This window comes from Varroa jacobsoni, unplaced genomic scaffold, assembly GCF_002532875.2.
Source record: "Varroa jacobsoni isolate VJ856 unplaced genomic scaffold, vjacob_1.0 scaffold_548, whole genome shotgun sequence".
Lineage (NCBI taxonomy): Eukaryota > Metazoa > Arthropoda > Arachnida > Mesostigmata > Varroidae > Varroa > Varroa jacobsoni.
This window is the reverse complement of record NW_019213450.1, coordinates 29,662-149,931: the sequence shown is the minus strand read 5'-3', so window position 1 is coordinate 149,931 and position 120,270 is coordinate 29,662. Positions and strand designations below refer to the sequence as shown.

Here is a 120,270-nt window from a genome sequence, read left to right as displayed (position 1 = left end):
ATAGATAGATAGATAGATAGATAGATAGATAGATATAGGATAGATAGATAGATAGATATAGGATAGATAGATAGATAGATATAGGATAGATAGATAGATAGATAGATAGAGGATAGATAGATAGATAGATATAGGATAGATAGATAGATAGATATAGGATAGATAGATAGATAGATAGATAGAGGATAGATAGATAGATAGATATAGGATAGATAGATAGATAGATAGATATAGGATAGATAGATAGATAGATAGATAGATAGATAGATAGATATAGGATAGATAGATAGATAGAGGATAGATAGATAGATAGATAGTTTTTTTTTAATTTCTGACATTCGCCTTATGTTCACTGGTTAAATACTTAACGTAAATAAATGTATTTAATGTTTTCGGTGTTTTACTCTCGTTCTCGTCCATGGCCATTCGTCTTCTTTTTTTTTTCATTTCGAAAATGACTTGAGTCTGAAGGTGGACGTAAGACGCGCAGAGTAACCGGCTAAATTTGTTGGCAACCGAAAGCGACTGTGTCATTCGATTATTATGATAATGTTTGAAGCTGGTCTGGAATATAAGTTTTTATCCTAAACATTGCCACGATATCGTGTGTATTCGTTGAACAAAAATAAAGAAAAATCTCTCCAGAATGGCACTCGATTTAAAGTAATCGGAAACGATTTTTGATTGTAGATAATAGAAAGCATTTGCGAAACAACCGAAATGGATCTTTCTCAGCTTTATTTACCTGTGCTATCGTATCTTGCGCATTTTATTTTCCGAGAGATTTTTTGGGCTCGATTCGGTGATGTTGGGTCGATCTAACAATTTTTTTCAGGTTTTCGTAAGATCTGCCCAAGCGTAAATATTGTGACGGGTCACAACGAGAAGCAACGACTGAATATTATTACAAATCGGACAAAACAAATGAGTACCAAATTCGTTTACGAACGTTTGGCTTCATGCGTGCGAAAGGCACCCCAACGAGCGCTAATCTCTTGATGCAATAGCTATATCCAAAGATCCGTTTTATGTAAATGGTCCAAGTAAAGACCACATACTATTATACTAACCGTGATGTTGACTCCGCAGTACTAACGATGACGTACTGGACTCTTACTCAGGCTAGGCACAAGGTGCACTACAATACAATGAATATTAATCTGCACGTCAGCGGTTTCTATCGTCGTTACCTATTACTCACACGGCAAAGAATCGACAGTGATTCTCTGAGCCATCTTGTTTAGCATCACGAGTTGTTGCTGACTTTGACATTTGTCAGGGGACGTTCCAGTAACGATATTATGACACTAGCATTATGGTACGATTAGTAGCCGCCGATCAAATAGGCCTTACACAAAAGACGAATTTGAGAAGCTCTTTTTCTACTACCCCTTATCCTGCAATGGTCTATTATCTTCTGCTTTCCAAGGCTAAACCAAGAGCGTTCCGAGTTCGTGCGTATCGTCAAGCGGATTTCGGCGGTACCAATAATACGACGTTCAAACAGTATCCTCTTAAAACAGAAAGCCAGCGCTCAGCTTGGTAAGCGGCGTTGAAGTTCTGAACTCGTAGCTTTCGAATTCTCTGTCGTTACCTGACTGATCACGTGGATCGATTCTGATAAAAAAAGGCCACTTGTTCTAAAAATCTGATCTGAATCATATATATGATTACGCGTAATGTAGGAGACTTTGTCTGCGTTGTAACATTCGACATGGTTGCGCTCCTATTACTTGTAACGCTGCTGTACCAGGCGCGCCAGTAAGGACGCTTCCGCCCTGACCTTTTGTGTTCCTTTCTGGCCAGATAGTCCTAAAAGCAAGCGATGTGTTTGACCTTATCTATGTGTTAAGCTCGTTCGCTGTCGGGTCATCCTATGAAAGAACGTATTTCCATTGATGTCTTTGCGAATAAGTTCTGCTTGCTGGTTGTGCAAGGTGTATGTGGTACCATTTAGACCTGTTTCGAACTGTTGAATTAAACCCCCGGTCAGTTGCGTGTCGAGCGATATAAGGCAACGCCAGACTTTTGCTCCGGTTACTGAAACACAAGACGGCCATAACCATTTCGAAATGGATCGTGCTTTTGACCGCATAATTTTCCCTCGAATAGCTTGAAAAGTCGATGTGCCGATAGCATATATGCGTATTCAAGCGACCGTACGAAATCGTTAATGAGTAAGATTGCCGACTCGAACCGCCACCAGCTCGAGTTATTGTTCGGTACCAAAAGGGGGTGGGTAGCAAAAACCGGGTCTGAGGCTGCCTGGAATTGATGCTGGGGACATGATGCTTCGTTCGGGTGCATGACATGTGTTCCGAACAGGAAACAATGACTAGCTTGATGTTATTGCAAATACGGTCAAAGTAAAAAAGACAAACGCAACAAAAAATTGCCGTGTTGCTGCTGTCGCCGCCGCTGTCGTTATTGTTGCTACGGCAAGCAAAAGCGAATAGCGGTGCTTAGAAATCCGCGAAATTTCGGTCGACAGTCATCTTGATTGTCGCTGAAGCTCCGATCGTTTGCCGGAATTTAAGAAAGCAAAGAACAAAATTATATAAAGAGACATGTTTTAGTCAGTAAAAAATGAAGGAAAAGACAGACCAGTCATTGCAGACGGAAAAAGAACAACTACAAGTCGTAAACAGCGACTATATAATAGAACCGCAAATGGCTCCGGCGTCGTTTACGGCTTATTTCGACGCCTTGATGCGCGGCTCCTCGCGCGACGTTCGCACGTTTCGCGTGTCTGGGTACCTGTAAATGAGTGTATGCTTTTTTTTGAGCGACCCGTAAGCCAACTAGAACCATCACTATGTAGAGAATAGATTTATTCAGCCAAAGACACAGTAATCAGGAAATGTATTGAACTGGAATAGGCACATTGCATGAGTGAACTTGGGCGACAGTTGAATATATATATTTGTCAGGCGGATATTTAATAGTTACAATGGAAAATATATATATATATTTCGACGGTAACTGCAGTTTCGCTAACAATCAAGAAGTTACTCTAAAAACCCGTCATATTATACTAGATTTTCGTACCATCGTTTATACTGCTCACCTCATTGTACGACCAGTTGCGAATAGCCGCAGATTTCCCCTCGATTGTCAAAACGAATTTCTCACCAAAGGGACGATTCTGATAAACGAAGAATACTCAAGTAAATGCCCAAAGCGATACCTGACATATTGCGCGCCTGCGATCCCATGCTTCATTCATCGAAGCACTCTCACGTGATTTTTACCTTTGATATCAGCTAACTGGTCATGAAACGGATTTAATATTGAGCCAAAGAGATCATAGAGGCACGCGTCCTCGCTGCGTTCCGTCCTTTTGCGACGGGTTCGTCACGATCACCCCAGGGGTCTGTCTACCAAATCAGTGTGAAAGAAGCCTACACATAGATACAACATAAAGGTTTGAACAGGGCGCACAGAAACGCTAAATGGTCTTCTGGGTGCTACCACTCAGACAAATACCTTTTGCCTATCGATTGCCAAATGGTCGATCTAGACAAGCGAAGACGATTTGTAAAAGCTATCCTGAAGCCTAAACCAAATACATAAATCACCCTGTACCCCTCATAGTTATTGTGAGTCTGGAGGACGCGACAATCTTAGTGGAATTAACGTTGCTGAGTGAGTTATCGCACTTGTACGCGATGCCCGAAAAAAAATTCACGGTGTGCTAGGCCTGAACCTACCAACCTGCAGCCAGCTCAATAGAGAATTTTATGAATTCTATGACACGAGATGAACATATACAACTTTACGTTACACATATGTATATGCATATATGGACTCGACCGCAAATGACAGATACGCCATAATATGCGTTTTCGTAGCTGAAATGCTATGCTACATGAGTGTATCTAATATGGGAAAGATGTCACTTCGATCTATCGTTTTCGTGGGCGCTCGTAGATTCTTGCCGATGACCACGTTACAACTTCTCACAATTGATATTTATCAAGCACAACCAGTCAAATATTCGCGCTTATACAAGGAGGTAACAGACGCACAAGAAATGTATTGTCCTATGGCCATTTCTCAATTGTACATATGTATGCAAATGATCGTGCTTAAATTGAATCCTTCCAACAAATCAAGCAACGCCCTCCGATCGGCTGATCAACGTCGCTATTAAGATTCCCCTGCCGTTGGCCAGTGCCTTTCTGCACTTACCTAATAACACTCCACATTGTTCAATAGGAGCCGATTCACGTTACCCTGTACGTTTGTCCCTTAGTTCGATTTTACCCTTTCTTTATTATTTAGCTTTTTAAGTGGTCATCGCACGCATGATGCCTATATGAGAAAATACACGTACACACAGATACTTCGTACTGATTTGGCATCGAACAGCGGCGGCGTATACTTCGTCGGATGACCAGTGTCCATCCACTTGCTAAACACCAGTGGCGTTTCTGCCGCCAGCGGCCTGGCTGCGGCAGGTGAAGCAGGCCCCGCCTCCCATCGTGTTAGCTCCTCCCCACCTGTGGCGAGCCCTGTTTCGCGGTTCTGGTATCCGGGCGCGCGTCTCCCGAAAGTTGCTTGCAGCTAACGCTGGCGGGTCCGTTCTACGAGCACGTCGTTAAGCTGAGGCATAGCTAAAGTATCTTCGAAGCGGTTGGCTTCGCCGTCGACATTGATCTACTGTGGCTGCCGTTGCAGCCGCAGCTTTTTGCTGGTTATTCCCTGCGCCGCAGGATCGCTCCGGGGATAGCGACTATCGTAGTGGCGGCGGCGATCCGCCTGACGCGAGGGCAGCTGCAGCTGCTGTAGGGACAGTGGCAGCAGATGAAGCGGCTGAGAATTATTGAAACAGCTCGCGCGTCAGTTGCTAGCAGGCGAGCGTCGAGCAGGGGCCCCGTGTGTATTGCGTGTACGTCGAACTGCTCCACTGGGGCGACTCGGCGCATTCGGTAGGGATCGGCCGTGGGTCGATCTGGCGCTGCTGGTGTCCAGCCGTCTGGATTGGTGCAATCGATTTAATGCAATATTTGATGGAATTGATCAAGGCCTGTGGAACACAGTTACGGAATTACGTCGAGTGTCCTGGAACGGAAAAGGGTGCAGTCCACAAAGTGCAATGAAACTGAGCTTCTAAATGCAGAAAGAATCGGATCACGTGAAGTTAGTAGAGTTTTCATGTTTGTGTAAATAATCAGCTGGGTGAAGTAGGAACGAGTCTGGAAGGAAGATCCTCTCCGTGTCGTTTTTAAAGTGCGTCTTTAAAGTTATCAAATATGTAGAAATCAATTGAAGTCATCTCGTCCGAAAGGTGCCAGATATTCTCTAGAGTAAAGTGCGTTTTGTGTGATCTTGTCAACTGTCGTGACGCGTTTGTAAATCAATGATAACACAAAGGCAAATTTTAGTTTATTTGGTCGCGCTGAGAAAAATTAGTTGTACGATGAAGGCCAGTGTGAAATAAAGTGCTCGTTATGACGACGGCTCAGCGTTCTTCATAGGTCAAAGTAGATTGGCCTTACTGACGAAAGCCTACACGTAAAGCCCAGACACTGCAACACGAACGTATTTACCCGTGTCTGTTTAGCAGCCATCATTATATTATCATCGATGAATAGAACGAGTTGTGCGAACAGGATTGAATCGCTTAATTAGCTAAATGGTCTCCGGGGTATCAAACGAGTGTGGGTTAGTTGCGGTTGGGGAGAACGAAAGCTTAGTGGAAACCAGAACATAAAGTGAAGTTGGAACACACAGTTGGCAATTAGCGACTATTAATAAAATTTGAGTCACCGCTGAAGGCACGGTGACCGAAAAAAGGGCATAGACGGTGAAGATGAGTGCTTCACTAGTGGAAGGCTATCCTAAAGACGCAGGGCCACCACCTCCGCCCATGGCTTCTTTAGGCACTCTCGGATCTCACAGTGGATACTTCGCGCATCCTGGAGGACACCCAGCCCCTCACGGAATGACACACTATCATCAGGGCAGGCCAAGCAATATGGCCGATTTCCAAGATGTAAGTGGACGTTTTGTCGATAACGATCGTCAGTTGTATTTAGAAGGTATGCTTGTGCCATTTTCAAAAGCACGCAAAAAGTTTGTCGACGTTTTACGCCAGTATACACAGAATATATGCTAAAAGTCGTTTTTTTTTTTGTGACATTTAACTAATCAGTGAATTGGAGGCCTCAGATGAAAAAATCCGATAAAATAACTCAATCACGATCAGAAGCGTCTTGACGTGCCCATGTGAATTCACGATAATCTCAAAGCACAAAGTTCGACAGCTGTACACCGGATGCAAAAAAAAAAAAAAAAAAGTTATCTATAACTTTCGACAATCCAGATCATGACAAACACAAAGGACTTGAATACCATCCTTTCACCTTGATCTTCATATTTCCAAATCAAGATACAACAAAAATTATTAATAAGCAATATATAATAAAAAATCTGCTACCTTTATCTGCTTCGTTTAAAACCCTCGACCTCGTTGTTTCTATCGTCCCTCGCCTCGATAAAGGTTCAACAGTTCCGCCGATTTTGACTCCCGCAATTCATCATAAGTTGACAAACAACAGCCGTCGTCACGAAAACAATTACTTCTTCGATTTGTTTTTTTCGTTATTATTCCTAGCGACAATTTAGTGTTGGATGATACGGTTGTAATTGGCTTCATTCAATAACGGCAAAAAAAGAAACGAAATAAAGGCGAAGATCATGGCTGAGTGGGGTGCTGGGTCCATTTGGTAATCATCAGAATAAACGTATCGCGTAGCAGTTGATGACGCTGCCGATGATGTAGCGACTTTTGCACCAATTATCAGAAACTATTACCGTTGTTATTAAGCTGGTCTTCTCCGATTTACACCAACTCATCCTCTATTATGTTCCTTTGTATAATATAGATACAGGTAGCCACGATCACGACTACATCGAAATGAGTTGTCGACGATTCGACAGTTTTATAGCGTAGCTCGTTTTCTTGTTGTATATCAGCGAACGCGACTTCGCTGGCCCGTCGGCCGGGCAGGGGAGGGGGGGAGGAGGGGTGTCTGATACTTCCGATTGGACCGACGATTCAGCAGACTCATTTTCATTATATTGTCTATAAACACATGGCGTACGCGTACACTATCATACAATCAGCCGAACACGCGGATCTGTTTGGTATCAATGAATGGACAACATTGCCAATGGCTGAACGACACGCGAAACTAAGTTTAATGCGCCTGATGACATCTGATGTTTGAAAGCGCGCCATTTACCTGAAAGATAATTTCGAAAACAGTAGATTTGAAATTATACGTCCTGATCTGCGTAGCTATCGACTGGTAGACCCCTCGTTATTTAACCCAGTCGGTTTAAACCGTAAGAAAGTATCCGAAGAACAAAAAACAAAAACTTTTGGGGGAAAATTCTAATTAACTCAGTCGTACGAGCAATCCACCCTGAAAAATATTAAATATTTGGCAGCGCGCGATATAAAACTCAGTCTGGCGTAAGTGGTTGTTGGCCATGTAACCGCTACGCGATCTCTGATATTCGTGACTCGATAGACAATTGCCTCTAGCTTGACGTAACTGAAAACAAAGAAAAAAATGTATTTATACGATTATTGATGAGCCAGTTCTATAACACGACGTGTTACTTGCCAACTAAGTTAGCTTCAATGCAAAAACGCGGCTAAATTATATAGGAATACGCGATTTGGTGTCGTCGTCGTCGTCATTGTTTTTCTCCGTGCACGTCATAATTAACTCTTTCCCATCATAATAATATCAAGATTTTATAAGGCTGTTACATAAATCGATTGTGTACCTGTTGAATCAAAAATAAGGTTGCTTCCTAAATCGCGGTAGTCGCGCAAGACGTCTACGCCCGAGGGGGGCTACTGGCGTTTTGGTATGCATTCTACATACTCATAACGGTACTAATCGTTTCAATCTGCTACGGAATCGTCAATCAGAGCAACCCCACTGAGCTCGAACAGAGGCGATTCGCAAATCAGACTGAGAGCTCTATAGTGGACAGCTACGGCCCGGGTTGAACGGGAGACAAGAGAACAGCCCGGAGGTAGCGCGTACAATCTAGTACAATAACTACTAATATTATAAAGGCCGATAGCAATGGGATCAACGAAACGAACGCCAGAAACAACTTTTAATACGATGTTTGATTTCAACAATACAGACAACCAAAATCTAGCCTTGGTAAAGCTAAACAAAAAGTTCTTATCGATAAAACCAGCCCAAAGCGGTAAGTCTTAGCCATAACGTGCGCACTCATACACAACAATTAATTTTGTCCAGCGAATCAATCCCTCATACGCACCTGTACGTACTTACCATTATTCAAGAAACTTTACTACCTTATCATGTCTATATATATATATATATACGAGTGGGGCTCGTAGTAGTTATCTGGGCATAAGAAAATAACGGAAGGGTCATTTTTCACCGCTGGGTGGTCTTTGTAATTTTTGTGTTTTGTGTCTCTCTGTTATCTTCTGGCAGTTCCTCTCCGTATTTTGTTTATTACTTTGCTTTGATGGCTGCGATTGTTACTACGCATTGGTTGTTTGTACGTTGTCCATTGAAACAGCCTAAGAACAACGAAGAAGGCCATACTCATATGATACGATACGCTAGCGCGTTTCATGAAGCGGCACTGTGCCAAGCCGGCATCCAGCAGACTTCAACAACTACCACGACGACAGCACCGCCTGTTCGAGCAGCGGTAACATCAACAACAACACCTAATTTAGAATATCCATACGAAAGAGGTGACGACGGCGGGACAGAAGGTGAAAGACGTCGAACCGTTCCATCAACGATAACGCTCGATTGTAGCTCGATGACGAGTACGTACTGTGTAGCAGAGGCTTAAAGGTGGATAAAATTCTGGAAGCGAAACGCGTCGCGTGTGCTACACTGCTATAGATACGCTATAAGGGTTTGTGGACACCGGAGTGACCTCGGAGTGAAGGTATATCTTGAGAACCAATTCTGACTTAGCAGACACCTATGACGAAACGCGATCAGGTACATTATAATGCAGGAGCTAGAAAGAATTGAACGTCTATGGCGAGTGCGATTTGATACGTTAATTACTTTATTATTGTTATTGTTGTTATTATAATTATCTCCTTCGTTAATATTGGGTAAGTTTAATTTTATGTGTATAGAACTTGTACCAATCCTACGGAACAGGGAGCTTCTCGTTTGCCAACGATAATATCTGTGTCAAACGCGCTTTCGAATCATAGTAAGCAGCGTGCCTGTTTCTGTACGAACGATATGGTTAATTTTAACGTTAAATAGCGTGAGATGATGGTTTGCCTTCTATAATTGATTAATTGCTAGCCATATCCATCAGCCCTGATCAGAAGTGACAGGAACAAGCAATGCGTGATTACGAACCTATGTCACTCTTTATTTTCGCTCTTAATTGACTAGCGAACAGGGCTGAAAACTCGTCCACTCCCCAATCTCAGATCTGGCCAATGCTTTACCGCTTCAAGTGCCCCTCACGCCAATGGCCAATCATCCAACACGCCCCTGATGTATGCTTCTCAATGTTAATCCACACCGACCAAGTTGCTCCCTCTACAGCGGAATACGAGGAGCCTCATTGGCTATATAAGTCCCGCACCTACCTGATGCTCGGCGATATCCAGGATGAAGCTGTACGTTAGCGACGAATGAAGCATTTCAGAGCTCAGCTAGATCCGGCCAGACACGACGATCGGATACAGGCGACAATAACAAGCTCAACCCTAATGCTGTACTATCGATGAAGTTTTTGGCCTAGTTTTTAGTGTCCCTATTCTGTTGACTGGCGCAGCGCTATACCGAATGTTCGAAGTAACTTTAACAACAAAGTTGTCTGCTCTAGAGATAGATACGAGGAAAGGTATTTGAAAGGATATGCAACGTTATGAAGTTGTGTAACTGTTCAGGTGACAACGGACTGTCCACGGGGTGCTCAGACCAGAATACAGCTCTCTACAATTTTCGCATTCGGTTAAAAAATCACGCAGATTCTATCCAGATCACATCTAGAGATTTAATAGAAACATTCTGTGGGGTTATGCCAACGTAGATATGTACCGTATGAAAGTCGTCCGCTATCTGTCCCGGCAGTGTGTGCGGTTCCAGAAATTTAAAAAAATTTAGACATAGTGACAATCGCAACGACACACGCTGATTCCCAATGCTATAATACTTATATTGTTATAAATAAATAAATAAATAAATAAATAAGTGATAGCCAAATTGATAAATATAACCGGGTAGAATTTTTAATTGCGTTTTATTACTTTACTTCGGCTAAAAGCTGAATTATAGCATAACGGGTCAATTCAACAATGGTCACTATCTCGATAGAGTATGTTTTTATTCCATTTGCCTATACATACATATAAAGAGACCAAAGTATAATCGATATCTATTTATTTTAACTGATCAATCGAACAATCGACTTTTCGTATATGATTCTGTGAAAATATGTTCGAGCTTATATAACGATTGTTGCTGCCGGCCGACCGACCGACCGACCGAGCGTGGCGCTACATCGTTGTCCCGTAACCACCCATAGTAGATTATATATCAGCCGTATAAATAAAGTTATATCGAGCATATCGCTATAGTATTATCTAACAATTGTTTCTCTTTCGAACCGCTTTTCTCTTGCCTAAACGGGCAGAAAAGGCTTTTCTGTTTCCGAAAACAGAGTGAACCATACGCTTGCCCCTGTCATCGACGTACGTTGCACTTCATTATAAGAAACGAGTCAACTTCAAAATACGCAACGGGAGGTCGATTGGATTATACTGGGTTTTGTCAAAGTAAAGAAATCAGCAAACGCCACCACGGGTCCCTTGGCAATGTCGTCGAGGTTCACTGAAATGGATCGTTGCTCGAAGAGAATCCACGTATTGACTAGCAGAGTTCGCCACACGGAATTAAGTGCCCATCTAGATTTGCGTGGAGGGCAAACACACAGCAGCTGAATCGCCGTGAAATTGTCAGACTGGTGATCAACGCTCCTCTTTGCCTTTCCTTACGATGCACGATCGAGACCGATTTGCACGTACGTTCTCTACGTTCCTGTCGCTCAAACGAGACGTGGTGACGTTCTACGGACCGACACGTTCACGTTCGAAGCGGACCTAGAAAACGAACACAGCAGCAAGGGAAACTATGTATATAGATATATATACAGTCAAAGAAAACTTCTGTGCACTGACTAGGGTATTTTCCATGGGTCTGCCGTTTTAGTTTTATCTGGGAACTGAATTGGCGCTAGTCTGTTCTACGAAGTCATTAGTAAGTTAATTGGATACTGTCGAACGCCGAGAAAGAACGTTATTTTAACATATAACAGCGAGATTTATGGATCAGACGGCCAATGGTGATTTGGCCCTTATACTATCGACTATTTTGTTTATTCAAAGATACATATCCATATTGATAAGCACGTGATATATAACAGTAAATATGTGAAAGTTTTATATAAGGATCATTACAGAAAAAAGTTACTTGAAATATGTATTTCGTCATTTATCAAATGCTGCTTCCCTAGTTCAGAATGTCAACAACAGTCAAGCTATCGCTTCTTCAACGAAAGGCGCGCGATTCTTGATGGGACCCCTGATATCGCGAGTTCAGAGTCAATTATGAAGTTCCAAAACAACTATTCTTCATAGGCCAGTAATAAATATCGACACCAAACGATTACTTCATAAGCTAACTTCCGATGATCTACCCATCGACACCAGTGGTTCTTCCGCTCACCTATTTGCGCAAAACAGAACCTACAAGTTGGGAATACTTAGAGCGCATTTGCCATATAATTATTTCTTTGATGTAAATTGCACTAGTCTAACATTTTAACCAGGCATCATCAAAAGGCCACTGTGTATATCTTGTTTGTATTCCCGTACAGTGCTTTAGTGGTAACTGCTCGTTGTCTAGGCTCGAAATCGGACGTCGACACGAGGCGGCCAGCTGTCGGAGACAACGTTTAACGCTAATGGCGCCGGATGTAAAATCCAGAACACTCATACATCCCATCTTATATACATGCTATTTAGGGGTAATCCTGTACCCGCGCAAACAACAATCGTTTCCTCAAAATCAGAATAAGTCGTGTCCTACGAACGAAAATAACATATCATTTGTACAATTAGTAACACTTAGTTGAAGGCGCACAATCTCGAGTGCGGCGCTAGCCAATCGGCGTCCGCGTGACAAATGCAGCCAGGCCACGACAACATACCGTTTTTCGCGGGTCGTGTAACCAGCACACGAGCGCCGGACGCGTCCTTCGTTTCAACCTTTCAGACCACCCCCTCCCCTCTCCCCGATCGCTGGTTCATTACACGACGCGACCGCAGTCCGCTTTACTGTATTTAATAAGTCGCGCAATAGTGAACTAAATGCTCCAATGAATTATATTGGCCTTAAGATAAATATGAACTGAACGTGTTCCTCGTGGCCAGCCGCTGGGCCTCGCCGTGGTAGGCCATATCGCGCATCGCAAGTCGTCTTTCGAAGCGCTCCAAGCGCTAGATATAATAGATCGGTTTCTGGGCAGCGGCTGCAGTAACGCTTTCGGTGCGGCGGCATCCGGCAGTGATATATCAGCTCGCAGCAATAACGCATGGCCGTCGACACGTGGAGGCAGGAACGGCGGACGCGGATAGATACATACGTGGCAGTTGATGAGATCGGGACTGAACGTTACCGTTACCGTTGCCACATTGAGAACCTATTTTGGCTGAAACAGCATCTGTGATGGCGCTGCTACTGATCTAGTGCAAGTATTGAAGTTTACTGAATAAAAAAAAGGAAAGCCCATTTTTAAGTTTTCGGCTTCGCGCCAGTCAGCTTCTCATATGGTTGCAGCACTTCATCGATACTAATGCAGATATGATGCAGAGACATTGCTACGTTGCGTGTGAAATGAAAACCAATGATGGTGCAAGCCCTCAATGCGATTTTCTATGCTACAGGCAACAGCTTCACCTTTGTACAACCCTTCCAGGCTAAATTTTGTAGTTTATCAAGACGGCCAATCATAAATCATTACCGTATTCTGTTCTTCTAGTTACTGTAGCTAATTCAAATGGAATTCTAAGCTTATTTTTTTCAAGGTTGTTAATTGTGACAATCATTATTATCTAACCCCCAGATTCATTTGGACAAATTATTTTGTTTTTATTGTAACATTACAGTTTTTTTACTGCATCTTTGAATTCGCCTATCGCGTATAATTATAGTGACAATCTAGTATAGGTGAAAGCGATGTCTTCGCTTCATCGTGTGAAAGAAACAAGTTCAGCAACAGCGCTAGCCCTTGAGAAAATATTTAGTCATCGCTATGCGACCTTATTGATTAAGGACTAATAGAAGTTGTTTTTCTCCCTGTGTCCACTAAACGGCCTTTGGACCTTCGACTCGTTGGTACCCGTGGTCGAGCCACCGCCGTCGTTCCTGCTGACACTGCCGGCCGGTAAAATAAGCCAACTTGTGAGCTGATGTGTAATGCCTGCTACACGCTAAGTTATGGCCTGTGTTACGACATCAAACTCGTTTGTTAATGGGGCTGATGGCAGGCGGATCCGGAGCGACAATGGCGCGTCGAGGAGCACGTATGGAGTACAATGATGCCAACAGATGCCGCTGTTGAATGAATGCTAACAATAGTACTTAGCTACCGATTAATGCGGACGTCTGTTCGATATTAAGGTGATTCAACGTCCGCTCGATGCGACGTGGACTAGGTACTCGACTGAACTAGAAGGCAGGAAGCAAAAGGACGAACGCGTTCAAGCGCAAAAGCAGAAGACAACAACGACCCTAATCGCAACGGCTCTTGAAAGAAAGACTAATTAACAATTGCAATAATAACAATGATGATGATATCTGTAGTTTACGTTCGTGACGGTATTTGAGTAAATTTAGCCGTAGGAGAACTACTATTTTTGACCAGCGGTGATCTGCAATTTAAAAATCGAGTGCCTGAGTCGTGTAGCTAGCAGAAAAGTATAGTAAATATTCATATACCGCGAAACGTAATGAAAAGTTGCCCAGGGGGACCACCGTGTAGATTATATACACAGACGCAGAAAACGAGCGTGGACAAGTAAACACATGTACATCAAAACGCACAGCCGATGGGAACAAATTGTGAAACTTATTTGCACTTACGCGCATGTTGGCCTTCGCCCGGGCTCTGGGGTACTCTAGTTGTCTTTTTATAAAGTGTTCCGCACTTGTGTCACCAGCGAAACGACCTGTATTACAATTGAACACGAACAGCGAGTCAAATATATAGATCATTTCAATGACGGCCAGCGGCATTCGTGTATCAGACGTTAATAACCAAAGATGCGCTCAGTCATTCAGTCCTGGCTAGCGGTTTGTCCGAGAAGCGGTTCACTCGGAGCTACTGGACGGAACTGTGGAAAATATTTACACAGACATCCCTCACCGTAGCCACATTGATTCTACGGCTATTTCGTCTGGGTACCTGCAATCGGACGAGAGTACTCGGTCATTTCATGCCGTTGCATTTCAACTGATGAAGTTCACCCCTCCCATAATACTTCGTCTGGCGAAATCGTGTCCAATTGGATATGTTTGTGAACAAACCACACGTACGAATGAGACATTGTGGCTCCACGTACGAAACGTAAAGAACATGTTATTAATCGTGTTCTTTCTTTCTGACAATGTCATTCGAGTACTTAGCAGACGACGCTCTGTCGGTGGCCGTGCGCGCCGCTGTAAAGTATACAGCGATGCGTCGCAACTGGTTTGTTGGCAGATGCGCGACTCGTATACGGTACAGGTGAGCATCATTCAATGAGGTGTCCATAGGCAATAGAGAAGACGGATTAGAGGCGTTGTGTGCCATCCTTATTTACGTATAGGTATTTAGATGTTTCGGCATTTGTCGATGGCTAGCATAATGGATGACCAACTCTTGTCTTGTTTCGAAAAAAACAGCATAATCTTGTAGTAGCAATAACTGTAAAACTAAAAATAAAGTGTTATGTCTCTTTAGATTTTATAGATTAGCCGAAGTTTCTGTTCATAGCTCGAAAAAACAGTAAATTCATCAATGATAGTTTTGATCGATGCTGTTTGCTGACTTGAGCCGTGAACAGGTCTTCTATAGTTGAAATAATGTCAACATATGAAAGAGGGTATATAATGTTGTTTCCTCTGATATGATGCGATTGATGTCACCTCACTAGCTAATTACTAACTGGACAACGTACCGTTGGGAACGATAAGAACGGCGCCCGTACAGAGGGTGCACCCAGCGCCGTACAAACACCAATAAAGAGATAAGAAAAAATACGCACACCGTTCTTCGGGAAACGTCAGATGGTTCTGATGTTTTCCTTGACTAGTAAGGAAGATGCGTTTGATTCGCATCATATATCATCTCAGCATTTCCGCTAGTAGTGAACGTTTGCTGAAGAAACATTGGACAATCTCTGGCTGAAGACCAAATGGCCGTAAGTTCTATCCTTTTAGAAGGCTCAGGACTAGCATTCTATGGGGGAGCTGTGCATTTTACCCCCTACTGCACTGCAGGGTAGATCCAACATTAGACATACAATTATGAAAATTGTCGAAAATTTCTCGAATTTATGTTATCGATTCACCATATCTTACGTTTAGGGAAGTGAATATCAGCGTACTCATTAACTTTATTAGAAACATTCAAACTGCTTCTTATCAGCCTATGGCAAAAAAGCATTGCTTCAGACGGCTAGCTCTCGTTAGCACGAAACGGAACTTATTTACGCCGAGATTGAGACCTAACTCATTATTTACCCCTAAGTTTAGTAAGAACGTCAGTTACCACATTATGACTGTGACAGATATAGTGATCAAAGGTTCAACTTTTTTCCAAATGACATAATTTAAACATCCTAAAAATTTAATTGAATGGAATCGTTTAGAAAGTATGACTTACTTAGGTTACCCGCCTTATCTTTAGTAATTCAGGAACTTAGGAATTTGAGTTCTCTTTAGAGCTGGGCTCCAGCTGGACAAATACTCCTACCTATATGGAAGACGGTCACGTGTGGGCGTTGCAGTGGCTTATCGGTCTCTGAGTATAAGATCAGCTATGGTTGATTCCTACAAGAGCAAGAGACGTCTATCTATACACATATGGATTAGAATATTCTCGCACTTACCAAATGTTGCTCAGGAAGGCGTACAGACAAAACAATGCGAGTACTACGCGGAAGAAAGTGAATACGACGAACGTTCCGGATGACTTCATTATAAATTTCAACATTCTTTTTTTAATGATAATAACTTACATCTAAGAACATACAAGTTAATACTTACAATTGCGCAAAGGCTGTTACGGACTTTTGGCCTTGAAAAACAGATGGGCCTCATTAGTTTGACAGGATGATCAGTAATATGTATTTAGAAAAAAGTAATCCAGTTTTGGCAACTACATTATTACTTTCCAAATTGACTCCGGTGAATTAGTCGACGATCCTTGTAATAAACAGAGTTATGAGTTAACACCCGCTAATATTTAATTGAATAAGCTATTATGAGGTTAACTTGTCATTTAATCGAAGTTGATTGAACTAAAGTGGCGATGCAACGGGGTTCGCAGACGGTGATAAGGAAACGTCAGAAGCCACCCTTTGGCCACTCTGATCAACGGCAGTTCAGAGTTCGCGTCTACATGCGCGCAAACAATCGAATAGCTAACGTTAACGGACTACAATGTTTTTCCTCTCTGTTCGACGGTTCCTTCTTTCGACACTTCGCGCGTCTGAAGAATTCGTCTCCGAATTAAAACACTGGCGGTTGCTGGGAGAGGCGCTCGGCAAGTCACTGCAAGTTTTTGTAAACGATGGACGCCTGATCCAAAGGTCCAACTTTGTTCGACCACTAGGCTTTCACGCTGTAGATATTGGGAGATTCATTTCATTCGTTGGAAGCGTTCGGGCTGCGCGCAGGATAAATTACAATAAGTTTCATAGACTACTTTTTCGTCTGACGAGCTCGACCGAGGTTTATTCGGTCTGCTTCTGTAAATTAGCGATAAAATTAACGGATGCACAAGCTACCATTTGTGTGGATGCTACGCTAACATGGACGCCGGCCGAAAATTAGAAAATAAAAGACCGTTTTTGTGCCTGGAAAAGGACCGAAAAAGAAATTCACACAACTTCAATAATTACCATATTATTGAAGTTGTGTGCTATATCGTTGTAAATATAAATACGGCAATTTAAATATATACGCAGTGAGCGCTTAGCTTACACTGAGACAGCCGAGATCGAATACAGACTAGACTTTGTTGGAGAGCAAAATTTGGGCAACGGTTATGATACACGAATTTTTTGGCGCTTCATGGAGACGTGGTACGTACCTTTCTTTACAATTTCAATCAACTTTAACACAACCAATTTACTTACGTTGAACCTGACCGCGTTATTATTATTACCACTACCGTTACTAATAAACTACGTACGTAAGACAATGTCAATGAGACTCAACGTCTCGTCCCTGAGCTCGAGTGCCCGCTTTGTGTCTCACACATTCCCTCTCTATATGTACGACGCAATCATTTTCCCTCGTTATAGACCGTGTCACATCTTACGCCGACGCAGTGGCCCGCGGTGTCGCTGCCCCTGACATATGCCTCGCATCTTCCGTGTACGTCAGCCCAGGCATGTTCATTGCTATATTTCCATTCAGGGTTCGCTACTATCTATATTCAGCCATCTGGTTGCCGTTCAGCCAGGTTGCCAGGGCCGGCTGCCTTTTCGCGCGCGTGTTCCGCACGCTCCGACCCGCTGTTGTAGGCACTTTACCACCGCTGCTGCCATCAGACAGCGTACCCTCCTCGTCTTCATCGCCTCTTTGAGCCTTGATTTGCTTGCGGACGCCGAAGGCCCCCCTCTTGCGGCACCATTAGCGTCCAAGCGCAAAAGGGACCCTAACAAGCAAACGAAAACGAGCCAGCAGCGTTGTACTATATACGGCGTGACGGGGCTGCTTGCACGGACTGGCTGGTCGTTACTCTGGAGCAATGCCGGCGGCTGGCTGCCAGCGATCGGCAGTAGTCAATGCTCAGCAACTGACGAGATCGTGAGTCAGCCATTGTTGTCGTCATCTTACATATATTATACCGACACACTTAGATGTAAGGCGAAGTTGGCCAGAGGTTGGCGTTCTTCGCTCAGGCGAAGCTGCTGGAAACACAGCGAATGACAGAATGGCGTTAGAAGAACATTAGATGGCGCTTAAAACGTCGCCATACCTATTCGATATGGTAGTGACGTTAGAGCTCCGTCGTAGGGGATATGAACGTAGGCTTACCTGATTTTTTAGGTGTTTCTGGTCACAGATTAACTTAGAGTTATCTATTATCTGGCACCTAAACTGGTAGTAAAAGTCTCCTGATTATTTTGATGAAATCAAATCAGAGAGTGATTTATTTCGCGGCCCGTTAAACGGGCCGCTAAATTCCTGGGCCGTAATCAACAGAAACCTTTGGACGATACAAGCTTGCACGAGTAAAGAAAGCTGTGACTATTTAAACCGTGTTTGCCCGTGCGCTTGAATACCCACGTTCACTGTGAAGCTCCAGCCGTACACAACTCAAACGGACCAGCTCGTCGGTGCGTCTATCGATTCGATCGTACGAACATGATCTTTTCTTTCGAGCCAAACGCTTACTGTGTTTCTTCTTCATATGAGGGACGATTTGCTATCCATGTAAGTAGCGTTAAACTCGATACTACTATCCGTTAGCGTTTGTGCGCGTCAACGGAAAATTCGCGCGGCAATATTCATATACCGCTTGGTCAATTCGGTTATTGCCCTGACCACGACGTCAAGAAAGATCGTCCTAGAATCAATCGGCCTTAAGGGTCGAACCGAAGTCATGCGGTAGGATCGAAAGCAAGAAAAATCGTCACAATGGGCATTTGCGGAAAACTGAAAATGAAAAATCATCCCGTGGCCCAAAAAGAAAAGCAGCTCTTAGCCAAATACTCTAAGCAGACTCGACACTAGACGGTGCGAAAGCTGTCCTACCCCCGCTGGCTCCATCTGATTACGATCATATGCACCGATCCCATCGCGTGTGCTGAATTGTGGGCTATACGAAAATTTTAAAATCATAAAAGTTCGCTTCATTTCGACCGACGTTCGTAGGATGATTGCCGTTGTGACACAAAGTTAGTCATGTAAGAAGCATCTCCATAATATTTAACAACGTTCGGATAGTTTTGAGTCGGACTATGTGGCGTTTCGCATCTGCTAACGATCCGGCGACGCAGTCTCCGTGATCCGCGTCTTCGTAGTGTCCCACGCACTCGCTTCCGAGACAGAGGTGGCTGGCCTATCCGCAATGAAAATGCAATAGAACTACAAATCAGTTACGAAACCTGCTACACCGTATTTGTTTGAAGCTAGCACTCCCTGGAGCTCTGAACGCTAACAGAAATCAACGTGTGCTACGCGTTACGTTTGGGCAACGAAATGCCAACCATCTGCGACAGTTCAGAGATACATTTATTTGACATGCCGTCGAATTCTCGATACGGTTCCGTCCGGCACACGCACACGGGAGAGATGACTCTGCAAACTTTACTAGAATTTCATTTGTTTGTTAATCAGAAGTTTGTCACTTTCTATGAATGAAGGAACAGTAACGTTTCATTGGTGCTTATAATTTTCGAACTTGCTTATTACTCTACCGCGGGTTTTGCTGGTCGTTTTCGTTTCGCACGATGCATTTAGCAAAAAATCCACTGAACCCAAAACGTGATCAGATCCCTATTCAAATAATGCTATAAATAGAACGATTAGTAAATCTATTCAAGTATAAATAGGTAAGCCTTTTACTTTCTGTTCTCGGTTTTGCTCTGGTCGAAGGCAGCAGATGAAAGGAAGCAGAGAAAGACGTTAAAATCGCCTCCTCGAAGGACTTTTTTAGGCAGAGGAATAGCTATGCTTAAACCGGTACCGTTGAACGACTCCACTTGCAATCCTCTAGACCCATTCGCATAGCACTGGGCACAGACCCTATCCGTGTACGCATACTTGACAATAACGATAAACATACGTTTTTATCGTCCCCACCATTGTGATTTGTCGTTTTTTCGATATATCGGTGACTTTCCTCTTATTTGTACTTGAATGTGTACCCTTTGACATTCTGGTGCTTCATATGATCTAGCACTGTCTTCAATATTTGCTATTATGCCTATAATTATCGCGTGTCTTTTGCTGTAAAGCTGTCAACCACCTATATCCCTAGGAAGGCACAAATGTTCAGCTAGCAAAAATCATTTATGGTGTTATAATCTGAAGAGGTATGTTCTTATGGATTGTTTATGGCCGTCAAGCAACGCCGCCGTTGGCGGACCTCCCACGTTTTCTGAAAGGGCCTGACAACACAGATTTCAACGACCCGACATTGGATCAGTGCAATGATACAGCTTAAGTGGAAGCTATACCGCTAACGCGTGAACAACATTTCATTTATTACTCCTGTATGTACCGGAAAAGCGCAATGTCGTTTTGCTACGAACAGGCGACGCGACTCGGAACGAGCGTCAACTACGGTCCAGCTGACGGCTGCTAGACGTTGAAGGAACGAGGTTGAAGTACAAAGAAACCGATGTTGCAGACACACAGGCAAACATAGTGCACAGCTTCTCGCCCAGTGCGATCTTCATTGCGCAAAGAGCCCGTCCCGTTCCGCGAGCACAGGCTTCGTAAAGCGATAACTGCCCACTTAACGTTCAGTCTCATGCCGCTGTTGCTGCTACCGCTGCCGTTGCTGTTGTGGTTATTAAAGCTATTTTTTATCGTTGTTGCCGTTGTTATTGAAGTCAGTCAATATTAGTGTTGCCGATGACGATGTCGTCGGTGTCGTTAAAACATCATATTGGATCGCGCTATTCATTCCAGTATACTTCGCGCGGTGCATGTGAACGCTGACGCGTTACTGCCGCTGCCCCACAAGGCATAAATCATATCCTAAGGAAGAGGATGCGGTGTGTGTGGTCGTATTTTATGTGCCTATACTTTACATCTTCTCACACTCGAAGGCTAAGCGGGGTTGGAGGAGCAACTGCGCCTCTGGCGGAAGCCCCACGATATGTGGAAGCGGCGAACGCGTTTGCACGCCGATATACCCGTCGCCCTGCCTGAATCGCCTCGGCAAAGTGGTGGCATCGTGACGAAGATCGACTAACACCTAAGTTCTCGCTCACAGCTAGCGCGATCTCCGTTCGTTTGAGTGATTTCATTAGCTCGACTGTGATTTTGGCCATTTTCCTATTGACACAACAATAGCTCTTTATATGCATTTACTATTTAATAGCAGCATATGATGAAAAACAGGCCTCATAACTCATATACTAAAGACGACATCGTATTTAATTAGCTACTTATTATATCTGTCGTTGTCTTTAGGTTATATGTGTAATCAAGTTGCGGTAATGATGCCCGCTACACCGGCAACACCATTATCAACGAGGCCGGCTACCGTGTAGCAAAGTGACGTTTGATTTTGAACTTACGCGCGTTCACAACGGCTATCTGCAGCGATATCAACAATGATGCGTAATGTATGCGTCTGTCGTTGCTTCGGTGTGTGTATGTGTCTATGTACATGCGTCTGGCGTCTAACAAAATATTATCATAACTGGACTCGTAGCGTCATGTATTTTAGTAAAGGCATGGTAAAACGACGTAACTTCGAAGAAACGCAGACGGGGGCTTGGTCGATCGTTTTGTTCGTAGCTGCTATCCCGTGTTTGAGCGTCGGGTAGCTGGCTGGTTGGGTGTGGAACCCAGACGAACGATGGCCAGCAGCTTGCCGCCATTAGTACCGCAGAAGTCAGCCGGCAGTAGCGAGGACATCGGCTGCCGAAGACAGTAAACGAGAGGCCGGCCAGCCACGAGCCACTCATCAATCGACCTCGTACTGGCTATAGATTAGCTCAATTAGATAACTGATCTACACACAGACAGAACTGTACATGATATTTGTCAGTAGCAACGGCGGCGTTCAGACCTGAATCTTTAACGCTGCTATTGCCGATGCTCTTGATGTCTGCAAGAGTTAAACGGGAACTGCTATAGCAATAACCGTTACACGAATTGATCAATGGCAACAACAGGGAAGACAATCTCAGAGCACTGCAATGGGAGGCGGTAGTAGTGACAGAAGGCGATATAGGGTAACAGTTATATAGGGAACACTGATTAACTTCTATTTTTTGTTTGTTTCCTCCGTGAAGGACCTTCCTTGAGCCTGATGCGTACATATGCGCTACAATGGCACACGAAAGTGTCCTTGTCTGTGCGTTGTCAACTGGTTACGTCGGCTAGGCTGGCTAGCGCAGAACTTCTGTTAGCTAATACTTTTATCAGTTACTCAGTTCGTGTTGATGCCGTTTCTTCTTCCCTTTAAAGTTAGCGCCTTTGACCTATATTAAACAGGTCCTACCCTGTTTTTTTCCAAGCGCAGAGCACCTGGCTGTAGCGGCAGTGGGCTGTTTGTTAGTTTTAACGGAAACGCTCTATGTTGCGGGACAAGGACTCGAGTACATCGTGCACTATTTACGATTGTTCACGAGTATCTGTCTCATAATTAATTCTGTCAGTTGACCTTTCTTCTTTGTTGTGCGGTCACCACTTTTTGACACTGTTTCGCAATGATCTTCGGCCAGAAATCGTCATAGGCGATCCGTAGTGCGAAAAGATGACGTTGTATATGAAATGCTAAGGACATTTCGGAGCTGTAAGCAACGGACGTCTTCAGCAAACAACGAGACAAGCTTGTTTCATGGAGCGTGCTGATCTGTCATTTTAAAACAGTGTTTATGCGCATATCTATGAACAGCTCGTGACGGCAGGTCGAAATTACTGGGTACGTTGGCTTTTCCTTGTCTGCATCCCCCAACGATCCCGTGGAAGCTTTGCTCGACTTCGTGGAAGCGTCGATCGAAGCGCGTTGGCTTATGATTAATTAAATAATCGACTATTGCTGCCAGATGACGCGGCGACATCAACGACTTGACCATCCAGGTTAACAAGCTTACCAAAAATTTAGTGAGCAAAAAAGCTGGACGCACACATTAAGCCGTCGCAACGTGCGCCTATTTGACTCCATTGTAGGACGAAACCGGGCCTGATGAAACATTCTGTTGTGTTATGCGTGTACGACTATAAATAGAAACGTGAAACGTCTTGTCACAATGGACATTTGCCGGAAATAATAAACAGCTGGAAGACGAAGAAGAGAAATTTCGGTTCGCTGAGACGAAACGTCGTTGAGAGCGGTCGAAACTAAGATAACTCTGCAAATTGCTTGTGATTCAGTATATGCGAATAATTATTTATGACAACTACGTCCGGGACGTTGTTTCTCCCCCGTTTTGTCTCATCCGAAAGGTAGGCGAAGTGATATATTACGTACACGTCACCGAGACGACTGTAACAAATGGCCTGCGCATTTTAATTCATACATATAGACGTTAGGGTTATGCAAATAGAGCGTTTGTGTAGGGCGAATACGATGGGGAAAGACTGTTCTTTCGACTGCTTTCCAAATACAGCGGCCTTTTGTAAACAGATGATGCCCGGTGCGACAGTTTGCGACTGCGAAGCTCTATTGAAATGTCCTAAGTCTGAGTATCGGTACCGAAGGCCAAAGGGACCACACTCTTTATAGCAATAGTCAAGGAACCACTGAACGAAGATTTGGCAAATAAAAAACCGAGGAAAGGGAACCCGTCAGTGAATAACGTCACTTCTCACAGGTAGTCCTAACGTTTCGATTACGATATGATAATGTTTACCTAGTTTTTTAATGTTAATACATCTAGCTGGCCGATGTTGTCGGTCTTAGGCATGTTGTTATTGGGGTGCGTTTGAATACTGGGCTGAAACGCTGACTCATATGGAACAGTTGAAGGTAAGGTGCCGCAGCGTTCTCTAGACATAGATCTATTTGATTATTCGTTAGGATATTGATTAAAATCAATGATACGCAGAAGTCGTCTGCTTTACATGTTGTGATATTGGCATGATCATTCAGTTAAAACTGGTTTAGATATTCCACCGCGAGCACTCGATCGATGAGCATCTATAAAACCTGGGTACACTATGGCACAAAACGTACGCATGGCACGCACCCTACAATTGGAATCTACGCTGAAGTGATTAACATAAATCGATTACCAAACGGTAGCAGAAGCTGAACTTGTCCGCACTTTTCGTCGGCCTGATTTATTTTGACGATGCGACCGGATTTGTGAGCGGACGGTCGTTTCGGTCGCGCGGCTAATCGTTACTGCCCGGGGCAAGTTATGACGTCTCCGTCAGTAAAAGCGACGACCAGAACAGTCCCGAAAACCAAAAACTACCCTGGTGTAGCTGTGGCTGCGATCGCTGGTTCCCAGCTTTTAAGAAAACTCTCTCATTCAGTCACCTTTCAAAGTTAAACTTACATATCCAGAGAACACCGATCACATCTTGTATGTCGTTCTTCGCAACGGTTATTATTATTCTTCATTAAAATAATCGTTTGTGTAATTTTGTTGTGAACCTTTTTGCTCTTCCTTATTCGATTGTTTTTTTTTTTTAGATCATGCCTGCAATGCACACGTCACTGTGTCACCATCGTCGCCGACGACACGAAGAAAAGGAAGTAGAAAAAAATTAGAAATCTTCCATCGAAGTAATTAATAGCTGAACGACAAGGTACACAAGCTCGATAGGCTACTAGTTGGCCAACAAAATAAATTAGAACACTACTTAATGAGGCTAATTATTGTGAGGAAAATAACAAATATAACCAAAAAGCAAATATTTGTGGTAAAAAAATAGAGGAAAAGCGGGAAAATGATTTTAATGACGGGAAAGCTCGCTGCTAGCATATTAAGCGGACGAGCGATCGGCGACAGAATATTACCGAGAAATGCCTATTGAATATGCATTATGCAGGAAACCCCCTGAGCAATTTACTATATATATATCTATATATATATATATATATATATGTAACAAAAGAGGCTTAAGCGAACGGAAGAGATGTTCAGTATGACAAGTGAAACACCGCAAGTTATTATTATCCTGCAATATTAACTGGTAGTAATACCAACAACAGAAAGTAGAAGGTATATGTTTGTATTACACGCACGTGCCAACAAGTTGTAAGCCATTTTGTCATTGGTATCAGTCGATATGCCGGAGGTCGTGAGGTCTGACAGAGGAAGCTCCAAATTAGATGCCAAACTGCCGTTTACGTTTTCTGACGCCTTGTCGAATTTTCGGCTTTGCCCGCTCAACAGCTCAGCCTTTATCAGAGTACACGCGGGCGCCTGGCTGTGCCCACCTTTTGAAAAAGTGCATTCAATACGTGGGACGGTTGTCTATATAAATAATTGATATAACAGTTTGACCACGCTAAACCTGTTAGCCTCGAGGCGATCTGGCCGAACACTATCGAGTTATACGTTTTAGCAGCTTCTATTAAGTCCTAGGTCTGTCGCGTCGCACCCATTAATACCTAAACCGTCGGCCGATGTCCTTCCAATAGGCATCAATATGTCGACCTAACATGAAACGCAATTACTAACAATGGATGACGCAATTTTCTCTCGTGTAAAGACTACGTAATTTAAGCGAAATGAGTTCAACAGACGTGCATGTTTAACTATCCAAAGCGAAAAAAGATGTTCCACTCCGAGAAGCGTCAGCTCTCCGGCACGCCAACATCTCCGAGGTTCAAACTTTCATCGGAGTACGGCATTCGTCCCGACTGACTGGTCACAACTTAAGCCTTGTACGCAGCAGAATCCCTGGCTGAATGAACGTTAGCTACGAAAAGTAGTTACAAGTCCCGACATCGAACGCACTACACGTGTTAATAAGTTTCATACGTCACACGACGGCTGCCATAGAAATGAGGACTTCGTAACATTTCTATTTCAAGACAATTTCAATGTATGAACTAATCAAACAATTACCCCACAATCCTAAACAAAAACATCCCATTTGCGTTTTCCTATTCTATACTTTCTCATGATAATAATAATAATAATAATAATACTAACACTTATTAACTGCACTACCTTTCAACGTCTACGTATATATAAAATGGAATATATACTTGCGAAATGATCGAAGCGGAGTTATTAATACGAACGGACACATATACAAATACATGCATATAGGGAAGATGATTGCCACACGAAATAACTAAGACGTAAAGACACCGGCGACCATTTACATAACAATTACCCCCATCTCAATTATCGGTATAACGGTTACCCTATAGTCTCGCAGTGATAATAACTGGCGCCTTATGTTTCCCCAGTCACGCCTTCTGCCGTTGGGGCGTTTTGATCCGTCGATGTTCGCCGATGTCCCCCAACGACCCATCGTCGCACACCGCTGCGCGACTAATCGCGCCGAGAGAAAGTGCTTGTACCTGTAACAGGTCGTCGGCGTCTTCGCTAAACAGTGTCTTTATAATAGCTTTGTTGTTATGGTCGCGTTCGGTCTTCCGTAATGTCGCCACTAGGTGCTATCGATTAGTGATTGCCGCTGCAGAGCTATAGGATCTAGTTGGAAAGCGACAACGACGAGGGGTCAAGATGCCAGATAGAGCAATTGTATAATAAACAGCACTACACGACCATTTCAACACGACACATGCCAGAAGATCGCGGAATATGTTAGAATAGCAGCTAACAAAAATTAGCTAGGAAACCTGTCGGTAAAAAGAGCTTACGGTCGTTGCCGCGACCTTTTACCACTAGCCCGATTATGACTGCTGACCGAAGGCAGTTAGAGATGAATACATTCTACAACGAGTCAGCAATGTTGGAGCTGAATATTGCACAGAAATGAAGATATTCTCGTGCAAACTCCACCATTTCCCCGCTGCATCACTGTCTCGGCAGGGGAGGGGTGGGTGTTGAAACCCCCACAGTCCGCCTGTTAACTAATATTACCATAGAATCCTCTTAGCAGAGAATTAAACAAGAGTAGGTGCGATTGACTGTGTTCCATATATGTAAGCTGCTTGTCGCTGACCTGAAACCAAAACGCGTATGTCTTCAAGCAGCTTGCCGTGGTAACTATTGACAGACGGGCATGCAGCCTGGCGTTGGCGAAAAATTCACAATCGGGAATTATTAATTAAACAAATAACTGCGTGTACGATCTTTGTACGGGTTCATAAATCTGCTGGAGCTTAGTGGGTAAGGTATCCGCATTCCGATATTAGGAACACATTGTGGTGTGGGTTCGAACCCGGTCACACACAGACGGACGGTTGGCTTTGTGCTGGCAGTGGCGAGAGTTTTCCGATGTAGTGCTTGTGGCAATGCCGGACGTAAAATTCAACACGTAGAGGTCGGTTGCAGAAACCCCGGACAGGTCCAGTAGGACCCAATTTGGTTAAGCTCCTAATGGAAACAAATGTTCTAGGTAAAAGGAGGTGATCTCGAGGGATATCTTGTTCAGGTAAAAGTAACAATTAGGAATTCCATAATTAAAATTACAACGTGGCACAGTAGTACGATGAAGAAAACTGGTTGATTATAATTTTTCATCGAAGGAAAGATTTCGTTATATATATCGGATGATCCTAAAAATAGCTGTGTCATGTAACGCAAGATGCGTTCGAAAACATGACGTAGCCAATTTATATTATAGAGACATGTCTAAATTCAGTGAAAGGTATCGCGTATGGTTGTTAAAGTTAAAAAACAAGGCCTGAAACTCTGGCTTATCACCGCTCGACCTTGTTTAGGCGTAGCGCTAGCCACGGTGCATACGTCGTCATGCTGGCGTCGTTGTTCTGGTAGGACAAATTGAATACATGTACAAGCCTCATATAAGATCCACTCTTCCAATAACAGTCAGCGTAAATATTAGCGTCGGTTGTGAAATAATGTCCATTTCACCATACAACTCAATACACAACCCGATCGATCGTACAACTCGTGACAACCTTAGGAAATGTTCCGTAGCCTGCCTCAGCAGCTTCCGTCTGCTATTAGTCTTCAGGAAGGAGTTGTGCGCCACATATACTTGTATCGTTGACGGTCTCCGAATTTATGTTGACTATTACCCCCGTCGTATATCCTCACCCCGTGCGACAAAGGCCCAATAGAGAAGCAAGGTGCAATCGTATTGATTGCAACCCAGGAGAAGCATGGATAAGCAAGAAGAAATCGCGTACCAACTACTGTATATGCTTTCTTGAGAGCTGATAAACATTTGTCGTTGGAACTGTGCAGACGGATGAAACGCAACGTGGGTACTAGATACTCGTTACAACATTAAGGGCTCAAATCCTGGGTCTCCAGTTTATAAACTCAGATGTAAATCAGCTAGGTGCATTGATCCTGTATTGCTATTGGTATACAACTTGTTTTTGCTGACTCAAGAACCTAAGCGAGTCGAACGTTAAGAGGTACTAGCTTTTAGAGTATTTTTAGGCAACTATTTTCAAGGTGCTAATTGATCAAGAAGCTATTGCAGAAATTCGATTTCGTACTTTAATATTATTGTAAAATTCAGTATATTCGGCAAATAATTATGGCGGTCAATAGGTCATATCTCGGATCTAAGTATATCGTTCTTTCGGCCAGCGTCTTTCAATGAAACAACGAGATTTCGTTACGATCAATATACGTTACCGAAACGAACCCACCATTCGAAAAAGTCTAGTAAATTATCTACAGTGAACCAGCAGTGTTATAAACTGTAATATCCTCTTGCTGCATAGCCATAACTATTGTACTTACTGGCAACACCGAAACTAATCGAATCCATCTTCTAACCAGTTATTCACTTTTATGAGGCGACTGTGTATATGTATACACACACCTCTCCTCCTATGTATACATATATAGGGGGAGAGGGAAGGAGGGAGCTAGAGAGAGAGAGGGGGGGTTGGGAGGGAAGAGTTGTGGAATATTATGGGCTAAAATTTTTTTAATTCTACAGCCATGTGGGACGTAAACAATATGTGAGGCTTGACGATTTACTGATATATAACATGAGCGCATTAATAAGCTATCTAGCGATAGGGACCTAGAGGAGCTGAGGGGAGCGTGGTCGAACAATGGCGGAAAAAAGTTTGATGGAAGAAAAGCGCTAATCCTCTTTGATGAATTCTCCAATATTTTCTATAAATTCCAATAGTAATTTACAAAATAACCGAACTGGCCTTTATTGATCTAAACAATATAAAAATTCAAAAAGTACATTTCTTCACTGGCCTGTTGCTATATAGGACATATGTTTGACTTACTAAATACCGTTAAAGGTTTCAATAAATTACCATATATGTATGTGCTGTCTCTTCTCAATAGTAACGATGTTGATAGCAATGTTTTTCTGGAGTTGTCGTGACCCAGAAGCAGAAGTATTAATCACGATAATAGTAGCACATTAGACACGCGCCAATAGTCAGCCGGTCAATTAATTACTTAAAGTCAATCGAATCAATACGTCCCCGCAAATACAAAAAAAAAAAAAGAAAAAAAAAAACACGAACTTGTGAACCCATTACAACAATAATTATATGCAATTTTGGCAAAATCTGTGTCTGCACGCGCGAATTAAAAACTCTTCATAAAGCATTGCCGCACCACGTAGACGCAGACACCTATCTATAATTTAATATTGTGGATATCTTTTTTTTTTTTTTTAATTCCAATACTAACTTTACCAATACAGTGTGCTCGATATACTTGCATCATTTTCAATGTGAAAGACATTACGTTTTCCGTTGCTATTCACCAACGAAATGACGGCCATGGCCCATTATATAAACGATTAGATACGGTTTTTTACATGTTATGTTGGTATATGCAGGGAAAAAGAGCGATAACTATTTCCTTCCAATGTACAACAGTTAGTATTTTAGATAATTTTTTTGTAATTTTCGTAGTGTTTATTTAAATCAGATCGAGACACTTTTCTGCCGTATCGATAAGGCCATAGTTACTCTCCGTTCTAATATCATCGTCCGAATATTGTCAAACCGGCTATGGTAAATGTTACAGTTGTAAGAGCATTCAAAGGTCTGTGTATCAGATACCTCGGACGAAGAAACACCCCGGGGCGGAAGCTTGCATAGTTGTTTCTATAGCGCCATGAATAGCTTGCCTAGGAAAAATCTTAAGGTGCCCAGGGAAAGTCGTAGGTCGGCACGTTTCGACGGATTATCAGCTATTGGTTTCAAACACCAATTGCCGTTACAGTCCGTTTTATCGGCCAGCTCGTCATAAGTCCAGGCGTCAAGCTACCTTAATAGTTTAATGGCTGAACGTCTCTTGAGAATGATCACGTTTATTTGTGAACCACTTGCAGAAAGCAGACGAACGTTGAATGGGCCTACCGTCTTCGTATATTTTATCCAAATGATCAGATTTATTAGTTTCTCTTTAGACGTAAATATACGTTTCCGTTGGTAGTGTCTGTATGTCTGTCTATCTGATCGTAACTTTAATTTATGTCATCTCAGAGGATCGACTCGTCTCGCAGGCGTGCTATGATTCAAATTTAGAGATTTGTACTGCAATCCACATATGTATGTACGCATATATGTAGTATCAGTAATTAATAGCAGGCGTGAAGCGATGTCGAAGGCGACAGCGCGTGAGGAGATCAAAATAAACATTTGACTGTCATTTGCTTCGCTTATAAATTGTCCCGTACCCTAAGTACATCAAAGACTACGTCTGACTGCGTTTCAACATATAGCCAGCTGCGCAGATCTGCACTTCTGGTGAAAACATAAATGAAGAAAAGCTCTAGTAGTCACTGTTCGGACGTCTGTGTCCGTCTTTTCTCCGTATTCGACCGCGTCATTAACTGGCGACTCGACTGCTTCTCTGCGACAAACTCGCTTTTTGAGAGCTACGTACAAGTCACGTTCGTTTTCGAAATGCGCGCGCGGTTTCGAAATGGTCGTCTGCGGACCAGAAATGCATCCTTATTACTCACACCCTCATACAAAGCACTGTGTTAGGTAGACCTATCGCCTGAGTATTACTGCACATGCGGTATAAGATAGCTAAGTAGATCTTCGTTCATTTCTTTACGGATTAGTTCACTTCATCACTAAATCAAAGAGGTACAAATGACTGTATATGCTACGCCTTTCATTTGTCCACTAAAAAGACAGGCCAAAGCCGAAGATAAAGGACGAGGCGCAGAGGCGTGATTTAAGCAACAACAATCGTATCGCCATAACACCCAGGCGAGATAAAGAGACCATGATAAACCGCATCACATTTACTCGTATTAGGCGATAATTGCAGTTAACAAGTTTCTAGTTTTGTTCGATGGTCTTGTGGAAGCAGGCACTGGCAGATTCACCTCCTTATGTTTGTACCAGCGACTCCGCATTCGGTTGAAAAGGAACTGGGTCCCTGAAGCCGTTGCACCAAACTACTTTTGTATCTCGGCTCTCGATCTATGCACATGAACATATGTGTGCTTACGCCGTTTTTTAGGACAACGCGCGTCAGGCCCTTCAGCACTCGTTGACCGTTCCGCTTGAAGGTGAAGTGGCCTATTGATGACTTTTGCAAACGTCCTCTTGAGTACTAAACAATCAATGAACTTGAACGATAGATGGGTTATGATCACGCCATAGCGAACAGGCGCGTCGTGGTGGCGAGCTGTTGTGTTGCTGCGGACGCGATAGTTGTTGGCGTACGGCGAAAACAAAAACAACACGACTGTGGGACCAAAAAGAAGCCGCCGATGAACGAATGAATGAGTGGCGGCAACGCTGCACTGAAGATTCGTAGGTTAGCCAAGAACTAACGAGAGGTCGACGATGATAATGAAGAAGCTTGCTCCAGGGGAGCTTAATGTAGACCCCTAGCGGGGGTTGAAAGCTGACGAGAAAATGAGAGATCGAACCAATAAAGCAAGGCTGAGTAAACGAGAATGGAGAGACGAGCCGGGTTGGGGATCTGAGTGTACGAAATCAGTAAAAGTGTCTATAAAAGATAGACTAAGCGTCGGTCTACTTCACTGTTGATACACAGGTAAGGTGCAATGTTCGTTATTGAAACGGGGCATAATAAAGTAGTGCAGTGGTCGAACAGGATAATAATAACTTGGTTAACTACGGGAGCAACGATGGATCGTAAGCGACTACGATAATATGAAAGTTAAAGCGCCTTTGTATTCGGATATTTTTAAGTCGCTGAGTTCGCTATCAGCGGGCTTCTACAATGTCTATGAAAGCTAATATCGGGAATCAAGAGATCAAGCCGGGGCGATTGGAGAAGCTTTAGGCTGTTTCCACTTTAACCTGTCTACACTTTTTATGTAGCTGACTAGTTTACGTTTGCTCCCTACACAGTATTAGTTCTTTATCAAGTTAAATTCATCTGTTTCCCTCCTCAAATATAGTCAACAGTTGTTTGCGTCATGTTCAGTCTCCAGGAACTTGAAGATAACTTGGATCGAAACTTTGCGCCCTGGGTTCGGGAATATGTGATTCAAGGATTTACAAACCAACTAACATATGCTTTCACTAAAAGAATGACTCTATGTTGAGTGTTATTTTTAAATATATACACGTATAACAAACAAAGGAAAAAATATATATGATGCGCACAACAGGGAGAGAGAGGTGTGTATAGCAGTAACAAATCAGATGACGTTGTTTAGTATAGCTAACAACGCGCACTACCTACCGAGTAAGTTTACTCTGCTTAGGTCAAGTGCAGTAACTGGAACTTCTTGTCGACGGAGCAAAAACCCTTTGCCTACCGACCCGTCTTACTCATGCACACATACAGACATTCATGTTAATGTATTTACGAACTAGAGACATGGCTTCGGCTGTTGTAAGCATCAGTCGTGCCCTTCGCCGCCATCTTTAGCAAGCTATCTTTGAACATTCATCGTTTCGCCACTCGCTTTGCACTATTCATAAAGCAGCATCAACAACAGGGAAGCGACGGGACCTGAAGTCGGCGCGCAATATAAACATCCCCCTCGCCTGCACCCTGTGCTTAACCGACCACACGCCATAGACGGAATTAAAAGAACCTTGTAGAGAATTCTACGGAGAACGACAGTGGACCGAGGTTAGCGTATGGTAAGGCCATTAACTTGTAAGGGCCATGGAAGTAGTAGTGGCATCAGCATCAAAGACCTGATCAACGGCAACGTTAGTGATGACAATGGCGGCCGCTTCGCTGTAGCCGATGCGATGATGCACAGTGAAGTGTTCTATCTAGTCATATACCTAGATCTATATATATGGGTGCGCGTGTGTGCATATCGACGCCCATACAATAATCATACGGAATGAGATAGAGAAAGCTAGCAGTTGGAAGCGACAAAGCGTATCTCGCGCCCTCATTTGATCAAAATGCATCGCTGGCGTTGTGATGCGGTGGTGGCAGCAATCGTAGACCGCCCTGTACATTATTACACGGTGCAGAAAAAGGGGAGAAATCAAAGAAGGGACAATGGGGCACTAACGGCAGGAAAGAAAATTGTTAATCTTGTGTTTTGCTCCCGCCATTGTGGATGACTATACACTATGTTTCCCCTTCCCCTACCCCTGCAAGGTACATCCTCACCTTCTGACCCCCTCCCCCCCCCAACCCACATGGTAGATCGCGAGACAGCGTGCTTTCTGGTTGGTTACATCTTATTGGCGGCAGGCCTATCGCATGGCCTGTGTGCAGAATTTCGCCAGTGGAGAGAGCAGCGCCAACAACGACAACGAAAAAAGAACCGTAGCTATCGATGTTCGCGCGTGGCGTGGGTGGGACGAAAATACCATCTACTTTTGTGTAATAGTTGATATTGTTTGATTGCTGAACAAAAAAGAACGAAGCTGAAAAAAATGAACGGAAGATAGCTTTATTAGACCTCGGTGGACGCGTTGCTGTCGTCATCGATTCGCCTTTGAGTGGATGAATTTAGGACAGCGCTGGTGGGTAGACAGGAATCAAACAGCGGAAACGCTTTGTCGCCTCTCGACCAACTCGAAGGTGGCGTTCCGTTTTCGACAGCAACGGATCAAGGTCGAAACGACCATTAGAGGTTTTGCCGGGCTGATCGTGGGTCTGTTAGTCTTCATTTTGTGCATTTTCTCAGCCTATTTTGTATATCACGAAGTGACGGAGTTTAGAGTGCACCATGTTTGAGGCACCAGAGTATGCTAGTGATGCGACGACGGTAAAAAACAAGAAGTGTTTGGTCTCGGGTGGAGTACTAGTAAGTGTCGTCGTTTGATCATTCTATTTATACGCGAATACACAGACTTTCATTTGTGGTTCTTCATTATGGGCTTTCAGATGTTCAACATTTGAGTCACAAGCATTGGATGCTGACAGATAAGGTCTCTCTACCGACACTTCTTACAGCATTAATCTGAAGCTACATTAAATACCGACAAGTTAAAGGGCGAGCTGGCATACGACCCAATACCTGTCTCGTTGTAGTATTTTAATTAACAACCGATTATTTATGAAGGAGTTCGAAAAAGGATTCAAACAGCTTCCATGCATAAGAAGCAACGGTGCTCCTTATCTTCTGAATTCCTCTATCAGCATTTTACGTAGCTTCTATGAATTTTTGTCAAAGGCTTAAGTTCTAACTTACGCGCTTCATATCTCTTTTGACGTTAGACAAGCTCTTTCCATTAAGTTTTTATCTTCACAGAAGACCTGTATCAGTAAAGATCACAACTGGATTAAGTGCGTAACAAAGGCACGGAAAACGCTAAGAGTACAATGTACATAACCAATTTAGATTTTTTTATTTCAGTTCTGTTAGTTTGTGATACATAGAAATAGTTTGTGTCACCGATTCAGGATTCAGTCCTGTGATCGAAAACCCTATGCGAATTAACGAAAAATCATGCCCGTCCTGCTGAACGCATTGGCGGTCGCAACGCTTCTAAGTGGCGGCCAGAGCCGAAGAGGCATGAAAAAAGTTGCTTTTCAAATAGGTTCGTTTCGTGAGTATGCCAAATTATTCCTCGTCTGTGTAAAAGGCTTCGTTTTACTGCGCAAATACTTCAAAGTTCATTCGCAGCCCGCTTCCTTTTTCTATCCCCTTCGGCATTTAGTGATAAGCGTGAACTTCAAGCATAGGGCTATCAGCGATGCTCGAACACGATGGGTGCATAACTGGCACGTTGTCGTCGTTACCACAATGCTGTTTAGCGCAGTGCCAGTAGACACCCGAGGACAGTGACGATAGGTCCAAAGCGATAGACGCATCATCATTTGCCCCAGCACTCGTTCTCTGCCAGTATATTACGCGTTAACTCGTTAACTATAGTATATGTGGAAGCATCGAGCGAGCACCAGGTTGGGCGGCACTTGTCAGTTCTAACAGATAGCTGTACAAAAGCCTTTTACCATTACCCATGGGCCCATTACCCAGAAGAATCTACAGGATTATGTCACTGAGCAAAGCACAGCGTATTAATGGTAAAGCGGTATCGAAAAGCAAACAACGAAATTTTATAAGTAAAAGATTCCGCAAGCTTGGAATCGAGATGAGTATTTAGCAACTAAAATAGGTACATGTATAGGCTTGAAACCTCTTACAATCAACAATATATTCCACATTGTCGCCCTGGAGGTATATTTTGAGTATATACCGTTATAGTCTATGGCCATACTGAGATGTATTACACGATCTAGATGAATACAGAAACAGAAATCAGGCCGATTTAGATTAATTGAGAAACATACGTATTATTTGGAATGCGTACATTGGAGTGACTGACTGATATTTGTCCTCTCAGCTGTGCTGCTGTACTTTTTAACCTTTATCTACCTTAAAAACCTTTAGCTAATAAGCACTTTCTAATGTTTTATCTAATACTTAGGCACCTCTGTTATCAGTACCATCCTTTCGTCTTACTCGCTAGTTCCATCGGTAATTGGCATGGCTCTTCCTCCGTAGCCCGTGAACGATGAGGTGTATAGCTGGCTAGAACGGTTCAGCCGCCGCTGACTCGTCCTGACATACAGTCGTCACCTTATGACCGGTCATTTCACTAGCCAGCAGATAATCTTGGCCTGCACGGCATCCAGTGTCCTGGAGACAACCTCACCCGTTTGTTGTCTACTGGTCTACAATCCGACATTAGTTTCTCCACCGACAATATACCTTCCTGCCTACCCAGAAGACATACCTGTTGTAAGAAGGCCCAGTTGCACCAAGATAGGCTTTACGTGCGGCTTTAGGACCCCACGCCCCTACTCTGTCGTGGATAACTCTTGGATCCTGTGCACTGCGGAAAAGCAAACGGGAGGTGTTCAGGAGTCGCAGAGCAACCAACCCGACGAAGGCTGACGATTCTTCATTCAACTTAGCATCAATCTTTCGGCCTTTTTTCCCCGTTAATGAACAAGCCACATGTACGACAGATAGATAAGTTATGGTAGTTGCTAGGATAGTAACTGGATAAGGCCGTTTAATAGAGTCAGACATGATTCGTGAATGGCAAGTGAAGGCAGGGAAGAGATGGCAACATTCGCTTACCCCATTTCTTGCTGGGCTCGTTCGTTAGAGCTGAAACCGCCACCAAATGTAACCGCTGGATATCATGCTGGCCGGAAGGGGGTCATGCATTAGTGAAAGCCAAACCAGTATACGCAATTAGAGTACGGATGGATACGCTTCTATCACATATGCGCATGTGCCCTAGGATTGGCGCCACAAATCATTAAGACGGCTACCGCTACCTAACTTTCTTCATCTTGAGTCTTCTTACCCACAGACAAATGGATATCGGGACGGAAGGATGGCCGTGACAGCTGAGAGGAGCCTTCAACAAGCGCGCTTGTTTAAAATTGGATTTGTATGTGTTTTTGGGACATCGTTATGTTAACCATATAATGATGTCATGGTGCTTAATGCTATTCATTGTTCTTCGGACTGGTTACACCATTAGGTCCAGCGACGCCATTGGCACACGCTTAAAATGACGTTTTGACTGTTTCTCCGATAACTACAAGCCACTACTTGGCCTCAATTGTGCGTCAACGTCCTGCGTGAACGTCAAATCGATGTATAACTCTCAAACAGGGACGATATCGACTAAACGTCAAGCGTAAAGGCGAACGCATAACTTTTCCAATTAAACAACCATTTAATTGGAAAAAGTATAAAACTTAACCAATTAAACAGCATTCAAGCCAACGAAAAGTAAATTCCTCTCGAACGCTACAGCTCTATAGGTGGCAAAGCGCGATGGCACCCCAAGCGATGAACTTAAGCCTCTACGCGACAACGAAGTACGCGTCCGTTAATTTTCGCTGCAACATTCGTTGACTAATCGAGTGTCTACTAATTTGTAGGAAAGAGAATTTCAACAATATATTGAATTAATTTGCAATTAAATGCGTTGCCTGATATTGAATTGAAGAGCTAGAACATTGTCCAGTTAACGAGCTCTAATACGTATAAGCAGAACCGGCCTAAAAAAGGCCAGGGCAAAAGTAATTGCGATAACGCCATTGATAACGAGCGACACCGCCGCCGCTGTTGCGGGCAGCGGAACGGGGCGTGTCGCCCCGTTCCGTTGTCCGCATCATCACTGTGTACACAAACGAAAATGTCAAAGTTGGTTTAATGACGCAATGACACAAATTGTAAATGTTTTTATCAGATCAACGGGAAAAATCAATTTTATCAATATATCGGTTTTCAATCGTTTATATATATATATATATATATATATATATATATAGCGTTCGAAAAGACGGAAAATGGCAGGCGTGCTGATGCGCAGTTAACAACAGTAGTAATGTAAAAGGGACTTGCTAGCCTAAACTGTGTTAATGACAAGTAGAAAAACGTATCCCTTAAAAAGATTCCATGATCATATGTTGTCTTCAGTAAAAACGCAGTCTATCAAAAGTACCAGCCATCTATGGCCATAGCTGAGCTTATTTGATCTACCGCTAGGTTATTCCCCCCCCCCCCCCCCGCCAGGGGCATGTCAAGTTAAAAAAAATTTAGAGACACTGGTACTTCTCGAAGTGTCTGCGTGTCGACTCCTGATCGCATTGGGTTGGGGTTATGGGGTCAGTCCGAATGACAGCTATGAAAGTCTTCCTTCTCTCTACACCAGACAAGCTAACAGGTAACTATACTTCCAAATTAATTAGGACATCTTCTGGTAGATTAGTTAGAAGTTAGCTTGATGGAAATTGCTGTCGAATAACTACTGTCAAGTTAGTTTTGCTTGCCAGAAGCAAGCTACTTGTAGCACGTTATACGAATTTGGTACCAAACGCAATAATTGCCCATGTGTAAGATTTCCAAAAACCAAGACCATTTACTAAAAAAGTTCGTAGAACTGCATTAAATAGTAGATCCATGAAGAACATCTTCACGTATTTTCTAGAACACTTCCCTGCAAAGTCTCTTTTATCTACATGCTGTGCTGTGCCTCAAGTAACGACCGGGCGTCTGTCTGTTTTTGAAATGTACAGAGTCAAACCTCTCCATCAGAAACTTTTCATTGCTCTAATGCATTGTTGGATTGCTAAATATAAAATTGCCATGCGTTTACTCTCTTTTCAGTTTCCACAGTTTGTATACGCCGCAATTTAGCCGTTGTCTATTTTTGTAAGGTAGATATCTGGTTTTCGAGACCAATGCATTATGTACAAATGCATCTTCGCTTCCTTCTGCCGCGAGGCTTTGATTGAATTCGATACTTCTTCAATCAGTCAGACTGACGATAGCTAGACTCGTCTGCAAAGAGCGGGCCCGAGATCGCTGGCTAGACTCTGTCTCGTGAGCGATTCCGCCAAATAGCAATGACCAACGTAACATCGATCGCGTGAGAGATATGGTCCACTCACCAGTAGAACAAGGAATTAATGCTAAGTAGGGACGCTACAAGAATGCAGAGAACAATAATGAAAGAAGACCTCTGAGCGATAAAGTAATTGATAATACCTGAATTGTGGGTTGGTCAGCTCTCAGCCAGTTGCTATCTATGACTTCTTCTCCGCAGCGTCTGAAGCTGCTGTAAGTGAGCCGATGATCGGATAGTATGCAAATGAAGTCCATTCGTCATATCTTACGCTCGACCTCTGATCCAATCTTGGCCAGTGATCAATTCAGGATAGATGCAAGAACGGAAAAAGCAAGAATTTGCTGGAAAAGCAGTACCGAAAAAAGTAGATGAACCGTTCACCGGGCACCAGCATCGATCAGGCTAGAAATGGAAGAGGAGCAAGCACGGTGATGGGTCGCTGCGGAAAGCCTTTTCAAGAAGCACAAAATTGTGGCCTATCCTTTTGTACTTTTCAAGGATTTGGTACGGGTCCGCCTGAAACGACTGAATGCCTTGATTCTAATCATCGACTTACTCTGTCTATCAGCTTTACTCTATTGATTAAAGATCATCTGTTGGCTAACCATTACTTAGTTATCTTCTATCTAACTAGATGGCACATAATCGGGTAATACGGTTCTGCGTAACGTGCATATCGGCTGGAGCATTTTTTGAAGATAAACAGCAAATTCAGCCCTCGTCCATTTCCAGTGCGGTTCTTTCATGTTATACTATAAGAGTTATGCTTCATTGCGTGCCCTAACGTAAGCCTTGCGCATTTAGAGTTGAAGCTTTATGCATTTTTTGATGCGCGACCCTAAAAAACTATCGACTCTGTGTCATATACGTTTCAACGGCCCCAATGCACGTCGCTCCCTATTTTCTGGAGGCCTCATTCTCTCCTACGAAACTGAGGACCAACAAGAAGATCCTGAAAGCAAACTTTCCGGCCCTTCCGCTCCTGCGCAATACCTTGTATATAGATGATTCACGATTGAAGGCGAAGGTACGATTAGCGGTGAGTTCAAATGGAAAAACACCACAAATTATAAGATAAACATACAATGCAAAAGGTGCTTTATTTAATCGAATAACTGTCACGGAACTTCGATGCTACGTTTTACGCGAGTACCCTCGCTACTGACTGGTAGAGTTGAGCCTTATCGGGCAAACAGACCGGATGAGTGTAACCTTCGCCGCCAGTGTTAATATATTGCCAAAGCAATATTATGTAGGTTACTGTACTAAAATAAATACTGGAAATGGTCAAATAGCAAAAGTTGTACCTACCGTAAGAAAACATAGAACAGGATAACAGCAGTTACAGACACCTTACGGATCGAATGCTGCAGTCTGGCCTTGTTCTAAGCATCCGTAGGGGTACACGGTACTCTGAATGAGAAAAATGAAAAATGTTCGCAAACGTGGCGAAAAGACAACACAGTCCAATGGAAATAAGCATACAAACTTTGACTCGGTACTAGCTTCACCGGTGCATCTGCTACGGCCGTAATTACAGACCCTGCAGTCGTACGTTGTTGACGCCAACAGCCAAAGCGGCGCTTACCACGGCGAACGTTGGCACCGCCTACTCAATAACCTCAATGACAGCGAGCAATCAAATGCAAAAAAATCAAGATAATAGCCTAACTGTTCGGCGTCATTCGATTGTATAGACGGGACATGGCCAAACAACACGAAGCCGATTGCCAGCAAACGTGCAAAGGCATCACCATGTACTGCTATCACCTGTACACGAGGCAACGATAACCACTGAACCAGCAGTTACAACAACAGGGAGCTTTGACATCTTTGTCGATGCTTGGTCGTTCTAATCCCAGCCCCAATCCGAACGCCAACGACGCACGAGAAGAATAGCACGGGGCATGCCCTAGCAGCTGCAGCTTTCAGCGGCGATCGAAAACACGCCGACGGCGGTTAGAAAGGGGTCTAGCAAAGCTAGAACGTCTAACAATGATAGCTACAGTGGCGCTGTAGCAGAGCAGCGGAGACAAATGCAAACTGCAACGGAGCTGATGGCAATGTCATTGCAAATATGAAAAAAAGGTTACAACGCTGGAAGAAACGAACACATAGAATGCAGAGTGAACATACGCCGTATACGAATAGGCGTTCTCATACGCAGATATGTAAATGCTTACAAGAAACCACCGTGCTCCACCGATGACGTAGAGGGGAGCAACTCGAGCGCCCTCTGTTATTTTTATGTCTCTGACTCCTTAATGCAGAGTGATCGTTCAGCTAGCCGAGCAATCAACGTAAGTTGCCAGCTGTACAAGGAAGATGGCGTGTAGAACAAGAAGCTAAGGAAGAAAACGTTAGCGGGCGGCCGCTTAATAAATAAATGATATGGTAGAGGAACGCTAACTAGCACCGTGATCAGTGAGTCTGGACATCGTCAAATGGAAATTTTGCGCTAGTTAATCATCTTCAAACTATCACAGAACAGCAGCGAGACTGATCATTTATTTGAAAACGATTTCAGCTTCTTCTTCTTCTTCTTCTGTTCGCTCTCGATACAATCTTCGTTTAAAGAGTGCTTCAGCACGACGAAAGTAGTGATCCGTATCACGATTTGTCGTTGCGGATCTTTTGTACACTGGGCACGACATAGAGCATTAGTTTTGATGAATGAATTATTTACTACGACTTACGAACATTTTAAATAAGCCAGACAAAGATGTATGACTGAAATGAAAGACAGAAGAAAATGAAAAAACTGAAAATATGAACACCTTAGATTGTAGCACGGCGTAATGCCGCATCTTGCCCTTTTTAACCCTAAACAACTGTTCACATTAAAAATAGCTGCTAGAATATATATTAGAACCAAATTTTCCAGTGCGAGAGTGCGTTTATCAAACATAGTCAGAGCATCCTGGAATTGGATTCTATGTCACATCATATATATGTATATATGTTTTTCAAACAATGATTTAATAAAACAGCTAATAAATCATACAATAAACGCTTTCTCATTGCTCGTGCTACTAATACCATACCTCTTCACGTACGAAACCTTAATAACCTACGAGAGCCTAGTAACCCTTTTTAGGGTTAAGTAATTCCAAATGGTTCTCATTTGTAACCTAAAGTAACCTGTTCGTATCTTCGGTTACAGATGTGGCAAGACATCGAAAGCGTATTGCTTGGGGACGGCGGCCAGTCGACCCATGAAGCTCGACAGCAGCGGCTTGCCGCTCAGCAAAACCTTCGCAATATGCTTAGCTCGTATAATCAAGGTTCAGTATCGGAACGTGTCGTCTATGCAACGCCAACCTCATCGTCGAACAGCATTCACTCACCCTCGTCCGACAAAAACATCAAAATTGAGTTCTTCACCGCGACACATCCGCCCCATCCCGAACCTGCACACCCTCAACCACCGGGACCTCCTGAAGCGTTGGCCTACCCGACTTCAGCACCATACCCTCATCGGTATCATCATACCCATCATTCGCATGGGATAGTCCAACCACCTCAGCATCACACAGCGGCTCACCTACCAACAACGTTGGAATCACACCATCTTGATCATCATCACCCCGAATCCAACGGTAGCGTGAAGTCTGAACCTGATCGAAGTTCCTCAGTGGCGCTAGCAGCAGCAACCGCAGCAGGAACAGCTGCTGGCCCAAGAGCATACCACCACTCACCGAGTCCGACCAGTCCCGATTATTACCAGCACCAATGGGGCTTTTATAGTGGGCCATCGGACGAATCTACAGCGAATCCCGACCAGCATCCAAGTGGAAGCGGGGGCGGAAATAATTCTTACCCGTTAGTTCATGGCCTGAATCGATTCTACCGACCGCAACGACCTTATGCCCCAGTTGGGGGACGAATCCCTTCACCACATCTTCGGCAGGACATACCGCAGACGATTATTCCCGATCAGCTCGAGCCACCGTTGTACGGCATGGCGCACATGTCCATGGGAGCTATGGGTCCTATCGGGGCATTACCTGGTTCGCCAAAGGTTACAGGAAAACGGGGTCGAAGAAGTCGGAACGGCCCCAAAAAGATCACCATCCATACATGTAGCTATCAAGGTTGCATGAAGACATACTCGAAAAGTTCTCACCTCAAGGCGCACCTTCGTACTCACACCGGCGAAAAACCGTACATGTGCAATTGGAAGGGCTGCGGTTGGAAGTTTGCTCGCTCGGACGAGCTGACCCGACATTACCGAAAGCACACAGGAGATCGGCCATTTCAGTGTCGGCTCTGTGAACGGGCCTTTTCGAGATCAGACCATTTGTCTTTGCATATGAAGCGACACACGGAAATGATGTGATTGCACAAAATTATTATACAACGCAGCAAATCCAGTAGAGATCAGTCGCCATCGAGGATTATTCCAAGCTGGCGGCTGCTAGGCCTTTGACAACATCGCTGTGTATATATAGCGGGAGGTCGTGTCGATCGGTTCGGGTGGCGTCTACAGCCTTTCATGGAAACGATGCTAAATGCGTCATACAACTCTGAAAAAGGTGATATATTTGACTTAATATTTTGGGTTTTTTTTTTTTAAATATTACAATCTCGCCATTTTACATAAGTGGGGTTTGCATTTAGGCTATAATAATAATAAGGAGAAGAAGAAGAAAAGATGTATCGATTACTGCTAAATATATAATGAAGCTAATAAATTTGAGCCTTATAAAGGAGCGTTCGAGCCTTCTAGACCACAACCAATTTCAAACTGCAGATAAAAAAATGTCAGCGCACAGTACCTATCATGAGGTATAATAAGTGTTGTCTTCTAATTTACTTGCCCTTTAAAAACATATAAATTTTTAATTAATCGCTGCGTCTTTACATGTAGCGCTGTGTCAAATTTGTCAAAGTACACCGATTTTTTGCCGATGAAGAAGTTTTTTTTTCATTGCATGCCATCGTAAATTGTCTCCATGTTTGAATAGAACACTGAAACTCTCCAGTCTGAAACTCTGAGAACTTAAACACAAAAAATGGACATCTCAATTGTAAAACGTGTCCATTGACGATATCCGCAGATTTCTAGGAGCAAATATGTTAATAATTACGCTAGAAAAAAAAAAGAAAAAAAACTATTCTGTCGGCTAGAAAAACAATGTTAAAGCAGTGAAAAACAAAGTTTATGTTTTTTTGCATTATTCAATTTTGGTACTTGTCTATTTCCTTTCGAAGGAAACCACCGCCATTATCTATATCAAGTTATCGACGTTAAAAAGATCGATTCGTTCGATTGCTATAAAAGTACGAGATACAAACGCTTTAGAACCGTCTGTTTCTCTACGACGAGAAGGACGACGACGATAGGCCAAATAAATGGCCGATCAGGGCGAGCAAACGCCAAGAGACGTGAAAGCGCAAGCATGGAATTGTCGCTTCTGTTGTATCGCGTTAGAAATTCGGGCAAAGCGCTACCAAGGCTCGCATAGGAGCGCCGATGGAAATGTAGTAGAATGAGACATTTTCTATTTGCCCCAAAGCTTTCTGCTGCGCCAGTCCAAACAGGACGTACAGCGCAGCACAAGGACAGCACTGGCGATGAAAAAGGGAAGTAGTCAAGTATTTACGTGACAACTAAATATAATATTAAGGCTCTGTACTCTCTGATGCGTCCGCCGCAACAGCAGCTATGTCAGTGACTGCGCCAAAAGGGACGGAGTTAGCATCCCGTCTTCTCGATGTCGATGAGCACTTCGCCAGGTCATAAAGATCTTACTCTGCTGGCAGACGGGGTTGCTGGCGGCAGCTCCATAGGAGAGCGAGTCGGATAGTGAGCCAGGTACTCCAGCAGCATTTGCCTAGTCGGTGCAGTTAGCCACGTAGCTTTGCAGATAGGGGCAAGCAAATGTGGACCGCCCCACCGACCGATCAGCGAGGTCGAAGATGGCAGCTCAAGCCTCCTATTGTTGATGTGGCGACAGCGACTGACTCTGCTGCAGGGTGTCAGCGAAAGCCTGCTGTTTGGGGGGTCGGATGGTGTCTAGCCGGTGCTGTTAAGAGCAGAGCAGATGAGGCTAGGGGGTTCCGCAAAGCGAAAGGATCCGTAGGGATCATCTGGGTGAGTGTACAGCGACGGTACAATGACTAGGGGATAAGTGGCGGCAGAACCCGACCGTTCACCGGCACCGGGCACTTCGTTAAGATGACGGGTCCAGGGGAGGAAGAGAAACACATTGCCGTTCAGCCCTGGTAATGTCTGCTAGCTACACGCACTCTGACGTACGCGCACACTCGTGATTTCCCCTTCTCTTCAAATGGGGACAAGGAAGACCTTCGAAGCCTCCCACTTCAGCAGGCGGCGGCGGCAGCAGCAGTAGGAACGAGAGCATGAACCCGTGCCGTCGTTGTCCTCTCCCTATCAGACTTGTCGATACCCCACTGCCTTACAACGACGCGCGGCGAGCTGATCGAAGGGCATCGGCTATTTCTTTGCCCACCAGATAGCACCGTTTCGTTCGTTCGTTCGTTCGTTCCTCTCTCTCACTCTTTTATTCTTTCTCTTTCGGTTGATTCACTACCCCTACGAGCAGTAGTAGCGGCGACGGACTCCACCCATGCCCTACTGAAACTCCCGAAGGATGTTTTGGGCGCGGGCAGCAGCGCTTATTATATGAGGGCTGCTGATTTTAGGGAACTAAGGGGCCGAAGCTATGAAAGCACGGGCCGCGGGCGGAGGGAGCGCGCTAACAAAGACTGGGAAAGGGGCGGACTTAAAAAGTAGAAATCAATTTGGTTCTCCCAGAGCCCGCGGCCGCGGCCTTCGCCGACGCCGGCATCGACATAACGGGCGAAAAAAGAACGAAGTTGTGCCCCACTCCCGACGTCGACTAAAGGCTCGTTGCTGCTAAGGTCGCTGCTGCTAGCTTTGCGCTGCCCTTGCCTAAGGCTCAACGCTCAGCAAATGAAGAGGTACGCGACTGATGCGAATCACAAAAAAAAAATTGGGAGGCAGAGAGAACAATAAAATGTAAGAAAGAAAGACAAGACAGAAACAACGATCGAAAAATAGAAAAAAAATGCAATGATCTGATAAATGAGGCAACTGTTTGAGGCGAGTTCACAATCTAGAAGATGTCGATAACCCAAGTTTGCCCGACACCCAGAAAACCATAGTTAAGGTAAATGGCAAAGCTAGCTACAAATCATAATTGTCATGCTTTTTTTTCGCAATCATCGACTCCACGAGCATCCGATGATCCATTGGAACGAATCTTGCTGGAACAAGTTTACGTTTGTTGCATTTTAGCTAATACTAGTCGACATATTTAATTAATGAGTAAATTAGCTTATTGCCAGCTAAAAATTTCTCTTAACTATTTGCTATTGAGAATCGGCATTTTCGACTATTTACGCACAGATTTATATAAACAGCCCACGAACCCACGCAACCGCATTCATACCCACCGTTAATTCGAGTGACGCCTACTCGTAGGCGGGCGAACCATCGACCAAGTTAAACGTTCCGGCATTTTGTCCGCCTTATGTTCGTTATATACTATTTTTAGGGCCCATAATAATAATAATACTTGAATGGATAAATTTAGATTTTTGCTCGTCGAATTTGACTGATATGTAACAATCCATCTATAGGACATGTCGGTGCGCCTGAGACCGCAGCAGAGGGATTCATGAAGTCGACTTTATGGTCAGCCATATGATCGGAGCGTCCATTATTTATGTCAATGTCAGCCCGTTATACGATACGCTCCCTATGATCCGTTGGCCTCTCGCGGTTCTATAGAATACGAATGTACCCCCACTGAACATTTTCGTATAGTCCAAAAACGAGCACAAACTGGACATGAGAAAACGCTGTAGAAGTTATCGTAAGAAAAAGAAAAGTAATTATTTTTCTTATTATCGATTTAAACCGATTTAGATGGTTCATACGTCAAGTAAATGAGGTAGAGTCAAGTTCCATCAGGCAGACTGCTGGCTCCCGACCATCGCGAAACGAAACGCGTGTCTCTGAATGGACCTACTCTACGACGTATCAGCAGACAAATTCGTCACCCACTACGCTCTCACGGTGACAAACGGCGTGTAGCTAGCGGCGATGAGGCATCGGAAGCTTTTTGTGTCCACCTGCAAAAGCCCACTTATCGATATTGTCAGATTTTTCTATTAGTCAGCAAGGTTAACTGGCTGTGATAGCGTATATAGTACACCACATGAAATCAACTGATTTGGCATGAATCAATTTAACTGGGTCGTGGGAGCCTAGTGGGAGGGCCGACTTCACGATGCAGGGCGAAGCAGCTCGAAAAACAAAAAGCGAGCCGGCACTGTTTCGAATTGCAGACAACACTGAACAAATTGCGAATTGGCGAGTGGTACAAATATCATCACTGGCAATGCGCTACATCGATTTTTCACTATCTACAAAAGACACGCTTAACCACAACCGCTAAGGCTATCTTGTGTCTTGTATGGCTACCTGTCTCGGTAGGCCGCAAAACAATAAATGACCTTCAACATTCACGATCGTCGTGATCTGGGTGCTTTGAAGGCGGGCATTTGCTCATCTGTCAAAATGGAGTTAACTCCGTCTATGACAACAAACGACACAACTTTTAGACAATAAAGAGAATAGAACACAGTTTTCATATTTACTGAGCGCTTGGGTCTTTTTTGCACGCTCAATGGCGGGTGTCACAGACCTGCGGCGATGACGGGGCTCGGTGCGACCGATCTGTCAGGCGTGGGGTCCGTGCATCCTTTTGAGACTTTGTATAGCATTCGATTAACTCTGAGGCAGCAAGCAACCCGCCTTCATCAGAGCATCTGCTTCAATCCAGTCGCGCGTCAATAGAAGCGATAGCATCTCAACAGGCAAAAGATTAGAACGAAGAGCCTCGGTAACGGGAGAAGCCAACGTTTGGATCGTTCTTCGTCGAGGGCTTCCGGTAGTGGAAGCTTACGCGCGGCTGTAAGCGGCCCGCTAGCGCGAAACGATGGGAAATCAAAAGTTCGGTTCTGACTGATTTCAGCTAACTATGTTGTCCATTTCAATAGCGTTGATGCGCCCAGCCAGCAACGACCGTGTGTCCCAAGCCTGTCACATATTTCGCATCGGTTCGTCCAAGTTTCAACAACCATTCTAACACATTGTTAACCATTTGTATATTAGCTGTCTACCTTGAGACTACACCGAGTTGTATCAACCAAATCAGCGAAGGCAATATATTTTGTATTTCATTGACCTTGTTTGCCCCACTGCAGGCAAACAGGTAGCTACCTATCTTCAGCCAGTGCTCCGTCATCGCTGTCGGTTAGCGAGCGGTAAACTGGGAAAGATCTCCAGGCCTACTTTCCACCCGACAGTTTTCTTAAAGTGTTCTCCTAGCGTTTCGTGTAGCGAGTCACGTACGACAAATTGAAACAGTGTCGGAGCTGATTAAGCTGGCCTCGACCAATGAAGTAACACTGGCCGCAATAGGCCGCTAATCCGTAGCGATTCGGACGACCGGAAGATCGTCAACGTCGGCAACTTTTCACTATTCAGCTTCCTATTAAAAAAAAAAAAAAAAAAACAGCTTGTTTCTTTCAACGTTTCAATATGATAATCTGGTTGAATAAGGATCTTAAGCTTGCACTATAATCTCACGAACTTTTCCATAATTACGAATCCACAATCTGTTCGATGCTTACCTCAATTATTTGCAGAGCTTACTGAATTTATTAAGTCTGTCGGTATAATGAGATGACACTATAATCTTATGACTTTTCTTTATTAACTTAGTTCAACGCTATTTTTCAGTAAGGTCATATCTATTTCTAGCTCGCCATTTTTACTGAGAGTTTTTCTAATCAATCTGCTGCTGATTTCAGGTTCGCCAGCTGAGAACATGGAAGGTGTAGAACGTAAGATCAAAACTACCTCAGCCATCGATTTACAGATCAACTCATGTATACTGATTTCATTAGCGGATTTCCTAAACATCTAATGATATCCTATTGGGTGGTGTGAGAGCGGCTTTTGCAAACAAGCGTTAGATAGTTAACCTAAGCGTAGTGGTGGTCGAAAATAACTGAACCTAATGTTACCTATGTTAATGGTAACTTAATAGAACTATGTTACCAAACACGCGTTCGTCCACTCACTATATATATATATATATATATGATTAGGTTTGAAATCTATAAATGTAATTTTTCTCGGTGATACGGACCTTTTCGAAGATAGCAAGCTTCCAAATGAATCCTCTTGCTATATAAGAGGAGATCATAACTGTAAGTTATAACCTCTAACCAAAGTTGCACAATGTGAAGTTTGGAAATTCCCACTATGTCACAGTTGACATTAATTGGTTTCTATATGTTGATGTTGTAAAAAGAATCATTTTACGGTCAATATAGTATCAATCGCATGAATTTTCCACGATTTATTGACGGCATAGCTTTTTTTCAATTCAATTTTACCAATGGCCTATTTGCCCCCTTAAATAAATGGCGGGAATCTAAACATATCTATTTATAATTAACTCGCACAGATGGACCTCGTATAGGCGGGAGAGAATCACGTGCTATTAGTGCGGATCAGCCGACGAACTTGCCAACGCGTGACCTTTCGGCTGGAACTTCGAAAAGTGTTTGTCTATTGGCCGATGTCACTCCTTGAAAGAATTTCCCAGCAACATCAGTATTGTCCTGTAGCAATATTTGTCTGATACGTCATGTCATTAGACTCTTTCAGCCCAAGTGAAGGAACCATATCTGAATTCTGCCCTCGATGGGTCTGTACAGGCCGTGTATTGTGCACACAGATGCGCTGAAAGAAGCTCAATCGTATTAGAAATTGACATGAGTTTGTCAGTGAAAAAATAGGTTGTGAGGTCAGCCATCTTGGAGCTAGCTAAAACAAACTCTACGGCTGAAAACAAATAGATGTTTTCTATCTGCTATTACTCTATAGCACTGTAGACAATTCTGTAGAATAATTTATCTTCTAACCACTTGTCTCTTAGATATCACTCTGTTGTACAATGAAGATCATTGACGGCTCGAGATATTTTAGAGAACAATGTCCGTCCATAGTGCAGCCGGAGAAAATAATTGAAAATTAGTGCAATTGAGAGGTGCGTGAAGCTCAGATAAGGCAGTATAGTGTTTACATGAATAATAAAACGTATATATGTTACTATATGTGCTGATGATGACGACACGCTGTTTCTGAAAAACTTAACCGGCAAAAAATCGCAAGATATTTTGCATCTATAATTAACAAGAAGTAGTGTATAGTAGACATCGGATAATTTTGCTATTTCCCTCTCAATTTTTTCTTCAGAAGAAAAAAATATGGAAGCATAAAGATGAAAGCGTTCCAGTCCTGCTCACATGTATCGAACTGAACGTTGAGCGTTTTTTGGCTATTAAAATACGATGACGATGGTGACTGTTATTGATATTGTCATTGTATGCAGAACACCTTTCGATAAATAATCATATAGATCGTGTATGTAAACATGCGGTTGTACAGAGAGAGGCATGCAAAAAATGAACCGTCGGGTCATTTGTTACATAATTAGATGGATAAAATAAAAAGAGTGATAATATAATAATTTGAAAATAAATACGTGTCTTCTGGTAAGAAGTTTACATTCAAGAACATTTTTTATCTTTAGAAGGCTAGGTCCTATGGATGTACCCGGTTTTGGGTACCCCTTAGATCAGTGATACAATTTTTCAAAAAGCTTACTCTAAAAATAGGATGAAATGTTATGATGGTTTCTGGAATTTTATTATGCAAAATTCGGATAGCTTAGCACGTCAGCGAACCGCTGGCAACTGTTTACCACTGTGCCACTGGCAAATAGTACTCTATCGATTTATAATTATTTAATTCAAGTAGTATCAGGTGCAGCGCATCGATGTGCACCATATGCGTTCCCTTTTTTTTTGTAACCCAGGCTCAGATAAGGAACCTTGAGCTGAGCTTTAGTGAGGAAGGCATCTAATCGTTAGATAAACACTAACTAAGATGGCGTTCAAATAATATTAAGGCCGGCGCTAGCTATATCTAAATTTTGAAAGCTGGCAATACGATACACTGAAGGAGTTCAGGTCAGTTGTCACGTGCAGGTCTCAATTTCGAAAATAATCAGTCTGTAGCCTATTGCACGCATTCATATAGTGCGTGGCGTTCTGCGCGCATCTGCAGACGCACCGATTCACCGCTGGAACGATTGCATTTTTCGAAATAGTGCCACCGAAAAATGAATGGACGCATATACATCGATCGGCAGTGTTATCCATCATATCGAGCATCTATTCGGATCTGTCGGCAACGCTCGGTACCGATCAATTCTAAACTTTCATCCCCGAGTAGTGCGGCCGCTGTCTCGATCTGATAGTTCTATAGCAGTATGGAAACACACAGTTGGAAAGGTGTCGGCAGCGGCCAGGGGATCATCGCTAGGTTTAGGGGAATTTGAAGGGTTGAAACTATTTGTAAACTCCGTGAGAACCCCACGCTATGGCGTTCTATGCTCGAGTAAACTTTGCCTTATAGACTCATTGGGCTTAGCGGCAGTGTTGGTCGTTCAGCGCAATCATATGCAAATAGACCCAGCTCACAGCTTTCTCTTCTTGTCTCTTTCTCTCGTTTTCTCTGTCGCAGCTGTCGAGGAGGCTATACGCCCTGAAGTGGCAAATGCGTGTCAAATCGAAGGAGCGTGGCGTACCACAATAGCACCGCTGCTGACTGGCCCCATTGAAGGCATTATGCATGCGTATGCACGTATGTGTCTCGAAGGCCTCGTTGTACTCTCACAGTCCTGATCCACTCTTGTTTTGACCTCTCGCTTATAAGCTATTTGAGCTGGGTGGACTTCGCTAGATTTGCGATAAGAAAAAGACTGCTGGCCGCCCTGTATGCTTACAGCGACACCTGGTTACAAACACACCTTGCCACCCGAACGAAACATACGATCAGCATAAGTTGCTGGAACGACCAGCAGTTTGTTCCAATAGTTTCCACAGAAGCGGCTAAAGAGTGCAAAGTTTTGAAATGGGCCGAACTATAGAGAATGCCTGAATCGAACCTGCAACGTGAAGTTGCATTGACTCAGACCGAACGTTAGGCCTAAATATGCCACGCAACAGCTTCGAGTGTTTCTATACGGAGCTGGTTAAATCTTAATTGCAACTATTCCGCAGAATTTAAACGAGGTCTGTTGCAGTCTCAGAGACGGCTGCCGTGAGCATGACACAAAGAGTTACAATTCGCTTGGTCCAATGGCTACTTTCGTATGGCAAACATGCAGCTCACTCTGTCCAAGACTGAATCAGAGTCCGAATCAGTCAATGACACATGTGTATCACGGTGTGTGATACAACGGATCACAAAAAAAAGAGCTCTAACGAGTCGGTATATATATTGCGCCTCGCTAATAATCTGTACTTCATTTTTAAGGAAAAACAAAACATCAAGCTTGAGATACATCTACATCTAATCCTATTCTTTAAAGCGAAAATTTCAAGTAAGGCTATTTTCAATGGCTCCGCTTTCTATTGTAATTCCCGTTTTTCACAAACGCACCCGACTCACAATCATCTAGGTACACTGAATTGACGTTAGTTCCATTAGTGGCATCTGTTTCGGATCAAGACATTAGTAGGTAAAATCATAGTTTTATGGCATTACTCGGCGGACCGACAAGTCGTGACTTTTAGTTATACTTGGTGCCACATCCAGCGCTATAGAGAAGACTGTTGCTGAAGCTTTCAGTTAGTAAGAACTCGGGCATACGTACACATACACGCAAAGACTGGCGATGACGCAATTTCTTTTTTGCCAGTTCATGCTCCGCAATTATGCCAGGCTGCCTATTCGTCTTTGGGCGATTGCATTCGAAAATTGAAAATTAGTTAACATAGTTAGGGAAAAAACAGTGACTCGTCGACCGGTGAGCTTAAAAAGGGTGCGAACGTCGACGTTCAAAAGCTTGCGCCACGTAATGGCCAAACCATGGACCATATCGGCATTGTCACAAATATTATAATAGAAGTTACCGTTTTTTTGTTGCTTTACAATGCCTGCTTAAAGGAAATTTTCATTGGGTTGTTAGCGACGCGATGGACAGATTTGGAGTTGGACCAAGTCTACTTTGACAGACATTCGAATGTCTCACGAGCACGTTGGAATAAATAAAAAGCCCGAAAGAAAATCACGGTCACAATGCTAACGGCAAATCAAAATCGGCTCATTTTTTTTTTATCTCGATAAAACGCGACAACGCGGTAAATAGAAATAATGATCTGCCCTGAACAACATTCAATTCGATGACGCGACAATTCTAGACGGACAAAGATACACAGGAACTGAGATACAAACACGTGTATTCGGTACACAAAGCAGCGGTACGTGACCCAAATTTTTATAGACGCGTCGCATCGTTCTCTAGCAACTCCTAAGCTGGACTAATAGCACAGATTTTGTCTACGCACGCTTTATCGCTCAACCGGACATGGCGTTCAGTGTTTGCTACTTCGAGTATAAAACGCTGGGCGGGCTAACACCGTGTCGAGCATGTGTGAAAAAGCAGCCACAATCGACCTTCTCCTGATCGCAAATAGGACCCTAGGCCCATTGCACAAAGCAGATGACAACTAGGTGCAAATATGTACACTCTCAATATGGTTACTCGAAACGCTTACCCTAAGATCCTTTGATCCACTAGCGCCTCTTTTGCTTAAGTTGAGTATAGGTGGCTCTTGATACGGTTAAAGGTATTAGCTACATCGCACCGCCCGCTATACACGCCAAGAATGCGTATCATCGAAGTATAGATACGCAACTACGCTCGTCTCCTCGCAGCGCCATCTACCGGGCTGGCACGGAGTCTATGTGATGGTAATCGGATTGTAAACGCATTTACTTTTGTTGGCTATAGAAAATCTTGCCCCAACATTAGGTACACATGAACTAGTAGTAGCACGTCTATGGTAGCTGCTCATTCTATTACATTTACTTATTTATTGGCTAGGCCAACAATTCTACAGCTTTCAGATGGCTAGGTGTTCGTTCTACTGCCAGAGTAAGTGTTGCCACCGTCACGGATCACTACGATTCTAATTAGTCACTATATTTGTTTGGTGTCTAATTGCCTTTTGGCCGAAAGACCTCTGTCCCTGGATAATAAACACCCCCACCCCCTGAATTCCGTCGGCTGGTAGAAGTTCTGCCTCACTCGGAACACAACGTACCACATCGACAACGTATGTGGTACCACATACCACAGTGTTTCGTCAATCCGGACCACAGTCTTCATAAACAATTGTGGCGCCTGAGCGAATCAATTACGAAAACTCGATTGATGGAAGGGGGCCTCGGAAACGCTAGGTAGTCGATCTCCTGGCCACGACTTGTCAAAATTCTCTCGAAGCGCGATCTGCACTTCCTTTCAACGGAAAAAATCCATGTTTAATTGAATGGCGTGATCTTTGATTTTTTCGAAGTCGAAGTTACAATTTGAATGAGGATTTTGTCCTTTCCCCTTTTTTTGTTATCTGTAAAAGTTTGATCGATTACGGTGTTAAGGACCGGGGGTGGGCATAATAATGAAGTTGTTGAGTTAACTTTTGATGCTAAAGAATTTTGATTATTTTTAGCAGTTCTAGTTCTCATTAACATAATATAAAATAAATGATATAATTAGCCCCGCGTTTATATTTGCTAGGCGTTAGTATCATTCAGTTTGCTTTGGTAATGATATATTTAAAGTTTCTGTTCATCGCGGCGCAGTTGCAACGCGGCGTAGACGTCCGTTGCAAGAACTATGGGAAATTTGCGTGCTTTAGCGATAAAAGCGACAAGCGCGGATCAGGCGCGTGGCGCGCGTTCAAGTTAAACAGACAAAAAAAGAGAAAAAAATAGAACAAACTAGATTGGAAAGCAAAAAGTGGCTGTTTGTCTGCTCGATCTTGGTTAATAGTTCTTGTCAACGTCGATTTAGATTGGTTACTATAGCGATGAAGTATGTTCATGGGCTTTTTGTCTACAATATGCCGCTCTGAGCGTCGTACATTTGAAAACTGAATCGAACGGTAATAGGTGAGACCTATGATCTAATTGTCATTAGCGGATTCGCAGATCGAGGAAAATTATTGTATTTATAGGTGGATCAGGAAATCGCGCACATACCATATCGGCAAGCCACCTGTCAATAAACCCAGTCAAGGACATACCGCATCCGACAGATCTACCGTTTAACTCTAACAAAAGTCTTAAACTAACATAAACGTAATTCTTTTCGGTACTATTGTTTGACCTTGAAAGCATGAAAAGTGACATAGCCGATTTTAACTTTTCGAACACCTTTCATAGGCTTTGTTCTTCCGTTATCAATCGAAATATACGTCGTGATTATCTATGAGCCTCCGCCGTTTCGATGATAGCCCATTTATCTCGCTGGCGTAGGACTTTCGGCTACGCGAGCTGAGAAAGTTTTGAAGGGCGATCTTCACACCTTTGAATAATTGCTTTTTCTTCAAGAGTTATCGAAATTTTGGAAAAAGTAGAAAAAGTGGTAATCTGCAGGAACAATATTTGGCGAGTACAATAGATGACAGGGAGGCTCCTTCATTTTCGTAGGATCGAGCGCTCTTGTGCGAAAGTAAAGGTGTAACACTGTTCACAGTAATGGCTGCCTTTTCGTCATCTCCTCTAATTTTCGACAATGTACTTTACCCGCAACCGATGGACCAGAACTGAGGAAGCTGTAGTAGGTTATACCTACGTCGTATTGCTAAACAGGCAACAAAGGCTGTGGCTGCACGTTTGCATTAAGGTGACGTCTCGTCAATTCAGTCATTTCCACCAACCGATGTGACAATTTACGATTATCATCAAGGGTTCATTTTTCATCACAAGTTACGATTCGGTATAAGAATAAGTCACTGTAGTGGCATGAGAGCAAAGAGAGGCGAGGGTCTCGTTCTTTCTGTCTTTGACGTTCTCAGATCAGGCTCACTCGCTGTACCTATTTGTCGAATTGTTTATTTGACCGGGCTCAACGAGTTTACGAGCTTTACATGCCTCAATTCTGGGTGCTAACACCCGTACGCCATAAGTTATCTCAGCTTGCACTACACTTTTTAGCTCCTCTTTGCTTTGAATCGATAGGTCGCCCTGTTTCCAGTAGAAACGTATATGGCGAGCTGCCCTCGTCGCTGCAGCTCTAACATAGAACTCATATTCGTTACCCGCTTGAATTTCCCGATTTTCCGTAACTAAGTATAACTTGCCTGCCGGAAATCCGAGTGACGACTCTCGACTCAACGGTCTTCTGAAGTTCAAAAAGTGCAGCTATTTCTAACAAAACAGGTCTAGCGAAGCGTTGTATCGTTAGAAAATAGCACCATATTAGCGTACCGGATTAATATTTGTCGCGCTTCAGACTGAACGACCGAATAAATTATACACTGGCAATATAATTAAAAGGTCTCGCAAAGTGAAGCAATATGCGACTTGCCCCCTCTGTATAACTACAGTTTGATTCTAGTATAATTTTATTCTGCTGGTTACATACTTAGTAACTGAGTTTGTCTGAAGTGGACGAAGTGTCATTCATATCAATATACGGAGTCTATACGGAATCTTCAAAATACGTTAACGAAACGCAGCCACGTGCCCCGTTTCCATTATGAGTTGTTATGACTTTGCTATCAGTACACGCCATTGGATTTCCGTCGCATTTGATCTGATTTAGCCATTCGTTCCGATGACGATGACCTTCGCGGCTCGTAGAAACAGTACGTAACTATTGTTCGTTCTATTGATTTTTTCTGCCACTCCCAATCTATCCCATGTTCCTCAGTCTTGTAACACTTCATTTAATTGTCGAATACATGAAAAATGTACTTTTTCTATCCCAGATAAGTTTCGTAAAACATACTGCCCCTGTATCTGGAACACGTACAGGCGATTTACAATGAGCAATTTAACTAAACAGTAACACACGCGGCTCACCGCCGTCGTCAATAGCGCCGTTATAACACCGCCCTATTAGACTGTCTCAGAACAACTATATTTAACCAGCTATATTGTTTGTCAAGCACCGACGACGATCAATGGCCGTGTCATGCCGGCGTCGTACTGGAATGACGCATAGCACAGAGGTATACGACGTGCATGCCTTATGACCGTACAGATAATTACAGTATTAATTGCGCTAATTTTCTGCGTCGCGATAAATGGAGAAGAACGAAGACAAAACAGAAAAGCCAAATATAACAACAAAATCTATCGCAATTAATGGCACTGTTCTGCGCTACCTGGCCATAAATATCTTTCAGGTACGCACGCACGCACGTACGCACGCACGCACGCAGTGTGATATGTTTTCTCGCCGTACATACAAAAGTGGTCAGCTGACAACCGCAGCAGAGAAAGGTTACAATAACTCGTGCCGTAGGGAAGCAGCTATGAAGCTTAAAATAGCTCTCCAATGTCGCTGCAGGTCGTATTTGTCGCTTTACGTTGTTCCACATGAGAACATGGCTTAAACTTGATTAAATGTTGGGCAAGTATAGCTCTCAAAGTTTGTCGAGCATATGGTTCGTGCCATTTGCCAGGCTCAAGGGGCTCCAACCCCAATCGATCTATTCACCGTTGCTCTTAATAGCGAAAAACTTAGAAGAATACAGGTCGATATGTCAGCGATATTCCAATACTAGAGAGAGCATACGGAAGCATTTGGAACAGTCTACGTCTATAGGAGTCCCGTATCTGTTGAACCGGCTTGGCCTTTTCCGCCCGTCGTCACTCATCGCACCCGAGGCGAATATTTGCTTCCATTGTGATCTTTAGTCGGTTAATACATAGATCAAATAGCATTTTGCAATGAATACGTTAATGATGCTTGTCAACTACGAAATAATAGAATAAAGACAGATATAACTTGTTTGAGCGCTGGATCATGGGTGCGACCCAATGCCATCGAAAGGAAAATTAGGTAAACAGTATCCTCTAATTAAGCCGATTCATGTTGGTCTTATTCTAACAAAAATCTGTTTGGTATATCTCAAAACAATGACTATTTTCCGCATCCAGCGTCCAAATTAATAGCGAGTTTCGCTATTGCGTCGCCATGAACTAAAGTTTTGTTAATGCCGATCATATCTGTGCATAGCGTATTCACTGGCCTATTAAGGGGGACAGGTGGTAGCACCCCGCACCGGTAGCACCATAAACCTGCGAAGGTTAAACCTTAGATGGTATGCCTCTTCAAACAGTATGCGTAATGCTTGCTTATTTTATTACATCTGCTGTTCAGTACTGGTGAGGATCGAACCTACCACAGGAAACGATAGAAAAGGTCACTGTTAAAATGAGCAGTGTCCTATCGTATCTTCCATCTGACATTCCGGATCCGTAAAGTTATCACATACCAACGGATGCATCGACAGCTCTATTAACAGAGTTCGGAGCTTTGCTTTATAAAGCTACAGGGATTGTTCGAATCAGAGTTTTGGGCTTGAGTTATACTTTTAAAACTAATGTCAGATACAGTAAAAAAAAATCAGCCAGCCAACTTCGAGTGCACATAGATACGTTGAAAGGAATACGATAAATATTTATTATATGAATCCTACGGAAGCTTGGTCTTCTTAACCTAATCAGTCATGTTGGCCCCAAGCAAAACTCCCGTACGAGAAGGCGGGAATCAGAGATTTCGCCAGATTTTGAATCATGAACAAAATGGTTCCTGTTCTAAAACAGGCGTTTTTATGGTATTGACGTTGGTAGAAGGCATGACAAACAAAAAAGGAAAGAGATATTTGTTTAGCACTTTTCGTAATGAAAAGGCCACTGGAGTGGTTGCTTTCGAACCGTGTACCGACAGCTGAAGTCATCGATCAGGATCAGTAATCCGTTCGACCACAGGGTTATCCCAGTTACCACTATTAACGAACTAAACACTTACATTCAATTAGTTGAAGCTGTGGTTTTAGTAAGGGAGTGCCTTCCTGAATAAGCGTTCGCAAAGATGTCTGGTACAAATAAATTAGTTTATCTTTTTCAGCCGTCTCGTACCGTTAAAAGGGGTCAGATAACAGAAACAGATCCATAACTAGAGAAGAGACAGCTGACAGCAAAGATAAACCAAGAAATATTAAACATGACAACAAGAACAAATAACAAAAATTGATAAGAGTCAGAGAAAAACAAAGATTAGTTAATAATATAAGAACAGTCAAATAATATGAAAGATAAATAGACTATAAGCAGAGAGATATGTATTGAAAGGTCGCATTTCTACATTGTCTCGTACGCGATAAAAAGTTACGCAGTGAAAGAACTTAAATTAGAAGACGCTAGAGTAAAACATCTATCGATTGTCACCGGTATCATATAGAGATCGGCCTCTTCATTATCACATAGGACCACTGCGACGCTATTGAAACATGGGCAAAAAAATTTCATTGCAAGATCTTTGCCTATGCATAACTCTATGTTATATATAATTATACAATAATAATAATAGAAAATAATTAATTTAATTACTTTTCTCGTTAAACCCTTCCATGTCCTCTCAAGCCGGCCCTTCTTAAAGGTTTTATTCCGTTACCGGCTATTGCATTAACGCCACTGGCACACATCTGCTCATTACAGGAAATTACCTCGAGTATATATACATAAGCATATATATATATATTGTATATGTGCATTTTGTATCCTTCGTTGGTGATGTCATTAAATATGATCTTCACTAAATACGATATGCATCAAGGTGACTAGTAGATATTTTTTTGCTGTTTTCAGCTGCCTCGCTCGTCTTTGCTCTCATTTATCATAGTCGCAACGTGTTCCAGAATTTCTGATAATATCTGGCCAGATTCTTTGAGTCCGGTTGTCTCATAGTGTGTGCATGTCATACAGCCACCGACGACCGCCATCCAAACCCGCTATACGGCTATATAACTGTACAGAAACAGTGGCAAAAACCAGGAGCGACCGCTGCTAGACTTTCGATCGGCAGCGGACTAGTACTATTGAAGTAACAACCCTCGTTTGCCTGCTATGTCAGAGAAATCAAGGAGCAAATATGGTGGTTAGATAATAATTTATCACAATTATGGAGAATGATCAAGTAACTGGATAGAAACGTACCTGCGCAGGCCGACAGATCAATAGATAGGCGCACACACACATCTACAAACATACTGGTTGGTAACGTATAGGACATAAAAAGCACAAAAATGTATCGCCGTTGTTTTGTTCATTTGGCCGACACGAACGACAGGCACAAGAAGGCTAATTTCAACTCTGGTGTCGATTGTATTGCGTAAGCAACAAGCATGGGCAATTTTCAGTTATGGTATCAGCCCTTCGCCGATAACAGATTTAAATAGAGTAGAGCTCGAAGTAATAACCATTATGCATATTGGCTTGTCGAAAAAGTATTGGCCATTTTTCTAGCTGGATGGCTTTAAACTCAGATACGGCAGGAACCAGGTCGGCTTGCATAGATGTCATTTGAAGGCTGAGATCCGACAGTAGCACATGTGTCCTTTTGTTCAGGCTTAAAGTACAGCGTTTGGAAGATGAGTGAAAATTAACCATAGTTTACATTTTCGATGCGATATACGCCCGAGTGCTGCTCAAGCTCAAAGACGCTTTCATTGTGGGAGTTATGACGTCGAAGATGCTCTCCGTAGTGGCCAACCAATTACGGAAAAGTTGTTGCGGAAGTTGAGCGAGACAGCCTCATAAATAGCCACGGCAATAAAAAAAAAAAAGTATATAATTTGGATGCCACACAAATTGATGCAAAAATATTTTTTTTTTCGATCGTTCTACCACCGTCTAAAACGCAAGCCAATCAAGCCACTTCTAAAGCCGTTAATCACGAATAACGATAAACACAATGTTGTGCAAATAAAACGATTATGTTCCACAGTTTGTGGCCAAGCTCAGACCGATGCCTGTGTTTTGTAGGACTGAGAGGGATCGTGCATTATAGGTTTCATATGCCTGGCGAAACAACTGCTTCGAACCTCTACTGTCAATCGCTAGCAAGATCGCAGTAAGCCAGTGAAAAAGTCGACTGAAAATTGCAAACAGAAAAGACGTGGTCTTTACTACGGTAACGCCAGATTACGTCAATTTTTTCTTACAAAAATCTGATACTATATTGTAGTGCATCCGCTGTATAAGCCGGCTACTGTGCCATCAGACTTTCACCTCTTTTGGTCTTTGCAGAACTCCCTTAATGGTGTCAATTGTTTCAATGAGGAGATTCAAAGACCATTTGTTATAATTTTTCAGCCCAAAGGCACAAAAGGTCTACAGTGATAGAATTATGGTGTTACCCGAAAAATGGTCGAGGGTCCTCGACTAAATGGCGCATACTTAGCTTATGAATATTATTTTAAAAAACAATAGCAAATATTTGCTTAATTTTGCCTGAAATACGGTTAAGTACTTCACTAAATACAGTCAATTATTTCTCGATAACCATCCGTAAATATGGTCCTACTTTGAAATTTCAAGGCAATCTTTGAGGTTGTGATGGGACTTCGTAAAACAGTCGATTGAGGCGCTGATATTCATTTTACCGTTAAAAATAGGAATTTATGAAAAAAGTAATTTTGGAGACACACGGCAAGCAATATGTGATTGTATGAGCAGTACTACCATAATTACGAAGAAAGGGGCACGCCCGTACATAGCTAACTGATGCCGGTTTAAGTTCAATAAGTAAGCGTAACAATAAGTCGAATAATAAATAAACACGATTACTTCAAAACAAAATAGCCTCAGTATACTTTTTGCTACACTTTGGGCTTTGAAAGTATTTTAACCGAAATGGAAAAGTCGTCAATTGTTTGCTATATCTGTCGATTTCATAATAACTACCCCAAATCGTGACCGTTAACCGTAGTGCAGGCTTAATCCGAATGAGAATAAAAAAAGGCAGACCTTTGAAAATTTCAGGTAATTCCGAGCCCACCTCACTGTGAGATTTACCGAATCGTATTTATGTTGTAAAGGTAGGGGTTCAGCTCATTTCGATTCCTCTTTACTGGCCTGTCTGAAGAGGAAAATTAAAGATTATTCAAGTTTAGTTTTTTTCTTAGGAAGGTAAATTTGTCCACGTCTGCTAAAATCCTTTTTACTTCTCTACGTTTCTGTCAGTAGGAATTCCTTCTGCTAGGATAGTCTTTATCAATTAGAGGGAAAACAATATATATAACAGTGCATCGCATTCTCTCTTATATCAAGGGGGTGTATACTTGGCGATCGGTAATGCGCGTACTTATTATGGTATCAATAAACAGCCTAATCGAAAGACTGACTGATGTTCGAATGATGCCAAGATACTCGACTATACCAAAAAATGTATTCCGTTATCGTCCTTCACAACCGAAGTTAGTTTCAGCATCTGACGGGCTTCATTGGCGTCTCGTTGGCGGGCCATAAAAAAGTTTGACCTTAGCCTTACGAAAACGTTTTCAAATATCAGACAGTAATAAAAAGTCCTTGAGTTGTTCTGCAAAGCTAGAAATGCGGATCAACTGACATAAAGCAAATATTAAGGGAGAGGGCAGACTTTTCTAAAGGGGAAATGCTTACTGATTCATTAATCTCTATTACCCCTTCAAAAACTGAACTTGAACCTTAAAACATTCGGTATATAGACACACATATGTACAAATTTTGAAATTTCTTCATGTGCCCTCGCGACACGTAACGAACCACATTTGCGATAATAATAATAATATGTTCATGATACTTTCTACGATCGTGTTGCTGAAGGCAAATTTATCGAAATCGAAGGCGTAGAACTTCAGAGACCATACTTCGTAAATTTTCAAGAGTTGAAGTAATAATTCCAATCTGATTAAACAAAATCATAGCTCTGCTAAGATGATTCGGCCGCGTTTGGGTACAGCGTTTGCCATTTACTCCTTTCACAAGGTACCTTCACAAAGGGAGGATATTTTTTGTGCGTTAAGCTCGTGCAAACTATAGGAACCAAAACTCTTTATGATTTAAGTTTTTCGTTCGGTATCACCGTTAGACATTTCATCAGACAAATGAACAAGAACGAGGGAAAGGAGACAAATGAACCTAAAATATTCATTTACGACGAGAGGTGAACTCCTAAAATAATGAAACACGTTATCTCTATTTCGCTACAACGTACTACACTTACGTACCTTGTCCGTAAATAAATATCATTTTTACGTTACAACGGTTGAAGACTGGCCAGTGGGGACATATGACGTGCACTGGCACCAAATCAGATGAGAGACGCCGGCCATAGTGAAACGTTGTGTTTTATACAAGACTCCCAAAGCACGCAAACATCGGAAGAAGTACTAGAAACATTGATCGTGACTATAGGTTTTGTTCGTATCTTAGACAAAACCCATATCTATGAGCCAGGCTGTTTTCAAAATAGAAGGATGGCTTTAGTTTTCTAGTGGCAGCTGGTGAAGATTCTCAAATGTTTTTAGTGACTAGTGAGGCACACGAGATGATCCCCTCGAATAGTTTCAACTGTATACGTGCATCTCGACTGAAACCTGACGTTTGTGCGGTTTTACATTTGGTACTAAAACTCAGAGACGGTGCTTTAGAAGCCTGTCTCTTACCAACATGAAACGAGATGTGTCTATATCTGGATTCGAACCTAAATCCCTATTGTTTATTATTACATCATGCAAACACATTACCCATTGCGCCGTCACGGTGACAATCCTAGTAACATCAGGTGTTTATCGGGTATCGCCGTCGTTTAGGATTTGTTTCATTTTGGATGTTGGAGAACAACGAATTTTACCGACAGATATTAAAAGTTTTAACTGTTTACCCATACCATTTTTATTCAATAAATCACTTTTCTAGTATAATGACTAGTTACTTAGTATCATGGTCAGGTAGTCATGCTAAGTCAGGGTAAATAATTAGTTTCAAAACTAAATTTTTGCTGTTAATAAACGAAGAACTAGAATGATCATGGTTAATTAGATTGTCTGTGGCTCTATTTGTCACGGCAAAAACTCACTAATATCCTATGTAGATAGTACAATTTTTAAGTATGAATCCCTTAGTGATGCATATATTTCCAACCGTAATCTCTTATTTCAAGAAACGCATAATCTTTCGAGTGCTTAAATATAAAAATTCGTCCAAAATAAAGTCAATACCGGCTTTTTTATTGTAAAAAGTTTAAGTTTACACAAATTCTCCATCTGAGCGTTGTTATTCGCGTATAACTTCAGCTTGCATGTTGGTAGCAGTCTGTGCCTTGCGTCCGCTGCACGTTATCCGTGGCAGCACGTTATTCGTGCGTTTATCTGTATTTATTTCCCGTACGTCGTACTGCTGAGCACCGATAGCTACCGTCAAAGTAGCGTCACCAGCTTCCGCTGACGGTAACTGGGCCTAATCATTTTTTTGTTATGTATATACACATACATATATATGGCTGCTACAAGCGAATCCGCTAAACTTTGAAATTGGGTAACTTTTGAACTACGCGTTGCTAGCAGACGAAATTTGGCTGGTAAATACTCCGATTTCCTAGAAAGTTGTGAGTGAAAACTGGATTTACTCCAGAAGAAGTTTGGAAGGAAATTCTTTTTTGAAAATGAATGCTCAGTGGTTAAGTTTTTGTTTTTAAAAGACCACAGCACTGCGAAAATTCATTAAAAGTTGGTGAAAACTTTAGGCCAATGTGGTTTTGAGAAACGTTTGAGAAACATATCTAAGTGTTAAAGGTTGTTTAAACGGTGGCCAGATGCTGAAACTGAAGGACAAAAGTGGATTGTCACTATCGAGGAAACTTTTCATAAAAGCAGAGCGTCGAGCTTAAGGGTTCTGTCGGCCAAAGCTAGCACTTCACATGTAACGTGTTACAGAATTACAACCCAAGTACTGGAAATGAAAAAAAAAAGTAAAATTGGGTCCCTTGTGAATTGACTTCAAACCTATTGGAAATTCGTGTGGAGTATTCCATGAGCAATTTTCAAAATTCGCGCCAATCGACAATGTATCTTGAGCATGCAGTGGCCTGAGACGGAGCCTGGTCCAGTTTTTGCCGCCAGCTAAAATGGGACCAGACAGGAAAATGGCATCGCTCTGAACAGAAATCGAGGTCGACTGTTGTGTCGACTAGGTTCAGACATAAAATGGTACTTGCAAAGGACTTCAGGAACATTTGCTACTACGAGATACATTCTGAAGATGACACAAAGATCGCTGTTATCTCGAATTTCTCAAGAGACTCATGGACCGTTGGCACGACAATTGAGTGCGCGCAGCCTGCTTATTTGTGATGCCCGATCTCATCGTCATATCTCAACTATATTCTAGACTGAGTAAAAAATACAACGTTTATTCTCCCGATCTAAGTTATAAATTATAGGGCTTATTATGTCCTAAAATAGGCGACTGGTACGTTGACATAGAGCACTATCAATTTACTTTAAAAAACCACAGGTAGAAGAATGACATATGGGAACGCAAATGGTAGGTATAAGGCTCGCCAGAAGTTGCCAGGACGTTGAGGATAAGCGTTATTACAGAATCACAACATAAAAAAAGCCATCATTTTAGCTAAACTAGTTCAGAAGTTATACACTATTAAAAGCCGACAGATTCGCTTGCAACAATCTAATATATACATAAATCATTTGCGAAAATCCTGAGCATCGCTGAGACTTTTTTTTGTTCATAAATTTCAGTCACCCGGACAAAACGGCAAAAATTTGGTCATCCTCGATTTACGTGAACGTCGTAAATCAAAACACTGAAACTTTGGATTTTGCCGTGATTAATTCCTTTTCAGGGAGTTCTATAGGTGTAATTTAATGAATTCCGTAGAAACCGGGAACTAAAATAAATATACTACCTTAGGTATATTTATATTGATCATTGAGCAGCTCGCGTACGCGCTATTTAATATACATTTGCTTGCTATGCGATCTAGTCAAACTAGGCACGGGCCTTTGACAGTTTCGTTTTATCAAAGCATTGTTCAACAGGAATATTCTAAAATATGAAAATGTCTTAATCCTTAGATTTTATAATATAAAGCTACTTTTTTCGTCACTAAATTGTTAGTGAGTAAATACAGACGGTTATAGCATACTTATTATGTATCGCATATAAGCACATTGTTTTTATGCAGTAGTATCGTCAATAGCAGCTATCAAAGCGTTCGTGGGTACCGTCTTCGGTTTGCTAAATAAAACTCGCCAAAAATAGTAATGTAATTCGAAAATCTATTATAAAATCTAATGGTTGCATTATCTCTGGCTATGACAGCGTATTGATTGTCCTAGTCCTAATATGTTAAAGTTAGAACAACATGGGGGTCTACCATACCCAGTCGTTACGGGATGCCGGTCGGCGTGCACCCAGTTGTCTTTAATTAATACCGCGCATGAATCAAGCTTGATGGCAGTACAGTTATTTCACTATTTCAACCGATGTTAAATGAACTATATCTTACCGAAACGAATTTCGCGTCTTTACCCAGTAAATTTCGAGAAAGCCTATACGCACCCGCTGTAGACTGTTTACGCAGGGTTAAAAAAAGATCTTCAATTGAGCACAAGGTTTGACAAGGAATACGTGACGTGATATTTATTGTCAGCGTAAAGAAGTTTTGAAACAGCAAAAAAAGGACATGGGTATCCTTTTCACTTAATAACCTCACTTAATAGGATTCGATTCAGTCTGGATCCAATTGGCGTTGCAGTCTGATACGCTAAGTAGCAAACACAGTATAGGTATGTGTGAACACATCACGATGCTTGATTGCTGAGCCGCTGACAGCCTGCGTTCGGCTTGAACGGATGACTCTTGAACTCCTCAGAGTAGTTCATGCTGATGCACCCACAAGTATCCTAGCGACATCAGTTTGGTAGTACATTGGCGACACTTACCGCGCGTATGATCGACTCATTGGTAAACAAACACCTTATAGTTTCCTCCAGCGTTGAGCGGTGCCACGGCGCTTGTTGATTTTTCCCATCGCAGAGCATCGAGCATGGCGTAGCGCGGGCGTCCGGATCGACCAGTGTATTACTACCCATTCTGAATTTCTTTAGCCATTCATCTCTTATTTAGCTATGGCGGCAGGAGACCTGGGAGATCGGCTCAACGACCACCGATCGGCGGCCAATCGTGAATTGGAACAGTACAAAATGCCGTAACGGAATATATTGCTAGGAAGCGAGTAGATTTACTGCTTATTTCTTCTGCGTCTCTCATCACCATACAAAGCACAATAGTATTGCCAGCAGACAATGTCGTTCTTGTCCGGTTTTAGCTCGTCAAGTGTGTTAGCCTCGTAATGCGAAGACAGCAGCGACGATAACTATGAGACACGGACGGTCCCAACTGTGGCCAAACCCCTGGGCGCACAAGGCACATGTACCTATTTGCTGCTTCTGTTGATTCTACTGCTGCTACTGTACGGCATCATTGGTCCTACGAATGTGTCTATACTTCGACAAGTGGCACTGACCGGAGCTAGGCGGAATGGAGCACAACGAAGGACTCCTCTTCACCAGGGAGCCCAAGAGCTATCAATGTGGAAAGTGAACAACGGCGCTAAGACGCCAGCAACAGGTGTCAGAACAGTAAGGGGGAAGCCCGTATCGTAACCGGCCGAACTGCCTGGCCGCGAGACTGAAGTGGTGGCGGACAACGCTTGAACACACAAAAAAGAGGTGTCCGATCGGAAGCGGGGACTTGTGTAGGTAGGCTGGTCGGTCAGTGAGCTGACGAAGTTGATTTCGACATCAGAGCGGCGGAGTACCATCCGGCCACGCCGAAACAGTACTTACCTATTTTCTTTGCTATGTTCGTGGTCCATTCTCGAAGTTGTTCACACTTGTGCAAAAACAGAGGCAGCGAAAATAGCAGGAGCGAACCCAAAGTACACGACGGGAATAGCTCTACGCATCTTGTGCGGCCGTACAAGGTTCGTACTTGCCTTCGCGTAGACAAACAGCTTGCTCCACCTTTCGCTTTACGAACGCTCACGACAAGCCGCAACGATTTTGACCGCAGATATTACGTTGACTAAAGCACAGGATGGTCACTGCGATCACTTAGGATTCGCAATTATGTACATTTGTAGTAATGTATTATTGCGCCAAATGACGCCGGGAAGGTGCAGTCTGCTTACGCAGACGATCTCATGCATCACTTGAATGCGGTGCTTAGCACACTGCCGGCGTGCTGTCATTAACGAACTCCCGTCTCGGAGCAGGTATTGTAAAACGGCGTCACGAATGTGTGGTATACTTCTTTATACGATCCTATCATTGTACAATGCACCAACGGCGCATCGAGCGAAAACTATTGAAAAAACAATGTACTTTCTTTAGAATTCATTTAATTGTTCAACCGCATATGCATAAGAGAACAATATAGAGATGCACAAAGCGAGTGGTACATAATATATGCATAATATGCTAAAAGTTCTACACTTGTCCTACAAATAGGACACTGACGACTATTGCAACAGTTGCAAACTCTTTTTTTCCCCGTTTCTGCCTATCTCTCCTTTACTCAGAGCGCAATTAATAACCATTTGGCAAATGATGCTACGTTCAAAATGCTAATAATGTTGTTGCTTTCATCAAAACGTTATTATCTAGGTAATTGTCATATTCTCTTTCTTGTCCTATCGACGCTAATTGCAAGCATCGTGCTAGTAGCATCTCCAGCTGACGGAACACCGAATGATGTGTTTATGACCCAACTATTTTATCCTGTTATTACTGTGTGCGTACTTGTGGAAATTTATACGCGCCTGTTTATTGTTATTTATTGTCGTTACTACCTTTACGATGGGTGAACACATTTCGTAGTGGTTTATTTGAGTTCATTTTTGCTAAACAGTGATAAAAGCAAACCATCGGTTGGCTGAAACCCTTTCTGTATTACAGGGTGGAGCAGCTATCGATCTAGTTGAAGTCTCGTCCATCGCGTTCCTACTGTTCTCCGCTACTTGTCAGCGCCTCCCGTCTGCCGATTGCATTATCGTAGAGGGAAGTCTTCACGCTCCTTTTCTTCTCTTGACCGCAGACACAGACAAACGTAAAACAGCAAAAATGCTCGAAACGGAGATAAATGGCAAGGCCGGTTCGGATCGTTCTTCTTCAAAGTCGAGAAGATCATTACAGAAGCAGCGGACCCTGGGCCAGTTAACGGAAGAGCCAACGGGATCGACCAGTACACACATGTGTACTTATCGTGAGGTTCCCAAAGCACCAAGAAGCAAACAAAGCATACAGCTAACGAATGTGTCCACGAGGCAAAACAAGATAGACCTTTGTTTACGTCACCTTATGATTTCGACGAATTCATCTCAATACCTGATGCTAATTTATTAAATCTCGAGAAGAGTATGGAGATTTGAATCTATTTGAATTGTTTCTCCATCTCTTCACACCGTATATTTCGTTGGCTGTAAATACGCTAGGATATAAATATGTGGTATATGCAAATGAGATAAGATGAAGTAGGTAACGGCCTTAATTAAAAAGTAAAAAAAATAAGGCTTGGCCTAATATATTTATGTGTTATGTGTCCAATGTATTATACCTACGTAATGTAACTATTTCCTATCACTACGACAGGTAAGACACGCACACGAGCACACTCGTATACATGCTTATTAGACAATAATAATAAATTATAAACGTTATTTACTTATGGATGTTTTAGCAACTGCTCGCCTTGAGGGGCTAGCGAAAACCAGCACCGAAATAGTACGCACCTTACCTAAGGCAATTACTAAGTGCTGGGTTGCCTTCAGCGTGGCGACACCAAAGTGGTGCATCAACAATAGCCAATTAGTGAAGTACGATGTATGTATACGTAATAAGAATACGAGTCTGCTTTAAATATACCACCCAAGTAATGGAACAGAAATCATTAACATATCTTTATGTACAATGCATTTAACATCACTGTATCAGGACATTAATTGAAGCTTTTAAGAAGAAAAAAATAACGATTGTACTAACTTTAAGTTTTGGGATGATACTTTGCCATTTCTCTAACTAATTCAGTTTGTATATGTCACACATGCAACTTGACGTGCCCCCTTGCGGCTGTTTCAGCAATGTTGCGGTCGTTTTTTACCATCCCATTAGAGTATGAAGCTGATTTGTGTTACACCCAATCTAGGACAAGCTATAGTTTGAATGCGGATCTACACGAATATCGTTACTTCGCTGCGAATTCGTTGATAAACGTGTTAAATAAATTTGTTTTAATTGGTTACAACTACCCCGTCACAATGACTTCAGATAATTTGTGACCATATTACGGTCAGTCTATTATTTAGTCGCAACAAGTCAATTGGCTTGGTGAAATTACGCTATTCCTGCGTCAGAATTCACTACACGGAGCCTGAGCCGAGCGTGGGCCTTCTCAGTTTCAGTTACTTCCTTGCTGTTTACCAAAATAAGACACCAAAATGCAATGATTATTCCATAGGAACGTTTTGGTGGCATTGATGTTCTCACCAAATTATACCCATACCGTCGCGCTTCAGGCGTGACAACTAGGCGCAAGGGCTGTCAACGTATATAACATGGAACCAAACAAATCTTATTCCCCGGGTACAAAGCTGTCTGCAGCTTTGCACGCTGATGTAGCTTGTTGTTGTTAGATTAAATTATTTGTTCCGACAAGATCCGAAGGCTTGCAAGGCTGATGTCATGAGTCTATTTGCTTAAATAAGCTGTTCGAGTCTGAGAGATCTTTGTGATACGCGTGGGGTTTGCGCAGTTACGACGCCGCGTGTCAAACGACCTTTCTAGTTATGTAGTCAGACAAAACTTTCATGGTTCCTAAGTAACTACAAAGCTGAAAGTTGTAAGGCAAAAGTCTATGGTTGGCCAGAAAAAAATGTTAGAAAATTAGTAAACAAAAAATATTTCGTTGTTGTGAAACACCTAAGTTAACTTATAGGGCTTCTTAGTAGACGTCACACCTGTACCCTGTTACAATGTTACTATAATACCACTAAAATGTTTTTTAAATATGGATATTTTTTATTGTATTTAATGCATTTCCCAGTTTCCTAGTCGGCATATTTCGTCAATTCACAACCATAATACTCTAAAGTTATCGATACCCATTGTATGCCTCACATAACTGAGTAGGTCTTTCGAAAATTCTTAACGCCTGCCAAACAAGTTTCCTGGAAAGGTCACACTTGCCTTAATTAACGTCTAAGTCGATGGAAAAAATAATCTTTTTCAAGAAAATAGTTTAGCTGTTACAAAAGGCAAAACGTAACATACTTCCAAACGGTTTCTAATATGCTGCACTGTAGACATATCTGTGATCGCATGCAGAGACTGAGTACACGCAACGAATTTATTATTCACAGGCCGTTCTTTAGGGACCAAAACGAACTTTAAAAAAAGCTAGCAAATAAAATTTTAGCAATATTTCTATATAGATATATTATTGTTAACGTGTAAAAATGCATACCCTTATCAGCTATAAATAAAAATTAAAGTGACAATTTTAAAATAGTCATTTAGGATAAAACTAATTAGTAATTAGGATAAAAAGGACAATTTTCCGTTACACAAACAGCTAGAAATAATATTTTTTAATAATAATAATAAAGAATAATTTCACTTGCAATAAAAAGAGCTAAAAGATTTTCTCATATTTTCTTAAAGAAAGAATGTAAGGTCTTTATCATTAATTAGCAATTTCGAATTTTTGGATACTTAGTAATTTTATATTATGCACTTACTATGAACGATGTAATACTATAAACAGTTGTTAAAAAAACAAATCATTTTTTTAACATTGTTTCATTCGTATTATTTGGTACCTTTAGAACCTTCTATCCGATTCGCTAGATTCGATGACGTTCATGACGTTCTTCTACTGATCACAGACCCGCCTACTTTTATATATTCCTGAACTGAGTCTCCTCTCCCAACATTTTTCAGCAACATAGGCTAAAAGTGGATGTCTGCTCTGTTTCATCGAACATTCGACGGAAACCACTCGGACTAAACGAAGAGCATAGCAGCTGGCTTCTAGCAGATCGACTTCGGCCCGATAAGTTGCCTGTTATGCTTGGAGAGCTGCTAATCAGTTACATTGCTGGCTCAGGTGTGCCGAAATGCAAACAGGCAACATCCAGACCTTATCACGAAAGAAGATTCTGATTGTCACATCTTGTTTTTTTGGATCCGCCCGTAGTGACGAGTGCAGATAGACAGATTGATGCATTAAACCTCCCATAGACCTTTTAAATACAGGATCACCCCCTTTTTTGTCGCTAAAAAAAACATGTTCGAGATCCCAGCATGACCGTTACGCCTTGACATCTTTAGCCGACAAATTCATGAGCCAAACACAGCAAACTAAATAAAATGTTGTTACTGAGGTGAGCTATGCTTTAATATGGGCTTTAAAATGACCAAAATGCAAGTACTAGTAATAATAAAGAGCAGAAGAGAAGTTCAGCTCGTGTAAGAGAACGTCGTACGAAATAGAAAAATTATATCGTGTCGCACAAGATTACCCACAAACCAAATCAAAAATAAAGAAATTAAGCGTATTAAATTGGGTCACGATTGTCACTTAATTATGAGAATTCGAAAAAGTCTTTATCTTTGAGCCCTCCTCTCATTTGCACATTCGAGGTACACCAAACAAGATGGCCTACATTTAGCCTAAATTTAGCGGTTAAATAAATTTTTCTAAAACACGATTTACTGTCTGGTGAATTGTACCAAAAAGTACTGTGCAGTAGTGCGTACACTCTGAAATACTTAAACGATAATTAGCAATTCCTAAGCTACACACTACATTATAAAAGCGCAAGGGATAATCACTTTGTTAAATCCTAGTCGTACATTTTATTGATTGCTGTTTTATTTTACAATCTATACTTTCGCACAATTCGTACCAATTTCGTATCACACTAGATTACCTCTGACCTCAAGGAAGTGTCGAGGATATTATAGAGCACTCATTTTGTATCCACTCGATGATCTAATTACAGATCACGTTCACTTGTGAAAAAAACATTTGTGAAACTTTTCCGTTCATGATGAACTGACACTTTTATTTTGTCGCGCTCTTGAGATAAGCGATGAGATCGGCCCGCTCCTGCGGCTTCTTGAGTCCGGCAAACACCATCTTCGTACCGGGAATATACTTCTTCGGATCAAGAAGGTACTCGAATAAAGTATCTTCGTTCCACGTAATGCCCTTGGCCTTGTTGGCATCCGTGTAGGAGAAACCAGGGGCTTGACCCGTCTTACGACCAAACAGCCCATTTAAGTTGGGGCCCGTTTTGTGCGAGCCACCTTTCTCTGTCGTGTGGCACTGAGCACATCGTTGCACAAAAATCTTTTTACCCTTCTCGACGTCTCCGGTGGGAATTCCCATAATGGCGCACTACCAAAAACTGACGCTACTTCGTTAGCGAACGAATAGCTTGTGCACAAAATGTTGCCGTCCCCCGGCAATTTGCCTGGTACCGACCACCAATGTGTCTCTGGAAAGCGAAAGGAGGAAGGCCTTGCTAGGGAAGGTGACCGGCCGAAAGTCAAACGGACGAATTTCGGAGAGAGTTGTAGCCGGCGTCGGCAGATGCGTATAAGGATATATAGTTGATTCGCGTTTTCAAAGGCCCAACTGACATAGACACAGAGCGCGCACAGAGACCACTGTTGGAGAAGCGCCGTTGCGGAGAGGGTTTCAATTGCGTCCTATAGGCTATTTAAAAGGCAAAAGCAAGATTGCTAGGCGGTCAGAAAACACCCGCACACATCGAAGGTAGATTATGTCATCACGAACGGAGTGATTGATACGATAACGAACGGTAACATCAATTTTATTAATTAATCAACCAGATTTAATAAAATCTTTGTTGCTGGGTGAAGTAATTCGATTATTGGTCGTACGACACATATGTAATTGTGTTTTAAATAAAGTTTTCCAGTGTATATTCCATAATTTTATTTACAACTTTACTAAATTTTGCAAACAAGCACCTTGTTTGTCGACAAACAATACCTACACAATAGAGATACCAACAGATGGTAAAAAAATAACACAGATGGGGTTTGATGTCTGCATGCAACATTTTCCGGTAATTGTCTTTTTTAAACTAACTACTTCTAAAGGACATATTGTATATATATATATATATATAATTAACTTTAGCAAAAAAAAAAAAACATTTGATGACTATGTATGATCGCTACACTAAAATTGTGGTCTATTTTTATAAATCCTATTTACGAGAGGCGTAAAGGCGAACTTTTTTATACCTGATTCGTAATATCTTTGTAGAAACAATTTATTGCACGCTGGCGGTAGCCAACCTAATCGTAATGACAAATAATCGAAATAATGCCTAATCGCTTAAGTACTAAGGGCAGAATACGAAAAACATCACCCAACGATATTTGGCCTGTGCAATATCGTTCGGTGATGTTTTCGGTGATGACGTCCAAGCAATAAAACGAGAGGAAATTGTCGTTACACTCGTCATTAGCAATATTTTTTCATACGAAAACCGCAAACGCGGCGAATACTCTATATTTAGCTGGCACATAAAGCTGATACATTTAACTATAGCTAAAATATATACCTTGCCTATTTTGCTATTCCTACAACTTTTTTTCTTGAACTCTGATTTACTGATTTTGACCTCGGATTTCAGAAACACCTCACAACGAACTCGCCATATCGAAAAACACAACTTTATTATTATTATGATCACTTCTTTGATTTAATAAGCCCTTTACACTAGGGACTTCGATTGAAGCTCACCGCTGAGGGAAATTTGTTGCTTTCAATAAACGTTAATAATATCGAACTGCACATTAAAAATAAACACTAGGCAACCATTTATTTCGTTTTAAGATTTTCGGCTAAACAAATTTTCTCAATCACCTTCTACTGGACTTCCGTCCATGGACCGGGTATCCATCTAACATCTGAAATGAACTGGTATTTCTGAAGGTATTTCCTCAACATTCCTATGAAACAGCACAGTAACCACTTGCATCTTGGAATTTGCATCAGTGATGGCAGCACGTTCATCGTTACTATGGTAACGGACTCAAAAAACCCAGATTAACCATCCAGGCCACGCCATCCCTGTACAGAACCGATGTACCTGATAGTTTACACCTGTTCACAAATTGATCTGTGTGTAGTACCGATGCGAGAAGCATCAAACACACCAATGGCTTCTTTCTTGTAAATCATTGTCATTTTCGTTCGAGCCGTACAACAAAGCTGCCATCCCCTTTACAATACAAAAGAACACGATACGATCACTATTTTGCCAAAGTTGACGCGAGTCTTCGTTTCTACATTGAATTTGATGACGTTAGAGAAAGCGTAGACGTGTGAGAATGTGACACAAAGCCGGGCCTCGCGGGGGTGTGTCGTTCAGCTTTTCATCTTATGCTCCTTGCCCACGTGCATATTCTTCAGCAGATCTACCTCGATGACTTCAGCGGTCAACCCGATTCGCTTACATCACAATAGTTCATGAGGCCTGTCCCTCGATAGATGCTTCATCAGGGCAACCAATAAAATGGGGCCGTGAGCCACCAAAAAACACGGTAGAATCAACAACTTGACTACAATAAAGACCCGACACATTGTCAATAATAGTGAACATATACAACGGACTTGAAACCTGACACACTAGTATCTGCTTCTTGTCAATTGCCTGTGGTCCTGAGCAGCCTACTTTAGGTGATCTAGGATTGTCGTTGTATGGTAATAATTATAAACCACCGGCGGTGCATCGGTAATTAATGAATGATATTAGAATGCGGTGCTGTTTAAGGAACAACTCAATCTGGATTTTTACGCTTTTTTTTTTATGATGAACATGACAATAGTAATGAAATTGTTTAGAAATCTTTGGTCCGATCTGAAAGGACGTTAATTTGTCTCTAGTTTTATTTTTCTAAGTAATTCATACATTCGTATAAGCTGCAGTTATATTTTTTTGCATCCTATCCCCTCATCATTGTCAAGACGGAGACCACGTATGATAGGTACTGCGAATATGGAAGCGAGATTTTTTTAAGATTCGTAAAGCTACACGAAAGTAATGCCCCGTAGTACGTACAGATTCACTATTTTTGAGCACTCTTTACTTAGTGGACTGCCTTTTCAGTAAACAAAAATGGACTAGGTCGAGGAAGATAAAAGAAAACAAGACTAAATTGAAAATAAATACAGGGTAAACGGTACCAGATCGCTAAGAACTAAAATAGACCTTTGATATTCCTTTTCGCCTTCACTGCCCAAATAACATACTATTATATTTTATGTACAACGAATCTAATTCACCATTCCTGCTGCAGCGAGTAGGAATGAGCTATCAGCACATCATCATAACACATTGAAAGGACGAAACAAATTTCGCCTATTCAGGCACGAACAAAAACCTCGCTTGGGCATTCTTCTCTCTGTCTCTCTCTCTATCTCTCTCTCTCTCTCTCTCCCTGACTCGATAACTCCTCGGGGCATATCGCAGGCGCCTATTGGCCTAATACAATATAATGCCAGTCAGTCAACCTGCCACTAGCGGATGACAATTTAAATTGCCATCTAACTTATCTGTTTACCACTGTGAGTCAATACGATACTGCGCGGCTGTAACGTTGGCCTCCGCTGTGACAATCGCATACCGTAATTTTACTTACAGGGCGCACAGATGCGTTCGCAGTTTTCAGACCATTACAAATAACAGTAGCGCGTGTTCACTGAATAGATGAGCTCGGCTTACGTCGACCTGCTCCGAAATAATAACCGTAATAACTTTCCTTATTCACACAGGTTATGTAGTGTGTGTCGTTGGCGAACCTGTTGGCGAAACGATCTTTTTCAGCCGAAGGCATGCCCCTCCAAGTCGTCGCGTCGACTGCTTCGAGTGGTAAACCAGTCAGTTACTAGTTGTTAGAACGATTCTCGTAGTCTTGGTGCTTCTTCATCGCTTATTTCGAAATTCATATTGACGTCGTCGTTGACATTGTCGGTAGAGCAGTCGTTTCTTCAAAAGGCAGAAACGGTAGCGTTTATTTCGGTGCATTTCCCGGCGAACAACCATTCCCTGCGGCATCAATGTCTGGAGAAGCGTGGATCTCCCAAAAACGAAAAGCTGTGAGGTAATTCACCCAAGCGATATCGCATAACGGCGTGAAGTCTCGTTTTTGGTCTCTGTAGTAAGAATGATACAATTAAGAGCAGCTGCCAACGGTTGGATTAGTAGCGTAACACATAAAGTAAGTGTAATCGTCATGAGAAGGGTGTTTAATCAACAGGAAATACGATACTGCATGAAAAAGCCATGTAATACGCTTGGTGCCCTTTTCTTAAACAGAGAGGACTTAACTCTTATAGCAGACGAAGCTCCCGGCGTCCGCCGAAATCGTTTCTATTGATTTTATGAAGTGGACATGAGCAATTGATCGCCCTAAAATATTTATGTTTTTAACAATGCTGTCAACAATAATGATGAAAGGCTACGCTGCCCCAGTGAGCTATAGCAATAATAATGACAATAGCATGAAAAAATCCTTCATTAACCATGTGGGCTGCACACCTGATGTGTGACGAGTTCGAATTTCTGGGACTGGTACACAGGCTACGTCTCGAAGGCCCAAAGGACTGAGCTATCGTGGCCGTCTATTGCATGGAAATATGTCATCAATAGGCGGGCATATGAAAGGCAAACTAAGTATAGATTTTAGGTGGTGGAAACTTAACGAAAACGGAATGTTTGTTTACAACTTTCAAAGCTTATTTCAACACGTAAATAAATGATTAAATGTCTACGGTATAATGATTCCCTGATCAGCGGCAACAATGTGTCTGTTAAGAATAATGAAAACACCACCTAACACTATTGAAATATTTTCAAAGTACACCCATCCAGACCATTTTTAACTCACTACAAACTAATGCTTTCCATAATGGGGTTGAGTTCATTTCTGAAATCGTCGTTTAGACTATAGGACTAAACTCAAACGTAATCTTACTTTAGAAGAAACACCGCTGATCTTTAAAAACCCTTTGCATATAGTTTAAAATAAACTAATTAAAATAATTTCAGATCTTCCAGAAAAGACGCGATCTTTAGGGGCTGGCCCTGGTGTTTGTTCGGTGCCAATTGTATCTCATTCATCCGAGCTTCATATTTAAGGCCAGTGTTCGTGTCTAACTGCGTCAAAGTGCTTCAAAGTTCACGCCTCTCTTTTGCGTAGAGATCTCGCAAGACCTGGGCATACGTCTTTAACGACTTGGCCCTATCTAGCAAGTACCTAACCTTCACATATATTTCGGCAATTTGAAATAGCAAAGACACGCTGAAAATTCAAAAGGTCATTACCAGCATCTACTCTGTGTGCACGCGGCAAGTGAAATTAGAGGGCAGCAATGGCTCAGTCATTTAACGACAGGGTCTTTGAATATAAGGTTAATGAAATACACATATCTCGTATATTACATATGTCCCTCTTACGCAGCACCAATTATCCTGCTTATTTCGTCTATACCTCATTCTGATCTAGTTCTTTAGATTTACTTTACGTACTATGCCCGTGTAGCACTATTGCAACTATCATCAGCTGAGTGTAATTATGCAATTTCTACAGAATTCTGAAGGCGACATTGTATTGTTACTCTGTATCGCTAGTCTAGTAATTTTGATCTGAACTTTTCGCCTTCAGGAAATCAGCGTTTCCCATTAGGCGGTGATGCCATAAGGCGTGGTTGTCCGTCGACGAACGCACCTAAATAAAGACGACTGTTTCTGCTTTTGGTAGAAACGACTGCGTTAGCGACAACGTCAGCGACATTTTGAAACGATCGACAGCGCCACACCACAAACGTTCCAATAACCGACAACTAACAGTTGACAACAATTCAACGCAAGCTGCGTTGATATATCCAGCAAACACATGCTACTGTGGTTTGTAATGATCTGAGAGATGAGAATACGTTTGTGCGCTCTGTAGGCTCAATTATGGTACACGATCATCGCAGCAGAGGCCAGTGGCACAATCGCACAGTATTCACTACGGTGGCAACCAGATCAGTCAGATGACAACCGAAATCATCATTTGCCAACAACAGATAGACTGATGGGCGCCTGGGATTTTGCTCAGTGGGGTTTATCGAGCCACTAGGAAATAGCGAAAAAGAAGATGCCTTAAACTACGTCTTCATCGTTCTTCAACAACCAAAATTCGCTTTTTCCCTTCAATGTGTTTTGTGATGATGCTCAGCGGCTTATTGATTTGCTGTAGCGGGAACAGTAGATTACATTCATTGTGCATCGTAAGTCATCAGAGCGGTCAATAGCGTTGAATTTCAAAGGTCCATTTTGCTTCTCTGGGATCTGGTTTTTTTTTTAACTCAATCCCGCAATATTTTGATCTGCTCTGTCTGTGCTAACAGGATACGAAATAAAGAGTTGGCTGGCACATAAACGTAAAGCCACGGGTACTACCACATGATGCAGCAGAAAACGCTAGTGTTAATTGTGAAGTTAATAATGCTTCATATTGCTATTGAAAAGTAAATGTAGTACACAGAACCGTGGACTATAGAGGATAACCTAACCGAAACAATATGCTAAGTAACCTTTACTATTGGAACCATGTACTTAAAACACTAAAGCCAAACTAACTTGGTTAACTTTTCCGCTGCTTGTCCATGTGACCTTTGGCTAACACCAGGTAATTACGTTTGTTTCGTCCAATATTTACCTCTGCCTTCTCATCACTCGAAGTACTCAAAAATACACGATAAATAGATCCCATTTGAGTCTAAGTTTTATATGACAAAGAATGCGTTAGCATTTTTAGTCAACACTGGACACAGTTGGATATTTTATCATTATTTATTTTTTTTTAATTATTGGCTGCATCTAACGCACGCAACAAAACACCCTATTTATTCTTTATTTCAGTGTTATAGTCCACGAACGATGTTTACTAAACTTTGAAAATATCACAAAGGCTATATTTAGGTGCATCAGCGGCCTGTATTTAATTAGATACGACAATTGACGTTCCGAAAATTGCACAAGCTTTTTTTGTCATTAATTGTTCTTTATTATTCGGGTTTTTTTCCGAAGATGACACAACGTTTCGGCGGGCCGAATCGATTACAATTCAGTTGTAAACATACCTTTAACAGTAGCTAAAGGTAAAACTAATAATGACTAAAAGGACGCATACATGAAACAAGATTTGAGTTTATTCAACATTTAAAAATGATTTTTTGTGCATATCCACAATCAGCTGTATGCAAACAAGCTTGTTTTGTCTCCGTATACCTTCACGCCTCGATTTAAAACTAGAACGAGGCTAACGAGGAATACTACTAGCTTCACTAAGATGGCCGTACGTGTCAACAACGCTTCAAAAATCTAGAACAAAAAAATTCTCCATTCCGGAAGTCACAAGCACCTTGTCTTAATTTCCGGCTTGTGCAATATATCCTTCATCATTACTCGGGTGCCAATCCAAAATCCGATGGCTTCGATAGACAAATTACGTGATCTAATGCCACTAGTATACACCAGTCAATATACAGGCTTAATGGAGCGCTCTTGGTATAAAAATGATACGCAATGTGACGATTAAACGCTCCAAAACGATTTCCAATTATAGGTAGATTAACTGTTCAAGGATATCCCGTAATTAATGTTTGCTAGTTCGTAACCAAAGTGACTAATTCGGCGCAGGTAGTTCTCATAAGAAGAAAGACGCGCAGTATTCAAGACGTTGGTCATGTTTATATATGAACAATCTCTACACGTAAATGCTCACTGACAGAAAAACTTACATGATCCATTCACTTTTTCCCGTAGGACTTAAAAGACTTTCTTCTCCCATAAACGGTTGTCGTGGCAGCTCTTAATGCTAACTACAAGCACGTTCCATATCGTGATGTACGACACAAATTGTACAATTTTTTTGAATCTACATAAACAGCCTATGCGTCACATTTAGCAGGACAGCAAAACAATTAAGTTAGATAAAATTACCAAAAATACGTCACTTTCAATGGATAATAACACCGCCGACGAATCAAAGCCGGTAAGTATTATGATATAATCCTTCATAAAATTTCGGGAAACATCGCAGGGCATAAATATGACTCGTGGCTCAAAGGAACCTTATGAAACTTATGGCCACCCGATTTCGAGCCGGTTCGACAGACATCACCCGACCCTCGATCGCGTCCCCAACATGAAGTTTACCGTTGGCAACACCCATGAAGCGAGTCGGTAACAAGACATCGTTGCCAAGAGCGACATCGACGAAAGCACCGAAAGGAACAACGTTCATAACTTTTCCACGCATTGTGTCACCCGGTCGTACATCACTGATGGTACGAAGTGATTCACTAAAGATCGGTGCGCTGCCTTCATCACGAAGGTCGGAACCTCGTGGAGCCGCCAGTGCCTTCAAGATAAACTCGACTGTGTGCTGAGATACGGAGAGTTTCGATATGAGTCTGCTGAATGTAGCGGGTTTCGTTTCATTAACAATGACCGCGATAAAATGCGGTGTCCCTACTTCATTGACATCGAGATTCAACTCTTTAATAATAGCGCGGGCTGTTGAATACGATTCGGGATGAACAATGGTTGTATCCAAGGGTTCGAACTCCTCAGAAATCGTCTGTTTCATATTCGGCTTCTTTACTCGAGTTACAATAACACTTTCATCTAAGCATTTTTGAACCGTTTCGGGTAAGATCTTAACGAATCCCGCACATTGCTCGTACCTCGTTGGCCCTATGTGCGGTACAAGTTGCAGCTGTTCGCGATTCATGAAAGGCCCATGTTTTTGACGATACTCGATGATGTTGCGCGCTGCCATTGCATTTAGCCCTGCCACCTGTCGGAGAAGAAATTCTGGACAAACATTGACGTCGACACCAACAAAACTGACACATTCAACTACTGTTCCCTGAAGTGACTCTTTAAGTCTAGACTCATTAATATCATGTTGGTACATGCCGACTCCAAGATGTCGCGGTTCGACCTTGACGTACTCAACAAGTGGGTCCTGCAATCGTCGGGCAATAGCTACGGCACTTTTCACAAAGCTATCCAGCCCTGGTAATTCCTTTTCAGCTTCTGCCGAAACGCTGTATACCGACACGCCAGCCTCACGGACCGTTGAGAAGCGTACCTTTTGTCCAGCAAACAGCCCTTCGCGGCTGCACTCCGATATCATAGCTTTAACCTGTTGGCTTCCTTTCCCATCGCCGACGGCCACGAGATTGCACTCGTAAGTTGTGATGAGTCTGGCAAGTTGGCGTTTGGCCGCATGCCGCTCTCGATCGGGGTACATGACTCCATAAGATAGAACCTCACCTGTCTTCGAAATCATTGCCATCTTGCATCCATTTGCAAAGCCTGGATCTACGCCTAACACCGCTTCGCCTCGAACAGGTGAAGCCATCAATAACGAACGGAGATTAGATGCGAATACTTTAATCGCTTCATTCTCAGCTCGCTCCTTAAGGTGAGCTCGCACCATACGCGTTAAATAGGGCTTACATAACCGTTCACTGCAGTCCGATACAGTGCTCTCTATCAGATTCTGGCACGCTTTATCCAAGGTGTTTGGGCCAAACCTCTGACGAAGTACGTCTTTTAAAGAATGCAGAACGAAATCAGGTACCTGTACTGCGACACTAAGAAAGCCCAGATTTTCTCCACGATTTATAGCCAGCACCTGAAAGGAAAAAGATGAAAAGTTAAAATCCTATGGCAACGCCGGAATAAATTTAATGCACTGCCTGGTGTAGCATAAACAGTACGTATTAGTGAGACTTAAAAGAATGCCAACCTGATGGCTGTCAATAGCAGAGATGCTCCGTTGAAACTGGAAATAGTCCTGAAATTTTACTTCACTTTCCTTAGGGTTTACGGGTACCTTCGACAAGGCCTTCTTCTTTTTTACCAGGAGACTTAGCTGAGATGATCGACTCATGCCGTTCAAAGTATCCAAAATAACACGGTCTTTTCTAAGCTCATCGGCTAAAATGTATTGGATTGACTGCAGCACTTCTTGCTGGGTTCGCTTACCTTCAACTGCTGGATCAACAAAAGACGTGATCTCAAGTTCGTCAAACTTTTTTTCGCCCCGCCAGAAACTTAGGGCTATCGGCTCTAATCCAATACTACGCGCTTTGCCGGCGTAAGTTCTCGGCCCACTTGTTTTAAGAGGTTCGGCGACAAGGTCCAGCTCATCGCATGATTTTGCCAGAAAAATAGCGTTACGAACCGAACTGGTCAGCTGGCCTTGCGCAGCCAGCTTCGTAGAAAGGGCCTCCGCTTTCTTACGTACTTGTAAAAGTCGCTTATGCTCATCTTGTATCATTTGTATTGAATCGGTGGATAGTCCGCCCGATTGTTCGCGCCGATAGCGGCAAATAAACGGTATAGTGGCGCCTTGTTCTAGCATTTGAACTACCCGTTTCACTGACGTATAGTTCACATCGACTTTGTTTGAAACAATTTCATAAATGTCCCATAAACCATCCGACATTTTCGAAGTTCCCGGTTGTTCGTCAACGTTGATGATCTCACCATCGACAAATTTACTGTATGTAGTTTGCTCCTGCTCAAGGTTAGATGCATTTGCAGGTTTTGATGTAACCTTCTTTTTGCCTGGCGTCACTGGTTCTTCTTTAATTCGCACAAGACTTGCCTTTGCCTTACGATCTGTCGCTGACTGAAGTCGCTTTAGAACAAGTTTTTTTTTGCCGATCGTGTTTTTTGGCGGTGTTTTTGATAGCCTAGATTTCAATTTGGGACTTAGAGTTTTTTTTAGACTAATCGGATTCGCTCGTGACGGAACTTGTACACGTAAATTGAAAGGAACACAAGATACCTCTTCGCTTGGCGAAGATTTAAATGGAGAAAACCTATTAGATAATTGAGCCCTGGTGGAAGTCACGGAAAATGCAGAAAACACAGATTTTAGCACGGCTTCTACGGGGTGACTTTCAGAGTTCAATTCCTGTGAAAGTTTTGACCCTGAAGTTGAAGGAATTTGAGTTGCCTCGCGAGAATTTAAACGAGGTTCACGTGTAGCCCCGGTGGAGCCATTTTTTCGCTGAGGCTGCGGCATAACCCTTGCGTGGCTAACAGGCCGAACCTGAAAAGTTGAGTAAATGCCGGGTCTTGATCATCAAAAAAAAAATGTTTGCTGTTTATAATTTATATGAAGACAGGTTCACAAATGATACGCTTATAGTCAACCCTCCAAAGTACTCTTGTTGGTTACGCTAAGTTTCCACATTCGCGCTCAAAGAAATTTAACGTTATTTTTTCTTCTTTTATATTCTATGTACATAAAAGATTGTTAATAATGGAACAGACAGTAAGTGGCATCGTTATGGTAGAGTTTGAGTTTTTGTGTGCGTTTTCCTAGTTAGGATAATCATTAGAGCAATAGTTTCAGACCGATAACTTGCTCAAGATTCGGCAAATAAATGCTCACTCAGTATTTATTGGAGTCTTTTAAAGCAACGAGAAGGAAATCAGGATGGTTCTCAATTGGCTTTTTTTCTTAATATTAACACCGTTCCTTCTTACTAACAGGAAGCGGAAATTCATAATTTTCCATTAAAAAACAAGGGCAATATTTGGTAATCGTATAGAGGTGGGAAAGGCTATTAAAGGTAAAAATAAATAAATAAATAAATAAATAAATAAAAACATTAGATAGTTTCTCTTTTCTTTTTCATTAGTGTTAATTTGCTCGTCTTATGTAAATACCTAAAATAAAGTATTTAGCTTCTTATTTTTGGGCTAAACAACTATTTACACTAGAGGACTCATAGAACAACCGGAGCATCGAAACGCATCCTTTTACTATGTTCCCTACAGTTTTTTTTTTAAATAGAATCTGACCTTTTTAATAGCAACTATATTCATTCACCTTTAGGGAATTACGTTTGTGATATACAGTTGAGAGCTTTTCAACCTTGCTCCTTGAGTTCATTCTTTTTGACAAGGTGATCTGAGGGGTTGTTGGTAGAATCTGAGTCAGAATATCTTGCTCCGGAAGAACATCTACCTCCGAGAGTACCTGAGTCATGACTTCGGCTTCCGAATATGCTGTTGCCTGCATAACTTTTCCAGGGGACAACGCCTTATCGTAAAAGAAATACATTTTTAATTAACATTAATTGGATGTAACACGTTGAGCAGGTAAGGGAATAGAATAACATAGTGATCGTCGTACACTGTACGCTAAAACGGTTTAAACGAAACCAAGTACAATATTTGGTCTTATAGAAAAAAAAAAAAGTAAACGTTCATATAGCAGAGGTAAGTTTCGGTTTGCGATAATCGTTGTTCTCTAACTGGGTTACTTAATGAGTTGCGTAAATAAATCAAGCTGTCGCCGTTCACATTTGTTATGAAGCTGCAAAACTAGAAAAGTAATATATATATATATATATAAAAAAAAGAGCATCAAGAAAATATGTTATGAAACCAACCTCGCAGTTATCGTCACTTCTGGATGCGTGTTCTGGTTCTAGCTTAACTTGTGATGCACTGTAATGGATGTTCGTATCCACACCGGCGGACGGCCGCTCCTGTTTGATTTGTCCTCCAACAAAAGAAACCCCATCCAATTTCTGAGAAAATAACAGATTAGGCGAATCCCCTTGAGGTCCTTCTTGTTCAGATGTTCTGCAAATCTCCTCTTTAACCGATACACTGCCAAATCCCTCACCATTATCAAGCGATAAATATTTAGTTTCCGCCTGGTGAACGTAATTAATTGGTATCCGTCAGCCCTCTAAATCTATTTTAATATCGAACTTACTCTATCCATATAGTAAATATAAATATTCGAGGTTGTTCATAACACAGATCAAGTTTCAATATGATGCCTTTATTATAACAATTCCATTGCGGCATATGAGCATTGCTGAAAAAGGTTAATCATCGGTAAATTGCTTATAATAGTATTAATAAATTGAAGTCAAGTTTCAACTTACCAAGTTTTCTTTTTGCACCGAGTTACCCAAGGTATCCTCATGAACTCGCCTAAAACAATCATTCATCCTTTGCACGCTAACTGGTACTGATTGTTTCAACCGTTGAATTTTATTCACTGATCCACTGTAAAGTTCTCTTTCGTGTCGTCGCTTCGACGGAACCGCGATGGGTCCTTCGACATCTTCTGCTGGCTCCCGCTTAACGAGGCTGTCTCGAGGCTGCACCATATCTTCCTCATCGTCGCTTATTAGATAACTAATCGGCCTAGGGACCTTGCGCTTCGGCATAATTTTTTGCCTCGGTGATGACTACCAAGGTGATGAAAAAAACAGAACGGTCTGAGGAATTAACTCTAAATGAATGTTGTAGTAAAGCAATGCCCTTGTTCTTAGGAGGATTGATTTATTGGTTGCATCTCTATGGTGTGCGACGTGATGTCGCTACTTAAAAGCAAAAAACAGTAATGACTATAAAGCATATACTACTTAAAGTTATTTGTTATAGCTTTGATTTGTATGTGAGTAGTATTTAGGGTTTACGACTATTTAAGGCTGTTGAGCGACCTCTACATTTTGTAAGTTCAAGTAAGTTATGCTAAGCGAACCAAAGTATATAGCTGTTAAGCATTTAGTCAGTCAGTCGGTCACTGGTAAGAAGGAAAAATTGTTAATAAGATAATCTCATGATATATTTTATTTTTCGGATTGATTCCGTCCCCATGACGGCGGGATGATAATGTGTTTACGCAACATACCTGATGACAGGTGAGGTAGACACGCTTCGTTTTAAGTTGAAAACCGACCATTTGAAGCCATACTTACTCGAAATTATTAGAATTCATTGATTATAAGGCGTCTGAGCAGCCCATAAAGTTTTAAATGATATCCAATTTTACGGATTTCCTCACTGCCACTACGATACGAAGCTACCGAAAAGCTTGTTTTTTAGCACTAGATATGAATAGAGATTCTATTTTCTTTGTGTGTCCTTAAAAATACAATCATAATTTACTAGTAAAAAGAATGATTACATATTTTTAATTGAATACGTTCTCGGCCTCATACATGCCTATTAAGCAAATATATATATTTGCTATATATATATATTTGCACATATATATATACATATATATATGTTTGTATCTATGAATTAAGCTCTTTTTAACAATAATAATAATAACGTTAAATATGATCATTTATTAAGAGCAATTTACCCGTTAATTTTTATTTGTGTATTTTACTTAGACAGATCAACCATAAAATGGGTGCTTAAAGTAAATATAGTATATATATATATATATATATATATATATATAAATATAATATAATAAATAAAGAACAATTATTATGGCATCCTACCGGTATTACTACATTTTTTTGTACAACGGAACCATTTAGATTCTAAATGCAAGATTCACTTCTTGAAATGTAATGTCAGAGTTTTTTCATAATGAATTAACTCAACCCTAAATCATTTTTATAATGATTCCGGAGTTTTTTTCCGTTCCACAAATTAACGACTAGTTAACAAGAAGGCAAAAAAACTTATATCCTTAACTTAAATTTAAATCATCGTATAGTCTAGAGACACGCTAGTTTTTAAAGTGTTTTTTTTATGCATTTGTCCCAAATTTTTGGAGGTTTACACATACACTACATTGTTCGACATCTGTCAGTTTCGAGGTAAATAAAGCGCACAGAGAATTAAGACACAACATTTTAGGAAATCATTAAAATGCTTACTTCAGCTGCACCCATCAACCGCTGTCTTCTCGATGCTCGCGTACACCTGGCTTCCATGGTTTGTGTATCTTACTGAAAATTTTCCCGTTTCATGGTTGCCAATTTACGCCATTATAAACAACAGAAGCAACCACTTCAGACAGTTGTTTTTCTATAGTTTTTCAGTGCACATATATTCCACACTAAATCAGTGGCTGACAGCAGAATCTCATTTGTACTTTTGTACACTTTGTACCCGCTGGCCCACTTTTCGCTGTCAGTGGAAGATTTCGTTCATTTTCGTACACATCTCATATAATCCGACAGTTGGTTAACAGACGATCCTACTTTGTATTGTTGTTTTATGGCATTCGGGCGCAACGCGCATCTCTACCAAGCGCGCGAAAATTGAAATCAACTTTGTTTTTTCGAAAATAGCGATGGCTCGATAGTATATGTTAATTATCGAAGGGCGTATAATTGACTATAATATATACGGATATAGAGGCGGACCTTGCCACAAAATTCTTCATAGGATTCTCCTGGGATTGTAGATACAATAGTTCTTTTCAGTATTTGGCAGACTTTTTTTGAAAATAAAAAAAAATCGTATTCAATATACACAGCATTTGCAATTAGACCTTATAATAACATTATTTGGAATGATGATTATAATCTATATATCTAGGAGGATACCATTTATGTGTTATACACTGATTAAAACGCGGTTCGTTGGGGTTTCTAAATTTTGTAAAGGATTATGAAAAGCATATTCTAAACTCTTTTGTATAATATTTTTTTTTGGACTTTTCATAATTTAATTATTGTTTTCTTCGCATTAGGTAACGTTGCTACTCTAAGCAAAGCAGTTGAAGATACTCCCGAAGGGAACTCTTGTTATTTGTTTTTTATTTTGCTTTTTCTTCAGTTAAATTTCCCTTGTTGCGAGTTGTTATATAAAACTCATCCCTTAAATCCTAATTAACTATGGAAAAAGTAATAATTAAATTGAAAAGCGGTAAATAGAGCTGAAATGTATCTTTAGTAGAAATAAATGCGTGTTATTAGTTCAGTTAAGCTACCTGCTTGAAGTTGAATTCAAGTATCACTTGTCGAAATCATTCAATAAATGAGAATTCATTCATCTCTAACGTTTCTTTAACGTTTGTTCTTCTGTTGAAGGGAGATTTAAGGTAACCATTTTTATGTTGTGCTATAATGTATTGTAAAAATGACTGTAAACATTATGAGCTAATAAAAGTCACATTACCTATTATAAATAAAATACTTTCTCTTCATGTCAAATCAACTGAATGACGAAAATGACTTTTAAAATGAAAAATAATAACGAATCTCACAATGCGACATTTCATCGCTTTATAAAAATCAATTGGTAACAAAAGGTGTGGATCCCAATAATACAGTTTGGTAATTCTACGTTTAACACCTGGTTATGTTATGAGCGAGCGGGCATTGAGCCTGAGACCACATTCAATGAAGTGAACAAGCATACTATATTTTTTACTATATTTTTTCTATTGGTTAAACCCATTAGTTTTGATTGATTGTTTTTACTTACTTATATCAGGGCTTCTTCTCCCAAATGACCACCCTAACAGATGCTCGAAACAGAAAAGTAGTTCACAAGCACAGCTGAAGCGTGTGAGCTAGTGTATATTTTATTCAACTCAAAGACCCGTTAACCGAAAGGCTCTCACTACTATTATTGGTTTACCCTATAGCTACTTGACCACTCTGGAGCGTAGGCTCCTTTATGGATAAGATGCTAGCACTATAACCTCGGTCAATCAGAAAATCATATCATCAATCATCAGAAGGATTGGAAAAGATGTAATGATTTATGTGCGTCAAATTAAATATATACAATATTTTTTACGTTTACCGTAATCAGCGTAATTTATGAAAACTCTGCATACGTTAAGGTGAAAAATATTGAATAATAATAACTTCGTAAGTCTACAGTTACAACGCGATGTCCATTTACGCATGGTTTGTTGAGTTGAAACCGGCGACTGTCTAATCTCGGTGGGCGCTATTCAAATAACAGTTCATGCGTTATGCAGCTTGTTCTAATTATTCCGTTTCTGTTGACCTTCACAAGGTCATTAATGCATCCTTTCCGCTGTTACAAAGATTATTATAAACCCTTTCCCACCAGTGGCAGGTTTTTACATTGACGCGTTGTTTGTGAGACTCACGTCTGCCTAGCACCTATTAGTTCGAATTTTATCATAGCAACGGATGCTACACTCATGTGAGTCGAACGTGCTCGGCCAGTTCTTATGCTAAACGAGTACTGGACCAGCTCTGGCCACCTGAGTGAACCGTTATTTTGTTATATGAAATTAGATGTATTTCTATATATGGTGGAATGAGTAAGATGATTCATCTCATGGTTCAGAAACAATATCATTTTCTTGCTGGAAGAGTGCTTCATTGGAAGGCGCAGAATACGTCCGCTACTGACGAAATCCAGTTTCACTGTGATTTTTGCCGAAGATTACTCACTAGCATCACTTACAACTAGTCCGTTCAGTAGTTAGGGACAAAGAGAAGGCATTTCTAGCTTTGTCACGAGAGGTTAATCCCCGTAATCGCTTGGTGGCTAACGAATTTTCGTATTAGCCTTAGGGACACTCTGTAGTCCGGGTTCGAACCCGGGCGTAAATAGATACACACGGTGCGTTTCGTGGTGGTTGGGAGCCAGTCGTCTGAGTGATGGAATGTCTGTCTAAGGAACTTAAAACATAGGTACAGCAGAGGGTAACACGCTGACCATTTTGCAAAAAGCAACAGGACATTTTAAAGTAATTCATAGCTAACAGCTTAAAATGAGATATGGTTCAATCTGATTCGTACAAGGTGCCATTGAAAGAACCCCGGCCGTTCAAATTAGGCTAAACAAAACATGCGTGCTTAGCAGTGAAAGTAACTTTATTTGCTTCTTCTCTAAATTTTTTTACCATGCCTGTGAAAACTACGTAGTTATTATACAATAATTTCGTCATCGATGCAGCAAAACGTAGCTAATAGATTGCCTTTGTTAATCCATCGTTACCAATATACTAATGCAACATAAAAGGTCCGCACTATAGAATTTTGCTTGATTATAAAATTGGAGAACGGCTTCGGTTGAACGACCGGTGAAACGGAACCCTTGTTGTTCGAAATGGTGGCGTCCACTGCATCGCTGCTCGTACCAGAAAAATTGTTATGGAATTTAAAGGTCAACGTGAAACAATAGAATATTGTTGATTCCAGCTAAATGAGTGTAAAATCATGTTTTTGTGGTTCAATATATGCAGCCCACGAGCTTTACACAACGCCGAAACTTCTATGGAACCTTTATGAGAGAAAACAATCCACACAAGAATAACTCAACAAAAATGTAGGGTATATTTCGCAACATTTCAACTAAATAACTGCCTGGCGTTTTTCCTTTTACCTATTTATCTGTTGTGAATTCTATTAAAAGTCTGACAACTTAGCCATCGTTCGAATAACATACTAAATTAGAAAGATATCAAATGGAAAATGTCGTTGACATATGCAGTATAATATGTCACACCCGCACCTTTGCAAAGAATATCAGCATATCCGGTAATTGAAGAATCCTGCCATGGAAAGCTAACTTTCACTAGATAGAATTGGATCGTCCCAGTAACTTGCTTGAAACTGATGGTAGTCTAGATTCTGAATCTAACAAAAGGACACTGTTTCATACTGAAAAGGCTGAAGAGCATAGTGGATATAAAACATTATTTAGACATGATCTGAAAGCTTGTGCTTGAATTCGTTATACTTTTTATTATATTATTGATCAACTTAAAGTTTCTATTGCTTATTCAAATGTTATTATTATCTATGATCAAATTATTAATTTAGTTTAAGAAAGTTATTAATGATGCTAAATGATATTAGCTATCACGTCTTTGGCGATTCGTTTAACGCGAATCTCTTTGTCCCTAACGTACTGTAGAATAGAAAACACAATAAGTGTTAGTTTCCATACGATTTTATGAGCAATTGACGTAAGTATTTACGTTCATTTTGGCCGACTATGTTCTATTACAAATTCATACTATGTCTGTTTATTATATAATAACGACGTACGAACCTATTTTCCATCTACCGTACAACTTAAGGCTATACATGCAAGGGGACTTATTTATTTCTCCGTTGTAGGTAAAATGAGTAAGCCGTATGATGTATTTGCGTGCGAGACAACCTTCAACTTAAATTCAGCCACTTTAAGAAAAATCAATAACACTCTAGTTGTAGACAAACATGAACGTTTCTAGAGAGAATTAGTGAAGAAAAAAAACATTGATAAAACGATTGGTTTTAAATCGGCGGTTCGTCCTAGGTCTCTTTTCTTTTTTGTTCCATTATAATGTATAATATAAACAGCACTGCTTTTATTATCATCGATGCAGTGTAACCGAACTGTAGTTTACGTAATTGTATTGACGCGGTTCGGCCATGAACTAAATTGAATGACAGTCAGATATTTGTCTGTTGTCGTCTGCTAAGGCATGGGGAGGCTTCAGCTGGACCCACTAGCATCCGCATCTATTTAGTTAAAAACACATTTCTCGGTAGCGTTTAATGTAAGAAGGCTTGGATAGATCGACATCAAGGACGACGCCTTTCTCATGGATATTTGTGTACTTGGTAAGATAAGATCATTTTAGCGTCACATTTAATAATAAGACGATAGGTTTTATTCAGCCAGTGAGAGCTGGTACAAGTGGACGAGCATCTGTGCGTAAAAGAGTTTCTCACTCCGCTAGCATTAGTGTCGGCACATTGGAATCAAAACATTTGATTTGTTTTTATCTTCTGTAACGTACCAAATGACAAGTGACGACGTGCGACGGGGGCCAGACACCGATAATACAGGAAAAAAGCAACATTACTAAAAAATATGATCCTTCTCAATCGTTTCTTGCAGAACGAAAAGTTGAACATTATAAAAAGTTGAAATCATGTTATAATTTAATATGCTTCAGGTTATTAAAACGGGTATGAAATAGCTTACGAAAGCTTCCCTAATGAATTTCGATCGCCATTCTCTCAAAACGAATAATATGATGGTAAATGAATTCTATTCCATGTAATTTTAAAACAAGCTTATGCTAATTGAAAATAAGCATATAGAGAGCAAGTGGTCCCGATTAGTATTTCGAAATATTTACGCACTATTTGTCCATATTTCATCATTTTTACGCGGCGGAAACAGGCTGCCACAGGCTTTAAACAAGAACGTTCTCGAAAGTTAGTTCAACACTAAAAGTCTCGCTTTGGTTTTTTTAAAGATGTATACGCATTTATTTATCATTAGATAAGCTCCGCTGTCGTTTACTCCTGTTCGCTAAAAAAACTTCTAGTAAATATTATTTGTCAGGCGAACATGGCAGTTCATAAAAGATAGCGTCTGTTTATCTATGTCTGTTCCAGGGTACTAAAACAATGCAGCCTTGTTCAAGTAAAATCCTTTGTTGTGGACCTTGTGGAAAGACCTTTAATGGCGAAGCGCCTTATGCTCAACATATGGTATCCCAGAAACACAGAAAAAAACTTGCCAATGACCCGATGTCACCGCCGCCGCAGGATCCTGTGAAGGTAATCTGAACCCTTTGCAAAAGACTTGTTCTAACTAAGAAAGATTTGAATGGATCATTTTTCCATGTAGTCGCGATTATTTCTGGCCTAACACTCACCGTCTGTTCTAAGTTATGCACACGAATTTTACATGAACATCCGGTAAGCATCTATTTATCTTATTTAGCAAATCTATTAATACTTCAGAAAGGGGCAATGTAAAAACTATCGGCTTATTACAGGTTCAACTGGTGAGTAAGTCTAGACACGTCCAGTAAGTTAATTTTTCCTAGCACAAATTTTTATCAGATCAATGCGTCGATGGCGCTGTTCGCGTAAGACCGAAAATCATTTTCACTAGGCGGGTAGACATTATAATTACTATTGACTATAGATGGCAATATCGTATTATAGACCTATGTAAATTGGCTTTATGTGCATTTCGCTCTAAGGCAGTGAAAGACAAAGTAATGTCTAGCATCCGGCCTATTTACAGCAAAGAAAACTGACAACACATTTAACCGTTTAAGTTAGTCAAAAGTACATGGCAGCAGCTTCAATTTAAGACGACGCATAAGAAAATCTTTGTGATAACTACCAAGACACGTAAAATGATCGAGCTCACGCAGTTGCCAAAAACATAGAAAATACGACGAGAATCGGGCGATATCCGATCGATCCGTTCCGAGGATCGATCCCTGCAGTGTTGCAAAAATAAACATATGAATTTCCATCAAGCTGTCTGAACTTTTCCTATCCCCTGTTCTCTGTTCGATTTGTTATTATTGACAGGTGGAGAAAATCCTCAATAAGGCTAATATTTATTCTATACCGCAGTTGTCGGTTGCCGGTAGTAGTGGACCGGCACCTAACTGCCATTTGTCTAAGGAAAACTTTACGAATGAGGATGACAACATGGACCACTCCTTGAACGCCGAGCATCATCAGAACTGTGTGAAGCAGGAGGCGGCGGCGGCGGCGGCGTCATCAACATCATCATCAAAATCTACGAGTTTAATGTAAATTATAGTCATCAGCACGTTAATACTGCCAAGTTGTAGAGAAATTGGGGACTAGCTTGCATAGCTAATGCTTAATGAAGTGGCTAGTAGAATACTAGTATACAAGTATTTTTCGTTCGAGATTTTCTATACTAACCCAGAGAATAAATGGCAACGACTGGAGGAAGAACTTCATTTTCTTTAACGTGTGTCGGAGTTGTTCGGAGCTGACGACGAGTATTTTGAAGCGCGCCAATTTTTGAGCTTGGAAACTATAGTTAATACCGCTTCGTCTATTATGAGTAACTATTTTTATAGTAATTTACTTGAAGTGTTTTTTGATTGCAGAGACCAGACCCTCAAGCTAACCAATCTAAACAGCGAAGCGGACCTTCTCGAACGTATTTTGCAGCATCACCAAAGGACTTTCCTGCTGTGTTCCGCAGACGAGCCCTTCGCGGAATTCATCCAAAGGCACAAAGTTTTCGAAACGCAGACATAAGCAAAAAATGACATACATTCCAGTGTATTATGTGAAAAAGTGTTTCAGTATATTGGGACGTCCACGATCTTGCTTCGGGTATTAAGACTTTCAGTCGGTTTTTGCTTGAATACATGATTATACTAGAAAAAAAATGTATCAGTAAAGGTGATTCTTGGGTGCCTAGATCAAATTGGTATGCAAGTGAGACGTGACACCCTTATTTATTGTTGTATTTACGTGGCAACGTGGAAAATATTGAATCTGAAATTTCACGGTCGGATGAAGCGCAGAAGCTTCGTCTGAACTACATCGTGCCGTAGCAGATCAAACTTATTCACCGGACTGCGATCGCCCGGGACAAAAGAGTACGGTAAGATTGTCCCAGAAGTAGTTCATTGGGTTGAGCTGATGACTAATATAAGTAATTTATTTTAGATAGTACGCAGCGCAATCTGTATTGACAGCTGAAAACAGTATTAGGAATTCTCTGTGAAACAGAAGTAATGATACTTATAAGAAGAAAGATGTGTTTGGAAGTATGGAAATTTCGAATTCTTAAAACGTACCCTTACCACCTATATTTGTGAAGGTAATGTAGTTTCAATTACTTTGTTGAAAATTCATATGAAAAGAAATATTTTTGAAGAAGTAGAGAGCCTAATTTAAAAATTCAGTTGACCTCGTGAAAGTCAGACTGATACAAGTACTCCTTCGTTACTATATTAATATTAGCATCAATATGGAGGGCCGAGTACGAATCACGTACGAGCTAGTATATAGCAGGGATACTGGTGAGTAGTATAGACACAACAGCCGATCGAATGTGTCAGTCAATTATTGAGTCATTTCTTATAGAGAAATACACAATGTGTGATCATTACATTTTCTCATGTCTTCTATTATAATCTGATCGTCTACGCTGGCTATTTAATTGTTGGCTAAACAAATAAACGACTGGCGATAGAAGTCCTGTTATTGATTATGCGTATCGTTTCATCGTAGATTATGGTTTCGTCGTTTCAAAGCATAGCGGACATCCATCAGGTCTTTCTTGAAAGACGTCACTAGGAGTGCAACATTTATCAAAATAGCACTTATCGAAATTGCAGAATTGACTCCAGGTGTCACCGGTCAAATCGCACAGCTTTTGGCGGAACTGCGGTTCTGCTTGGAGACATCGCTCACAGGCAGCCCTTGATGCGGTCAACATATACGTGTCGCATGGCGAACGTACTACCGAGGAATCCTCGACATGAGGAATTGCTGTAACATATCGACACAGATTTGAAATCGTTAAATAATGTGGATTGACGTGACAGGGAGAAATAAAAGACAAACATGATATAAATTCTGTTCGCTCTCAACAGGAAGTGAGAAATTACTTTTGAGTCCGTGGATTATACGTGCACTGGAGTAAACACAGCACATATTAAGCACGCCATCCTATCGTTTATTGCAGTTCCATTGCGCATTTTTTACAGGCATGCATATAGTCATCATGACTGTCAAAAAATGTACGATTATCAAACCTTTAAAAGAGCGTAGAATTACTAAGAAATCGCAATCAACAAGCTAGAGGCGAAGTGTGGTTCCGATAACTGGTTACGTCCAAATTATGCACCTACGATAGTTCTTATGATTACACAAAAAAAAACTGCACGCACGTAAACGCTTTTCCCTACCTGATAGTAACATTAGAGATTTGTTTGAATTGAAAATCTCCTTTGTGACCCGCTGTGAAAAACGGAAGCTGACAGATAACTATAGTATGACACGGACGAAAGAAAATAAGTTTGTATTGAGACACTATATAAAGAGAACTTACACGATTTACGGTTCGAGTTTACCGTCCGTGAATAGGCTACGACAAACTGAAGAGCGGCTAATGTACAGAATACAGTTTTTAATGATCTCTGTTGTAGCAACATGACGGCGTTTGTCAGTTATCGTGCCGTCCAGACCGTTTCAACCAGCAGTTGGCTAACGGGCTGCGAGAAAAAAATGTCCCTAGACAAGACTAGCGCAATGCGACGCTTTCTTAAAATGAAAGCAGAACATGGCTAGGAGATGGGAGAACGAAGATAACCGATCTCTTTGTTTATCGCAGAAGGTCATATAAGCACAATGCTTAGTGAGGGGCCTCAGGAATTACCGTGTATAAATACAAATATTGCATGCTTTGGCGCAAAAAAAAGATTAAATCAAATGGAAATATAGTAGGTTTAGGTTATTTTATCTGTTATTATCCAATTATTACGCCTATCTTCTGGCGTTTACGCCTGTGATCTTTGTCTAATTACACGGTGTCACAGTGGACCCTTGCCCATCAGATGGCCGAATGGTGACAAATAATAGAGAAAATTACGTAATGTTTTACGTCTGTTTGAAAATGATGGTGGGATTTGACTCTGAGCAAGACTGATGCACGTGTATATCTTAAAATTTATGAAACTGTACGAGCTAAAATTTATCGATAAGGTAAGAAGTCCCACTGCGGTACGTTCGAGCCTTACATATATTGTAAAGGTAAAACGCGTAGATTTTCGTTAGTTGGACAGAAAATTTAGTTATGCTTATACGTATATCTAGACTCATAATGATTTTTTTAGAAGCAGCATACCTTTGAAGTGCCAAAAAGAAATTTTTCTCTCCTATTTATAGATCGAACAGTGAAAGTAAGTTTATATAAGAAAAAAAAATAAGATCAATTTACATTTCTGGATAAACTACAAGCTTCTGTCGGGCCGAAATCGTATCGGTAAACGTATCACATTTGTGGCTGTTCACCTACATCTACCATATTCTGCACTCTCGGCACGGTACACTACCGTGCTTCGAATTAGCTAGCATGTCTAAGCTCACCCAAGTTTAACACATGGATTGTTGGACTGTTCACATCTCGATTATATGCTGAAATTTTATTTATTTTTAAATAGCTAAACGTACAGAGTGACAGCTGTAACTAGTCGCTTAACATAAAATCATTTTCTTCTGTTTATTGCTGCTATAATTAATGAAAACAGAGCCTGCACAGTACTAGACAGCGTTTGTTTTTCCCCTAGTCAGATATTACATAGTATATCGAGTTAGAATAGGTTTGCTAACTATAGTAGTATTCCTACCTACTATGCAAAGCTTATTTATTCACAACTTCTCGCGGCAGAGTCAGTGATGCTTGATCGTAGATCGAATCCAATATCTCGAGATTTTAATGTGATACCAAACACATTTCATGAGGTTCCTAGCACTCACTAGTTACGAGCTATCCATTGCGACACTGTGGACTAGAGTGAACTCACGCATGTTGCTTATACGTATATAAAAGTGTCATAGAATTCATAGCATATTAAATTAAACTGCACAGGTAAGTGCCCCTAGATCGTTTAACGATATAATCACATGTTAAACGGATTGAACCTTGGACGAGTCTTTATTCTGCATCTAACTTAGGAACGACAGCGTTTACTTTATAAAAAGGCGTGCTTCTTTGAACACTAGGTCGGTATAGTTTGTTAGTTTATTCGGTGGGTAGATCGATATTGATTGAACGAACTTATGGAATTTCCACAATTTTGTTATTTTATTTTAAAAAAGTTCCACTTCCTATTAATCAATGTCTGGTCCACTATAGATTCTATAGAAGATCATCAGAAAAGGGACTAAACACACAATTTTACTTTATTGTAGCATATAGAAGTGGACTCGAATGTGATTCACCAAATCTTATGCACTTGATTTTACAGTTCTCATCACTCGGTCACTTCGCCAGAGTTCTAAACTCATCGCTGTTATGGTCTCAAAGTAGATGATTTTCATAAAATCATCATTCACATTTTGCATTATTATTTTCCTGAAAAGCGCACAACGTGAAATTTGTCTCAAGTAGCGGACTGCGGTTCAACTGTCGTCGTAGTCGAGGTTAGAGTTGGGGAGTTCGGCGGCTGTAATGGCGGTTCCTGTTTGGCGTTTATTCCGGCGGTGCACTGCAGCATTGTTAAACGCTGGCCCATGGTGGCAGCGCACGAATGGCGTGCAGACGAACTGTTATGTAGACAAACAGTGGAACTCTGTAGGACCAGACCAGTGATGATGGTTGCTGTGCCGGCTGCGCCTCGACAAACCTGAGCGGGCGATCCCTGCCCTGATACCTGCGACGTGTGCTGCGCGGATCGTTGAGTCGGTGGCGCCAACGAAGGCGCAGGTGCGACTGGCGTTGAGGATGAGATCGTCGGGGAGCCTGTAGCTGGATAATAAGCTACGGAGCCGCCACCGCCGGAACTAACCCCCGTACCGGTGCTACCTTGGATCGTGGCTGCGCCGAAGTTTGCCGAAGAGTCCACCGGGGGCGTGCTTGTCAAGGTGTGGACCGCCTACCAAAATAAGGAAGAGGATGAATATGATTAAAAATATAATAGTAATACCACCGTTGAGACGCTTATACTAAATCGACTTACTAACTTCTGGTTTTATCGAACTGTTCCGCTTGTTTGTATCGTAATCACCTTGTAAAGATGCATTTGAAGTTTCATTCTTGTATAATATTGCTGTGAATGATTAGAGATAATAAATAGGGTTTCTGGAAAGCGTTAGCCCAGTGAGCATTTTTTCTGCAATTTTTTATCAGTTTGTAGTGTTTGCAAAGGTAATATGTAATATTTGCGTAGAAGCTTTTTATTTCTAATTTTTTTTTTATCACTGGTATGTTTAGATAACAGGTAGTTTAAATACTTCAAAAAAGATTTTTTTTTTGCGTTATTATCTAGTCTTCCACTTTTTTTTTAGAGCGAAATAGAAGAAAGTTAGCAGCTCTGGGAACTTGAACCATTGTCATAACCTTGTCAAAGTTACCAGATCTGGCACGATTACTACTGCGATGTATCTATAGTTATTATGAATAGGGATACATGAATTTCCCATTTCGCATAAACGAAGCTCGTTTGATGGGGCTTGGAGTGTTCCATCATTTCTAAGAATACGTTTAACGAAATTTTTGACTACCTGTTTAAGGATGATACTTTACCGTCTAACGTCGTACTCGAATATATCAACATCAACGACGTACTGAGCCTGCCACTAAATTGTGATACACGGGAGCTAGTTTTCGTCTCCGGGTTGTTTACAGATCATCGAGTACCCAGTTATTGAAATTTTAAAGAAAAATAGATGTGCAATAAAATAATCCAATCTGTAAACGAACTCAAGAATAAAAAAATAATCGAAATTAAACCTGCCGCGGGTAATACTAACAATAATAACCGTTATTAGACTAATATTTTTTTTATTCTACATTTTTACTCCAACGAATACAATGGCAACAATGGATAACGGCTTGATGTAATACAGATTTATATACTCACTCTAATTTATTATGTGGGTACTGTAATTAACATCTCGGAGTATGTGTGTCTCTTTGAAATATACGTATGTTGATTTTCCTACTAGCATTTTTTAAATGTAGCGTTTTTAGCAGCCTCAATTCCGCTAAACACATGAAACAGAGTACGCGTAATATAGGGGCCGATTAGTTTGATGGACTCTGGTCACAACCAGTGTGAGAGGACTTGGAGCAGTGTTTCAAAATTAACCAATCTAACCTTCTTCGCGACGCGTTCATTTGCCCGTGTGGTCTCACGCTTTGAACTTCTAATAATAAATAGGTCAGCTCAACATTATGAGTCTCCAGGACAGCTCCTGCATGCCCCTATGTAAGGACTTCTCTCTTTAAGCTTAAACAAGTGAAAGATCCAACGCAAAGGCTAAATTTCCTTCGAGTCAAAACGTATATGCTAGTAATAGATTTTGTACTTATTTTGAGAGGAATGAGATGGCTTTTAGTGATGCAGATATACTAACATCGTTTATGGTGTAGCCATACAAGAATCAACGATACATTTATTTCGTCTATCGTATGAGCTAAGTGTGAAGGGCTCTTACCCACCTGGGTCGTAGGTTCACTTGAGGCCGTAGCCTGCAGTGGTTGCTGCTGCCGGCTCAAGCCGAGGCTGTTGTCCTGGTATTCGAGGATGCTCATCAGTAGCCGAATATAGCGAATGGCGAGACGCAGTATCTCGTTCTTGGAGAGCTTCTTGTCAGCGGGATGCGTCGGGACAAGCCGGCGCAATTCGGCAAAGGCTCCGTTCACGTTCTGTTGACGCCAACGCTCGCGGCTGTTGGTGAACATCCTCTTGCTGGGTGCCGATGGCCGTCTTGTGTGGACTCCCACGGGCGCTGGTCCAGGACCTCCGAGACTGTTGTTAAGGCCTCCAAGTCTTGGTGGGGTCCTCGGCCGAAGCGGAGGTGGCCTTGAAAGGGTGTACGACAGCGGAGACCGCCTGTGGCGAAGAAGAGCTGTCTTGTTAAACTGGCAATGGCTTTCCACCAAATTATAAATAGAGTATCCAAAAACAAGCCGAATGTTTTATGTAACGTTATGTTCTCTTGTTTGAAAATCAGGCGGCACGAGTTTTATCTAAAGGTTTTTAATAGATGTTTCGATATTCTATAAGTTGCGTCTCTGTGTGTGGATTCGACTGCATCCATAGCTAACAAGACATATTTTAGCTCTAGGGGAAACTTAAAGGCGTTTACTGCATAGAGTTATCTTACGGTACAATGCTGAAACAAGTAGTTGATCACTTAACGTTCCGCCTTAGAGCGTTTTACAACAAAAAAAGACTGAAGCAAACGTACTGCGCAAACATCATAGTTAAGGCCAGCGTAGTTGAACGGGAGAGTTGCCGTCATCGGTGTGAAATCTTATAAATTAGAAATTATGTTTCTATTCACTTTAACACTTCAAGCTTACCGAACGTGGTCTGTTGACTATGAAATTTCAAAGATACTTCAAGCTTCCCGAAAATATCCTTTCTGTTCTTCTACGGTATATGTGCTGCTAGATATCGATGCTCCTGATAACTTATGTACACATACTTGACTCGTACTCATGACCACATGACAAGTTTAGGAGTCGTGGGTGCAGGAACAAGCTTTGGAGGTCAGCTGTAACTACACTGAAGTCGTCAATAGGTCGCACAGTATTTTCTCGTAACGTGATTAAGGGAACCCCATAAAACAAGACAATGACTCTCTTTTCTACTGTAGATTGGCCTCTTCCTATCGATTCCGCTATAAAGGACCAACAAAGAGATTTTAACTAGGTTGAACATACGACATCCAACTTCTTTCCGGATAATCGATAACAAAAAACGGTCCCAGAGAGAACGTATTCGACCTAAGAGTTTTGATTATTTATAAGCCAAAAGTGAAACAATTATTTTTCTTTTTTAAATAGTTTTAAAGAATATTACTATACGAAATATATGCCATTTTGATCGATGTTTTCTGCAATTTTCGTAATAGCATCACAATTCCATCAGTCCAACTTCTGTAATTTCTAGGTTAAAAAAAAATCAGAAGAATTCGTTCTACCATATCTCTGGGAAAAATAAATAAATTCCATTAAGAAAGTTCTGATTCCATTAAGCGGTTCAGCTTTATGGCAAATGTATTGAAGTTTCCATTTAATTTTTCTCATTTTACTAGGCTACTGAACATTTGTGTAGTTTGGCATTGTTATGGCGGAAGATGAAGCCCCTCCTGTGCACTGATTCCGGTCTACTTTTTTAGTAGCTTGTCGTAATCGCGTTAGTTATTGACAGTATAAATCATCATTTTTCCAAGTGGCAACAGCTCATAATGCACGATTTCTTTCTAGTTTTACTAAATATAAATTAGTATCACGTGTTTTGGCTTCGGTCCGATGGAACTGTTTTTAAGTTATTGTTCCGACAATTCATCTGGAACATAAACAGCACCTATTTTTTTTTATGGACCTGGCCATCGTTTGCGCCTTGACCAAAATGAACTTCTAAAATAGAGCTAATTTTTGTAGAAATTTTATTCAAATTGAAAGCGTTTTACCTCATTTCTAAATAAAAGCATGCTAATAATTTGAATACATCTATTAGCGTCAAATTTCAGCTTTCAAATGATACCAACGCGACTCGTATTACCTGGTATATGTAACTTCAAAGCCGTAGCTAGAAAAGCCGTCATCTGCTCTTTGAGCGCCCTGTATAAATATATATAGAGCTGGTCTCTACTTACCTTGCCTAAATATAGTTCACTTGTTAAAATGGCTTTTTCTCATCTGGAAATTAATTTGATTGTACAAGTGCAACCTAGTTTTTCACCCTACATACACGTTTATGTGCTCGGTCGCCCCATACGCTCGCAAATCCGTCAATACGGCCGTTCTCCAAGGTGAGTGCGGTTTTGTGGGGTTGTCGCGTGTTCGAAACATGCTTTCTTGTTCACTCTAGCGAGTATGTACTACTACACTTAATTCATTCGCTTTTTCTCAGTTGGTTGAACGATAGCCCGAGTCGTGCAAGAAGCAATGTTTGCTTTTCAACATTGTTACGAGGCCATAGAGGCCGTCGTCATGGATAACGCCGCTACTCTCAGTGCCGGGATGTCGAGGTATATTTCGCACGCTTCAGCATCTGCCATGTAAGTACTGCTGTAGCCCATTGGCAAACGAGCAGCTACCTACACAGTTGTTGGAGGCACCCCGCCCCTCCTTTGCCGCGATGCTTCACGTGATCGTCTTCGCGATAAACGCTACGCTAAGCGAGGCTTTTGACGCGGTTATCCTATGAGCTTGATGCAGTACTGTACGATAAGTCACCAAAATCATGGTCAATCCAAGCACTCAGCCTCTCGCGTCGAAATGTCCGACCTCTTTGGTGGCTAAAGCAACGCTCACTTCACACCGGTCGGTTCAGTCTTTTTCTTTACGCGGCCTCGCCGACGGTCCGACACGTCTCTAGAGCGACTGGCCAGGTCGGAACAAGGGTGAAGCACTGAGAAGCAAATCGCGCGGTTGACCTATCACATGTTTAGGATATATTTAATTCGATATAGCAGATCCCAGCTCTCTCTCTCTCTCTCTCTCTCAAAAGGCGCATTCCCGGAATCATAACACACTTATTAGAATCTATCTAATGTTGAAGGTGCCTTTTCATAGAACTCACCTTTCATGTAACTACACATTTAGAAAGGTATTTATAATTTAAAAAAGTCGTGAAAAGAGAAACTAGGTTTACTTAAAATCCTTCTAACGCCTTAGAGCAAAAAAACTAAACGATGTTGTTCTGAAGCGTCTTCTATGGATGTTCTTTGTGCAATTCGAAATTTTCTAATACTATATATATATATATATATATGTGTTTTTCTACCATTCATCAATGTTCGACATCGTCGAAGATAATCTGCCGGTCGCAATCGAGAGGAATTTTCCACCTTTTCAAACACTGCAGATTATTCGGATTTCTGGACAACAATATTCCTGAGATTTTAAAGAGAGTTCTCAAGGGTTCCTAGTATTTTAGAAATTCCTGGGTGCTCTTGGAGGCAACGCTTCAAGGACGCTGCTCACCTAAAAGACGATGACAAGGGGCAGTAAAAACAAACCTCCTTGAAAGTAGTACGGCGACCATATCGATGGTAGCTGAATCAGTGCTCACAGTCCTAACGTTACACATGTATCAATGTTTATCATTGTTATTCTTATTATTATTAGTATTATTTGCTTGACTTGATTTTAGAACCGTTATATGGGCATATATTTGGCTTCGGTGTATGCGCGCAAGCTTAAGATCACTTCAATTTGGTAATTTTGCGTACGAGATTGAGTAGAACATTTTAATTAAAGGCTGCAATAACTACCAGTTACCTCTGGCAAAGTGCAGTACTCTGCAGTCTTTGAAACCTCAGGGCAATTCCTGTCAGAATTTAATAGTTTTCCCCTGTGAAAAATCGGATAGAACAAGCATAATTCGCATATTGTTCTAAAATCACTATATAACTTTATAGGACACTATAAAACTTTATAGGACAAATACAGGCTTATGGTAGCGTTGGAACGGAGCGACGACGTCTTCAGCAAAGTAAGAGAGAACGGCCTTTCGGAAGATGGCAGACCTGCTGATACTGTAATTCGCATAGCTAAACATGCACAGTATCGTTTCCACTGTTTGAGTTAACGCATGACGCTCCAATTAATGCAAAACAGTCAACAATGGTTTGCCAGAAACACTTCGATGATGCAGAGATTGAATTATAGATTTAGAAGGCACACGTTGAAAGGATGAGCGCTGTCTGGGGACCGATTATCATGCGACACTCGTCGTTCACCTTCAAAATTGAAATATTGTTTTTTTTTCTTCTGATTTACTTTAAAAAATCGATGTTGTACCGCGATCAACCTTTCCGTTCTAGAGGCAATGTAATGCACGAGATTTGATACAAAAGAGCTATCTTCTTGAAAATATTGATATACATTTTGAACCCCTTGAATTTCGTATACGCTAATAAAATAAATTACTACAGTTAAATAACTTTACATATAATTAAATAACTCTATTCCATCCGTATGGCTTAGTATTTAAAAATAAAAAAGCAAATAAAGATATACTGTATTATTCGAAATTATTCCTATTTACGTGATGGTTAAAATCGTCTCATCACAGATTACTGGTGTTAGCGTCCGGGCATAAGTAAGTGTTGCGCGTTTGATATTTTACTTACGTTCTTTTTAACTGCCTTTAAATTAATGGCGTTAATCTTTCAGAATCACAAGACTAATTTGCATAATCAGTTTGGACTGATACGCCCATGTCAACGAAAAGATGCTAGGCGCTACTTGGGGGTGTAAGTTTTAACTACGAAATGAAGTAATACAAATCCAATGGCAGTATTCACATTTCATTTGGGGTTTAGGTTTGTCTTCACACGCAGAAGGAGGCAGAGACTCTGCCACTAATATAAAGCCGATGATAACCGAGGCTGGAGAAACAGTTATGCCCTAACTAGATAAAAGCTACATATAGAGGGCATTATCTCACCTGCTTCGTATGTAGTTTGATTGTTCGACGAGGGTGTTCGTATTGCCCGAATCCTGTGGTCCTGAGGAAGGGGTTGGCGTCGTTCCTTCGTCTCCGCTGAGGCAATAATTAGAACTTGATTCCGAGAAACCTTTTTCCGATTCCGAATCGGACATATCGTCTTTCGACATGATCAAGCGGGGTGACTTGGAGCTAATTCACTGAAGTTACTTAGCACGCGCTCATAGATACACACACACACAATGCACAAACTCGCAGCAGGGGCAAGTCGCGCTTTTTATATCAAACCAGTCCAGCACTCGATAAAGCTTCTTCGGCAGTTAGGATTTCATATTCATCGAGAGCTGTTCAAGGCATGGAGAAAACGATCTAACCTGACGCATAAGCACAAGTCTACCGAAACAATCTGAGCCTCACTTAAGAATATTTCTTTGCCGATTCCTAATTTACAGCCCAACGATGATTTCAATCATTTCATTTGTACCCAAGCGCTACCAGGCGTTAAATTAAATCGTTCCTCGTTCGAGTCTCATAATCCTTTGGCATCACACAATAGTTTGTCTAAATTCGCTGATCATTTATATATTCTTTTCACTACGACCATGGCAAAATCGTCGCAAGTTTGCTAAAACTATATCACAGCCAGTTTTCTTCCAACAGAAAAGAAACCGGAGCCTCCATGAGTGGGAAATTTGTTTTGGTGTATGCTCCTCAGAGCATTCCGTTGCCAACTAAAGTTCCTTCAGAATATTATAGAAATAATACGACTGCTTGGGCTAGTACTAGACATGCACGGACACTCTGGAAAGCTGACGGCCTCCGACTGTGTTGACTCCGATATAGCTTCAGGCTCCGCCCACTCGATCGGACGACTCCGCCTCCTGGATTTCCCTGAGTGTTCCCACATTACGACGAACACTATAGCTTATGAGGGTTATGTGTGCGTCTACTTTGTTTGTGTGGACTCTTCCACGGTAAGCGTAAGTTGTTCCCGTTGGCTCGGGGCAGGCCCGAGTTGTCCTTATCAGCTTCGAACACTCGCTGTAGTGGGTGCTTGGTTTGGCTTGGGCGGAATGTCAAAGTCTCCGGTGCTGCTATATAGAGCCTGTGGAAAGCGCAGGGTTAGCATCAGCCAGTGAAGAGAACGACGCACATCCTCATACCCCCTCTAACCAAGAGAGCGTACGGAAAGGAATCTCGCTGGGGCTAATCGACCCATTTCGCTGAACACTGAACTACGCTAGCTATATTATGCAATAAGATAGGAAATGATCTGTCAATTTTTTCGAAAGTGAAAAAATGGGCCATTGTGGGTTACAAATACTGGGCTTATTGCAATTTGTTCAGTTCGAATCAGGCACAACACAGGACTTTATGGCGTTGTTTATCTTACTTTTTTTATTTCAAATTTTTACTTCTCCCCATAGTGGTTTTATTTTATCATAGAAATCCCCTCTCTAAAAGACGTTATCGTTTGAAAATTTAGCTTTAGACGCTGAAATCAAAACGTAATAACTTAGAATTTTCTTTTTTCACGTTTAACAGATATCTTCGTGTTTACATAATCGAATACCAGATGTGGTATTTTTTCTGCTGTGTTTGTCGTTATTTGATCATTCATTTGTGAACTGAACCCAGTTAATGATGGTTGCGTGCTTCTGTATCTGTGACTTGCCATAACAATGTGTCGTGGCATTACGTCTAGCGTGAATAGATACTGACATCGGTCGCATAACGTATTTCGTATTGCCGTCCCATTGTTGTAGCCAAGGGGACGCTAAGAAATTTACCTGATTTGGTAGTCATCAACGATTTATGTTTTAATTTAGAATATGAAACGTTGGCCTCGAAACGTCTAATCATCATCGATCTCTTTACATAATGCAGCATATATACAAGGAGCAACATAAACTTCTACGTTTTTCTTTCGATTGTACATTTTGTTCCTAGACATCGTTTTCCCCCATTTATTTTATAATAATTCGGGACATAGAAGAGCCTTAGCCACAGAATATTGCGGAGTTTGTAACTGGATAGTCAGTAATCGGGTTATACCTAGGTAAACACTACACTTGCTCGAGTTACCAGAGCTAACCTGAATACCGAATACTGAAAAAACACAAAGTACGGAACTGCACCGAATAACGGCCTCCCGATCTCTGCCCATTTCATAAAACACTACTCGATTCTACTAACAATCTTTGTACAGTTGGGCTTCTCTGCCATATACCGATATACATCAAGCCCACCATGCAATACGAATTGGATCGTATTTAAATTCTATACTGATCAACAAACACTATAAGAAAGCCGTACACATATTACAAACATGTGCATGGCTAGAAAATATGTTGTTATTTCATGTTTTTAATTCAATTCGAATACATGTTTATACCTTAGTATTTACATGAACCAAACGAAAATGTAGCTATGCATAATAGCAAAACCTATATTTCTAATGCAACTCTCCTTCATCATTAAAACCGTCCTGAGGAAGCAGCACGCCGTGCGAATACTTTTTCCAATACGTGCTGTTATTACCGTCCTACACAAGGTCTAGATATTTTATACTATCCACTACTAACTATTATCCCTAGCAGGGCACCGATCACCGATATTTAACACTGTAGCCGGCCGACTCTAGCTTCTAACGACACCCTCTGGTCAGCCCTCGATACCTCCGCACTTACCCCTTAATTCCGCGAGCAAAAATCAATTGGAGTTGTTCTTTATCATCGCTTTCAGCATCTTTTTTTCTTGCTACTTGTTGGCAATCAAATTAGCAACTGTTAATGTGTACGTCGCTAAGGCCAAGGCAGATTTCACTCTATGTTGGCACTACTCGCAATCCACTGTTCATAGCTTGTATCTATGTTTGCTTAAGAGGGAAGGACGAGTGCTCAGCACGCTAACCTCGTCGCGCGTTACTTGCGCATCAAGGCGTAATTCACATTTTCACTATGAAAAAGACAAACAACAGACACGCGAACCAAATAGGGTTAGCACAGGGTGGGTTATAGCCCTCACTGCCCGTATCGCTAGTCCTAACAGAATGTGATCGAGTTAATGTGGCGTAAATAGGCTTACTCACGAACGGACCGACTCTTAAAAAAGAGCTTTTTTCACATAGGAGCACGTGTCATACGAGTAGGAAATCGTTAACAGGACCAAAGAGGCTGGCAGCCGGTGGAGGTTGGAGGCGTCCAGCCAGAGTCCCATACGCTAGTATAGCGAAACGCAGCGATTTGGGAAATTTATTTCTTGTACAACTAATCGTGGTAGGTGATGATATTCAGTTGCCCTCATTACGTCTACGAAACATATATTGCCTCTATTATGCTTGTACATGGTAGGAGAGTGAGGAGCCTAGCAGTGTTTCTAGAGAATAGTAACTCTCTTACCATGTTTTACCGTTATTCTGGGGACAAGAGCTTTACGTAAAATATAGCACTATGTAATCGAAGATGACAATTAAATCTTTCCGCTCCATGCGCTGACGTATTCGTATACCGATTGTGGTGCTGTGATTACGCGTTTGTCTACTGAGTTTAGATAGTCGTCAAATAGTCTAGGTTCACAGTCAGGCCTACACACAATTTTTCTTGCTGCGAGCCAGCCCTCTGAGGCAATGCTTAAAAGCAGTAACAGATGTAACTTTTCACACGTTTAAGGTCGGCTTAAGCCGATACGGTTTTTCGCATCTTTGAATTTTTTTAGGCCTGTGGCACTCGTTAGGTTATGCGATAAACTCCTGTTTTTAATGTTTATGTTAGTGTTATCCAAATTACCAGACCTAATGGGGTTAATTATTCTGAGAATTTTGCCAAAGTGACTATGCTGTTTCCAGTTGTACTACAAGGATACGTTGTCCCGTTTAGCACTTGGGGGTTACACCAAAAGCGATTTTGGTGGAACGTCATTTATTCTTGATGACACTGTCATTTTGCAAATGAGTAGATCTGCAAATACGAAAATTTGTAAACTTTTGATACTGCAACTAGAGAGCCTAGTGTTGTTGAGCATCTGGCTAATCCCGTAAGCGACAAAAGGCGTCATGGTCACCTCTTTTTTTCAAGGAAAACCTTGGACGACGACAGCGTAAAATGTATTGAAAAAACATGCACTTAGAAGCACTGTTTCGGTCTTTCAATTTTGGAATGATTGAAAATTGAAATCATACATAGAAATCAAGGGGAGTTTAGCAATTCAGCTTCAAGAAACATTAAAACCTCGACTATATAGATATTAATCAGTAGTCAGATCATAGAAAGCTTTCTATACGTAAGTTATATTCTAAAAAATAGGCAAACATAATTACGATCGTTAAAGGGATATTACCTGTTTGATGGAGAAAATGTTAAAAGTTCATAACAGACCAGTCATACTTACAACGATATGATGACGTACATTCTGCAGTTGCCTGCCGTGATCGTTCACGTAACAACGATCTTAAATGCCAATCATTTTTCACAAGCAATCTGTATCTCATGATCAGGTGCTATCCAGCACCCCTACACCTCCTATGCAACCATGCTGTCAATCATCTGGTCCTGCTCCATTATGAAACCTTTGCCATTTCGACTAACGATGAAATATGATTGATACCTTTTATTGATCTTGATACCGACAGACAGACAGACAGTGCGAGTTCCAAGCCGGCTCAGAGGCGACGTTTAGTCTTTAGATAAGAGAATCATGTCGATCCTCATGATCTCGAATCAAGGCGTTCCGAAATATCTATTCTTTCTGAACCCGTATACTTGCTTTAAATTATCAACAAGCTAAGCGCACATTTTTCTTTTCGAGTGCGGATAAAATTCAAAGAGTATTTTTTCCTGTCGCAGACATTCCCTGCCTATGTGTCTGGAAAATGACAGGTCTCTCGGCTTCTGTGAATGTCCTATTTTCCAATCAGTATGCCGATATCACCACGAAACACACAACTCTGCAAGATGAATTATGGAAGATCCTGGTAGCCAACCTATATGTTAGACTTATGGAAATTACTAAAGGCTGTTTTTTTCTGTCTCAGATCTCGAATAAATTTATTTTTATTATATTTGCAACATGATTTGGTGAACTTATATTTTGAAGGGGGACCGAAAAATGTATAGGTTAGTTAGACTAAGTGTTTCCATTCTTTATTGCAGGCGAAACATGCTAGATTCGATATTGAATGACCATAAGGCCTTGAAAAAAGTGTAAACACAATTTTTACTATTGTTTTCGTGTCTTTCACGAAGACTGACTGCAGGCGACGCACATGGCTTGTTTTTGTGGCCTATGTGGTTGTGTTATTATTTCTAATCCGAGAAAGCCTATCAAGGAGCCTGTTAAACACTATCTTGCAAGACGATTATTCGCATTTTCTAGAGCAGATTCATCGTCTGATTCTGCCGCGCGACTAGCCAACTGAGCTGCCGATTAACCACAGGACTACCGGCTAGTTAAGCCTGATTAAGGATTGAATAACATTGCTTACCGACAAGGATCTAGAGCTTAATGTGGGTGAACCCCCTGAACTGGAGGAGTAGTCAGTTTGATCTGCGCTCACTGAGTACCTTTGCTGCTAGATAAATGGGGAATGCTGCACATCGTGCGCAATCCCATCGATAAATCATCAGTATTTGGAAACGTCAAATTACGTTGCCGTTAAGTTAACTTATATATGTACTTTATAATTTATATTAAAAAGGAAAGTTCTAAATAGGGCGACTCTAGTTGACATCACAAGTCATAATGAATTATGAAGCTTAAAAACAGCTGCAAAAGAAAGGTAAATACAAACGGCACAGCTAGCAATTTCACATCATTGACTTTATGTTTTTAACCTTTGTGAGAGTGCAGCTATTAAATCATTGAAGAAAAACTGGCAAAAACTATTATGAAGCACCAGCTCGTTCTCGATTGGGCCAATCTACATTTTCATCCCGTGAGTAACAGACATTCAATTGCTATCTACGGTAAATAACTGCAATGCAAAAGAGATCCTTGAAATATTGCATCGAAACACCATTGTAATGTAAAAGCGGCCGGCCAACAAACACCCGGCTAGCGCTTCTCTCACTCGGAAATAGAACTACGTGAACTTAGTAAGTTGGTGTCAATTATTTACACCCGGTTGTTCTCGATTAGTAGAAATGAAATAAGGACATTTCCCGGTCCTGTTTACAACACTTCATCCGTTTGTTCGTATCCTTCGCTCATTCTCCTTCAAAGCTAGCGAACAATTCACCTACCTAGACTAGCCAATGTACACAGACTGGGTTCGCATTCAATACAATAGCAATGATCTCAGCCAAGTGATGGCCGTCCTCCAGGGAACCTTGGATATTACATATCTGACGCCTGTTCGCAGGTCTACTAGCCAGCCTATCGACAGACTAATTCCGTTGCGCTCGTGCGTCCTTTTCGTCTAGGCACATCACCTTCGAAGCGTCAAGCTAAAGTCAAACGGCGTGGCTGCTCTCGCAGCGATTGCAGCTGAGGCGTGCCACCGCTCTTTGAGAAAAGATTGCGCACTCTCCCGTGAAATCGTCCGCGCCCCAGCCGCCCCGCTTTGGCTTCTGTGCCTACCTAGTTCTCTCTGACTTTTCCTTTTTTGTCTCTGTTGCAAGCACTTTGGCATTGCAGCACGCGTGTGTACGAGGCTATAGCGAATCGTAAAAGGACGTGTAGAGCACTTTTTGAGCATTATTATTTCCTTGCGTTTGCCGCCCTGGCGGTACACTATGGCCAGTGCCGGAAATCAGAAAGTCAGTGTTTATCCGGGCTTGATTTTGTGCAGTTCCTATTAGTTCTTGGAGTGAGCAATCAACTTGTTGGAAACAGAATTACTAAACACGCAGTACCGGTATATCATGAGGTTCGGAAGAACCTTGTGGAATAGAGAATGCGACCTAGGTATAAGTTAAGCATGCAATAATTAAATAAACGACTCCTTACGAGCACGCCAGTACGGGTGCACAGGGGAAACAATCGACCTTAAGGGTACGTCAAATAAACGTGCCTTCCGCTAGATTGCTAATAGCAATCTACAATATATCTTATCGGTTACCTATTTGAAGAACAATCTTCAAATATTCATTAGGCTGGAAAAAGGCGTCGTCAGTAAGTACAACGCCGACACAAAACCTTACCTGAAATTTCAATTAGCTTGAGATTTCACAAAATCTTGCATAATTTTTCTCTTTCCGTGTCTTACAAATACTTTAAAAATTGCCATGTAACAATGCATGTTTCACATTGTGACCAGTCGTCCGGTTGAGCATTAATCTATCAGCATCAATAGCGACATGCTATTTATTTAACATGGATGTATCGCACTCGGAAACGCTATCAGTGTCTTTTTCATTCACCAGAACGTGTGAATGTTTACTTTATCCTCTCAGCTAAGCGAACAAATCAACCAACAGACCCTGCCCCCATCTTCGTTAGCTCCTCCGGTGAACAACGTCTCTCGTTGGTTTCTCATTGCTACGACCATAGTTGAAGATATATCTCTGCTCCGCTATGAGCTATACCTTTCTATCCATGTGTATTCAACGCTTTGCCAAAATCCAAGGATACGATGGGCTTGTGCGTTATCCAACTCCGCACTGTAACAATGAAGACTATATGGAGAGCGAGCGACCATCAGCTGCAAGATGGAGGGTGGACGTTCTACGCGCTAATCGGCTTAGGCCAAGAAAGAGGACTATGCCGAAAGATAGTCTTTGAGACAAGAGTGAGATACCAGCAGTGGCCGACAGCGGCAATAGAAATAGTACTAGTCGTAGTTGTTGAATTCTAGAGATTGGGCGGCAAACGGCGCGGGCGAGCAAGCCCTGCGAATAAATAGCCCTGAATCTTACCTTCGTTACTGCTGATTTGATAGTGACAAGTATCACCACACGATAGTCGCGGAATGGAGACGCAACTAAATGAATCAATAGCAGACGGAATGGGTTTTCAAGGATGGCCAAAGACAGAGAGAAAGATCAAGGGGAGGGGAGAGAAAAGGGGTTTGAGAAGTGCGTAACTGCATCGGGGTACTATTAGGTATCTGACTAAAGAAGATCTTTGTTTGTTAAGCAGACGCGTGAGTAAGTTTAGGCGCGCGACTCCGAGAGTTTTACCGCGATTGCGTGCGTCGATATCAAGGAAACTCGAATCATCTGCCTTCAGCTCTTACAAAAATGTCCCATGGGAACGCGATTCGTGAGAATATTGGCCTTTCTTCAATGCTATGTTAAAGTTCTTCAATCTTGAGTTAAATTACTACTAGATATGTATTTGTACTAAATTTAGCTTCACTTTGAAGCGCCATAGAGAATATTGCTTTTTATGTGTTGAAGGCAGGAGCGGTGCGTTCTGATGAGGGCGCTCATCACGCCCTCGGGAAGAAAGACGAAGACAACTTACCGTGTTCAGTAATGGAACGCTTTCCAAAAAAAAACGTTTCCATTATGGATATGAAATATTGTGCCATGGGCTGAAATTATAAAGACTAACTCAACATTATTTATTTGTCAACTAAAAAAAGGTAAATAAAAGGAAAAATTCGAAAATAGAATGACCGTTTTCAATATTCTCATTCAAATCAGTCAGTTTATTCACAAACCACTTAGTCGCCTTATGTAGCACTTTATTTAAAAGGACAAAATAATTCGCTCGAGCTCATGGGGTCGTCAGGTCCCACAGTTTCTTTCGAATTTGTTTAGAATTTAACTTCGAGAACTTTAAAAGATATTCATCAGTCACTGGCAGATCTTATCATTGCTGCATCTAATAGAATAAAATAAGTGTCAACTTGATAATGAACAATACGAATTACACAAAAATAAGTTCTGTGTGACTTTGCTCTTCTACGCGCATGTGCTTACAGCGTAGTACGTATGGGCTTCGGAAACCTTTCACTTAAACATCATTGTGTTAGGAAATAATACTACTACTCGTAGGGCTATATTTTTATCGTTTTATAATTCACGGTGTTTTTCTTTGGCAGTAACCGATTTTTAACAATACACGATGCTATCCTGCGTTCTTGTACGTAAGCTGAGTAAGCGTCGTTTGGCAAGCAGCAGCATCTGTGCCACATCCGCTGACTAGATGACTGCTCGTAGATTATGAGTGGTTTCAAGAAGTTGTCGGAACGCCTCCTTCTGCTCCGATGTTTGACCTTCTTTGAAGAAGCTATAATTGGATCAGAATATGGGTTGATTTAGAAATATGAATCACGAACGTACAAGGACATTTATTTGTCCACAGCGGTGAGCATCGTAGCGAAGACCTCTAATATACGCTGGCCAAAAAACATGAAAGTCTAAGGCTAGACTACTTACGTAGCCCGCGTACGATTACAACTATATGACTTAAATATGGCTCAACATCGTAGTCCCCTTTTTCTAGATATGCACACAATCCATCAGGTTCTCAGGTAAATCCGCCATAACCCTACATGATGATAGGCTAGATAAAGGTAACAACTACGAAGATCTACACATGGCCTCTTTAGAGAATTGTCTCAGTTATCAACATTTGAATCGAATCGAACGTTCTATACTACGTAGGTGAGTGAACTCATTCAATCTTGTAGATCTAATTGTTTGAAGTTATAATTGAACTGTTATTAGATAACCACAGTAATTACTGCTGTAGTTATCCTTTAACACTTCTTATTTTCCATAAACTCTGTACGGGATTACAATCCCCTTATTGTTAGCAGCAGTAGATTTACGAAGTAATCCGTAAGTTACTCGTCGCATAGAGATGTAAGGAGTACTCGATTATTATTACGATCGCAGTTGCTATATACACACCTGTACAACTGATCAGGAGTAATGTCGAGGGTGGAACAAATCGATTTTCGCGTACACATCGGCACCACAAGCAAATCATTCACACGAGCCATTAGCAGACGTGCGTAGAATGACTGGCACCTGATCGAAGACGATACATCGTGACGAGTGCGTTTAGTACTGATTTTATATAGCCATAGTTTGGTCGCATTCGCTGAAGCCCGATTTCTTAGCAAGGCTGTATACGATATTCGATTAAGCTAGCGATGAATGGATTAATAAAATTTACAAAACAGTAGGACGCATTTGACGCAGTCTATGAAAGCGATGTTATTTTTAGCCAACGATGTCCGGAGAGGTACATCATGACGACCACTACAGAGCGTGACGCAACTCAGAACGACCTTCTGCTGCCTGACTGACCTATGGCCCGTGTTGCTATGATTAAGTATAATTTTGAACGAAAGCTAATTCTATTATTGGATACCTATACTGTGACAGAGTTAGAGTTAAACTAGCCAGGCGTAACTGAATACCAAAATACTGTGATTATAAACATATTTTTCGACAAAATAGGGGTTCCGAGTTAAACATCCCGTACTGCCGTTAGGTATTGTTTAAGAAGTATTTTTAGGGCACAGCGTTTCTTATTCTATAGTTAAGGTCACTAGAACGAGAGATTCTTGCTTTACGTATGCCTATTATCAAGCACCACTTAGATTGGAAAACATGTGTTGATAAATAGTCGTCTCACATGACGCGCCTCCGTATGATCTTCGATAGCTGTCATTGGAAGCTAATTGTTTTAAATTTGACGTTGCCTACCACTGTCCGTCGTGTCTTTCGGCCTTGGCCAAAACCCTCTGTAGGTCCACCCAGCAATCCAGGTATGCTTCCAGTCCTGAAAATAGAACGGTGAAGTGATGAAAGCGTGTCTTGAATATTGAATTTTGATGCACCAATGAAGAAAGTTGTTTGTTTGTATCATTCAGAAGAGATCAATCAATTAAAACTATAGCACTTCCGTATCCGTTTTTGCAGATATAGCTCATTGGTAGTGCTTTGGACCTACGAATACTCTCCATAATGTATATTAAACTGACTTCTGCTGAACGCCCTCCATGTATAAGCTATTAGAATAGTCGATCTAAACCCAGCCTGATTAGAACGGCATCTTGCTCATGATGGTGTGAATTTCCATGACACATTTCCCTTAATGTATTTTGCGCCCTCCATCTCAGTGAACACTAATGATGAATAGATATAGAGAGGGTACGTTACCCACGCAATCGTCTTTTTTGCAGTGCCTGATCAACAACTGTTCTTCGAACGATCTAACGTGACCTGGGAGAACATCTGGAAGCTCAGGTTGTGCGTGACCCAGAAGAACGTTTTGAAGTTCATGTTGTACGTGACTTAGAAGAACGGCAGGTGTAGTCATTTCTGATGAATTGCCAGCAGCTTGGGCAAACTTGAAGCTAAATCTACGAACAACAGCTATGAATACTTATCTTCTGGAAGCTAGTTAAGATATAACTAATGCTACAGCCTAAAATGTATCTATAGCGAGTAAATGCGTCCCGATTTGCCTGAAGTTCCCACAGCAGTATTTATGTCAAATATTATAATAGGTGAATCTAAAGTTGAATAAAAATTATAATAACTGTTATTTCAAGGCAGATTTCCACTTCTACCGCCTTCTGGTGGGCTATTTCCATGAGCCTAAAACTATAATAAACTTACCTTAGCTCATTACGGATTTTTAAATTCAATATGTGGTTCGCGTCGGGTTCCACCTGTGTTCAGTTAAGCATACAGCCATCAACGGTCCACAGTTCCCGGAGCAGCACATACAACGTAAAGAATGGGCCAAAGTAAATTCATCTTTTCGGCTATCACGAAACTCTCTGCATTTAAGGTTTATGAAGCTTGTTTCTGAAGCTTTCCACACCTTCAATGGTGTTACCTATGATGTGTGCTATCATTGACAACGATACAGATAAATTGGACAGTTGTAATCATAGCGCTACTCGAAAAAGGCTTACCTACCTGTTTTGCATCGTAAATTTCCAACTTCAGATCATGCGGTCCTTCATCGCATTGTAGCTCTCGTGGAGCTTTTAGTGGTAATAACGGTGTCGACGATTCCATATGAAATTGCTTCATTTCCATTTTGGTGTCCTTCTGTTCCAGTAGTTCCTCAATCTTCGCATTTGGATTTTGAATAGCGTCGTCCGAACTGGTTTGGAAATTCTCAGCTAAAAGGTTAGCCTTTCGAATTACAAAAACAGTCATATTAATTCCAAATAACCGAGTAAGCATTTTCACTAAGATTTTCCTTTATTTATTAACAAACATCAGATAAATTAATTAACACTAAAGTCAAGTAATATCACATTCCTGATGAAATTCCGTTATAGGCCTGGTTAGTAAAGTCAACCAAAGACAGTGAGCGCTCGCGAAAAAAAAATCTCAGAAAAAGCTTTCGTTAATAATTACCTTATGGCCAATATAATTAACTTAATATAATATATATAATTAACATTACCTGATTTGATTATAAAACTGCGTTTTTCTGAGTGCACCTTACTGACGATCAAGAAACGATTCTATATTAACCAATTAAAGACTGTGAAATAACCTCGAAGTTCCGATTAAATGTGTTATTCGTCCATGATTTGTGGGAACAGCAGTGATAAACGTTACGAAATTTTATTTTACCTATAAAAAAGAAGTAATTTAGGAGACCACTTATCAATCCTATTCCTATATGATTTTATTTTTGTGTCCAGATCACCACGCGTTTTTAACTTTGGAAGACAAACACTTTATCACTGCGCTACAACGCGGATGTGTGTGTTTTTTAAATTCACCCAGCTAATATCCTTATTATTATAACCTCGCTGCATCTCGCTTAAGAAATAAAGATATCGATGCCTCGTCTAACATCGTATACCATTTTTTACAATATGGTGAATATTTTCTAGAAGTTGAATGGCTTTGCAGTTATCTGCTAATTATGCAGCAACGGAAAGTACAAGACAAACTTATATAGAAAGCATAGGATGCCATTACCGCTATGATTGGACGACGTCACGGTCATCGACAGAGCGCCAGCTGCACAAAGAGGCACGCATGTGTCCACTTGGCCATGGACATTAAGCTAGAAAAAATCTACAGAATCTAAAGTGGTTGCCAGACATAGAATACCTGTCGTTTTTTCGGACCTATATTGATGAGAACTGATACACCCTAGTGTGTATGTAATGTTCTGCAAAAAGATTTTCAAGACGATCATGTAAATTCTCGTTTTTCATTCTCGTACCTTAACGATTCTGTGCTCAGTTGCGATAAAAGCCGCTGGAGTACTTGTTGAAACAATGGCGCCTTTTGTGCTTAACTTTGACACTAAATCGGCGCGTTCCCGCAATGCGTTCCTAATATTGACGGCACGGGTTGAGGGACCCCATGACATGATGCTTTGTCCAACACTCTGCTACTCAGCAATGATGGTAGCCCGTCGCATATCGCACAACACGAAACGAAATATCAACGTACCTCATTAATGGGGTATCCGGCTCGTAACCAGCTTCTATGAAGCCTTTTGTGTGACTCCTTAAATGATCTATAGACAATTATTTGAATGTTTACCCTATAGGATAAGATCACGTAAAAGGTAGATTTAGATATTTAAATCCAGCTACGCATCCATTTACGTACACTTTGCTTTATTCAACATAACGAAATTCGGAGTACCATGATCTGGCTAACCGCTTTGTGGTGACATTTGTTACTTTAGATAGACAACTTTTAGATGTTACATGTAGAAAATACTCACGTGCCCGTTGTTTTCCGGGTCGACATTTTTTTTTGACGTCTGGCTGTCAACTGAGTCACAAGCCGAATATTCAGATTCGTTGTTTAAGTACAGCTTTGCGCATCTCTGCTCCTCTACAGCCTCTTTTTTTGATGTCATCTTACTGTCATATTGAAAGAAAGAAAGAAAGAGTCATAGAATTTAATGTTAAAACGACTGTAGATCAAGGAAAACGTAGTACACATTCTCCCCAAAAGGTTAAATTTTGCTTCTAAAATCTTCGTTTATCTAGTTTAAGGTATTATTAACAATAGATAACAAATGCAGAGTTACTAGTGAACTCTGTGACTGACATATTCACCATCTTTTGGCATAAGGCATAGGTTACCATCAGCATTTTTTTGCCGCAACAATTACAACAACATATATGGCAATTCTGTAGCGAACAAAGAAAGAAAGGCTGTTTAAAATGCCGTAGTAACCTGAAAGCGCTCAATCTTTAAACAGACTCAAAAAAATTGCTTTTTTTTGTAAACAGTTTATAGGGCGTTTCTGTGAAGGCCTGTTTAGCTGCCTCTTGATAGAAAGAACTTTTCACTTTGAGTAAAGCTGAAATTGATGAGACAATATGAATTGGTTAAGGCCCTTCTATCACTCCTAACGCTATACCACACACACCTGGGCATGCTCAGCGAGCCTGGCAGTTTACCAAGCAGAAGTTCCTGTTGTCTGGGTTTCAGGTATCGACCGAGATGCGAAATTAGGTATTTTCGGTATCTTTCCCGCAAAGAATGGAATGTGCGCTGGCCTGGATTAAACTTTAAAATCAATAATAGTAAAGATAAGATCTTATAACAATATCAGCTTAGCAAAGCGCGTCGTTTTACTTCAAAAATAAGGGTAGTTGGAATCAGCAATAAATTTATAATTTTCAGATAATCTTTCAAACAAAAAATGTTGGACAATAGTGCATAA

General features: G+C 41.4%; 7 protein-coding genes across 22 annotated transcripts in view; 2 read left to right on the top strand and 5 right to left on the bottom strand.

Annotated features, from left to right (window-relative positions):
* The first annotated feature begins 4,857 nt into the window (after nucleotides 1–4,857).
* Nucleotides 4,858–72,982, top strand: LOC111261349 (uncharacterized). Its single transcript, XM_022834783.2, has 4 exons — nucleotides 4,858–5,998; nucleotides 42,035–43,406; nucleotides 48,742–48,774; nucleotides 68,833–72,982. Exons 1-2 carry the CDS (start codon nucleotides 5,816–5,818, stop codon nucleotides 43,208–43,210), a joined length of 1,359 nt encoding a protein of 452 aa, XP_022690518.1. The 5' UTR covers nucleotides 4,858–5,815; the 3' UTR covers nucleotides 43,211–43,406; nucleotides 48,742–48,774; nucleotides 68,833–72,982.
* LOC111261350 (cytochrome c) lies at nucleotides 72,759–73,500 on the bottom strand. The gene has a single exon (XM_022834785.2). The coding sequence runs from the start codon at nucleotides 73,322–73,324 to the stop codon at nucleotides 72,998–73,000; it is 327 nt and encodes a 108-aa protein (XP_022690520.1). The 5' UTR covers nucleotides 73,325–73,500; the 3' UTR covers nucleotides 72,759–72,997.
* Nucleotides 73,501–80,154: 6,654 nt separating this feature from the next.
* On the bottom strand, nucleotides 80,155–88,054 carry LOC111261354 (uncharacterized). Of its 2 annotated transcripts, none has more exons than XM_022834791.2 (6): nucleotides 87,704–88,054; nucleotides 85,961–86,269; nucleotides 85,454–85,723; nucleotides 84,889–85,101; nucleotides 82,789–84,102; nucleotides 80,155–82,674 (listed from the first exon to the last, which is right to left on the bottom strand). In XM_022834791.2, the coding sequence occupies exons 1-6, from the start codon at nucleotides 87,758–87,760 to the stop codon at nucleotides 81,091–81,093; spliced, it is 3,747 nt and encodes a 1,248-aa protein (XP_022690526.1). In that variant the 5' UTR covers nucleotides 87,761–88,054; the 3' UTR covers nucleotides 80,155–81,090. The 2 variants fall into 2 exon arrangements, with proteins under 2 accessions (XP_022690526.1, XP_022690527.1); XM_022834792.2 differs by having other exon boundaries at nucleotides 85,454–85,594; nucleotides 87,704–88,053.
* A 3,638-nt stretch (nucleotides 88,055–91,692) lies between these two features.
* Nucleotides 91,693–96,158, top strand: LOC111261352 (uncharacterized). 4 transcript variants are annotated; one of them, XR_015311467.1, is made up of 5 exons: nucleotides 91,696–92,377; nucleotides 93,164–93,328; nucleotides 94,100–94,326; nucleotides 94,657–95,162; nucleotides 95,902–96,158. XR_015311467.1 is itself a non-coding variant. In XM_022834789.2 (4 exons), the coding sequence occupies exons 2-4, from the start codon at nucleotides 93,176–93,178 to the stop codon at nucleotides 94,808–94,810; spliced, it is 489 nt and encodes a 162-aa protein (XP_022690524.1). In that variant the 5' UTR covers nucleotides 91,693–92,377; nucleotides 93,164–93,175; the 3' UTR covers nucleotides 94,811–95,771. The 4 variants fall into 4 exon arrangements, 3 of the variants coding, with proteins under 3 accessions (XP_022690524.1, XP_022690522.1, XP_022690523.1); XM_022834789.2 differs by lacking the exon at nucleotides 95,902–96,158 and having other exon boundaries at nucleotides 91,693–92,377; nucleotides 94,145–94,326; nucleotides 94,657–95,771; XM_022834787.2 differs by lacking the exon at nucleotides 95,902–96,158 and having other exon boundaries at nucleotides 94,657–95,771.
* Nucleotides 95,193–96,908, bottom strand: LOC111261353 (uncharacterized). Its single transcript, XM_086968665.1, has 2 exons — nucleotides 96,618–96,908; nucleotides 95,193–96,055 (listed from the first exon to the last, which is right to left on the bottom strand). Exons 1-2 carry the CDS (start codon nucleotides 96,718–96,720, stop codon nucleotides 95,796–95,798), a joined length of 363 nt encoding a protein of 120 aa, XP_086824791.1. The 5' UTR covers nucleotides 96,721–96,908; the 3' UTR covers nucleotides 95,193–95,795.
* Nucleotides 96,909–98,194: 1,286 nt separating this feature from the next.
* Nucleotides 98,195–110,082, bottom strand: LOC111261351 (uncharacterized). The gene is made up of 5 exons (XM_022834786.2): nucleotides 110,076–110,082; nucleotides 108,390–108,459; nucleotides 105,700–105,795; nucleotides 100,731–101,124; nucleotides 98,195–99,162 (listed from the first exon to the last, which is right to left on the bottom strand). The coding sequence occupies exons 1-5, from the start codon at nucleotides 110,080–110,082 to the stop codon at nucleotides 98,671–98,673; spliced, it is 1,059 nt and encodes a 352-aa protein (XP_022690521.2). The 3' UTR covers nucleotides 98,195–98,670.
* A 4,177-nt stretch (nucleotides 110,083–114,259) lies between these two features.
* Nucleotides 114,260–120,270, bottom strand: part of LOC111261346 (uncharacterized) — a 9,117-nt gene continuing 3,106 nt past the window's right edge. For 10 of the 12 annotated variants that reach the window (XM_022834771.2, XM_086968668.1, XM_086968669.1 and 7 more), the window contains 9 exons: nucleotides 119,974–120,113; nucleotides 119,317–119,458; nucleotides 118,804–118,974; nucleotides 117,528–117,749; nucleotides 117,222–117,274; nucleotides 116,760–116,962; nucleotides 116,304–116,379; nucleotides 115,500–115,619; nucleotides 114,260–114,873 (listed from right to left, as the gene is read on the bottom strand). In XM_022834771.2, coding sequence (XP_022690506.1) covers nucleotides 114,786–114,873; nucleotides 115,500–115,619; nucleotides 116,304–116,379; nucleotides 116,760–116,962; nucleotides 117,222–117,274; nucleotides 117,528–117,749; nucleotides 118,804–118,974; nucleotides 119,317–119,458; nucleotides 119,974–120,113 — 1,215 coding nt within the window. In that variant the 3' untranslated portion in view covers nucleotides 114,260–114,785. The remainder of the gene's footprint in view (nucleotides 114,874–115,499; nucleotides 115,620–116,303; nucleotides 116,380–116,759; nucleotides 116,963–117,221; nucleotides 117,275–117,527; nucleotides 117,750–118,803; nucleotides 118,975–119,316; nucleotides 119,459–119,973; nucleotides 120,114–120,270) is intronic. The other 2 variants (XR_015311468.1, XM_086968667.1) reach the window with 2 other exon arrangements.

Bases quoted from the DNA above. Each gene is read 5' to 3' on its own strand.
- LOC111261349 (XM_022834783.2), top strand. From the start codon at position 5,816: ATGAGTGCTTCACTAGTGGAAGGCTATCCTAAAGACGCAGGGCCACCA. The intron at 5,999-42,034 runs GTAAGTGGACGT...CTTCGGTTACAG, and splicing joins ATATGGCCGATTTCCAAGAT to ATGTGGCAAGACATCGAAAG.
- LOC111261350 (XM_022834785.2), bottom strand. From the start codon at position 73,324: ATGGGAATTCCCACCGGAGACGTCGAGAAGGGTAAAAAGATTTTTGTG.
- LOC111261354 (XM_022834791.2), bottom strand. From the start codon at position 87,760: ATGGAAGCCAGGTGTACGCGAGCATCGAGAAGACAGCGGTTGATGGGT. The intron at 85,724-85,960 runs GTAAGTTGAAAC...TACGTTCACCAG, and splicing joins CGGTGCAAAAAGAAAACTTG to GCGGAAACTAAATATTTATC. The intron at 85,102-85,453 runs GTTGGTTTCATA...TTTTACGATAAG, and splicing joins GAAGTGACGATAACTGCGAG to GCGTTGTCCCCTGGAAAAGT.
- LOC111261352 (XM_022834787.2), top strand. From the start codon at position 93,176: ATGCAGCCTTGTTCAAGTAAAATCCTTTGTTGTGGACCTTGTGGAAAG. The intron at 93,329-94,099 runs GTAATCTGAACC...TATTATTGACAG, and splicing joins CGCCGCAGGATCCTGTGAAG to GTGGAGAAAATCCTCAATAA. The intron at 94,327-94,656 runs GTAAATTATAGT...TTTTGATTGCAG, and splicing joins TCAAAATCTACGAGTTTAAT to AGACCAGACCCTCAAGCTAA.
- LOC111261353 (XM_086968665.1), bottom strand. From the start codon at position 96,720: ATGTTGCTACAACAGAGATCATTAAAAACTGTATTCTGTACATTAGCC. The intron at 96,056-96,617 runs GTAAGTTCTCTT...GATATGTTACAG, and splicing joins AAACTCGAACCGTAAATCGT to CAATTCCTCATGTCGAGGAT.
- LOC111261351 (XM_022834786.2), bottom strand. The intron at 105,796-108,389 runs GTAAGTGCGGAG...TTATTGCCTCAG, and splicing joins TTTGCTCGCGGAATTAAGGG to CGGAGACGAAGGAACGACGC. The intron at 99,163-100,730 runs GTGGGTAAGAGC...TTATTTTGGTAG, and splicing joins CAAGTGAACCTACGACCCAG to GCGGTCCACACCTTGACAAG.